The 117,563-nt window shown below is 47.5% G+C and overlaps 3 protein-coding genes across 3 annotated transcripts; 1 reads left to right on the forward strand and 2 right to left on the reverse strand.

Moving 5' to 3' along the window:
• Positions 1-41,829: 41,829 nt before the first annotated feature.
• Positions 41,830-60,878, reverse strand: CENPC (centromere protein C). The gene is made up of 17 exons (XM_054174805.1): positions 60,777-60,878; positions 57,244-57,290; positions 56,964-57,025; positions 56,531-56,628; positions 55,267-55,345; positions 55,003-55,120; positions 54,175-54,339; positions 52,812-53,194; positions 51,341-52,181; positions 49,813-49,886; positions 49,055-49,123; positions 47,544-47,648; positions 46,660-46,758; positions 45,395-45,490; positions 44,052-44,206; positions 43,725-43,815; positions 41,830-42,491 (listed from the first exon to the last, which is right to left on the reverse strand). Exons 1-17 carry the CDS (start codon positions 60,789-60,791, stop codon positions 42,415-42,417), a joined length of 2,574 nt encoding a protein of 857 aa, XP_054030780.1. The 5' UTR covers positions 60,792-60,878; the 3' UTR covers positions 41,830-42,414.
• A 2,385-nt stretch (positions 60,879-63,263) lies between these two features.
• STAP1 (signal transducing adaptor family member 1) lies at positions 63,264-73,642 on the forward strand. The gene is made up of 8 exons (XM_009898628.2): positions 63,264-63,401; positions 67,997-68,068; positions 68,707-68,820; positions 69,486-69,542; positions 70,871-71,028; positions 71,628-71,756; positions 72,598-72,667; positions 73,406-73,642. Exons 1-8 carry the CDS (start codon positions 63,264-63,266, stop codon positions 73,514-73,516), a joined length of 849 nt encoding a protein of 282 aa, XP_009896930.1. The 3' UTR covers positions 73,517-73,642.
• Positions 73,643-76,907: 3,265 nt separating this feature from the next.
• Positions 76,908-109,031, reverse strand: UBA6 (ubiquitin like modifier activating enzyme 6). The gene is made up of 34 exons (XM_009897999.2): positions 109,017-109,031; positions 108,694-108,781; positions 106,354-106,416; positions 104,354-104,448; positions 103,582-103,610; positions 102,735-102,829; positions 102,127-102,238; positions 100,669-100,749; positions 99,999-100,121; positions 99,187-99,310; positions 97,561-97,664; positions 96,732-96,794; positions 94,863-94,939; positions 94,139-94,205; positions 93,459-93,602; positions 92,813-92,880; positions 92,516-92,594; positions 92,245-92,325; positions 91,814-91,891; positions 90,870-91,051; positions 89,428-89,533; positions 87,930-88,019; positions 87,741-87,821; positions 87,041-87,169; positions 86,128-86,179; positions 85,978-86,041; positions 85,101-85,170; positions 83,653-83,724; positions 81,797-81,914; positions 80,293-80,486; positions 79,158-79,285; positions 78,361-78,448; positions 77,931-78,025; positions 76,908-77,222 (listed from the first exon to the last, which is right to left on the reverse strand). The coding sequence occupies exons 3-34, from the start codon at positions 106,392-106,394 to the stop codon at positions 77,087-77,089; spliced, it is 3,066 nt and encodes a 1,021-aa protein (XP_009896301.2). The 5' UTR covers positions 106,395-106,416; positions 108,694-108,781; positions 109,017-109,031; the 3' UTR covers positions 76,908-77,086.
• Between the last annotated feature and the right edge of the window lie 8,532 nt (positions 109,032-117,563).

The following is a 117,563-nucleotide window of genomic DNA, read 5'->3' on the forward strand; positions in this document are numbered from 1 at the left end:
ATCCAAGCCATGGGCTGACAGCTTGGCCAGGAGTTTGCTGTGGGGAACGGTGTCAAAGGCCTTGCTGAATTCCAGGTAGACTACATCCACAGCCTGCCCCACATCCACCAGGCAGTCACCTGATCATAGAAGGAGATCAGGTTGGTCAGGCAGGACCTGCCCTTCCTAAATCCACGTTGTCACACCAGAGCTCAGGGTTTTGTCACCTGGAAACTGAGAGCAAGGATGCAGCCTTCCAGTCATAACTGTTGCAGCAGCACTGATTACAAACAGAAATTTTCAACCACAGTGCCTCAAAAGGTGCTCAAGCCTGAGAGAAGAGCTCAGTACTGAGCACAACCTGTCCTTGAATGCTAGAAGCTGGTATCAGGCACTCTACCCCAGAGGTCGTTACGAGAGGCTTGATAACCATTGCTCACTGCAGTATTATTGTCAGAGTGTTGGGATACCCTGCCCTGAGCAACAGAATTATGCTTGTCACCACACCAACTACCAAGCCCTTCAAACTGACAAATTTGGAATGCTTTTGAGAAGAAAAAGAAGTCTTTTTTTTTAATTATTCTTATTGCTGAAGTGTGCCAGCAGCAAGCTCATTATCTCATCTGCTGTCACCAGGTTATCATGTGCACATCAGATGCCCACAACTTCATGACAGGGCACCCCCAGCTCCTGCCAATACTAGTTACTCACAGCAAGATGTTTTTGTGACTCACAAAAGCCCAAGCCATCTTTTCTTTCAGTCTGCAAGGAAGCAGGACTGGTTTACAAAGTTATGGAGTCCTCTAAACTGGATCCTCAATTTGAGGAAACCAGTTGCAGCCCATGGGCCACACACTTGCTCAGGCAGGCATTAACTCATGTAGTGTTTGCAGGCTGCCTCACATAGCAGCTTCTGGCCCACAAAGAGCATTTTGAACACTACTCTGTTTTAGAGCAATATTACTCTGAATTTCTGGCTGGACCTAAATGATAATATTCAGGATAAATATCATTCTAAAAATGGTCTCATGGCTCTGATGGTTCAATGAGTTCCATCAGGCTCAAGGAGTGGGACAGCGCCAACTGCATGAGGTTCAACAAGTCACATTGCAAGATCCTGCTCTGAGTCAGGCCAGCTGCAGACACAAATCCAGGCTGGGTGCAGAGCAGGCTGAGAGCAGCCCCAAAGAAAGAGAATTGGGGGTTCTGGGTGCTGAGAAGCTCCCCATGAGCCAGCTGTGCCCTTGTGCAGCCCAAAAGGCAACTGTGTGCCAGGCTGCAGCAAGAGGAGTGTGGCCAGCAGGGCAAGAGAGGGGATTCTGCCCCTTTCCTCTGCTCTGCTGAGACCTCATCTCCAAGACTGCATCCAGTTCTGACGTCTCCAGCAGAAGAAGGACGCCAGAGAGATTTGGAGAGAAGCCAGAGGAGGCCACAAGGATGATCCAAGGGCTGGAGGACCTCTACTGTGAGGACAGGCTGAGGGAGCTGGGGTTGTTCAGACTGGAGAAGAGAAGACTTGGGGGACTTTACAGCTGCCTGCCAATACCTGAAGGGATCCCACAGGAAGGCTGCAGAGGGACTTTTCTTAAAGGTGTCCAGAGACAGAAGAAGGGGAAGGGTTTGAAGCTGAGGGAGAGCAGGGTTAGACTGGATCTTAGGAAGAAGTTTTGCAGCACAAGGGCTGGAACAGGTTGCCCAGAGAGGTTGTGGATGCCTCCTTCCTGGGGATGTTCAAGGCCAGGCTGGATGAGGACTCAAGCAGCTGAGTCTAGTTGAGAGGTGTCCCTGCTCATGGCAGGGGGCTTGGAGTAGATGATCTCTGAGGTCCCTTCCAATCTGAGCCATTCTATGACCAGATGAGAAATTGGGTCTTTTTTTATGTTTTTTTTTTTCCTCTCAATCACAGTCTCCAGATGAAAAATGCTACCAGAATCTCTGCAGACTTCTCCCTCCCCCAGTGATCTCAGCTGTTTTTATTGCTCTGAGGCAGCAGACAGTTTTGTTAATAACGGTAAATCCTTTTAGCCTCTGGTTAGAGCAGGTTGTGCTGTGATTGACAAGGTAATAAAAGTGTTAATGAGAGAAACTGGCACAGCCAGAGATCAATAGTTGCCAATAAGAAAAACAATTCTGATACTTAATTTTGTAGAATTCCCCCAAAGCGGTTGGAAATACATCACAATAGGTCTGTTTGATTGTTTAATGGATGTTCCCTCCCCAGTGCCCTCAGAGAGAGATCAAATTAACTGGGATTGGGCAAAATGGCAAAGAAGGGGACAGGATCCTCCTTCCTCCGAAGTTTGCAGGACTGGTGGGACATGGAGCTCTGGGGCAAAGCCATTTCTGAGATAAATGCTTTTGTGGCCACCTTTCCCAGCCAGCTGACTTCTCCAGATCACTTTTCCTCTGTGCAAGTTTTACTGGCAGAAAGGTGGGGGCAGATAACACAGAAGATCAGCTGTGGTGACAGTGATCACATCTAGGGAACGTGTCCAGAGAAGGGCAACAAAGCTGGGGAGGGGTTTGGAGCACAAGCCCTAGGAGGAGAGGCCGAGGGAGCTGGGATTGCTTAGCCTGGAGAAGAGGAGGCTCAGAGGAGACCTTATGGCTCTCTACAACTACCTGAAGGGAGGTTGTAGCCAGGAGGAGGTTGGTTTCTTGCCCCAGGTGGCCAGCACCAGAACAAGAGGACACAGTCTCAAACTGCACCAGGGGAGGTTTAGGCTGGATGTTAGGAAGATGTTCTTCATAGAAAGAGTGATTAGGCATTGGAATGGGCTGCCCAGGGAGGTGGTGGAGTCACCATCACTGGAGGTGATTAGGAAGAGACTGGATGGGGCACTTGGTGCCATGGTTTAGTCTATTAGTGTTGGATGACAGGTTGGACTCGATCTCAAAGGTCTTTTCCAACCTGGTTAATTCTATTCTGTTCTAGGTTATGGCCATAAAAATAAACCCCAGGCAAAAATGCTGGGTCAGTTGTGCTGTCCTGAAGACATGGACCTGTTGGAGCATCTCCAGAGAAGGGACACAGAAATGATCAGAGCAGGTTGGGGAACTTCTTCTATGAGGACAGGCTGAGGGAGTTGGGATTGTTCAGATGGATGAAGAGAAGTCTCTGGGAAGAATTTATTGCAGCCTTCCAACACTTAAAGCAGCTGATAAGAAAGCTAGAGACCCATCCCTGGAACCATTCCAGGACAGGCTGGATGAGGCTCTGAGCAATCTGATCAGGTTAAAGATGTCCCTAATATAGGGATGCTGAGGGAACAAGGGCCAATGCAGTGTTCAGATTAGTGCCAGTTTGGCTGCTGAGAGTTAATCAGGGCGGCAGGAGCAGACGAAGCGCACACAACTTGCAGCATGGATTAACATCAGTTGCTTGCTAAGAGGCCCTGTACATGGCACAGCCCTGTGTGGCCCTAAATACCCTGTAATACCCTAAATCTCCTCTCACAAATCTATCCCAGGCCAGATGCATGTAAAAGCCTAATCCCATTTCAAGGGCAGCTGTTCACTGCAGGAGAGCGTGTGCTGGCAGAAGGAAGCCCTGCCAGACTAGGATTGCAGGGAGAGGAGGGAAGCGATTTCCAGAGGAGCACAGAGGCTGTAAATCAAACAGAAGAGAGACAGCCATGCATTCACGAAATTACTGAGAAGCACCAACCCTTTACAACACAAACTACAAACACATTTCTACAGAGGCTGGTTGGTTTAGTCTGGAACAGGAGGAGGCTGAGCAGAGACCTTCTCACTCTCTGTAACTCCCTGAAAGGAGGTTGGGGCCCAGGAAGGGGTTGGTGTCTTCTCACTAGCAAGTGACATAACAAGAGGAAACATCCTCAGGCTGCAGCAGGGGAGGTTTAGAAGAAACTTCTTGACTGAAAGGGTTCTCAAAGACTGGCACAGGCTGCCCAGGGAGGTGGCTGAATCCCCATCCCTGGAGGTTTCAAAGAGGCAGAGATGTGGTGCTGAGGGCCATGGGCTAGCCCCTGCCTTGGCAGAGTTAGAGAATGGTTGGACTGGATGATATGAAAGGGCTTTTCCAACCAAAACGACTCTGTGATTGTATTTTATGATTCTATGCATGCATTGTAAGACTATTTGGGGAGTAAAAAGATGACACTTGTTGTACACAGGGTGCCCTAGCAAAATCAAACACCAAAGGAGGCCTCTCCACTTGAGCCGTGCTCCTGGAGGGCACTGCTGTGAAGCCCTTTCCTAGGAGCAAAAAGAGATCTCTGGCTCCACTTCTGACAGCAATATTTTTTTAAATAAACACATTATTACCTGCCAGAAAATATCCATTTCTACCTCTGCATTGTGAGGGGTTCAAGGCATTTTGATGAACTGGGGAACACAGAGGGACAGCAGAGGATACTGGTACAGGGCTGACTTTGGACTCCAAGCCCAGCTAATCACCAAAATTGGTGGCAAAACTTCACTTTGAGTAACAGCACTTTGGGGAATGTTGAAGGCTTCTAGAAATCCCTGCAACCATTGTGTTTATGTCCAGGAATACTATGCAGGCTCTAAGGCAGACTCCTGTAGACACCTCAGAGGTGTCTGTGGGCTCTGTGTGCGGGGGCACCGGGGAATGCACTACCCAAGTGTGCAGGTAGAGTACCAGAGGGCTCCTCTTTCCTGAAAGCCTTGGTGTGAGCTTAGAGGTGCTGTGAGCTGCACTCTCCAGCAGAGTTGTTGGGCCTGTGTTCTCCAGCATGAGCCCATCAGCTTGCAGCTAAAACTGCATGGAGCCAATCTGCAGGTCCAGTCAGGCACACTAGGTCTCCAAATGCAGGCTCTGCCAAAGGCAAGTACTGATTTCTCCCGAGCAAATGCAGCCAAAAAAGGGTTGCCAGATGCAAATCTGTTCTTCCTTTCCCCTCCCATCCCAAAGCATAATTAAACAAATATTCCTGCCTGTAAAGAGAGAGAATAATTGGAATCAAAGAGCATGAACGGGGAGATCAGTGTGAAAGGATACCCAGCTGACACCAAGGGGCTTGGCTTATCCCTTTGGCTTTATCCCCTTTTCTCCCCCTGTCTGCATTAATGTGGTGCTGAAGCCTTGCATTGTCTGGCTGCATCATTAATCAGAGCTGGTACCCCAGAGGTCAGGGTGGCACTGTAGCTTGCCACTCACTTTAATTATCCACGCACATCATCAGCTTCAGAAATAAGAAGAGATAAGGTGAGGATTATTGGATCCCATCTCAGCTGTCTGTTATCACACCCCCTACATCCAGACTGGTTCCTATCAGTCTCTCTCCACTCGCTGTGGGAAGGGAGGGAGAGGCAAAACCCCCTCCCCTTTACATCATAATTTTGCCCACATCTTTACAGATCTGGTCAAAACACATTCTGACCATCACATTAATGGCTGCATCTGCCCAGGGACTGGGCTTGTGGCCACAGTATTCAGATGTTTAGCTCTTTAGATATCCAAATATTGAGGCATTGAGCTCTTTAGAAATCCAAATATTTAGATGTATCTGCAGGAGCTGTTGTGCTTCAGCACTTTCACTGAGACTGGTCCTGCCCCAGCTCCACAGCTTAGTAATGTTTGATAGGATCAGATCAGACTGAAGAGAACTTGGAGATCATAAGATCACAGAATGGTTTGAGTTCACAGATCCATAGAATGGGTTGGGTTAGAAGGGACCTCAAAGATCATCCAGTTCCAGCGCCGCTGCCATGGGCAGGGACACCTTCCACTTGACCAGGCTGCTCAAGGCCTCATCCAACCTGGCCTTGAACACCTCCAGGGATGAGGTGTCCATAACTTCTCTGGGCAACCTGTCCCAGTGTCTCATCGCTCTCATAGTAAAGACCTTCCTTCCTAATGTCCAGCCTAAATCTGCCCTAGTTTAAACCCATTGCCCCTTGTCCTGTCACCATCTGCTCTAAGGTCTCCCTGGAACCTTCTCTTCTCCAGGTTGAACAGACCCAACTGCTTCAACCTGTCCTCATAGGAGAGGTGCTTCAGCCCTCTGATCATCTTTGACCCACTCCAACAGATCCAACTCCTCCTTATGTTGGGGGCCCCAGAGCTGGACATAGTGCTCCAGGTGAGGTCTCACCAGAGCAGAGGTGCAGAATCACCTCCCCTGATCTGCTGGCCAAGCATCTTTGACACAGCCCAGAACACAGTTGGCTTTTTGGGCTGCCAGCACATATTGCCAGCAATGTCTCATCACCCAGCATCCCCAAGGCCTTCTCTGCAGGGCTGCTCTCAATCCACTCATCCCCCAGCCTGGATTTTTGCTTGGAATTGTGCCAACCCAGGTGATGCAGATAAAATGCACTGATCTCTGATAACATGCCCTGTTCACTCTTATTCTATCCAGCCTCCACACTGAGCTAAGCAAGCTGAAAGAGAACAGGGGAAGGGGTGGATTTTCCCATTGAAGCAGAACAGGGGAAGGGGTGGATTTTCCAGTCAGCAAAAGAGATGAGCAAGGTCTCGAGTGCAATATAACGTTTTCCCAGCAGGGCCCTCCCAACTCAAAGAGCAAGCTGTTATGAGGTAGATTCTAAGAGAGAGAATTGCTGGGTTGAAAAAAAACTATTAAGAGATTCCCTGCACCTGCAGAACGTGCCCTCCACATCGTGGTCATTGACACCAAACTGATAATGTCTGATTTATGGAAATGTATGCATGAGCTAAACAAGAGGAGCTATCCACATGTGCTAAGCACCTATGCTGATTTCCAGAGGCAGCTCAGAACAAAATAGCAGCAATTTTATCTATCCTGTCATTTACAAGCCACATAACTCAGCTCTTGGGTTCCAAGAGATTGCACACTCCCAAACGTAGCTCGCTGGTGACAAACCAAGACCAAGAGAAAGAGGCACTGAATAAAGCTTTCTTCAGGGAGCACTGCAAGAGCCACTGTAGGGCATCTTCATGCAAGGCACACGTACCTTGTTAGCATTTCTTTTAATACTTCCAGTCACCATCGTGAGGCAGGTAGGGCCACCACATGGCTTGAAGGAAAGCTCTCTGACAAGCCTATTTCTGTGCTGAGGCAATGAAATACATCCACACGGCCCCAGCACTTTGCTCCCTTCAGAGCACAATGATTGCAACGACGGGAGGCGCCCGTGGCAATCCCACGGTCCCCTTCTTCTGAGAACTGACAGAATCAGAGGGAAGAAAAGCCCAGAAGCCTTTTTTAGCCTCCTTATTTTTCTTTCTCACATCATTAAGGGTTCAATGAATCTCCAATTAAATTCCCCTGCCTGCTGTCACCATTTTGATTGATAGATGTCCTTGGATCAACCTCAGTAGGGCATGTTGTTGCACAGAGCCCCCCTTTCCCCTCACCATCCATTATCAGCCCCTTGTCATCGTTACCTTCACATGGCAGTTCATTTACCACAGGAACAGCGTCCCCAGCTAAGAGGGGCAATGGAAAAACATTTGTTACAAATAAGGCAAAAAACCCTCTAATAGATCAGGGCATGCTTCAGTCTCAAACTCGTGGAGTTTTTCCTGCCTGCTTGTTCACAAGTCTCCCTTTAAAATATCTTTTTCCTGTCCTTACATAAAATTCTAAAGAACACACACACAAAATAAAGCAGACTCACTCTCAGAAGGGAAACACAGAGCAGAGCTGTGTGCAGAGGAAGTTAAACCAGCTTTTACAGCTGTGGATTTTCTTGATTTTGAATTAAAAACAAAATCTGGGCGTGGGGTAAGTTCAAGTCTATGGAACACTAAGAGGATTGAAGCTACAGAAGGTCCTTGCTGCTGGCACTAGCTGGAGATTCTTATTACTTTTTTTTTTTTTTTTTTAACCAAACCAATTTTCCATCAAAAAAGGCAAATAGTTTGTCAAAAATGAAAGGAAAGGGTCATTGGTGATGAATTGCTGATTGAATAAAAAAGAAATGAGGAAGAAAGGGAGTGAGGTATTTTCAGACCCTTGAAAGGTCACTTTTTTTTCCCCCCCCATTTTGCCTGGTTTGAAAGTAGACTTTAGTTTAAAAAAAAAAAAACAAAAATAGAATTAAATGAAATTAAAACCAAAATGCCCACTTCATAATGTAAAATTTATCAAAGAAAGTGTTTACATTGATTTGATGGGAAAGTTTCCTTCCGCGGTCCCAAGACAGGATTTGGCTCTGTTTGGGATGGTCCCTGAAGCTCACAAAATCTACATGGGGTGGGAGAACTGTTCTGTGCTGGGCACCAGCACAAGGAGCAGTGCCACAGGCTTCAGCTTATGCATTCAGCATCCTTGTGACCTGCTTAGGACAGCAGCCAGGGTTTTGCTCCCTTGTGGAGGAGCCTGTCTAGGACAGATGTGTCCCTGTCCTTGCAGTGATTTATCATACAGAAAGGTCTTCATATGTTACACACCAAGGACTCACACACAAGCATTGCTGCAATCCCTCTTCTCTTTCTTCCCCTCTGATCACCATTAAAGCCTGGAAACACCCCTAGATGCCAGGCAATTGACAACCCAGCAGGAAAGAGCTGTCCTTCAAGAGTAAATAATGAAAACTCAAACAGCCCTATGAAATGAAACCTAACTACAAGTGTGCAACACACCATCACCATTATCCCAGCAACAGCTTCTGACACAGTACAAGGTCATCACACACTGCTCCAAAGCCCCTAGGGCTTGGGGAGCCACAACTGCCATCCAGATGAAGAAGTTTCATCCTTTGCTAGAAATTTCTTCACCACAGTAAGGGGCAAAGGTGTTGGTGCAACATACTGGGCAGTTTTACTCCAGTTTTGGTCCAGTGTCACCCCTAGGTGCCACAAGCTCCATCTGTTCCACAGGATAAAGCCAGCCTCACAACAGGAGAAACCTGGCTTTTTCCCTTAGCGGGGATTTGGAGGAATATCTAAGCAATTAAAACACTTTGCTGCTATTGAAACCAAGAGGATTAATGTTCTTAAACCCCAGGGAGCCTTGGTTCATCCATCCACCAGCACACACTCTTCACTCTCTGCTTCTAGCTGATGTCAGCTGATGTGTCCAGGAGCAATAGGACAGCGGGGTCCCAAGGGGCAGGGGCTGCGTGGTGAGAAGGGGGTGAAGGTTTGCAAAGGCACCAAAGCACTGTGCAATCTGCACTGATCTAGGACACAATTTGCAGTGCTTGCAGCCCAGGGCACTCACCAGGAGAGACAATACTAGCAATGACTTTGGATGCAGGCACTGAAATAACCACCCCAATTTTCTTAACTGATTACAATAAAAGCTTTATCTGGAAATGAGTGGAACTTCTACATATCCCCATTGCTGGATATCTCCCTCAAACCCCACAAAAACTAGGAACCAGGGATGACTTTCATAGATTCACATAGGATGGTTTGGGTTGGAAGGGACCTTAAAGATCATCCAGTTCCAACCCCCTGCCATGGGCAGGGACACCTTCCATTAGTTCAGGTTGCTCAAGGCCTCACTGAACCTGGCCTTGAACACTTCCAGAGAGGGGGCATCCACAACCTCCCTGGGCAACCTGTTCCAGTGCCTCACCACTCTCACTGTCCAGAATTTCTTCATAATCTCCAGTCTCAGTCTCCTCTTTTCCAGCTTCAATTCATTCCCTCTTGTCTTATGACAACGACCCCTTGACAAAAGTCACTTCCTGGCTTTCCTGTAGTGCCTTTCAGTTACTGGAAGGCCTTCATGTACTGCACACCACCCAGACACAGAGCAGAGACCTGGCTTGCTCCACCCCAGTGCAGTGGAGATGCACAGACAAACCAGAGAGGCAGGAAACCAAATCATGTTCTAGCCACAAAACCGACTTCCGTGGTCTTCCCCCAGCATACGGGCAAGGTTTTCACCACATGTACATGGACCTTGAGAAATGCCAGGCACATGAGGGCTGGGTGGATCACATCTCCTTCCCATACAGGTAGGATGCATGCTCTCAGGTGGCAAAAATCTGGCCTGAACAGCACCTTGCAAAAGGCAGTGCAATTTCAATTTTGTCTACAACTTCCTTCCTCTTGGTTGAAATCCCCTGCTTGCTGCACAGCTCTCCGTTGCTGGAGCCCTCACAACGTGGATCAGAGAAATAATGAAGTCACCTGCTGTGTTTCTATTGAATATTTGTTCCAGTGGTTGCCACTCGCTCACTGGATACAGAAAGTGAGGGCCAGACAATTCCTGCCTTGTGTGGGGTTTTTCAGATGGCCATTCCCTGCAGCAAACTGGATGTGCCCTCAAGGCAGCTGCCCTTCCATCTGTCATTCACAGATGCACACTTGTTCTAATTCTCCTGTGCACTACTGCAAGCCTCTGACCAGGCACAAGGTTCTGTGGTGTAGAATCACTTGCCTTCAACTAAAGCAGCTTAGACTCTCATAGAACCATAGAATAACTTTGATGATCATCCAGTCCAACCATTCTCTAATTCTACCTGCTCAAGCTGGTGCTAAACCATGTCCCTCAGCACCACATCTCTGCCTCTTTGAAACACCTCCAGGCATGGGGATTTAACCACCTCCCTGGGAAGCCTGTGCCAGTCTTTGAGAACCCTTCCAATCAAGAAGTTTCTTCTAATCTCCAACCTAAATCTTCCCTGGTGCAACTTGAGGCCATTTCTTCTCCTCCTATCACTTGTTCCTAGGGAGAAGAGACCAACCGCCACCTGGCTCCAGCCTCCTTTCAGGGAGTTGTAGAGAGCAATGAGGTCTCCCCTCAGCCTCCTCTTCTCCAGAGTAAATGTCCCCACTCCCCTCAGCTGCTCCTCACCAGCCCTGTTCTCCAGACCCTTCACCAGCTTTGTTGTTCTTCTCTGGACCTGCTCCAGCTCCTCAATGTCCTCCTTGGAGTGCGGGGCCCAAAACTGAACCTAGTATTCAAGGTGTGGTTTCACCAGCACTCAGTACAGGGGGACATTCACTACCCTGGTTCTGCTGGCCAGGCTATTCCTAATCCAGGCAGGTTGTTTTCTGCTACCTGGGCCACCTGGGCACACTCTGGCTCGTTGTCAGGAGTCTGTCAACCATCATCCCATAGACATTCTCTAATGGGCAGCTTTCCAGTCACTCTGCCCCAAGCCTGGAGCATTCATGAGGTTGTTGTGATCTAAGCGCAGGACCTAGCACTTGACCTTGAACCTCATACAATTGGCCTTGGCCCCTTGATCCAGCCTGGCCAGGTCCCTCTGCAGAGGATTCCTACCCTCCAGCAGAAAAACACTTACTCTCAGCTTGGCATCATCTGCAAACTTGTTCAGGGTGGCCTCGAATCCCCTGTCCAGGTAAAAAGAACAAAGAGAACTTCTCCTAGCCCTTGTAGTAGCAGATAAAACACAGGTGCAAAGAAAGGAAATGTTGACGTTACTCCTAGAGGAGAATGTCCAGAGATAAGCAGGAGCTTTACACAGTCAAGAATGGGATGTGGGGCTGCTGTTGCTGTCACAGCGTGCAGCAGTTTAGCCCGGGTGCCTTTAAAAAGAAACACCACATAGCTGAGACCTCCAGTTTCCTCTTCTGCCTCCCTTTCCCCTCTCTCTGCTGTCATAATGTGCCTTTTCCCAGCATTTGTACCTTTCCTTCCTTGCTTGCTAGCAAAGTAAGAAGATTAAGATACCAAAATGCCAAGCCACTAAGAGGGCCAAATCAGACATCAAAGACATAAAAACGCAATAAATCCTGACTGCACATGGCTCTTGGTGATACTGCTTGTACTGTCTGAGCTGCCCTAGCAAAAGGTAGCTGAAGGGAGAGCCCTCCCCAGCGCTGTAGGCCTTCAACAGTAGGGGAAACTGCCCTGCAAGCACTGAGGTGAGGGAAGGAAGAGGAAGAGGTGGAAGTGCTGGAGGCACAGGAGCAGAGATGGCCCTGCAGCCGGTGGAGGAGAGGCCTCATGCCTGAGCTGAGGGATGTTTCCTGAAGGTGTGACTTCTTTAAATTAATAATCATTAAATTCATCATCTCTGAGAGAGGAGAAACAATCAAAAGATTATTCCTGACGACTAAGCAAGCCTAAGTGCCATGAAAATGGGTTGTTCAGCATCATCACTATCCAAAATGAACTTAGCTTTGGATGTGAAATGTGCCTGATGAGCACAGTTACAACAAATGGAGAATTCATTTGTGGATGTGAGCAAAACAGACATTTCTGACTCTCCAGCAGCTGTTTAATAGGGTATCTGCCACCAACTGGCGATTAAGAAATGTAAAGGGGAGCAAATCCAGAGGGGCAACAGGAGCTGGTAAGTTTGGCATAGCTCAGCTTTCCTAGACCTCACTTCATCCAGCACAGCTCAAGGCATGAAGAGAAACCATCAGGAACTACACAAAAATAATTAGCAATAGAGGGCAAATGACTTCTGAAAGTATTCCTTAAGGAGAAACTTCTCTGCCTTGAGGGTGCTGGAACCCTGGAGCAGGCTGCCCAGAGAGGTTGTGGAGTCTCCTTCTCTGGAGATTTGCAAAACCGTCCCGAATGTGTTGCTGTGCAACCCAACCCAGGTGACCCTGCTATTTTGCAGTATTAGAGCAAAAGGAAGTTTTGTATTTTCTCCTCACACACATCACAAAATAAAGCTCAGTTAGGGGAAAAAAAAATAAGGGTCAGAAAATACAAACAGCAAGCAAGGAATTTCTTTTTACCCGGCTAAGCCTGCAGCTACAACAGAAACTTTTAGTCAAAGCCATATCACATACTTTTAGGAGGCAAACACAGTGAAGACTAAAGGCAAAAGAACACCCACTGTGGCTCACAGGGAGCTGTTCCAAGAGTTCACTCCTGCTTTGCTAAAATCCATCCTCAGCTTCACAGCCTTCAGCCTTCAAATCTGGTTGCACCCTCGTGTGCTTGACTGAAGAGTTCTTTAACTAAAGCAAACATGGCTACAGTCAGTCTCTGATCACTTTGTGCTTTGCATTTTGTCAAGATGAAGGGGCAGAGCTTCGGGGCAGCCCCCACAGCTTTCATTTTGAAGGACAATCATGGGAAACAATCCAGGCTTGGGGCAGAGCGGCTGGAAAACTGCCCAGCAGAAAACACCCTGGGGGTGAGGGTGGACAGCAGCTGAATATGAGCCAGTGTGTGCCCAGGTAGCCAAGAAGGCCACCAGCATCCTGGCTGGGATCAGAAACATTGTGGCCAGCAGGGCCAGGGAAGCAATTGTCCCTGAGCACTGGTGAGGCCACACCTCAAGTACTGGGCTCAGTTTTGCAGCCCTCACTCCAAGAAGGAGACTCCACAACCTCTGTGGGCAGCCTGCTCCAGGACTCTGGCACCCTCACACCAAAGAAGTTTTTTGTCACATTGAGGTGGAACTTCCTGGGCTCCAGTTTGTGTTCATTGCCCCTGATCCTGTGACAGGACACCACTGTAAAGAGCCTGGCCCCTTCATCTTGGCACCCACCCCTCAGATACTTACAAACATTCATAGTATCTCTCAGGCTGCTCTTCTCCAGCCTAAAGAGCCCCAAGAACTCCACTTTGAATCACTGCTTCATTTAGTGTCTGAGGTGGGTTTTTCTCCCCCCCCAAATCACTATGCTTCCAAAATAACTAAACTGAAAAGCTCACTTTGGATATGATAGAAGGCAGAGAGGAACTGTTTGCTGTACATTTCCCTGCAGGAAGTGGGTACAAAGGCAGATAGAAATAAATGCTGTCTAATTGTTCTCCCCATCAGCACCATCTGTCACCACCCATGTGCTGGTAGTTTTGTTATGTCCTTTTTTGTGGAGATATACACCCAAATACACACAAAGCTGGATGGAACCACCCCAGACAGCAAATCCTCCAGGACACAGCATTTCTCTTTGCAAACAGCAGCACCACAGCCTCAGCCCTCTTTGAGCTGCTAGCTGCTGTTGTGACATACACACCAGCACTCAGGGGAGACAAGAGGCACAAAGCAACTGCCTGGAGAAGAAAAGGTTCTAGGGAAACCACAGAGCAGCCTTCCAGTACCTGAAGAGGGACTCTGCAGCTTGTAGCGACAGGGCTTGTAGTGCCAGGAAGGGGGGCAATCGTTTGAAATCGGCACAGGGTAGATGTAGATCAGACATCAGGAGAAGTTCTTCACTATGAGGGTGGTGGAATGCTGGAACAGGTTGGCCAGGGAAGGGGTGGAGGCCCCATCCCTGGACACATTCATTCAAGAACAGGTTTGATGGGACTCTGAGCAACCTGATCTAGTTTGGGATGTCCCTGCTGACTCCAAGGGTGTTGGTCTAGATGACTTTTAAAGATCCCTTCCAACCTAGTACATTCCATGATCTCCCAGCCCCTCCAGTCTTCTGAGGGGGCAGGAGGGCTCTGTAAGGCAACATCAGGCCCAGAGCCTTCTCTTAACAAAGGCAGAAACAACAGTTTCAATACAGGATATGCAGCCCCTCCAAGGAGAGGCCTCCTGTTTTATGCTTACTGCCACAATGTTCCACAGCTGTGCCTTTGAGCTAGACCTTTTTGAACACTGTTGTGACATGTGCTTTATTTAGCACTTGAGGTTTTGTTTAGAAATATGAACCATTAAATTGTAAATCTTAACCTGGAACTGGGAGCATCTGTGCATGCTTATAAAGCACTCTGGGCTGGAGAATGCCCATGGTGGAACATGGCACACATGCAAATTCTGCAGGGGATATCTTTTTTTAAATGCTCCTTTTTTTGTCTACAGAGGACAATAACTGATTTCTTCTGTTCTCTGGGTGCCTGAAGAGCATTTCTGCTGTTCTGCCTCCATTCCTAGGTGCTAAGCCCATAGCTGCACAATGAAGATGAAGGAATACACAAAAGGTCATGACTTTGGCACCAAATACCTTGCTCCCACTTTGCCCTCATTCTAGGTAATATCAGGACTAATTCCTGCATGTCAAACCATCCCAGATGTTTCATGATTTTCACTTTGCAAAAGGAAATCAATCTAAACACATGGAAATGAATCCAAGGTTAATCACATTTCTGCTATGACCCCAACTTGCCTACCACACACCTTCAAAAACAGGGGGCAGAGCCCACGTTCCCATCTCTTCCAACCCCAGTTTTAGGTGTCTAGAGAGTTACCCAGCAGTAACTGAGAGAGTGGCCTAGCCACTGGGTCTGTACTCACTTGGAATCCTGGTCACAAACTCAAAACAAAGGGTACCTCACCCATTTTCCCTGGGCTTGCTACAGGGTCTACTATCATGCCGAATGCAGTGGAAGGTGTTCTACAGTGGGCAAGATGGAGTTACAGACCTCATCCTGCTGTGGTGGATCAGATTCCTTCACCAAGAATCCCAACACTAGGGAAAAGCATCACTGGCCACCCTTCCAAAGGGTGTAGCTGTGCTGGAAGGATGCAGCAAAAGTGGTGGAGCCTCCATCTCTGGAGTCAATCAAAGCCCATCTGGACATGTTCCTGTGTGACCTTCTCTAGGTGAACCTGGCTTGGCAGTGGGGTTGGACTGGATGATCTCCCTTCCAATCCCTCCTATTCTGTTAGACTGTGAAAGATGCCTTTAGGCAGGCAGGTAATCAGAAAGATCCCATGTCCCCCCTTCTATTCCACAAATAAGTGTATGCATGGAAAAATAATGCATGATTGGGCTGATCCTTTCCAGCTCATTGGCTGCAGAAATGTATCTGGAAAATTACTTTAATAGATATTTACCCAATGGACCAGAATGAGCCACTTGGGCACAGGAATATGCCTTATTAAATGCTGCTTACACACAGCCTACTCAAAGCAGCTCTTTTTTCCACCTTTCCCAGGCACCTCCAAGGTACCAGGTAAGCCTAGGAGGCCCAAGTTATTTCTCCTACCTCCTGCTAGATAATAGGGAGTGCTTTTTAAAAAAGGCATAATAAAAATGGTTACAATCAGTGCTGCAGAAGCTATGAACTGTCGTAAGTCTAACTGTAATTGAAACCAAGGGATGAGACAGCTTTGAGGTGGCAAGCCTTCAGCAGGGTCTGTTGTGACAGGGCAAGGGGTAATGGTTTGAAATGACAAGAGGGGAGATTCAGACTACATACAAGGAGGATATTTATTGCAATGAGGGTGGTGAAACACTGGCACTCGTTGCCCAGAGAGATGGCAGAAGCTCCATTCTCACGAGGTTCATTAAGGCCAAGTGCAAGGTCCTGCACCTGGGATGGGGCAGTCCTCAGTATGTACACAGGATGGGGTTGAAGGGAATGAGAGAAGCCCTGTGGAAAAGGACTTAGGGTACAGGTGAATGAAAAGGTGGCTATGAGGTGGCAATGTGTGCTCACAGTCCAGAGCCAGCCCTGTTCTAGGCTGATCCTCATCAGCAGGGGCAGGGAGGGGATTTTGCCCCTCTGCTGCACTCTGCCACACTCTGCTGAGACCTCCACTGCAGTTCTGGGGCCAGCTCTGGAGTCCTCAGCAGAGACAGACTTGCTGGAGAGGGGCCAGAGAAGGCCACAGCAATGATCCAAGGTCTGGAAGCCCTCTGCTGTGAGGCCAGGCTGAAACAGTTGGGGTTGTTCAGGCTGGAGAAGAAAAGGTTCCAGACAGACCTTCTGATGGCCTTTCAGTACTTGAAGGGGACCTACAGGAAATCTAGGGACACACATTTTAGCAAGCCCTGGGTGACGGAACAAAGGGATGATGGTTTAAACTGAGAGAGGGAGATTCAGATTAGAATTAAGAAGAAACTCTACACTGAGGGTGGTGAGACACTGGCCTAGGTTGTCCACAGAGGTGACAGATGCTCCACTGCAGAAAACATTCAAGGCTGGACAGGCTTTGAATAGCTTGCTCTAGTTGCAGATGCCCTTACTCACTGCAGGGCACTTGGACTAGATGACCTTTAAAGGTCCCTTCCAACCCAAAACAGTCAATGATTCTTCCACCCTCCATTATAAAGCTCCCTGCAGAGGGTACAGCCATCCAGGGTGCACAACCCTGGAGCATTCTGGAAGGCCAATTTTTCATCAGGGTAAGAAAACCTACCCATTATCCCCCAGCTCTGTGACAGGGCAGCCCTGTTATGTGAGCCTGCATGGCTGTGCTGGGGTCAGGTAGCACCCCAGCAGCCCCAGGGAACAGTGCCAGTAACACAACACCTCCACTTAGCACCCGCAAGGCAATTAAACAGTGGAGTCAAACATCTTCTGCCACACATCTAGGGAGCAGCAGGCTGTGTTGGCATCTCACTCCATTACTTAACCATTGGGTCATGTATCTGTGACTACAGATGGCTTTTACATCCACACCTCTTAAGCAGCATCCGATACCATCACCACACCCTGGCCCAAGGGGACCGATGCATCCGTTCTGACCAGAAGGACTTTTTCCTTCTCAGACAAGCAATCAAAAGGGGGTTTTGCTGACCCATGGAAGCAGTCTTACTCATCTTCAGGATGGGAAGCAATACCCAGCTGCAAGTCAGCCTGAGCACTACCTTGCAAAGGACAACAACTGGTAAACAAAATGGCATTCCCCCACTGATCTCTCACCAGCGCCCCAGGACACCCACACTGCTTCCCACCTACTGATGGGCACAAACATAAACTTAAGAAATTCCATCTAAATATGGGGAGAAACCTTTTTAAATTGAGAGTGATGGAGCACTGCATCAGGCTGCCCACAGGGGTTGTGGAGTCTCCTTCCCCAGAGACATTCAAAACCCACCTGGATGTGTTCCTGTGTCACCTGCTCTGGGTGATCCTGTTCTGGCACAGGGGTTGGACTGGATCATCTCTGGAGATCCTTTCCAGCCCCTACCATTCTGTGTTTCTGTGATGCCTCTTAATAGTCTTCCTCCAACTCCCCTTCACCTGGGTCTTTTCTTCTAGGCATCTCTGAGGCACCTGCAGCCTCCAGAAATGATTGCAGAAACTTCACCACACAAGTATTTGGGCTGGGCTTAGTGCTGACATGGCTACAGCAGCTTAGCTGTTGACTGCACAAGGAATGAAACGCAGAAACACAGCAAAAAGCACTTTGGGCTACGCAAGCCAATACAACAGCAAAACCACTACTAGTAGTAGTAGTTCAAAATATAAAAGCAGAATGGTCTTACAATAAGACCCAGAAGCTAAATATCCAAATGCCTCAACTATATCAGAACTACTCAGCTGCTCGAATGGTTTGATGCCTGAGGTTACACAGCAAAGAAAACAAAGATGGGTGAAAATTGGATCAATCTCCTTATTTGCACACTTCCCATGCAAAAGGAACTACATATGGCTGCAAATTGTGTGCAAAATCCACTCTACTTTTAGAATAATCCACCAGATGATTCCTTGTTATTATGGGACCATGATGGATAAAATCAGATCTGAGCAGTACCATATGACACACTTCAGGTTAACCAACACAGTGCAACTCAAAATTACACTTTTCCTTCCATGTTTGAGGCCAGGCTTTTCATCTTGCTGAGAGAGCTTGCTCCTAAAATTAAAAACTGAGGCATTTCTTCTTTAGTTCCCAATTTTCACCTTGTTTTCATACACTTCTTGTCAATACCTGTCCTCCTTTCTTTCACCCAAAACAGCTTCCACACCTCAGCACATGTCGCAAACGGGACACCTGCCCAAATCCCACATTCATAGTAAACACTGATCCTCTCTCCAGCAGCTCTGTCATACAGGAGCCAAGGATTTGTTCTCTCCTCATATCAATACTTCCCTGGCTCACACCCAGTTTGCCTGGCAAGTCTGGCCTTCTCTTTTCATTGATTACCCTGCTAACTTCTTATTAGTGCTGAAGATCATAGAATGGTTTGGGTTGGAAGAGATTCCCAAAGATCACCCAGACAAACCCCGCTGCAGTCAGCAGAGACATCCTCCACTATAGATCAGGTTGCTCAGAGCCTTGTCCAGCATGACCTTGAATATCTCCAGGGATAAGGCTTCAACTACCTTCCCAGGCAACCTGTTGCAGTGTTCCAGCATCCTCATGATGCAGAACTTGTTCCTAACATCCAATCTGAATCTGCTCTTCTCTCATTTCAAACCTCTGTCCCTCATCCTGTCACTGAAGGCCTTTGGAAACAGTCCCTCTGCAGCCTTCTTATAACCCCCGTGAAGTACTGGGAGGCCACTGTTAGGCCTCCCCAGAGCCTTCCCTTCTCCAGGCTGAACAGCCTCAGCTCCCTCAGTCTGTCCCTGGAGCAGAAGTGCTCCAGCACTCTGCTTATCTTGGTGGCCCTCCTCCGGATCCACTCCATCAGGTCCATGTCTCTCCTCTGTGTTGGGGGCCCCATAGCTAGACACAGCAGTCCCGGTGAGGTCTCACCAGAGCAGAGGGACAGAATCACCTCTCTCCATCTGCTGGTCACACTGCTTTTGAAGCAGATCATCTCAATGTCTTTAGGAAGAAAATTGGAATAAACATTTGGAAATGAAGAAGCATTTAGTGGGGAGAAAGAAGAGGGAGGCTTGGATGCTGAGAGCAGACATGAAATTTTCACTCTAAAGCACAATGGGTAATAGGAAGGTTCCTGTTATGTTTTTTAATGCTCCCCACCAAACATTTGTTTCTTCCTATGGTCCCCTGAAGCTATGAAATCACTTCAGTACTACACTTCAGCACTTCAGGCTATCTCTCACTTCAGTAACAGGCCCACAAAAAGAAAGAAAGGCTAAAGAAGATGCAGGAGAAAGGAAAAACCAGGCCCTTTCAGAAAGCTCTCAAATGAGAGGCAAAGAATGAATATTAACCTTGTGCAACAAGAACAGGACTCTTCCTGTGCAACAAAAAGGAGACAGACTCATTTTTCCAGTCAGAAGGCACAATTCCACAACTCTTAGTTGCCTACCTGGCCAGGACTGCCCACAGAAAGAGCCACAATCCTGAAGAAATCCAACTCCCACCTTGTCAGCAGCAGAAGCCTCCATTTGAGCACGAGGCGACTGCGCTGAGGGCCTAATGAGCCCTAATGAGGCACAGGTGATGCTGCCTGGGTGGAGCTGGCACGCTTACTGCTCAGTTTGCTTAGGGTCTTTACTTCCATTCCAGCATTTCCCAGCGTTGTAGCTGAACCAGTTCAGAGTAAAGAAACAGGCAGTAATGAATATGACTCTGTTTAGAAGGTAACATTTCTTGCAGCTCACCATGATTAGAAAAGTGTTTAACCTGCCACCAGTGCTGAGCAGTGCAGCGTCCCAGCGAGAAAAGCAAGTTGGGTTAATACCTCCTGTCTTGAAAACTCCTTCACAGATCCATCAGCTGGAACAATGTTTCTTGCTCAAGGAGGGAAAGAAAGAAATTAACCACATCCCAGAAATGAAAGAAGGGGAATGCAAACTTTGTGGTAAAAAAACAAAGCAAAGCAACAACATTCAGGTTAAGATTTTGAGCCCCAGCATTAGAACAAACAAAGTTATGGTTGCCATAGCAACTCCGAATCAATTACTTTACACACAGCTATTACAATATTAAAGTAAACACAGCCACAGTCAAAACTATTCTGTAGCCTCATGGGGACGAAGTTAAAATTGTTGTGAAGCCCAGAGCAGGGCAGAGATGGAAATGCTTTTTGCTTTGCATTTCAAAATTTCAAAGCCCTTCCTCAGCACAACAGTGCAGTCATGGTGGGATTTCTCCTGTCTAAAACCTGTTCAGTTTGGCATTACCCAGGCCTGAACAGCTACAGGGACCACAGGAGGTGGAGACTCAGAGGAAGAGCAAGGCCAGAGCTGCAAGACATCAACTTTCATCAGGTCCTGCCACTCATGAGTCTCACCACACAGCTTTAAGGATTGTGAGGGTGATGAGCCCCTCCAAAAAGTCGCATGCAAGGGTGAGCACGGCTTCCCTCTGCAGTGTGCCTGTGATGGGATGCCATTTGCACAAGCCCTAGACCCACACCACTACCCACTAGGAGCTAACACGTTGTCATCTGCATCCTAATGGCTCTCGGAAGGTGATCTCTACCTGTGTTGAAACAAGAGCACCATAATGCTTGCATACTGTTACAGCTCAGGCCATTTTTTCTCTTAATAAGCATCCTTTGGGGGACAGCAATGATGACAAAAATCCACATTTCTAAGCCAGGTACATCCTGTTTGGTGGCACTTTGGACCTCTGTGAGGCCAGAGAGGGATGAGCTCAGACCTGTCCATGTAACCTAATCATTTGCAATGACATTCAGAAAGGCTGAAAGCTTATTGATTCGGTTTATAATCATATTGTACGTCCTTCAGAGCCAAACAAGTGCCTGATTTAAATGCTTGGCTGGATTTTTTTTGTTCCCTCCAGTTCATTTCAGCAACGGGTGAAAGGCACTTACTGCCATTAACAGAGGCGCAATTTACATTTGGGCTTTCAGGTCTTTTACCCTGACAGAGGCAAATGTCAACTCAAAAGGGGATGATGCCTGAGAACCCACTTGATCTGCATTCTTCTTCACTGTTAAGCTGTTTTACATCTTTTTCTTTAATGTTTCTTCCTGCTGGAAGGCAACAGTCCTGTTTGCTTCTGTCCTGCCTCCCTCTGTGTTACCCTCTCTCCACACAGGAACAAGCCAGGACAGTGAGCACCAGCCACCATTTTGGTTTTAAAAGCTTATCTCGTAAGCAGATGCTCTCCTCCCACTGTAGCCTGGCTAGGCATCAGCTTACAAACAAGCAGGTAAAATGTTGGGCCATGCACTGCCACCCAACATCATTAGGGAGGAAAATACATTTAGAAGAAAACAGAAGCCCTATGCTACAAAATTGTCACTGGAAAGCTCCAGCTAGAAACTTGGTTTCCCCATTTTAGAGAGTCACATATCATAGAATGGTTGGGGTTCGAAAAGACATCTGGAGATCATAGAATGCTGGAATGCCTCTTGTTGGAAGGGACCTCAGATATTACCTACTCCAAACCCCCTGCCATGAGCAGGAATGCCTCTCCACTAGACTTGGCTGCTCAAGGCCTCATCCAACCTGGTCTTGAACACCCTCAGGGAGGAGGCATCCACGACCTCCCTGGGCAACCTCTTCCAACTATTCCCCATTGTCCTGTCTCTAGACACCCTTAGGAAAAGCCCCTCTGCAACCTTCCTGTAGGATCCCTTCAGGTATTGGCAGGCAGCTGTAAAGTCCCCCTGAAGGCTTCTCTTCTCCAGGCTGAACAACCCCAGTTCCCTCAGCCTGTCCTCAGACCACAGGCGCTCCAGCCCTTGGATCATCTTTGTGGCCTCCTCTCAACTCTCTCCAACAGCTCTGTGTCCTTCTTCTGCTGGAGACATCAGAACTGGATGCAGTCTTGGAGGTGGGGTGTCAGCAGAGCAGAGGAAAAGGGCAGAATTCCCTCTCCTGCCCTGCTGGCCACACTCTTGCTGCAGCCCAGCACACAGCTGCCTTTTGGGCTGTGTGAGGGCACTGCCAGCTGCCAAAGCAGGATCACCCAGGGCAAGTCATACATCCAGATGAGTCTTGAAAGTCTCCAGATAAGGAGACTCCACAACCTCTGTGGGCAGCCTTCCCCAGGTCTCCAGCAATGCCACAGCTTTTCCTCATTTAATTAAAATTTTTAAAGTATGCCTGGAAAATCCTCTGTTGCCATTTTGTGATGAACTGTGCATCACCTCCTCCAGCACTGCTGGAAGTGGGAAAAACAGAAGTCTGGGAGGAGCAAGAGGAACAGGCGCACCCATCCCTCAGCCCTGGAGGATTGCCCAGGATACAGGTGGGTGCTCTGGCAAAATGCCATTCAGACCCTTGAGGATATTGGGTTCCAATGAAAATGGAGTGTCCTGCCAGGTTAAAAAAAAAAGGAAGAGGATGAAAAGAGAGATCTTTCACTGGAAAACCGATGGCTTGCTCCAGCACTATCACAGTGACAGGAGCCTCTGTTCACCACAGAGCCAAGCACCACTGCTTGCCCCACCTCTTTTCCCTTCCCTTTTCTCCCCCTCACATTTCTCAGCGATGCACACAAAGGACACTGGTTTCCAGTGAACAGCCCCATCAACGTGCTTTAACCACTGCTGCCTTTAAATCGCTGCCCCCAAAGCTCCAGAGGCATTTCCCAGATTAAAAGGCTCATTCCCCTTTTAACACAAACAATGCAGAGGCAGCAGGTAGGAGGCAGAGATAGAGGAAAGCCATTTCCAAAGCTGAAAGGGATTCGGGAGATTTAGCCTGAGCCTATCCAGCTTAAAATAAAGTTCCAGTGCCCATCCCTCCCTGCAGCGCCTGTCTCTGACAGCCAATGTCATTAGAGCCATCCAGAGGCACCGCTGCGTGCTGGGAACCGCTGAAACCCGACTGAGGAAGTCACGGCAGCCAACGCGGCCCCCCGGGGCCCAGTCCTGCAGCAGGTTTTGATTTCACTCTTTTCTCTCCATTTGGGCAGGGAATAGTGCTAAGGGGAAGCAGTGCAGCAGGAGGAAATGTCTCCAGGCACTGGCTACACACCTTTGGTGATGGTTTAGAGCTCGCCCTTGCTCTGAGGATTCAGGCAGTTTTCCGAGGGTGCTAAATGTCATTTAAGCTTTCAGATGCTTTAAATCAAGTTCCAAGATGTATCAGAATGATCTCCTGGTTCATTTATCTGCAATGAGCCTTAAACCTGCCTCTGCATACACACAAACCCCAAGTGCTTCCCTCTTCTTAAAAAAGAAGAAAAAAGGCCAACTGTTCATTTTGATGTCAGACCATACATAGGTGACTTCCACATGAGGTCAGCTTTTCCTGCATAAAAGTCTCTCTTCTTTTCATTTTTCCAGGGCAGTCATAGAATCATGGAGCGGCTTGGATTGGAAGGGACATTAAAAATCATGCAGTTTCAACCCCCTGCCATAGGCAGGGGCACCTTCCACTAGACCATGTTGCTCAAGGCATCATCCAAGCTGGCCTTGAACACCTCCAAGGAGGGAGCATTCACAGCTTCCCTGGGCAGCCTGTTCCAGGGTCTCACCACCCTCACTGGAAAGAAATTCTTCCTAATCTCCAGTCTCAATCTCCCCTTTTCCAGCCATTGCCCCTCATCCTGTCACTACAAGCCCATGTCAAAAGTCCCTCCCCATCTCTCCTGTATCCTTCTGCAGGTACTGGAAGGCTGCTTTAAGGTCTCCCTGGAGACCTCTCCTCTTCTCCAGGCTGAACAGCCCCAACTTTCCCAGCCTGTGTCCATAGAGGAGATGCTCCAGCCCTCTTCACAGCCCTCTTCAGAAGCCAGTTCAGGGTCCAGCCTCCCAGTACCTCACGTCCTCTTTTTGGGATTCCCTGCATAGCTGCTCCTGATTTAACCTCTAAGCCCATACAGGTGGGGCTGAGGAATCATTCCCAGGACCTCAAAGCTCTGCCTGCTCCCAGCCTGTGGTGCTTGCTGTGCCTCTCCAGAGCCATGATGAAGCTGTTAGCTGCAAGCAGCCTTTGTGGACTGCCTGTGCAGGTCCTGTCCCTGCACAGCCTCGATTAAGGAGGCCATTCAGTGGTGCAGATTTCAGGCAGGACCTTGGCACCACAGCTGCCTGCACAAGGAAACTGGGACACTGTTGCTGTGAAATTGCCTGCAGCTCTTAAGCACAGGAGGCAGCAACTGGCTAATGGTTTCTTAGACAGCCCTGGCATATGTGTCAGGTTGCCTCGCAACTGCGCACCTCGTGGGACAGCAGTGCAGAGATGCCCCCCTCCCTGTGTCACCAGCTGTAATCAGTCTCCAGCACCATTTCTGTGGTGTCAGCAGCACCACATGGACCAAAGCACTGCTTTGCAGGACTAACCAGGGTGGAGGAAGATGGCAGTGATGTGTCTGATCATTCTCTAGGGCAGCCACAGGGTGTTCCATGGAAGGTGGGAGATAGGAAAGGGGTGGGATTGCCACAGATGTGCCCAAAAAGATTGTAGCCCAGGTGGTCAAGAAGACCACCAGCATCCTGGCCTGTGTCAGGAACAGTGTGACCAGCAGAACCAGGGAAGAGGTTGTGCCCCTGTGCTCAGCACTGGGGAAGCCACACCTCAAATCCTGGGATCAGTTTTGAGCCACTCACTACAAGAAGGACATTGAGGGGCTGGAGCATGTCCAGAGATAGGCAACAAGGCTGGTGAAGGGTCTGGAGAACAGGGCTCACCGGTGAGGAGCAGCTGAAGGAACTAGGGGTGTTTAGTTTGGAGAAGAGAAGGCTGAGGGGAGACCTCATTGCTCTCTACAACTCCCTGAAAGGAGGTAGCAGTGAGGTAGAGGTTGGTCTCTTCTCCCAGGGAACAAGTGATAGGAAGAGAGGAGTTTCTTCATGTTGCATCAGGGGAGGTTCAGGTTGGATATTAGAAGAAACTTCTTGACTGGAAGGGTTCTGAAAGACTGGCACAGGCTGCCCAGGAAGGTGGTTGAATCCCCATGCCTGGAGGTGTTTCACAGAGGCAGAGATGTGGTGCTGAGGGACACAGTTTAGCACTGCTTCCATTCTTGCCTACAACATGAAACCAAGCTCTGAAATAAAACATCTACCTGGCATTCATCTCACCAAGCCACCCACAGCATGGCAGGCGTTAAGCAAGCAGCTGAGTGCAAGGACAGGTTACTTTGATAACAGCTTTCACTTCCCAAAGCTCAGAAAGGGCTCCAGGGAGTTCCTAGTCAGAGCCAAGTGCCTGGTTCCTCACAAGTACTGGTATTTAAATGTGTAGCATTTCTGAACCTTTGTAGGTGTAGGTTTGCATGCAAAACTCCTTTAATTGTCTTTGAAGGCCTGCCCTAGGAGAAGAGAAATACTTTTGAAGGCAGAACAGCTCCTCTAACCCTCTGCTAAAAGAATTTTGTTGGCAGTGCCATTATTTACCAATTATCTACTTAATTTCTACATCTATATTATACAGATAATTAGATTACATGTAAGCTGATTTACTCAAGGAGACAACTGAGAAAGATTAAACACTGTGTTTTCCCTTGTGGTATCAGCACTACAACAGCAAAACTCATTCCAGAAGCCTGAAGGAGAGGTCAATGGGTCCTCATGTTTCCACCAGCAGCCCCAAACCAGCCCATGGGCACAAAGTGTTAGCCCTGCCCTGGTCTGTCAGGCAAAGCACAGCAGCTGCTTCCAAGGCCCTATGAAAAACCTACCAAAGTGAATGAGAGCACCATTTCCTTCCTTCCTGAATTCCTTCCTTCCTTCCTTCCTTCCCTCCCTCCCTGTATTTCTTCCTTCTTGAATTCTTTCCAAATTCCTTAATCCCTTCCTTCCTGAATTCCTTCATTCCTTCCTTCTCTCCCTTGCTGAATTCCTTCATTCCTTCTCTCCCTTGCTGAATTCCTTCCTTCCCTTGCTGAATTCCTTCCTGTGTTCCTAAATTCCTAGATTCCTTTTTTTCCCTGAATTCCTTCCTGAATCCATTCCTTCTCTCCCTCCTTCCTTTCTTTCCTTCATCAGTTCCTTCCCTTCCCTCCCTCAGATCTGCTGACACTCTTGTCAGTTCAGTGCAGGAAGCATTTAGTTACCAAATCAACCTGCTGGTATTTGAGTCCTCCTAGCAGAGCGAGCTGAGTTAAAGCAGCTGTGCTCTCCCTGACAGTCCCCGCTGCTACTGCCTGCCATAAAGGCCAGGAGGGAGGCAGATAGGCTGATTTATGGTGCAGTGTTGCTCCCATAGATCTCCTTTCTAATAAAACTTCAGTGGAATCACTGCTTACACGGGACTGCACGTGTCTCTAGATGTACTGCTAACCACTCCTGGAAGCTTTCAGAGCTGTATTTATGGGAGGCTTTTAGCTACCTGCAGGAAAAGAGCTCACCACGGGAGCCAGCCTGCCCCCGAGACTGCAGCCTGGTAAGAGCACAGATTTATACCTCCCCAGCTCCCGGGGGACAGCCAGGCTCTTTAGCTGAGCTCTCAATTAGAGCATGGCTCTAGCCCATGCTTGCTGGCACTGAGGCTACTGATAGCTGGAAATTTTTGTACCGGCACCACAGAAATCCTCCAGCAACACCTCTTCAGGCAGGACCATGTATACCACTTCAGAGCAAGTCTTCCTTCTCAAACACTTAAGGTCACAGCCATGGTTTCCCCCTCCCCTTGCATTGCTTTCTTACCTGCTTTTTTGTCTTAATGTTTCTCAGACTTCAGACTTTTAAAAATTCTTTCTTTCTATCAGATTTTCCTCCCCACACACAGCATGGGCTGAGAAGAGCAACAGGTTATTTTGAGCCCACTTATCTTAACTAGACTCTTCAGGACACAGTGCTCCCCTATCTTTTCTCTACAGCTCTTGCAGATTATGATGACTTTTGCTAGATTTAGTAACCAAAGAAACATACCAAATGCCACAGCTATGAGCTACAAGGCTGTGAGATGAAAACTCATAGACTCAGAATGATTTGGATTGGAAGGGACCTCCAAAGGGCAGATTCTTTGGAGAAAAACATTAGTATTGTAGCCAGGAAGGGGTTGGTCTCTTCTCTCTAGCAACCAGCACCAGAACAAGGGGACACAGTCTCAAGCTGCGCCAGGGGAAGTTTAGGCTCGAGGTGAGGAGAAAGTTTTTCACTGAGAGAGTTGTTTCATCATTGGAATGTGCTGCCCAGGGAGGTGGTGGAGTCGCCATCCCTGGAGATGTTCAAGAGCGGATTGGAAGTGTCACTTGGTGCCATGGTCTAGGCATGAGGTCTGTGGTGACAGGTTGGACTCAATGATCTTTGAGGTCTCTTCCAACTTTGGTGATACTGTGACACTGTATTGTCCTTCTGAGGTCTGCTTGAGGATGAAGGTGGATGCAGCAAGAAGCTAATTCCTGTTTTCAGCAGCTCTTAGGATCTGTGTCCATGCTTAAAGCACTGAGAGCACAACACCTATATCCACCTTCAACTGGCATGTTGTCACAGCCTTGACTCTTCATGGAGAAAGATCAGTGCTGAGCCAGTGTGGCTGCTTTGGGGCCAAACATCCTGAACTAGAGCTATCTCTGTAAATTGCTCTTTTCTGGATCCTTTTCCAGGTCCAGGACACCTCATCACATCCATCTGTTTGCAAAAGCAATCATACAGCATTTGACCCAGTGGGCACAGTTCTGAAGGGGACACACAAAGCATGACATGCTGGATACATGGTACTACCTAAGGGGCAGGTTTGTGTAGCACCCAGCAAGAGTCATCTTCAAAAAGTAAACTGCTGCTGTTTTCTGGCTTGACACCAAACTGCAGCCCCCTGGTAGCTGCTCTGGGCAGTCAAAGAGCAGAGAATGGCCTTAGCTGGGGATGAAGCACAACTCTGAACAAAAAGTAATTAGTATTGCCTAACTGAGCTGATGACTTGGGTGTGGATTTTCCAAAACACCCATGGGAAAGCAAGGACAAGGATGCACAATTGCTCCCCAAAAGAGGAGAGGCACTAATCAGCAAAGTCTTTGCCTCAGGATAGTGCTGGTGCTGTTAACAACCTCCTGTGAGGTGTTTTCTGGAGTATAACAGAAAAATTCAGCCATGCTTAATGAAAAAGCAGCAGAATCGGGGCCAGAAAATTATTTTCCTGCTTCTTCCACTTATTCCCTGATGACAAAACGTTCACCATAAACTTTTGTATATCATCTTTCCCTCTTGAAATCACACAAGCACAAGATGGAGGAAATCGCACAAGCACAATATGTTCCCCCTGTGGAAGACATAGGGATTTAAAACTTTGGGTTTGACAGTTTTCCCCTCAAAACATTTTGATCCTTGTTTGTTTTCCTCTCTCCTGAATTTCTTCAGACCCTACCCACCCAAAGAGGACTGTAGCAAACCCACCTGCTTTCATTCTCTTCTCACAGAGTAGACCAGGGGCAGTTTGGTTTACAGCTCATACAACAGAATGAGAGCAATGGATGGGAAGGATGAGCTGACTTTCACAGGGTGTCCTCCACCAGTCTCCCCTGAAACACTGACAGGCCCCACTGAACAGGACCCAATCACACCTCAGACCATAAAGCACAGCTGTGGGTGCACGCTGGCATCTCTCCATGATCCTCCTGTGGCAAGCAGAGCCAGAACTGCCTTCGAGGCAGCATCGGCCACACCAAAGGCCCAGTGGAAGAGGGGAGGCTGAACTTCACCTGAGATCTCACCATTTTCACTGCTCTCTGGCCCAACACAACATTTTGATGAGAGTGCAAAGAGGATGAAGGTGCCCAGATTGGCTCTTTACACAGAAAAGACAGAACTTCTAATGAACCTCACACCAAACAAACCTTGGTGGCCCCAGGAGTGAAGTGCACTTGCTCAGTAACACCAGCAGCGTGATATTCTATCTTAGCTGAACTCAACACACCTTCTGCTGTTGGCTTCAATAAGACCTTGAGATTTCTGTTTATCCTTTAAATCACACTTTGCTGGGGCTGGATTTGGAGAATCACTTGAAGACTGTGGTTAGGTGAAGAGTGAATTCTCATCTGTTTGTAAGAAAAATAAAGATATGCACATGGAAAGTCTCAAGAGAGTAACAATGTTATTCCACCTCACCTCTCCAAACCAAAATGAAAAACAGTTCTAACTCAGAGGGGTTTGTGTAAATGTCAAACCTACTGTGTAGAGGGTGGGGGGCAGAAGGAAACATAAACAGGGGGAAAAAAATCAACAGGTTCTCCCAGACAAATTTTCATTTTTGATGAAATCTATTTCTGATGCACTCAAGGGTGAAACATATCCAGCCTAGGAAATAAGTGTGTGAGCACCTTCCAGAAATAATCAGGAGTCAGAATGACCTTTGATTGCAGGCAAGCAAAGGCAACTGGCATGATGGATATAGAATAAAAAAAAAAATATATTACTGAAAAGCAAGGAGATTTGCATCCAGCCCCAGCAGCAGTGAAAGGGGCACTGAAATGTGCTCGTTTTACACGGAGGGCTACGGGGCCACGTTCCAGCAGACAAATGGAAGGCTTGTATTAAAAATGCATAATTTAATCAAGAGGAAAACTACTAATCAGATGGAAATATTCAGACTGATATTGGGGTTTTAATATTAGTGTTATTAAATCCTGCTATAGTTTCTCACAGATTCACCCAAGTGTAAATTAATATAAGAAGGAACAGTTAACAACCTTACAGGGACCAGATCAAACAGCCCTGCTTGGCTGCAGGCATCCCACGGGCTTGTGGCATTAGGGCTAGCATCAAGGGCTCGGCATCAATGCCACCTGCTGATCTAACAGTGCCTTCCCCACAGGTCCTGATCTCATGATACCCTCCCCATATGTTCTGATCTAATGGCGCCATCCCCACACCTGCTGATCTCATGGTGCCATCCCCACATGTCCTGTCCTTCTCACAGCGCCTTCCCCACAGAACAGACTAAAATAAGCCCCTGTGCAATTTCTGGCACTAGGTGAGTAACAGCTGAGGACCAGTGCCAGACCAAGACTGTGTGTTAGCCCAGCACTGAGCTACCACCTCTGTGTGCCACAGCCTAAGCGTGGCCACAGGGCTGCCAGCTGCACCTGAAATCAGCCCATGCCACAAAGAGCAGGAAGCCATTCCTCAGACAGAATCGGCCTCCAGAAAACAAGGCTGAGCATTCTAGTTTAGCACACTGGGTCTAGTTGTGGACTCTCCAGCTGAAGAGGGACAGGGAACTGCTGGAGAAAGTCCAGCAGGGGGCCATGAGGATGATGAGGGGACTGGAACCTTACAAGGAAAGGCTGAGAGCCCTGGAGCTGTTTACCCCGGGGAAGAGCAGCCTGAGAGGGCACCTGATCAATACTGATCAATAGCTAAATGGTGAGGCTGAAGAGAAAGGGCTGGGCTCTTTTCAGTGGTTCCCAGAGATAGGACAAGGGGCAATGGGCACAAACTGCAACCCAGGAGGTTTCAACTGAACATAAAGAGAAAATTCCTCCTTGTGAGGGTGCTGGAATCCTGTGCAGGGGCCCAGAGAGGTTGTGGAGTCTCCTACTCTGGAGATTTTCTAAACCCACCTGAACATTGTGATGCTGTGCAACCTGCTCTGGGTGACCTTGCTTTAGCAGTGGGGTGAGACTGGATGATCTCTGGAGGTCCCTTCTAACCCCCAACATAGTGGGATTCTGTGAAACCTTCATCTGAAGGGTACCCAAAATATACACTTGCTAATTGAGGGGTGAAGACTCAGTCCATGGAAGTATCCTTCAATGGCATCCCGTTCCAAGGGGAGAGGATCCAACTGCCAGTCCTTTTACTGCATGAGGAACAACTCAACCAGTCTCTGTAGCAGGGCTCTATTTATACCCTAAGTTGAGGGTGCCCTGTAGTCAGTTCTAAGCCCACACAAAAGCAGGGTAAGAGCCTGGGCACACCACTGCAGGTTGATGCCTGAGGCACCAAGATGACCTTTATCAGGCCTTGGTGTTTGTCAGGGTGGTTGTACCTGCTATGAGTGGGTATCTGGCTGAAAGGGCTGCTTTGAGTTATGCCACGATGCAACCAGAGCTGGCTCAGGTAGTATCCTGAGCCACAATCTCACCTCAGGTTTGCTTCCTACCATAGCAGCATGTCCTCCAAAAGGAGAAGCCCAGCTGCCTCCAATGCTCAGTCCCAGAGAAATCCCCCAAGTTAAAGCAGAGGAGCAGCTGAGGCCCAGTGCTCTAAGCAGGCCCAGCAGTGGAGGGAACCTGTGACCATTTGAGGCTGTGCCTTTAAGGAAGGGACACTCTGGCTGAACCCACATACCAGCACTGCTCACACAAGACCCCTGCCAGGCAGCCACCAAACCCCAAGAGCCCCTAAAGCCTGCTGTGAGCATTTCTGGCTGTACCCAGCATGTGAGGCAGTCACTCCTACCTGATCTGAGCCAGGACTCTTGGAGTAGTTCCCAGGCCAATGAGCACTAACAGATAGTTTCTCCTGTCTGTGACACAGAGCTGACACCCCCCACCCTCATCTCTGAGGGCTTTTGCTGCCCAGACCTCCGTATTAACTGTGCAGTAGAGCATTGCTGGTAGTCAAGACTGGGATATGACTGAGTGGTGAGCAGGCAAAGGCACTGAGACAGACTGATGGCAGAGTGAAACCAGGAGCCTGCCCCTCAGCTGGGAGGAGATGGCATTGGCTCCGTCACTGGTAAGCGTGAAATTCAGGAAGATGCCTGGTAATAGGCAGCAGCTAAAGGCACACCATGTCCTGAAACCCTTAAAGACCCAAGCACTGCTATCACCCACTCTGTCTGCTTTGCCCTTTTGGTGTCCCCTTGATTCTGAGGAGAAAGCTCAAGAGTTCACAGCTGGCAGCTGAAGCCATGGAAGGAATAGGGATGAGGAAGTCAAGAGGACAGTTCTTCCACTTGTTGGAGGCACTGGAAACCAAACACTGGAAGGAAGACTCAGCAATTGAATTTCACTTCATTAGAGGGAGGATTGTTTCTAAAAGAAGAAATCATCCAGCTGGAAATACAAGAGGTGAGTAACGAGCCTGGGAGGGGGAAATCAGACAGGGCTTCCTGCTGCAGGCAGTGCAGCAGGCTTGGCCTACACTGGATGGGCCTCTAGTGGAGAAGAGAAGCCACGGCTCGCAGCCACACATACAGAGCACAGGGGAAGCCAGCCCGCTCCTCACGCAGCCTCCCAGTGCACAGCGGGCAAGGGATCGCGGGGCATGCCCCTAAAGGGGACAGCTCTTCTGCACTGCCTACAGAGACCAGCATGGTGCTGCTGTGATCCAGGGAGGACAGCGAGATGAACATTACCTCTTCCCTACCTATGTTCTCATCCAGCTGGGACAGAGGTTCCTACTCGACTCTTTGCCATAAAAGCAACACAGTGCCACCTGCAGAGGCACTGAGTTTGACCTGCATGGGCTGGAAGCTGCAAGCATTGGATGTGCTCCACTGGTTGTTAACCCTTGCAGCACTCTGATGGCAGCAGTTTGACTAGAAAGCAAACTCCAAAACAAGGAGTTCCATTAAAGCTGCTCTCAAAACAGGCTCCCAAAGTAAAAACTTGGAGCCCACGATTAGGCATTAGGAAGAAGTTCTTTAAGGACAGTGAGACACTGGAACAGGTTACCCAGAGAAGTTGTGGATGCCTCATCCCTGGAAGTGATCCCTTCCAGCCCAAATCCAAAGGATTCTATGTAGGATTTACAGATGGGGGTTCATCCAGTACCAAGAGCTCATAGAACCACAGAATAGTTTGATCAGATACCATCCAGTTCTGACCCCACTGCATGGGCAGGGACACCTCCCACTAGACCAGGTTGCTCAAAACCTCAACCAGCCTGGTTTTAAACACTCCCCGGTGTCAAGGGGCAGCCACAGCTCAGCCTTTGGCTTTCTTTGCACAGCATAATGAGCTGCACTTTACAGTGTGAATTCCTCAGGCTGCCAAACATTTGGCACTGGTTTGCTGCGTATATCACAGAATTGTTTTGCTTCCTGAATTATTTTCCTATTGATCCAGGCTCCCAAGCTTTAAATGCTGGACAGCTCTGCAACACTGAGCTTACAAAAACAGGGAGTTCAGATGGGATACTCTAAAAACCCCTCCCAGCCACCACCAGAAGGAAACCCCACAACACCCACCCAGCACTAGGCACTGGAGTCCAGTTTAGAGTTGGAATAATTCCTGGTCCTGGTGAGACCATGTTCAGTGAAGAGCTCTGAGAGGATGAGCTGGCTGCTGTGGAATTAACAGATCTATGCAGATTGGTATTCCCAAGAGAGAAAAGGGAAGGGAAAATATTAAAACCTGATGCTCCTGGCAAATGAAAAACTAATGGGCCATGTTTTCCCCAGGGGATGGAAGCCCCTCTCAGCAGATTTCATCCTGATGACTACATGAGATGTGCCTCAGCAGAGAGCTCTCAGGAAGCACCATTCCAGCTAAAGAGAAACACCTGGAAAATTTCAGAAAGGAGGTGAAGGAGTGGAAGTCATCACACGCCAAGTCACCACGTACCTGAAGAGGTTTGAAAGGTCACAATGCAGCAGTGCAATGCAGCTCTTTTTGTGGGACACCAGAAACCTAAATAATTCTGCAACATTCCAGCCCTGAGTTTCCACAGAACAGTGTCAGGAGTGGCACAGATTGGAACTGGAAGAGCAGCCTCTCACCACTGTGAAGCTTGTTTGACTAAACTGCATTGGCACCTGATGTTCAGCCAGGCCAAGGGCTGGGTCCTGCACTTGGGTCACAACACCACATGAATGCTCCAGGCTTGGGGCAGAGTGGCTGAAAACTGCCCAGAAGAGCAACACCTGGGGGAGCTGGCTGACAGCCAGCTGGAGATGAGTCAGTGTGTGCCCAGGTGACCAAGAAGGCCATCAAGAGTGGATCAAGAGTGCTGTGGCCAGCAGGACCAGGGAAGGGATTGTCCCCCTATGCTGGGCACTGGACAATGCACACCTTGAGTCCTGGGTTAAGTTTTGGGCCCCTCACTCCAGGAAGGACATTGAGGAGCAGGAGCAGGTCCAGAGATAGGCAATAAAGCTAGTGAAGGGTCTGAAGAACAGGGCTGGTGAGGAGCAGCTGAGGGACCTGGGGTGGTTTAGTCTGGAGAAGGGAGGCTGAGTGGAGACCTTCTGGCTCTCTACAACTCCATGGAAGGATGTTGGAGCCAGGTAGGGGTTGGTCTCTTCTCCCTAGTAACAGGTGGGGTGCTTGGTGCCATGGTTTAGTTGATTAGATGGTGTTGGATGATGGGTTGGACGTGATGATCTCAAAGGTCTATTCTATTCTATTGGGGGAGAGGAAAAATTCCACCCAAAAGGTTGTCAAGCTCTGTAAGTGGCTGCCTAGTGGTGGAGCCACTATCCCTGGAGGTATTTAATGCATGCAAAGGCAGCACTTAGGGCCCTGGTTTAGTGGTGGACTTGGCTAGGTTTACAGCTGGACTCGGTGACCTTCAGGGTCTTTCCAAACCTAAAGGATTCTCTGATTCTATTCTGTGAAAAACACTTTCCCCTCACACTCCTTTTGAAGAGCTTCAACAACTCCAAGGGAACAGCTGGAAGATTTCCCTGTTGGTGACATCCTTGAAGCCACTCAAGTGACTTGCACTGTTTATAAACATTTATAAGTCAAACTCATGCAATTACCTGCATTTTCAAACCCACACAATTAGCAAATTACTTCCTAAATGATGGAAAAATCAAAGAACTCACAACTGATTCACATTTAATATTTACTAACACAAAAGAAAAATATTGGCCCAAAGCAGGTATTTATAACTGACACCGGGGAAGGAGCTTTTAGGAGCTGTGTCACAATCTGCTCTTGGTCTAAATTATAAGAACACAAATTAGCTCTAATTAATAGAATCACAAAGCCATAGAATTGCTTGAGTTGGAAAAGAACTCCAAGACTATCCAATCCAACCATCAACCAAACACCACCATGTCCCAAAATGCCATATCCATGTGTTTCTTGCACACTTCCAGGGATGGTGACTCCACCACCTCCCTGGGCAGCCTGTTCCAATCCCTGACCACTCTTGCAGGGAAAAAAAAATTTCATATTTCCAACCTAACTCTCCCTGGCACAATTTCAGGCCATTTCCTCTCCTCCTATCACATGATACTAGGGAGACTAACCCCCACCTCACTGCAGCCTCCTTTCAGGAAGCTGCAGAGAGCAATGAGGTCTCCCCTCAGCCTCCTCTTCTCCAGATTAAACATCCCCAGGTCCCTCAGCTGCTCCTCACCAGCCCTGTTCTCCAAAACCTTCACCAGCTTTGTTGCCTATTTCTGGACCTGCTCCAGCCCCTCAGTGTCCTTGGAGTGAGGGCTTCAAAACTCTCTAGTGCCCAGTACAGGGGACAATTACTGCCCTACTCCTGCTGGCCACAGCATTGCTGATCCAGGCCAGGACACTGGTGGTTCCTGTTTCCTAATGCAAGACAGGGTACTTGCAGCAGCGTCAGAGCATGCCCCTACTCCAGTGATAGATCACTACAAACAGTAGTAGCACTACAGTATGTCAAGAATTTCTTCCTAATCACCAGTCTAAATCTCCCCTCTTCCCAGCTCAAAGCCAATGCTCCTCTTCCTGGCACCCCCAGCCTTTCAGCACACCCCACTGTGGTGCAGCAGATGAGCAGCAGAAGCCATCTGACGACACGTCTACGACTTGTGTGAACTTCAGCAGAGGTAGCACCTGAACAAAAGAAGGCTGCTCTGGGTTCTGGTCTTTCACCCCAGCTCATCCGGCTGGCAGGTTAAACAGGATGCTAAAGCAGACTGGGTGTGTCCCGAAGTGAAGAGGCAGACACAGTTACATTGTGTTCAAAACACAGCGGCGCTTCACCAGCCCAAAACCTGTCCAGGCCTGGCAGCTCTGCTGGAGGCTGTCCCTGCAGCCACCTCTGTGCTTTAGCTACGAGCAGGGCACAGCACAGCTCAGCTGCCAGACAGGCAAATGCCTGCTTCCACCACCGTGAAGAAATCAGCCACAAGGCAGAGAACATTTGCTGGATGCAAAAAGGCCTCTGCAATTACCACTTAATTGTCCTTCATGGGCCAGCACTGGGAGTCTCCTACTTTCCCCTTAAGGTTGCTCCCTCCTTCAGCAATTTTTCTTAACTGGCTACTTAATTAGTCTTCCTTCCTGGGCTTAATTGTAAATTTGTTTTGATTAATTAGCCTCAGAGCTGACTTGGCACTAACTGAAATACAGGAGCAGAGCTTAGTTTCTTCAGCACACAGGCTACTGCACCCTAGGGGAGCCTCCTCTTTGTCAGCAACAAAATTTCAAGTTCAGGCTGTGTTTGAACAAAACTTCTCCATAATTAACTCTCATTCCTTTTGATTGTTCCCCCTGTACTACAACACCAAGAAAGAAGTGTGAATATAAAGAAAATGCAGTGAGTTGAGGCCTCAGGATTGCACACCATGTTCACCAGCTGAATCCTGCTGCTGGAGATGACTTCATGGTCTTCAACACAAGCTACCACAGCACTAGAAGCACCTCAACCCAAGAGTGCAGGTCACCAACACAGACATCTGTGCTCTCGTGGCACACACAGCAGCAAGGTTTCCCTCGTCGACCAGGGGTCACGTTCTGCTCCTCCAAAAAGCTCCTGGCTTTTGTTGAAACTCTTTGCACAAAACTAGACAGGGAGTCTGCAACACCTCTGGGCTGCCACCCAGCACCTCTCACATCATTCCTTTCCTCTCCCTCTTTAAGGCACATTGATTCCAGAAGACACCAACAGTGGTGCCATGCCTCTGCCACCTTAATCAATCCTCCCTTTAACTTCTGCTACTCAAACCACAGGAAAAGGCAAAGAGCGTGACCAGGAGAAAATGCAGTAAGCTGTCTAAAGCAATGCCTGTTAAGAGCTGTTCCATCATCTTCTCAAAGAGCTGTCAAGAGTTCTGCACCTCTGCAGTTTTCAAAGTTCACAGAACACCAGGCTGGAAGGGGCACTGATGATCATCTGCTCCAACCTTCAAGTTCTTACCTGTCAAGCTGCAAAGAGCAGTCAAAGGTCTTCCTTGGGACATGATTGTGGTCTCCTGTGGACACTTTCAGGTTTGCATCTCAGGCTGAGGAAGCAAACACTTGGCTTCTTTCAGCTCCTTGTTTCAGTTCTCATCCCTCTTTGTGCTCCAAACAAGACTGCAGAAGTGCAACATAAATGTGGGCTTACAACCTTTTTATGGAATCACAGAATTGTTTTGCTTAGAAAAAACCCTCTAAGATCATTGAGTCCAACCATCAACCTACCACCACCATGGCCATTAGACCGTGTCCCCAAGCGCTGTGATGTCTACAAAGTACCACAGGAGCTGCACAACGCCAGCTTCCAGGACATGCTCAAGCAGGGTAACTGGAGACAGTTTCTGTGCACAGGGCACAGCTGGCTCTGCAGCTCAGGAAGGAGAGGCAGAACAGACAGTGCACAAGCCAGACCTATGTGCTCAGTGTCAGTCCCAGATCTCTCCAAGCTGGGGGTGGCAGCTCCATGAGCAACATCAATTTCCAAAGCAGCATGTTGTAGGGAAAAGGCTGTGTTAAACCATCACACCCAGGCCTCACAGGAGCTGCTCACCCCTCTGCTTGCTGAAGCCAAGCATTTCATAGTGCTGCTGCCTGCTGTTTGCATGTGCCTTGCTGGGCTTTAGAAGGCAGAGCAACTCTGGGCGCTCCTTGTCACAGCCCTGCTCCCCAGTAATCTGCAGCCAGCTGTTCTGACTGCTGACCAGCTACTGGTTTCATCTTAGACTTGAGCCATGGGGAATCCTTCTGCCTGTCAAACCCTAAGGGGAGCTTTTCCATGCAATAGGAGAAACATTTGGCTTTGGGCAACTACATGTCTGAGCATCCACAGAGCAAGAGGATACTCTGAAGGGTAAGGGTAGCAGCTTGGGAAGACATTGAGCTACAGCAGCTGTCAATGCCATTACAGGGGCATGCTCCATACCCTTCAGTCGTGGATTATCTGCACTCAGTCACCATTTACAGTAAATCCTGCACAAGACACCATGCAAGCAAGACTGCACTTCAGCAGAGGTGTAAGAAATACCCCTTCCTGCTGAAATGCCTCTGCAGCTGAGCTGGTGAGGAAGTGGCTCTTCTGTGTTTACTGCACTGCCCAAGCGCCAAGCAGAAAGCATCTGCAGGTACCCAGTTCAGCTGTGTACTTCAACAAAACAGATGACACTGTGTGTGCCTCAGCAGCTTGTTTTATTGGTGGGCTAAATCTTCAGCAGTCACTTAGCCCACATCCTCTTCATCTTATTTTTCAGGTAGGGCGGTACCCACACGTCCAATAGCTCTGCAGCTGTTCTGCCAGTTTAAGCTGCAAAAAGGTTGTGTTTGGTAAAACAGGAACAGCTTTGCAACCACATGGAACTACATAAGAGAGACTCTAAATAAATCCTACTGAACCAGGAACATTTTGTTTGTTTTTTATTTATTGTTTTCAAAGGGAGCAAAAATCTTCACAAATCTGACTTTTTATTGTGGTGAGACATTGTCAGGTAAGCTCCTTAAAATAAGTCTCTAGTCGTCACCACAACCCCTACCAGAGAACACAAACATGTACCTACTAACAAAAAGCAGACGAAATACGTGACCCAGCTTTTGCTTCCAGCTCTCCCAGTGGCTCTTGACAGAAAACAATGAACTGATAGCCTCCAGGACCAGGATGTGCACCACACAGCCAGCAGAAAAGGCTATGTCTCTTTCAGGAGAATGACCTCAGCTTCACTCCACAGTAGGGAACCCTTTGGCCCAGTTTAGCACAAATCTAGCCCAGATCTCTGCTACTTGTGAAGGTGCTGTGCTCCAGTATAAGCAAAAAGTGGTGCCACCTGAGCTGAATTTAGAAGCCATTAGAGCCAGATGCTGGTTTAAAAGCCCCAGCTTTTAGAGCAACTCTAAGAATTGATATTGAAGCTACAGACCTCAAGGTGCTCTGCACAGGCACCTACTTCAGCTTTTCACCAAATGGTATTGCCACAGACCTGTGTGAAGCAATGGCAGCAGTGGGTAGAAGTTGGATTGCTCAGCAGCACAGCCAGTGTGACAATAAAAAGAATCAGCCCCAGGCAGGAAGAAGCATGCTAACTCTCACTTTTCACAGGGTGCTTTCTTCTTTGCTTCTCTCCAATATCCCATTTGGTAAAGGGAAAACACTAAGACCATCACCATCCAAGGTTACCCATGGCTACTACTAGCCTGCTAGACACAGAACTGGAGGAAGTGGGAGCCAAAGGAGGTCCAGGAAGAGGTGAAACATCACCAACTCCTGTTCTTCACACTGCACAACTCCACACCCACAGGAGGCCTGGAACTCAGAACATTCTCCTGCTCCTCCTCACATTACATTCAGGCCAAGGACACAGAAAGGAGCTTTTTTCAGCTGTCAAGCTGAACAAAAAAATGCAGCTAAGGCAAAGGGTGAACAACCTAACTCAACACCTGCTGTGCACTAGTGTAGTAGAAAAGAGCTCTAAGCAAGGGGCTGCAGCTAGCAGCACAGAAATGGCCTCAGCAAGGGTCACAGCAAAGCCCTCATGTCAGTGGAAGCTGATTTGCATCTCCCTGTAGCAGAAAGCTACTGAATTTACCTCCATCTGCACATACTCTTCCTCTCAAAAACCAAGCCCTGCTGAATGTGGGTACCAGCAATGACAAAGAGCTGTGCTTGAAGCCCCATCTAGTGAGAACTGGTGGAACTGTTGCTAAACTGCAGCAACATCCTGGATATTCACACAGCTGGGTTTGGTACTTCAAAAACCCAAACCAAACCATTTTGAGATGGAGTCCAACTACAAAACATTCTCTGCAAACTGTATAGGATGTTTGTCCCAAGAAACCGACTAGCCAGGAAGACAACAAAACCATCCAGCTTGAAGTTACAGATTTTATCAACTCCACCCTGTTTGTGGCACTCCTAACAGCAGAAGTAGGAAAGCAGAGGCATTCATGGCATGCTGACCTTACACCTGCATTTGAACATCTGCCCCTTTCCAGCCTATGTCAGGAAGGTCTGCACACACATTTCTTCTGCCTAGGCAAACATCCTGAAGGACACATTTTCTTCCCATTTACTCATGACCCAAAAGAAATCCACTCCAAACCTTGCTGCCAAGTTGCAGTGGGGGGAGACACATTAGTGCCTAACACAACATACCAGATCTTACCAGAGCCCACCTAACCAGAACACAATGATGGGCTGCAGCAGGCTGTCCTGAGCTCTGTCACAACATCCATCCACACTTCCCTTAAGGGTCATGAGCTCCATAGTCCAGACACGTCAGTAACCTCTTCACAAAGTGTCCTTCTGCTACCCAATCTGCAGGCAGGTAACACAATGCAGTCTCTTCCTTCTGAGATCCCTGGCTTTTGACATAACTGAGAAGTGGCCTCATTCTGACTTTCAGCTGGAAGCAATGAGCTGCTGGGCTTAGAGACCACCATGTCCACGCCCTGACCACTGAGAAACACACTTGGGTGAGGAGTGGAGGAATTTTGGTCTAACATTATCCCTGTACTATTTTCCAGGTGGCAAACGTGCAGAGCTCTGCAGGCCTGAGGAGCTGAAAGCCTTCCAAACTAAATGTGCAGGTGGGTGGGATGTCCTCAAGCTGTGCAGACAGCATGCGTGCCCAGCTGGTAGCTGGTATGGCTCCAGCACAGAAGGGACAATGTTTGAATCCCGCTGACCTTGAAGACACCATTCCAAGCCCAACATTTAGAAAAGCTGCCCCCCTCAAATTATTGTGAATTGTAATCATTTTTATTTTTTAACTCTTCAGCTGCTTACAAAAATTGAGCTTGGGAACCAAAAAAAAAAAGGTCAAAAGATCTTTTTGCACAGTCTGAACTTTGACAGCCAACAGTTTGCATCCAGACAGAGGAAGAACTAAATGGTACTGCTCCTCTGCCCTATCGTCTCAGTTAAGCACAACCTAGCCATGAAAGACCTTCCACAGAACTTCTGTGAAGTGTTTTCACTCTCAGTCTGTGTGTGCACTAACCACAGGAAACACTGCTTGAAAGACAAGGAGGAAACCAATCTCCAATACTATCTCCAGTTCCCCAGTCTAAAAGGTCTCTCACAAAGGTGTGGTGATCTTGGTGTCCGAGCCCTTTCCTCTGACTGGCAGCTGAAGGCTCAAGAGAAGCAGTAAAGCCAAGTGTCTTTCCTAATGCATATTCTGGATTTAGCATAAAGATGATGGCCATCTGTTTGCAAGATCAGTATTCAATGAAGTCCCTACAGTTCACAATCCAATTTTCCTTATCTCCTCCTCTTCTAGGATAGCAGTGACCATGGAGAGAAAGCACCCTACCAGAATAGCTTAGTTTATCCTTATCTTCAGCCAGAAGGAACCTTGAAGAGCTTGGAAGACAAATGCTATGGATACCATCTGCTGTCTAGACTTGGCTTCTGGAGTACTCAGTATAATTACAGTTTTCCCAAAGCTCTTCATTATTCTTCAGGAACACAGCAAGCAAAACTAAAGGAGATACTGAAGTGTTAGACTTGGCTGTGACCTATGGCTGTGATACAAGATGAAGCCATCCCCAACTTTCAGAGCTAATCAAGCCACAGCTTCCACGCAAGTGATCTTCTCGTCCTCAAGAGCCCCCGCTTTGCAGTCAGAACTTGAGGCACTAATCATACATCTGCTAGACAAGAGACTGCTATTAACATATTAGAAGAAGGCTAGGCACAAGTATTCCAGAAGCCCTCTCCCAGACAACAATTACTGGAATGGGAACAGCATGTAAGAATATTTCAGTAGAACTCTTCTGAACAGTCTTGCACCAGACAGACATTGAGAACAGCAGATGTTAGCTGAAGACATCAAAAATGCTTCAAGTGCTAAGCATCTTCAGGGAGACATGGCATATAAATAGGGTTTGGAACAAAAACAACGTGTTTTATTCACAAATTTGTACATATATCTTTGTGTCATTGGACTGCACAAGACCAGTAACTGATGAAGAATGAGGCCCCTCAGTATGTCGTTTGTTTGACACCAGACTACTGAGGTTCTCTTGGGTTTGCTCTCTACTGATCTCAGTTGCTCTATATGAGTTTGCAGTGTTAAGCTGGGCCCACTCAAAACAGTTCTTGTATGTAAAAAGAACTTCAGAACATACAACAGCTTCAGTGTAGTTCCAGCAAACCTCTCTGCACCAAGCTCTTCACCTGTCCCTTTTGAGTTGTGTGAAGAGAAGAACACTTTCTTCATCCAGAAGATTTCGGATGTTGTATCTGTTTCCTACAAACAAAAACAGAGGTGGTTTCCTTTAGAAGCCACTAGGAATTCTTGACAATGAGAGTAGTGAGACACTGCAACAGGGTGCCCAGGGAGGCTGTGGATGCTGGATGAGGCCTTGAGCAACCTGGTCTAGTGGAAGGTGTCCCTGTCCATGGCAGGAAGGTTGAAACTGGATGATCTTTAAGGACTTAGAGCAAAGTGACTGGAAACTGCCCAGCATAGAAAGGCCTGGGGGTGTTGATGGACAGCAGCTGAACATAAGCCAAGGTGTGCCCAGGTGGCCAAGAAGGCCACCAGCATCCTGGGCTGGATCAGCAACAGTATGCCAAGCAGGACCAAGGCAGTAATTGTCCCCCTGTACTTAGCACTGGTGAGGCTATACCTTGAGTCCTAGGTTCACTTTTGGGGCTCTCACTACAAGAAGGATATTGAAGTGTTGGAGCAGGTCCAGGGAAGGGCAAAGCTGGTAAAGGGTCTGGAAAACAGGTCTTGTTCCAGCATGTCCAGGTCCCTCTGCAGAGCCTTCCCACCCTCCAGCAGATCAACACTCCCTCCCAGCTTAGTGTCATCTGCAAGCTCACTGAAGGTGCCTCAATCCTCTCATCCAGATAATGGATTAAGACATTAAAGAGAACTGGATCCAGCACTGAGCCCTGGGCAACACCACTGGTGACTAGCCACCAAGTGGATTTAAATCCATTCTCCACCACTCTTTATGCCTAGCCATCAGCCAGTTTTCCAGGCAGCAAAGTGTCCACCCATCCATGCCACAAGCAGCCATCTATTCCACACCAGAAGAGCAAAATCAGAGATGCTTGAATTCTCCATAGCTCGCATCAAGTGACCAACTCATACAACAAGACATTCTAAACCTTCTCTATATAAAGCACAAAGCATAAAAAATGTGGAACTGATCCAAATGTTTTTTCATAATTTAAGGTGTTAAGCAAAAATTATGAGGCAGAATCTGAACACCAAGAGAATACCACTCACAGAACTTGGTAGAGTCATCAGAACCTTAGAGGTCAGCTCCCACATCAAGCAGCATTTGTATCACTGCAAAGGCCGGGTCATCAACCCAATATCTAGTGTCGGATCACTTTCTTTACAACCCTACACCTTCCCACTCTCCACCCAAACTCATCTCTTCCTAGTGTTTGGCTGGGTTTTTTCTTAGCTTGCTAATCAGCTTCATCCATCTCCAACCAGGTGGTTTTAAACATGTACACTTACCTGCTGGAACATAGAAGTAGTCCCCTGTAGTCAGGTAGTACGATGTCTTATGTAAGGTAGTGATAATTTTGCCATAGATAACATGGAAAACCTTAAAGAAGGCCAAAAGGTTCTAAGATTAGCAAACATCTCAGAAAGTCAGCCAAGAGAAGACACTCTCCTGCATGTGTTGTAACAAATGATTCATTCATGCATCATGTCTTTATTTGCATTATAGGGGGGGAAAAAACACTACAAAAAGCTGTCAGCCGCATGTGCCGCTTCTAAGCAGCCTAGGACTTGCTGTTCCCATGACCCCCTCTTGAAAGAAGAGCAGAGCGAGCTTACTATGGTATCCATGTGCACAAACTGGTGCCCCTTCTCCTTGAGTGGTTTCAAAACCAGTTTCCCAGTGGCAAAAGCAGATGTATTCAGGTGTTTGTAGATTTCTACTGTTTCGTCCTTGAAGAAGCAGGAGTGACATGTTCCAGTGGTGACACAATCTGCAAAAGAAGCCCAGGGGATGGGGATGACAAGGCAGGATGAGTCTTTCCTGCTCAGTGACTACCTGTCATGAGGAGTGTCTGAGGGAACTGGGGTTGCTCACCCCTGACTCCAGCTTACCACCCTCAGACTCCTGTCTGGGGAGACTGGTTTCAGCCCCTTCCCCCTTCAAATCTAGTTTAAAGCCCTATTAATGAGTCCTGCCAACTCCCTTCCTAGAACCCTTTTCCCTCTGTGTGATAGGCTGTTCCCATGTGCTGGGTTCTTTCTTCTCTGGGACAGATGTACTCCATCTGTTGCTAGCAGACCTGCTTTCCTGTTCCTTTCAGTATTCCTTCCTGCAACTAAGGGTATTGGTGAAAAAATTACCTGTGACCCTGGCCCCTCAACCAGTTTTCTCAGAGCCTTGAAGTCCTTTTTGATTTGCCTTTGGACCTCTGGTTTCAACCTCATTGCTCCCTACCTGCATAACTATCAAAGGATAGTAATCAGAGGACTGTACCAGACTAGGCAGCCTTCTGGAAACATCTCTGACCCAGGCCCCAGGGAGGCAGCAGACTTTCCTGTGGGAAGGATCCAGCTGACAGATGGGGCCCTCTGTTCCCCTCAGGAGGGAATCACCAATAACAATTACCCTCCTCTTTTTTTCAGGGAACAAGTCCTGATGTGGGGGGGACAGGCTGTTTTGCTTTAGGCAACATCTCAGATGGTGTGTCTTCTGTCTTCTCATTCACCTCACCCTCAACTTTCAGTGCCCCATACTTGTTTTGCAAGGGCAGTTGGGAAGGTGAGGGGAGCTGTGACGGTTTCACTTTGCCTCTCCTAACAGGGACCTGTATCCATTTCCTGCTGCATCTTGGGTCACCTCCCTCTGCTAGGGGAGCCTGCAGTGCCTGGCTCCTCAAATCCAACTCCCTTTCACATTCCCTTACAGTCCTAAGTCTAACAATTTCTTCCTTCAGTTCAAACACTAGATTAAGCAGATAATCGAGCTGCTCACACCTCATGCATGTGTTCTCTCTATTGCCCTCCATTTCAGGTGCCAGGCTCCAGCACTCTCTGCAGCCAGTTGCCTGGACACCTGCACGCTCAAGAGTTCATTGTTTTACACCCAGTTTTGTATCTCACCAATCTAAACAGTCAGTAGATAATTCAGCCAGGCCCTTGGTCACATCCCCCCAACTCACCTAGATGTACTTCCTCATTTGTGACTGGGTCCAGTACAATGGTTGGTTTAGCAGTATCACCTAGGCTGTGGTCCAAAACTGGAGGTTCCTCCTTTCCTGGGGAGACAAAAACAAAACAAAACAAACACCAAGACATAACCAGGTATTATTTTTCACATGTAGAGTGATTATTTAACCACTACTTTCTCACAATTGTAGATTTAGTAGATTTCACATAGTGAGTACTTGAATTTGTTCAAGTGACTATAAAGACTGAATGCACTTTCTTCAAATAAAGGAAACCATCCATAGCAATGCTTTGAAAATGTCATTTTATTGGAACTAGTTCTAATAGTGTAATAAATAATGGGGTCTCCAAATCCTAAAGAACTTGCCAACTATTTGTCCTCTGCCATTAGTGGCAGTATAGTCAAAAGTATCTGTGTTTTAGGAGAAGTGATTTTGTAAGAGAAGATATTAAGAGAGAATAAAAGCCCCACAGTGATTTCTGAAGAGCAGGTTATTTCCCTTTCACCTGCTGCTGACTTAAGAGATCAACTTCACAAAATCACAACCACAGACTCAGTTTTCCTTTTTCTCAGCAATACTACAGGAATCTCACTTTAACTTGTAAATCAGAAAACTCTTTCTTTAACAAAAAAGATTCTTCCAGAGAAGGAATAGCCTAGGAGCTGATGAGAACCTCATGCTTTCAAATAGAAGAGATGCCAGAGAATGTTCAAGACAGAAGACATGAGCCAAACCTCTCCTGCAGAAATCTGCAAAGCAGGCAATTTCAGCTCCATGCTGCACAGGACATTTTCTCAAATGCAGTCAAAACAATCATGTTTAAAGTAAATTTTAGAGGTTGTTCAGCCTGGAGAAGAGCAGGCTCCAGCGAGGCCTTAAAGCAGCCTTCCAGTACCTGAAGGAGAGCTGGAAAGGACTTCTGACAAGGGCTTGGAGTGACCAGAACAAGGGGCAATGGTTTTGAGCTGGAAGAGGGGAGATTAGGAAGAAAATTCTTGACAGTGAGCGTGGTAAGACACTAGAACAGGTTGCCCAGGGAGGTTGTGGATGCCCCCAGCCTGGAGGTGTTGGAGGCCAGGTTGGATGAGGCCTTGAGCAACCTGGTCTAGTGGAAGGTGTCCCTGCCCATGGCAGGGGGGTTGGAACTAGATGACCTTGAATCTCCCTCCCTACCCCAACCAACCCATTTCATGAGTCTATGATTATAGGTTTTTTTTAAGTATCCAAATGGAAAAAAAATAAGTCTGTATTCATACTTCTTTTAGCTCTTTTCTGCTTGCCACCATCCTTCCTATGTTTAATCTTGGTCTGAGGTTCTGTTTCTGGACACACTACTCCAGTAACCACAAGATTTCCTGAAAAAAAAAGCAAGTTAAACAGAGGTCACTAACTCAACACAACCAACCAGCCTTCCAGCTGCAAAGAAATTTCCTTTGAAGCTGAACTCTTCAGATAGCTTTACAAAGCCAGAACCAAACAAAAAGCTTTTCAATACGAAGTATACTTTGGAGTGCAATGCAGCTTGAGCCTTTTTGAAAAGAATTTGATCATATTTCTGCCAAAGAACATTTCAGAGAGTCACGACATGAGAGTCAATTTTCAAGGCAAAACATCAATTTACCAACACAGGGAGATACTATTTTCCAGCAGACTAATCAATTAGGAAAGGACTAAATTAGGCTGGATTGTTAGAAAAAAATCCCAAAAAACAAGATCTATTCTCTCACTTCAGGAATCTACCAGTGAGACTGGATAAATTACAGTATCTGTTGTGGAGAATAATCAACACACAGAGAAACGCCTCCACGAAGGATCCAGCAAATTGCTGCGTTTTCTGCTACCATACAGAATCTTTGATGTAAGAAACCTCCCAGCAGAAAGAAGCTGGTTTGATTCTTCCTAAACAGTTCAGACAAGGGCACTTCAGATGTTCTCCTGATACTATTTCTAGCTGACACAGGGGTACGAGGAGAGAAAAAGACTACATGAAAAGCTGCCTGAATAGCTGGAGACCATAAATAATCAGTGCTTTTTAACTGACTGAGTGGCAAGCATCTCAAAGCTTGATGGCACAGCAAGCCACAGATTTCTCCTCACTGCCCTGGCAGAAGCAAGCCAATAGGTTTTGTGGAGCTCCTACCTGAAGGACCTACTTCATAGTTCACCCGCTCTCCTCGCCAGTACTCGAGAGGCTTCAGTCGGATCCTCTTTGTCCGCCGCATGTTAGGCGTGTTGGAAGGCATTACTAGTTCAGGGGATGGAAGCATCACAGAAAGCATGAAAGGCTAAATCAGACATGGAAAACATTTCAACAGCCTTCTCCTCTTGCTCTCTATCAGGGGGCAGCACTTCCCAGCTGATATTTGTACTATGTTGCTATCAAGACAGGAAAAGGGAATCAAGTACTGCCAAAAGCCTTTTTTTTTTCCACATCAGGCAGTATTTCACTCCCTCCACTCTTCATCACCACAGTGACTTCAGAGTAGATTTCGTTCTGGGTATCTTACTGAATCCCTTCTCAGGGGCTCAGGCACAAGAAGCAGCAGAAGATGCTACACCACTGAAAGCAAGCTCTCAACTAAGACTAAGAGCCCTGCCTAAATCCCAGGGATTCCAGTGAAAATGCACTGCCTTGGCTGTGGCAAAAGGAGAGCAACAGGCTACAGAAGCAGCCCCTCCTCTCCCCAGGTCCCATCTCCAGGGTCCAGAAGAGAAGCACTTTGGCCAGCAGACACCTCATGTATTTCCAAGCTTTCTCACTTATCTTCATGCTTACTTGCTGTTAATCTCAGCTTCCAATTGTTCTAAGCTGCCACATATGAGTACAGCAAGATTGAATATTTTACTACCTGTCAGAAAGTTTATTCTTAAGAACAAAGCCCTTAAGAGCTGGGAGCACACCAGTCAAGAATATTTAAATGCTGTAAATAAAGAAGCTTGCTGAAATTAGTTTTCAAAGGTAGACAGCTCTACTGCTGTGCATAAAATAATAATGAAGGAGATAAAACACAGCTGAACCAGACTAAAGTGGGGTTACACTGAACTGGATGCAGATTGCTGCACCTTTTCTAGGGTCAGGCCACCACAGAAGGCAGGCTACTTGCCCCCCTCAGTTACACTGTGCAAAACCAATTCAGACTCTCACTGTGCTGTAAGCAACGTCTTGGCTCAGTATGAAAGGAAGTTCTGAAATGTGAGAGGTAATGGCAATTATTAAGTTCAGTAATAAAAATGGCCTGAAATTGTTCCAGGGGAGGGTTAGGTTGGAGATCAGGAAAAATTTCTTTGCTGCAAGAGTGGTCAGGGATTGGAACAGGCTGCCCAGGAAAGTGGTAGAGTCATCATCCCTGAGGGTGTTCAAGAAATGTGTGGACATGGCACTTGTGAACATGGTTTAATGGCCATGGTTAAGGTGAAGGTTGGACTGGATGTTCTTGGAGGTCTTTTCCAACTGAAATAATTCTATGATTCTAAAAATCAATGCAGGGTTACATCACCCCAAAGAACCTAACAAGCCTTATCTGTAACCGCTTACTAACATAAGAACCTGTTTCTAGAGGTTCTCTTGTGTCTCCTTCAGCAAAGCTCACATCAAGCTGGAAATGCATTTGAATTTATGCTGTCACATTAAGATATTTGACAATATCTTACCTATCTTACGGTTTGTTGATTTGTTTGACAACAGAGCTCTTGCTTGAAAATCCAAGTCCTCAGAAATATCTGAAAATACAAAAGCCCCACCAGTACAGGTGTTTACTATTCCTGACTTTCATCAGATAGTCCCACTAGAAACAACCAAATGTATTACAAGCAGAAGCTCAACATGTCCCCAAATAAGACTTTTTTCTTTAAGCAGTTATGAAACTCACTGTAGATAAACAGTGTATGGAATTCACTTTGTAAACAGTGCAAGCTGAAAAATGTCATGAAAATACCTGAAGTGGGCTACAAGAAAGCTGGGGAAGGACTTCTGACAAGGGCTTGGAGTGACAGAATAAGGGGCAATGGCTTTGAGCTGGAAGAGGGGAGACTGAGACTGCAGATTAGGAAGAAATTCCTTCCAGTGAGGGCGGTGAGACACTGGAATAGATTGCGCAGGGAGGTTGTGGATGCCCCCTCTCTGGAGGTGTTCATGTTGAATGGGACCTTGAGCAAGCTGGTCTAGTGGGAGGTGCCCCTACCAATGGCAGGGTGTTGGAAATAGATAACCTTTAAGGTTCCAGCCAACTCAAACCATTCTCTGTTTCTAAACTCTCCTACACACTTGGGCAGAAACATGGCCACAGCCAATGCAGTCTGCATGTCTTACTCTGAACAAACTGAACACAACAGGAATTGCTGTACCGTCAATAACAGCTTCTAGGAAGCCTCTACATCAAAATACAGAAAACACCAACTTTAAACATTACCTGGAGATAAACTATCCTGTTCAGAACACTGACAGCCAGAAGGAAATCCATCACCATCTTCTAGGAAAGGCCCACTTCAAAGGTAAAGAGAAACAAAAAAAGTTCAATGATTCAAAGGAGCATTACCAAGGACAGCAAAGTTCAGGTTTTTCCAGATTGTGTGCTGTTTGTTTTTCTTTTCCTTCTAAACATCTGCCTGTAACAATGAGGCACTGAAATAAGTGACTGAGTTTGGATTGCATATCAAGCTCTGTACTTTCTTTAACAGCAGCTTCGTCAGTACAGTTGCTGGTATTTTTTGTTGCAAAATCACACACTAATGTGGAAGAAAGCCTCCAAGGAAAATATAAAACATGCCCAAAGGCAAGAAACTTATTATGACTCCTCATTCATGGCAGAAAGAAGAGTTTTATTAGACTATGAACTGTATTAGCATGGTATTTAAACACCTGGGGCTTGAAGCACAATCCCTGTCCTACTGGATTCTTTGCTAGTAGAACACAGAAGGCAATAGCACCAAAGAGCTAACCTGTCTCAGAGGGGCAGAAGTGGGATTCACTGCAAATGTTACAAACAGCTCAGGAAATTACCTTGTACAACTCCTGGCGTTCTCAGCTGCTAAGGAATCTTTAGAACAGGAAACAATTGTTTGCTGTTAAGTCAGTTTTACCTACTGAAAGGAACCTGTAAGCCAATTTTACCTCGGGAACAGTTCCATAATAGACACTTTTAAATACAATTTTTAAAAGCAAGGCACAGAGCAGTGATTTTAAAGTTCAATTAGGCTAGTTAAAGAAGCTTCCTCTTTTGATTACCACCCATTAGGATAGTTACTGCCACAAAATTGTGGTAGCTCAAGGGTTAAGCACTGTATTTTCTCAATTTCTCAACAAAGTAACAAGCCTGACAGGGAAGTTATTCTAGGTGGGGTTGTGTGAGTGTATTCCAACACCTAAAAAGGGCCTACCAGAAACTTGGGGAGGGACTTTTGACAAGGGCTTGGAGTGGCAGAACAAGGGGCAACGGCTTTGAGCTGGAAGCAGGGAGATTTCGACTGAGTGAGCGTGGTGAGACTGGCGCAGGTTGCCTAGGGAGGTTCTGGATGCCCCCTCCTCCCTTGAAGTGTTCAAGGCCAGGCCAGATGGGACATTGAGCAGCCTGGTCTAGTGGAAGGTGCCCCTGCCCATGGCAGAGGGGCTGGAACTGGATGATCTTTAAGGTGCCTTCCAACCCAACCTATTCCATAATTCCATGAATCTCTTTTCCCTTGTTCTTAAATTGGATTTGCTACTCAAAAGAAAACTTCAAGACTCTAGCTCAAGTTTCCTTATGTAGAAACGGACACTAAATTTGGCACCCACCTTTGAGGACAGGATGCTGACTACAGCACTTGGCCTCTCTATTCAACCATTCTGAAACCAGCACATAGTTGAAGTGGGCCATTGCTGCTTAAAAGCTAACAATCTGTGTTTAACTGCAAGCCTGCCGAGGTACAGCATGTTTGTGAGGAATGACATAAAAAGCTTACTGTGGTCCACGCTGCACGTGACGCTTCCTTTTGGTGCTTTTCACTTTCACATCTGCTAACTTCTCTTTCTCCCTCGCTGTGCCCTGCAGAGAAGTGCGGTCAGAACGCATGTGAGAGACAGTGCTCTCAGCGTCTGAGAAAGCACCTTTACGGTCTCTGTGACGGAGCTTTTGGGGAACTTTCTCTGAAGACTTGGCTGGCAATTGTTTCACTTCAGAACTCTTCACACTGTCTATGAGACACTGCAGTGCTTGTACAAGACTTCTGTTAGTTGCATCATCAAGTGACTCCAGTACCTGCAACATATTTTCAGACTTGGTCAACTGCTGGCTGGTGGGAGTCTGTAATTTCTGGTGGGGGAGTGATCCGACCTCTTCAGCCGGTTTTGCAGGCTCTCTTTCCAGCTCTTCTTCACCAGGTTCACTGTCAGAACTCTCCTCTCTCTGTAACCGAGGTTTTTTATTGCTACTTTTCTTGGCAGATATTTTAAGCTTCTTCCATGGACTTTCTGCCCCTCTCTTAGCCACTGGAGCTTTTGGAGGTTTCTGCTTAGCAGTTTGTTTCTTGGGAACAACACGCTGAGAAGATTTTGAAGCCGACTGCAGATTCTTGGAAGACTTGAGTTTCCTTTTAGAAGACACAGTCTGCTCTTGCTGATGCCCAGCTGAGGGCACAGGTGAATCCCCATCTGGAGTCCCCCTTGTTTTACACTGTTCTGCATCAGATGCTTGTGTTTCCAGTTCAGGCTGGGGCAATGGCAGTTTGTCAGCTCCTGGCTTCCTGGACCTCCCCTCTTTCTGCTTTGGAGTGCCTTGCCTAAGTGCATCTTTTTCAGTCTCTCCTATCAATACACAAAACACTTGGACATTAGTATCTTTTCTCATTTAACCCGGAGATGTGTTGACATCTGAATGCGTAAAAATAAACCACATTGTAATAGAAGTATCACAAAAGCAAGTTTTCCCTGATGGTTAATAGAAGGCTTTCTCTGAACTATGGTGTACAAAAAATTCAAACCAGCATTTTTTGTGTCCTTCCAGTATTTCCTAACAGACAACAACAACAACAAAGGACAGGAATGTCACAATCAGACTGCTTTCCAGTTTCCACTGCTTCCTGCTACAAAGTCCTTCTCAAGTGACTCCCCAAAGCAGTTCAAAGCATGCCTTTTAACCTCCTTTCTACGGAGAAAGGAGCAAAAGCTGTTGGGTACCTACCTCCTTTGTCTGCTCATAAGCAAAGGTAACACTCTTAACTTAATTGTTAATGTCCCAACAGGAAGAGGCCTGCAGGAGAATTAAGACAATCTGTCTGTCTTATATACACCAAACTTAATAGTGCAGCTGAATGATAAATCAGGAATCTAGCAAAGTCTTTCACTTACTTTATCCTTATTTTCCAGTAAACCACCACCAAAAAGTCCAGTGATCTGACCTGGAAGGAGAGGTTGAAGACCTCTCACATAACTTACCCGTACATGTACTGCTTTTCCGTGGAGATTTAAGGACTTTTCCTTTACTGTTACAGTCTGCCTCTGATTCTGATGCTTCTCTGAAGTCCAGTACTCTGACATCCAACCCACCTGCTTGCCGTTCAGTAGGTACTTCAGCCTGTACTTTTCTCCTCTTCCCTTTCCTGCTCTCTGTCTTCTTTTTGGAGGGCTGAGGCTTGGAAACAGGAGTTGCAGCGGTGTCTTTTTTTAATTTGCTGCTCTTACGGGGTATTGAAAACCAAAACTTAGAAGACCTATCGTCCAATTCATCAATTAAAAATTCACACTCATCTTCTATTTCAACATCTTCACCTTCCTTAGGAGGAGGTGGTGGTGGTTGTGATGATATTGGGGCTGAATACCTAAAGAAAAGAGGGCACAAATAACTCACAGCATTTGGAAGGGAAAAATGGATTTTCAGCCTTGCAAATCTAGTGGTGACTCCAAAGCATCTAAATATGATGCAGTGTGTTCCACAGATCAGCTGAAGTTCACCATTCACTGCCCCTTAGCTTCCAAAAAGAGCTTCTCCTTACTTTGGCCTCATACTCACATCTTGTCATTTCTCAGGTGCTTGGCAGTCACCCTCCCATATAATCAGTCGGATCGGTTTTAGCTCTGAGAAAGACTGCTTGATCATTGCTAGCTTCAAAGCACTTAAGGCTCTCCTGAATCCTTCAGGGCCTACTTAACAAAACATCTGAAGAGCAGAGGGCTGGAGAACCTCTCCTGTGAGCACAACCAAGAGTTGGGGCTGTTCAGCCTGAAGGCTCTCAGGATTTGAAGGGGGCTACAGCAGAGCTGGGAAGGGACTGTTTACAAAGGCATGGAGTGACAGGACAAGGGGTGATGGCTTCAAGATGGAAGAAGATGGATTGAGATTAGACATTAGAAGGGAATTCTTCTCCATGAGGGTGGTGAGGCACTCAAACAGGTTGCCCAGAGAAGCTGTAGAGGTTCCAAGCCTGGAAGTGCTCAAAAGCAAGTTGGATGGGCTCTTGAGCAGTTTGGTCTAGTAGGAGGTGTCCCTGCCCAGGGACTAGATGATTTTTAAGGTCCCTTCCAACCCAACCTATTCCATTATTCTATCATCTCTGGATGATTCTGAAACCTTATTCAGGAGCTACTTACTGGCAGACAAAAGCAGCAGCACAAACATCCTAACAGTACAAAACTTTGGAACAGCTATTCAAAGTCTTTCTGAAGCAGCATTTTTCAGTAATGTTGGACCGTCCCAAAGCACTCTCTCGGACTATGTTTACAGACAAAAGGGTGTTGTGCCAGAACTCAGGACTGAGTTACTTTACTAGCAAATTTTGTTCAGGAGAATGTCAGGACAAACCTTTTTCCAAGAGCTCCTGTTGCCACAGCTGCAAAGACAGCTGAAGCGAAAGAGTTTCTTTTTGCAGGAGACTTAGCATTGCTTTCTCGCTCTTGCACAAAGACAGCATTCTTATCTCTCCCAGTCTGGACCCCAGCAGGACTCTTTTGGTCATCAAAACGTAATCTGTGCAAGAGAAACAGCATTCAAATACAGTGCTAGAAGTGCTGAGTGCATACTACAGTCTCATGTGGATGGACAGATGCTCTCATTTTCTCTTGCTGACAGTGTCTCAATTCTTATGAATGAGCTTCCATTTGGTGATCTGCTGCAACACCAGTTAGCAGCACTACTTCCCAGTACAGCAGCAAGTGTACAAACCAATGAGGTGACAGCTTCTGACTCCAGATCAAAGCAAGGGCTGCTCATACAAGCAGCAAGACAAACCCCCAATTTTCAGAGAATGTGCTTCAGAAATTGATGTGTTTCCTAGGTGCACTCCCTTCCTAATCTCACTCCATTCATGAGAGTCAATGGGATCAGGATCAGTTACTACTATCTCCCACAAATTTGGCCCTGCACTTGGGCACTACCCTTTATCAGGAGACTATCTAATGAAAAACAACTCTGACCTTTCTAAACCCAGACATGGCCATTTGTTAAAATGCTTGGATTTCATTTTTATGAGTTCACACTTCTGAGTTCAAACTCTTAATCACCATGTTAACATACACTAAGGAGGACTGACAGCACAAGGGACACAGCATCACCACTACCACATTCAGCCCTACTTACACAGGTCCTGGTGAAGGCTTTGGTTCCTCCAAAGGAAGGGGTGATTTAACAGACCCACGATCATCCTCAGAGTCTGAAGACACAGTAGGACTTATGCACAGTATATCAACATCATTTAATCTGTTACTTGTTTCTCCTTTAGACACAGGAGACTCTGTCTTCTTAGAAACAGCTATGTAATCACATGTTCCAGGCTTCAGGGTTGCCGCATGGGACCGTTCTGCCATATATATAGGAAAGGTTTAATTCTTTATTCAAAACCTTTCCCCAGAAACAGTTACCCCCAAAAAACATTAATTCAATAACAGTGCTACCAACCTCTGCTCCTGACTGCTTTTAGTGGTGATGCAGGTAAGGACTCTGGAGAATTACAGGTTTCTTTTAACCCTGCCTTTAGCTGCCATCAATAGTGAATGATGAAACAAAACATACTGGTTAAAGCAACAGGTTTTTGACAGGAACACAAATTTCTGCAGAACACGGTATGATTTCCTTCCCTTAGCTCTCACTCCTTAGAGGGACAGCTCTATTTTAATTGAACACTTCAACCCAGCATCATAAGACTTGTAAAGCTACCTGTAAATTTCCAGTCACAGGTCAAAGAATGCGTGCAGTAAAAATCAATCTGCAGCTCTGAACAGACATGCTGCTAGCCCACAGGCAAGCCACTGACTCTTTCATTAGGCTGAATTAAATTACTTGGTTCACCTTTGTTAAGTCAGATCAAGGGCTTGCAAGAACTACTTCAAGATTATGGAGTATTCTAACATGACACTAAAGTAGGCATCGCTATAAAAGAAGCCTGTTCTCAACACTACTATGAAGAGAACACCCTGTTTTTACCAAAAACTATTATAACCACAATACTGAAGCTAAACACACAAACTAGATTACTTTCATCATCCCCTCTGCACGTTAAACAAGTCCTTCTACCTGCTACAGGTACGGTTACCATACAGGTAACTTTACCGTGAGCTGACAAACTGCTTTCGTGCAAGAACCACCTTGCTACCCATCACACAGCTAAGAACTGTGTCCATGCATCTGGCAAAGTGACTGAAATCAGTGGAGTCAAAGACAGTCACTCAGCCACCACCATAAGGCAGCAAGCTTCAACCTGAGACTGTGAGAAATTTAACTACCCTGGACAAAAAGATGGAAAAGTTTTTTTGTTAGCAAAACCCAAGAACACACACTACTACATAAATCTAGTCATAGAATATTTACTGCTAGAATACAACAAAGGAAAAACCATTAGCAACAGCTACTGCAGAAGGGTAAATCACAGCCTGTATGCTGAAACGAGTGACACAGGGAGCTCAGGCATCCAGCACTCACACAGAATTTAATCCTGCAGAACTAAACTGGTAACCAAGTGATACACAGTATCACAGTAACTAAGGTTGGAAGAGACCCCAAGGATCATCAAGTCCAACCTGTTCCAACAGACCTCACAACTAGATCATAGCACCAAGTGCCACGTCCAATCTCCCCTTGAACACCTCCAGGGACGGCGACTCCACCACCTCCCTGGTGGAGGTGTGCCCAACGCTACACTGTGACACTGCAATAGATAATTTACCCTCTGGCTGTGTATCGAAGTCCTCTTCTCATTTTGGACAACAGGAGTTGAGCAACGGGTTGCACTTGGAGAGCATAGTGTGATATTATCATCACAGCCTGTAAAGCAAAAGCTATATATAAATAAAGGATTCTTGAAATTGTCCAGCTTTCATTCATGTGAACAAGTTGTGAAGGCTAGTTAAGGTCAAGTAAACCTAACCAAGAGGCAAAGCAGCCACTCAGACAGAGAGATTCTAAAGCAGCTAAGACAGAGTTCTAAGCAGCTGGGAAAGGGGTGCTTTTAAAGACTGGGAGAAAGATTTCATTTTTATCCACTTTCTCTCTATTTTATTTCACTGAATTTATCACTAAATATTAATACATGGAATAAATTACGGTGGATTTTTTTTTTTTTGACAGCATATTAAGCAAACCAGCAAATAAAAACTTACTTTCAAAACAATCCAGTACAGCTTTAAGTATGTTTTGACCTGGCTGTATATCAATCTTCTTTCTGAAAAACAGAGGAAAAGAACCACTGACAATCAAAAATACTAAATGACAGAGCCACAGAAGAGGGAGATAAAAGTCTATGACCCTAAGTCTGAGGACCATTGTGTTAAGAGTTTAATGAGATACTCCCAAAAGTTTTGACATTACAACCCAGGACAAAACTCAAGCTAAGTTTCCCAAACGATGTTATCAAAACACAAGATCGCAACTGTCAATTACCCTTCTCCGCAGCAGAATCTTGGCCTGTATTCCTTTTTAAAATGATTCTGGGAAAAAATAAGAGAAGATTTAGTAAGAATGGTTACAGTTGACAGAAAAAAAATAAGCAGCCAAGCTCCTGTTTCTCATGTAAGCAAGTCTCAAGGCTCCTCAATTGATCTGCAGCCAGTGGGATCTCCTGCAGCCCTGTCTCCCTTAGTGTGCCACAGCAGCTATGACCCCTAGAACGAGTGCCACAAACGCAGCTTTCCTCAAGAAACATCAAACACCTCCGGCCTTTAAAGTCAGAGAGGCTCACAGGAGGCTTCCATGACACAAACCACAGAGAATGGAAGGCTAACATTGATGTGATGATAGCAGAAATATCTTCAGTAAGGAAAAGGACTGAACCCCCACATAGCAATTGAGGACACAGCCTAACAACAGATTTGCTGCTCTGTGACAATTGCTCACATGAAGATTCCTGCCCTGTGCTTGTCATAGGCAAGACCATACTAAAGGGCACCAAAAGCATCATCTCTTCTGTGATGGAATTAAAGTCTCCATTCCCAGCCCTTCTTCACAGACTTGAACCCTAAGTATTATTAAAGTCATAGAATCATAGAATAGAATCAAAAAATTGCTCGGGCTGGAAGTCACCTCTAAGATCATCAAGTCCCATCACTCACCTAAGACCACCATGACTATTAAACCATGTCCCCAAAGTGTCACATCCACACAGTTCCTGAACATCTCCAGGGATGGTGATTCCACCACCTCCCTGGGCAGCCTATTCCAATCCCTCACCACTCTTGCAGCAAAGAAATTTTTCCTAATCTCTAACCTAAACCTCTCCTGACACAATCTGAGACCATTTCTTTCTGTCATGTGATACTAGGGAGAAGAGACCAACCGCCACCTGACTCCAGCCTCCTTTCAGAGAGTTGTAGAGAGCAATGATGCTCCTCTTCTCCAGATTAAACATCCTCAGGTCCCTCAGCTGCTCCTCACCATTGCTGTCCTCCAGACCCTTCACCAGCTTCCTTACCCTTCTCTGGATCTGCTCTACCACCTCAACGTCTTTGGTGTAAGCATCCCAAAACTGAACCACATACTCAAGATGTGGCCTCGCCAGTGCTCAGTACAGGGGGACAATCACTACCCTACTACTGCTGGCCACACTTGCTAAACCAGGCCAGGATGCTGGTGGCTTTCTTGGCAACCTGAGCACACTGCTGGCTCACATTAAGCTGTCAAGTCATTTAAGCAGCAGACGTGACTGGAGCCATTCATTCCACGACCAGAACAGCACTAATTGAAACAACAGTATATTATCAGCCTTAACTTTAGATGTCAACAAATTAAATCAAGCCTCATCAGGGGAGAACAGGCAAAGACTGCAGAGGATCAAAATGGGAAGTAAGGGCAAGTCAAAACAATTAAAGAGATAGGAACCATGCAGCTTTTCAGCAATGTGACAAGAAAATGTCCCAGAAAAAGTTTAAATGTGCAACTGGCAAAAATTATAACTTCTTCTTTGCTAGTGTAAAGAGGATTAGGGTACATAGGTACTGTGGACATTATCTAAATCCAAGGCAACAGAATCTAGCACATTTTTCCTGACTTTTCCATAAAGACATTGTTTTGCACCTCTTTTGTGATTCCTCTTTTGATATTACTTCTAGAAATAAAAATAAGCAGAACCACAAAGGGATATTTTTCCATTGCAAATTTTCAACATCAGCTTAAAATGGTAGGAAGAAAATCCAGGTGACACAGGAAAATGACCAAAAGTCCTCATTGCCCCTGTACTCAGCACTGGTTAAGCCACACCATGAGTATTGTGTCCAGTTCTGGGCCCCTCAATTTAAGAAGAATATTGAGACACTTGAACATGTCCAGAGAAGGGCAACAAGGCTGGTGAGGAGTCTTGAGCACAAGCCCTATGAGGAGAGGGCTGAGAGAGCTGGGGTTGTTTAGCCTGGAGAAGAGGAGGCTCAGTGGAGACCTTCTTGCTCTCTACAACTACCTGAAGGGTGGTGGTAGCAGCCAGGTGGGGGTTGGTCTCTTCTCCCAGGCAAGCAGCACCAGAACAAGAGGACACAGTCTCAAGCTGCACCAGGGGAAGTTTAGGCTTGAGGTGAGGAGAAAGTTCTTCACAGAGAGAGTTGTTAGCCATTGGAATGTGCTGCCCAGGGGGGTGGTGGAGTCACCGTCCCTGGAGATGTTCAAGAGGGGATTGGACGTAGCACTTGAAGCCATGGTTTAGTTAGTCATGAGGTGCTGGGTGACAGGTTGGACTTGATGATCTCTGAGGTCTTTTCCAACCTTATTGATTCTATGATTCCATCATTTCAGAAAGAGTGCAGAACCAGAGCAAATCAGTCACCCAGGTCTGACCTTCTCCCCCTTGTAGCAGAGTGCAGTCTAGTCAGCTGGCAAGAAATGTTTCATTGAAGAAAATCCTAGCATTGTAGCTGTTGGATGGGACCTCCAGAAATCATCTAGTCCACGGTCCCTGCTGGAACAGTCACCTGTATCAGGTTACACAGGATTACATCCAGCTCTGTTTTGAATGTTTCCAAAGAAGACTCCACAGCTTCTCTGGACAGCCCACACCAGGGCTTCAGCACCCTCACAGCAAAGAAGTTGCTCCTTAAGTTCAGGTGAAAGCTCTTAGGTTCTAGTTTGTGCTCATTGCTCCTTGTCCTATCAGTGGGCACCACTGAAAGAGCCCAGCCCCATCCTCTTGACCCCCAGCTTTTAGGTACAATTGAAAAGTCCCTGCAACGAATCTAAACAAGCTTTTAACAGATCATTTATTGTTATGTTCATTCCCTGTGACAGCTTTTAAAACTTAAGCTCTTAGTGTACCCTTGACAGAGGGCAGTCTGTCAGGAGTAAGGTAAGCAGGTCTCCAGCATGTTTAGACAGGAGCCACTGGCTCTTTACACACTAACCCAGAATCACAGAATGGTTAGGATTGGAAGGGACCTTCAAGATGTCTAGCTCCAAAACCTTCCACTAGATCAGGCTACTCAGGACCTTGAACACCTCCAGGGAGGGGGCATCCACAACCTCTCTGGGCAACCTGTTCCAGTGCCTCACCACCCTCACTAGAAAGAATTCCTTCCCAATCTCCAGTCTAAATCTCCCCTCTTCCAGCTTCAATCCGTTCCCTCTTGTCCTGTCACTACAAGCCCTTATAAAAACTCAAATGTGACAGGAAGATCTGCAGAGGCAAGCGACAGGCACAGCTGCAGACAACCTTAGGGAGTCGGAGCTCCCCAGATGCAAATCCTGAGAGACCCTGTGTTTGTGCCAGCAGCCGGGTCCGCGAGAGAAGGCACAGCCCTAAGAGCGGCTCCGCTTTTCTCGGGGAAGCGGGGGACGCCGGAAGGCGGCACCGCAGGCCCGCTCTCCCCTCAGGAAAGCGGAGAGAAGGCCGCGCCCCGACTGTTTACGAAAAGGCTCGGCCGCCGCGGCCCCACACACGCACGCGCGCGCGCGCACAGAGCCACAACCACAGCCCCCTCACACCCGCGCCGTCTCACCTGGGCTGCCGCCATCCCGGGCCACAGGGGCCCGGCCGCGCCGCCGCCACTGCCGCCGCTTTCAAACCTCGGCCGCCTTCCCGCCCTGCGCACGTCCCACTCTCCCCCGATTGGCTGCTTCCCGCGCGCAGCAGGCTCGTCAGGGCCGTTGCGGCGCCTGCGCGGCGGGCAGCGGCTGCCTCCGGCCCGGCCCGGCCCCGCCCCGCGCAGGGCGGGGTTTGCCTCTCCCTGGGGCGAGCGGCCGGGCGGCCGTGGCCTCGGGGCCGTTGTGTGTTTACGGGGAGCGCCAGCCGCGCGTTTCCACACGCTACCAAACATCCACAGCCAACGCCCCCAGCGTGCCCCAGCCTGTACCGACCATTCTGGTAAGGACATTTTACAACCGTTGTGATAAAGAAACTTTCCCCAATTAGAAGAAACAATTCTTGACTGAGAGGGTTATCGAAGACCAGAACAGGTTCCCCAGGGAGGTGGTTGAATCCCCATCTCTAGAGGCGATTAAAAGATGCAGAGAAGTGGTGCCGAAATTTAGAGACTATCCACAGAGTTAGATAATGGATGGAGTCAAGGATCTTGAAGGTCTTTTCCAGCTGAAACAAATCTGTGGCTTTATAGTGTCCAAACTAAACTTCCCCTGGTGCAGCTTGAGGCCATTCATAGAATCATAGAAATGTTAGGGTTGGAAGAGACCTCGAGGATAGGATAGGAATAGAATAGAATAGAATAGAATAGAATAGAATAGAATAGACCAGACCAGGTTGGAAAAGACCTTTGAGATCATCAAGTCCAACCTATCATCCAACACCATCTAATCAACTAAACCATGGCACCAAGCACCCCATTCAGTCTCTTCTTAAACACCTCCAGTGATGATGACTCCATCACCTCCCCAGGTAGCCCATTCCAATAGCCAATCACCCTTTCTATGAAGAACTTGTTCCTAATATCCAGCCTAAACCTCCCCTGGGACAGTTTGAGACTGTGTCCTCTTGTTCTGGTGCTGGTTGCCTGGGAGAAGATCATCTAGTTCCAGCCATCTTCTATCCCTTGTTCCTAGGGATAGGAGATACCCCCGACCTGGCTTCAACTTCCTTTCATTGTAGAGAGCTGGAAGGTCTCCCCTCAGCTTCCTTCTGTCCTGACTAAACAACATGGAGAAGAATTAAATAGCGAGTGAAAACAGCTGCTTTAGAGTGTAGTGCCACTGTACCTAACAGTAGCAGCACAAGACAGTCCAAGAAATGTATTTTCAAATGGTGTTCTTTACCATGCTCCTCATCATCAGCCTTTGCAAGCAAAGCTGCAGGTACCCACATTCATTAGCTCTTACGCAACACGCCACAGCAAAGATGAATCCTCCCATTTCAATACAATCAATAGAGAACACGTACAAAAATCTGCAATTTAGCCAAAACCTGGCCCCAGCCATGCTGAGAGACAATTGTGCACTCATCCTGCCCCTACCTACACACAGCCATGATGATGCTCCACAGTCAGAAACTCAGTTAAACGTTGCATTTTGTGCAATGAACTTGATGGAAATCTCACCCCTCATTTCATCCGGACCAACTTTTCATTCCCAAACTATCGCCTCCCTTCACCATTTCTTTAAAGCTTTGATACATTAACTCTTTCACAATTAAAATCTTCTTCCTACATGCACATTGCAAAGCTGACTTAGCCTTGCCAGTCAGAGACAGCTATAGGTAGATTTATTTCCAGTATTACTTTTAGTGTCCTGTGATCCTCCCGACATTTGCTAAAGACAGTTCTGCTCCGATTGTCTCAAAGCTAATCCACTCTCCCAATGAAAATTCAAATACTACTGCAGAGGCAGCCAGGAGCAGTTTCCCTGCTGGCAGCAGCCCAGGAAAAGCTCAGTGCTGTAAGCCACAAAAAGCTGGCTTTTCCCCATGACCTTGAGGTGGCACCCATCGCAGCAATGATGCCCAGTTGTATCATTTGGAGGTCTTCCCTCCAGCACACCCAGGAAGCACACTCCAAGATCCTTTCTTCTCCCTAGTATCAGGTGATAGAACAAGAGGAAATGGCCTGAAATTGTGCCAGGGAGGAGATTAGGAAAAATTTCTTTGCTGCAAGAGTGGTCAGGGACTGGAACAGGCTGCCCAGGGAGGTGGTAGAATCACCATCCCTGCAGGTGTTTCAAAACCATGCAGACATGGCCCTTCAGAATGCGTTTTAGTGGGCACAGTGGCGTTAGGTCAACAGTTGAACTCAAGGACCTTGGAGATCTTTTCAACCGAAACGGTGATACAATTCCGTGACCATACATCGACCAGAGTGGGTGGCTTGTGCTGACCTATAAAGCCAGTACAGAGACTTCCTCTTTGAGGTGCTGCTTTTTTTCCCCTCTCACCAGAGCAAGTTCTCTGGCTGAAGCTGATACAGAGCAGAGTTGAGAACAACAGGACTCAGGGGGCAAAAAGACCACAGCAAGAGTTTATATCCTGCTGAGATACAGAAAGGATGCTGCAAGGCACCAGGGAACAACCTGAAGAAACCCCTCAGCCAGCCCCAAGGCAAATCTTCCAGGAGAGGCAGAGGATCACTGGTCTGCCTCTGTACTTGCAGGGTTACCTGTCTGCCCGGCACTCAGGATGCCAGGTAAGGTGTGTCATGCCTGGCAGGGCATGTGCTCAGATCTTTATCCCAGCTGTATGAGCAGGAAATGCCTGGCTGACACACTGGCTGACACAAATGGTTGCACTGAAATAATGATGTTGTTTCTGTCTGTTCTACGTGGGGTGGGGGGGAGCAAGTACTATCTATTATGCAAGGTATCCAGGATCCCTTTGCAGTTCACCATTAACTAGTGAAATGTGGGTTGAATTTGACTGATTTCATGGCTGTCACCATGGGGAAAAGCTAAGGCAATGTTTTTAATGAAAAGAGCAAAGTTTGACATGATTCTATTACTCTGAGCCATCCTCTATTTACTGGAGAACAGTATCCATCCTGAAGTCTTCGTGACACACCACACAAAGCACATGTGAGGTTCTCTCTGTTTTTTAATCACAGATTTTTTTTTTGTTGGAAAAGACCTCATTGAGTCTTCTAAGGGCTGATGCTTTAACCTGTGTGAATGGAGACAGTGACTGGCCACAAGCTGGTGGGCAGTTTAGCTGTCCCTCAGCTGAAAGAAAGGTGAAAAAAAAATCTCCATAGAATTGTTTTAGCTGGAAAAGGCTTTTGAGATCACTGAGTCCAACCATTAATGAAGCACTTGAAACAGGCAAACTCATCCTTGGAGAAAACTCAAACTAGCTGCTGCCTCCTGGTGCGCCCCAGTGTGGATTTTGCAAGAGGAATCCCTCTGCAGCTCTCTCCCATGCCCCTTGGGGCTGAAGCAAGGCTGGGGTGGCACAGCCTCATCCCTAAGGGCAAGCCAGAAGCTCTATGGGCACAGGATGCCCATGCATGGGCATTGCTGCAAGTCTGGAGAACAAGTGGCCTCAAGTTGCACCAAGGGAAGTTCAGGTTGGGTATTAGGAAGAATTTGGGTTCTGAAGCATTGGAACAGGGTGCCCAGGGAGGTGGTGGAGTCCCCACCCCTGGAGGTGTTTAAGAGTCATGTAGATGTGGTGCTGAGGCATATGGTTTAGTCAAGGACTTGTCAGTGTTGGGCTAATGCTTGGACTCAATGATCTTAAAGGTCTTTTCCCATCTGGGCAGTTCTGTGATTCTGTGATCTGTTGACAGAAGAAAACTATTTCAGACACAGCTCTGTCAATGCCTGCTCCTGCACATTACAGCAGCAGGTGTGGCCACCTAACTGTCCTCTTCTAGTGCTGAACGAGTACAAAGCTGGTTTGACACTGCCTACCTGCACATCTCCATGGCCAACAGGAGGGAAAAGGAGAATCACTCTAAGCTAGAGGGAGATGGAATCAAAAGTCTAGAATAGCATGGTGGGTGACAAACACAAGAACAGCCCAGGTACCACAGGAAACAGGAACTTAGAGAAATGAAGAGCAGTTTAATGATCTTACCATTAATTCTTCTACAGCACTGGAAATGTTTCAGTGCATCGCTTGGCTGTGTCCAGCAGAACATCTGCAGGTTTAATAAAGCTCCCTGCTGCATCCCTTTCTGTCCTTTTACGTGAAAGACTTTTCCCCTGAACAATCCTTCCCTCTGCAATTCAGGAATTACCATACTGGAGTAACAAAAACTAGCAGGGCAGAGCAATGATATGCAGCCTGTATTTTGTCTCCAGGAGGAAAGGAAATGGCCACAGTGTTGCAGCAGGGGAGGCTTAGGTTGGATATCAGAAGAAACGTCTTAGCTGAAAGGGTTCTCACAGACTGGAACAGGCTGCCCAGAGAGGTGGGGGAATCCCCATCCCTGGAGGGGTTTCATAGAGGCAGAGATGTGGTGCTGAGGGCCATGGTTAGCCCCAGCCTTGGTAGCGCTAGAGAATGGTTGGACTGGATGAGCTTAAAAGGCTTTTCCAAACCAACTTAATGTGAGACTTGTGGGAACACCAGTTATGAGCGGTGTGAGCAATCTGGCAATGCAGGCCCTAGAGCCTGACATGGTGGTAGGCCATGCTCAGCATAAGTGCAGAGCCAGCTACCAGTATGCCAAAACAGTGCTGTGCTTGCAGCACTGTAACTAAAACAAGATGCTGGTAGCTAGAAACATAGTGAGTTATCTGGGGACAACAGGACATGCACCTGCATCAACAAACCTCGCGTGTCATCCATAGCTGGACCAATAATCTACGACAGTGTGATGTGTGGTCACTCATAGGGGACCAATGAGTCCATGCCAACAAGGCATACCAAGGTTATATAAACCGTAGCAGTTTCCTTGCTATGCACTACTTCTTCTTCTTTTCCTGCCTGTCCTGTCTCCTCTCCTTCCATGCTTTACTGCACCATGCTTTCGCCATAGGCCTGAGCCATAGGCCTGCAATACTGGAGCAATAAAGGATCAATACCCGATCATATTGGTCAGCCGTATTGATTCCAAGAACCTCCGTCATCGCCATATCTGGCTAAAGAGACTGATGAGGTAACTCTATGGTGTGACCAGACACCCATAAGAAAAATATATTCCTGGCTGTGAAACAGTATGGCTCCTGGCCAACTGCTACTACTTCATTTCTGTGGAGCAGAAAGCCTAGTGCATGAGGTGCAGTTCAACTCTTTCCATGACATGCAGCTCTATATCACAGCCTTCATTAGCAGGGGCAGTGGGTTTAACAAAGACATTTACATTAACCAACACCATAGACATTTTACACCAGTCATCGGAAAGAGACCATCAGAAAGCTTAGTTAGGAGCTAGCAGAGTGAAAAGGCAAGGATCACCTGCAGGATGCTCTAGGGAATGCTGCTCGTCCTCATTTGGATGACCTGTAGACTTCACAAGTTATGTTCTCAATTTGTGTGACTGTTCTAAACCAGCTCACCCCACCCCACCCCAAAAAAGAAAGAGAGAGAACCAACAAACCAAAGAACACTCAACAGGTAAGTAAAACTGAAAACTGGAACAGTTTCTGTTTCAGAGCAGTGTCCAATTCAGTGTCCCTTAACAGCTCCAGTTCTTAAAGTGCCAGGGACACAGCAAAATTCTTCCAATCCCTCTGGCATGCCGGACCAGGGAACAGCTAGAAGAGTCAGCCAATATATTGACCTTGGCATGGTGTTGCTGTGTGAGTGCTACACATAGCTTCAGGAGAAAGCATGTAAAATACCCCTGCACAGGCAGTCAGGGTAGTTAAAGGGCTGAGCTGCTGTCAAGCTCTGTGCTCTTCTCCCTGTAGCGACTGGCAGGATCAAAATTCAGTGCAGAGATGTGAAGAGAATGGTGCTCAGGAGAGTGGAGTCTTTAGTGATGTTCATCTCATGCTATTTCACACTTGTATGCTTTTTAGGGAGAGCAAGGGTTTAAAGCAGCATTTAAAAGATTTTTCCCCCCTTTAAGCTGACAAATTGTTGCCAAAGGTTTAGAGTATTTAAATTAAAGCCAAGTTTTCTAGTTCCATGACAGATCAGGACACTAGAAAACAAAGCCTACAGGCTGACCATCTTTTCACCCATGAAGAATGATTTACTGAACATCTTTGCACAAACTGACTGCAGAATACATGCTTGCTTTGTAACCAGCTACATACTACTGAACAGCTCCATGTCCAGGCTGAGGTCAGGGACAAGTGGAGCTCCTCACTGGTCTGTCCTGGGTCCAGTGATATTTAATATCTTTGCCAGCAACATGGACAGTTTGCTGATGACACCAAGCTATGTGGTGCAGGGGACCCTGAGAGCAGGGATCTATCCAGAAGGATCTTGACAGGCTTGAGAAGTGGGACAGTGCCAACTGCACAAAGTTCAAGTCACAGTGCAAGGTCCTGCATCTGGGTCAGACCAACCCCAGGCACAAATCCAGGCTGGGTATAGAGTGGGTTGAGAGCAGCCCTGAAGAAAGAGACTTGGGGGTGTTGGGTGCTGAGAAGCTCCCCATGAGCCAGCAGTGCCCTCATACAGTGCAGAGGGCAGCCATGTGCTGGGCTGCAGCAAGAGGAGTGTGGCCAGCAGGGCAAGAGAGGGGATTCTGCCCCTTTCCTCTGCTCTGCTGAGACCTCACCTCCAATGCTATATCCAGTTCTGGTGTCCCCATCAGAAGAAGGATACAGAGCTGTTGGAGTGAGTCCAGAGGAGGACCACAGAGATGATCCAAAGGCTGGAGCACCTCTGCTGTGAGGACAGGCTGAGGGTTTTGGGTTTGTTCAGCCTGGAGAGAAGACTCTGGGGGGCCTTAGAGCTGCCTTCCAATACCTGAAGGGATCCCACAGGAAGGCTGCAGAGGGACTTTTCATCAGGGTGTCTAGAGACAGGACAAGGGGGAATGGTTTGAAGCTGAGGGAGAGCAGGGTTAGTCTGGACCTTAGGAAGACATTCTGCAGCACAAGGGTTGGAACAGGTTGCCCAGGGAGGTTGTGGATGCCTATTCCCTCAGGGTGTTCAAGGCCAGGTTGGATGAGGCCTTGAGCATCCAAGTCTAGTTGAGAGGTATCCCTGCTCATGGCAGGGGGCTGGGATTAGATGATCTCTGAGGTCCCTTCCAACCTGAGCCATTCTGTGAAATCTACCTTATGACCACACAGACTTTCCCTAGCAGGTCTTTCACTTTCAGCATTTTGTGGGAACTAAAAAGATCCTCTCCACAAGCTGACACTTCCTCCTTTCCAACAGGAATTTAGACTGTATTGGACAGAGCTCAGAGGAACCATGCTCTTCTTTTATGATGACAAGAAAGCCCCAATGGTGAGTAATATGCTAGCTCCATAACTGCCCAGCTGATATCAAGTGCAGCGGCTCAGTAACCCTTGTGTGCTTCAGACACCCCTCAGCACCCTCCACTCTCTCACCTCTACCATCTAAACCAGTAGTAACAAAAAGGCTTAGACCAAAAAAGCCAGAGTGAAATAAGCCAGAGCATATTGGTGTGCCTGATGAAAACAAATAAACAAAGTCTTTCTTTGGCACCTGAGCTACAGACATGTCCACCCCGCCCCCTCGTTTCAGCAGGTGATTTTTCCTCAGCTGTGCTCACGGGTAACACTGCTGTGGTGTGTAACATGGCAGCCAAGGAACAAGTGCTTGGTGGTGTTATCATGCACTCTGGCTGAGGGTTTAGCTGGCAGATTTAGCTTTAATGTTTGTGAGTATGAAGATTAGGGTGGGGGAAATGCAGGAGGTGTGTTGGTGGTGAGAAGATCTCCTGCAGGCAACAGCAAAGGACTGAGCTTTGTCATGTTTGTCACTTAAACTTCACCCAAGTTCTAGCAAAAAAAAATAAAACCCTGTGAAGTTTCAATCTATTTTCTTTTAAATCAGTTGGAAAGCAGCTAGCTTTTGGGTGAAAATGACAACTTGTGCCATTGCCCTTTCCCCCTCTTTAGTACTCACAGAAATTGGATATATCAGCTCTGAGCTCAGCAACCAGCGTTCACCCAGATGGAAACGGCTCTGCACAGTTCATCCTGAGGCTGCCAAATGGGGAAGTAGAACTGAAGGTAAAAAGAGGCTATGATTTGTAAACTACTCAGTACTTTAATCCATCTCCCACAGATATGCAGAGCTCCATTCTGGTGAGGGAGCAGAGCTGCCTTCTTGCATCTAAGGGTACAGCCTGCAGACAGGCAGCACCAAAAGGCAGCAGAGAGGGAGGCAGGGGAAAGGAACCTCACACCAGGGAAACCCCTCCTTAGTTTTCCTGTGGAGTGCCTGGGAATATGAAACAAGCAAAAAATTGAAGAAGAAAATGTACAAGACAATCTAAGAAGTGCTGTACTGACAGGTGCACAACACCTGTAAAACCAAGGGGATAAAACGTCTGACCACTCCACCACCCAGGAACCAGACAGGCTGTAGTGCTAAGGGGCTATCAAGAAGGTTTCATGCTTGAGACTGGCATCTTCCTTAGCATGGCCTTCTCCTTGGATCCACAGAACCTTCCAACAAAGTGTGTGTTTTTCTTACCTTCCTACCTCTGTCCTCTCTCTCCATGGAGTATGGGGGAAATGCAGTGGTTGAGGCTGTGCTGTAGCTTGGCAGGGAGCTCACCTCCAGGCATGGTAGTTCCTAAAGGGTAAGAGTTCTTGGAGGCTTCCAGATTATGTAGCATAATTTGCTGTTGTTTCTGTAGCTGCTCTTACACTGCCACTTTCTGTTCTCTCAGGCCAGTGACTGTGAGTGTGGGAAAGAATGGAAGGGCTTTATTCTCACCGTGACAAAGGTATGGAGGAGTCTGATATTCACTTTGTGTCACAGGTGTCTAAAAGGGCATTTTGTCCTCATGTGAGCCAGAAGTTGGCTTCCACGGGCACAAAGTCTCACTTCTAGGGTGTTTTCACACACTAACCTGTTGAGGGCTTTGCTGGTTATGATATACCCTCAGCTCATCTGCAGCACACACTCTCCCATGCTATGCATACAGTCAGACACAGTTCCAAACCCTCTATTTGCTGTACAGGAAGGAGAAGACTCCTAGCACAAGTCCATTCCCTGTCACTGGGAAAAGGGGAGCTTGCTCAGAGAAGACAGCTCTCTAGGCCTTTGTCATGGCATAAAGACACAACCAAAGTGACCCAACTGCACACCTGAGAGTACCCCTCAGGCCTGTGTTCTCTCCTATTGTCCTCCTTAGGACTTTAAAACAGCCAGCCACTCTTTGGCAATGACTAGTGGAGAAAGAAAGGAAGTTTGTCCACAAATGACTCTATATTGGCCCTGCTGAATCACTTCAAAAGCTGAGGATGGCTGAAATCAGTCAAATTACATTTCCACAGCCTTTCATGGTATAGCAGCTGCAAAAGTTCATTGTGGATTCTTATATTAGTCCCACTCCTGGCATGGCAGGTTTCTTCTAAATCAAGACACAGATATCCTTATTTTCATTATTCTAATGAAACAAATATGCAGCATTTTATTCAAAGCAGGGGCACAGCCCAACCTTCCAGACTATCACATTGCTCAAACTATGCAGTTAAGAAAGATTTCTGTGCAGCAGCTGTGCTCAGAGATTAGAATCACAGAAGCATTTTAGTTGGAAGAGTCATTTAAGATCTCCAGTCCCACCATTCTCTAACTCTGCCAAGGCTGGTGCTAAACCATGGCCCTCAGCACCACATCTCTGCCTCTTTGAAACACCTCCAGGGATGGGGATTCAGTCAGCTCCCCAGGGATCTTGACATTTTTTCTAAGATTCAGCCCAAACCTCCCCAGGTGCAACTTGAGGCCATTTCCTCTCCTCCTATCACTTACTCCTAGGGAGAGGAGACCAACCCCCACCTCACTCCAACCTCTTCTCAGGGAGTTGTAAAGAGCAATGAGATCTCTCCTCAGCTACCTTCTTTCCAGACTAAACACCCCCAGTTCCCTCAGCTGCTCCTGACCAGACCTGTTCTCCAGACCCTACACCAGCTTTGTCACCCTTCCCTGGATCTGTTCCAGCACCTCAATGTCCTTGTACTGAGGGTCAGCTTTGATGCACACAGAGAAACCACTGCTCACAGCATCTGTCCACTCTTTCACTGTCTCTTCAATTCCACTCTTCCTTTCCAGCTGTCAGTTCCAGATGAACCATTGCTGCCTGGGCAGCTTATTAGAATACATGAAGTGCTAGAGAAGGAGAAGAACAGAAGGATTACACTCAACAACTTTTCCAGCACGCCCCTGAAGAGAAGCAGTTCACCCAGCAGTCTACTGACCACTATGCCAATGTAAGCTCTGACTGACGCATGTGAACTCCAACCTAACGAGAGCCTCTCCTTCTTTCTAATCATTCTTCCCATGCAGAGGTTCAAAATCAAGTTGCTGGGCAAGGGCTGCACAATACTAAATGAACAATGTCTACCTTAGGTCTGTGGAGTGATTTCTCAAGGGAAAGATAGCTCCTGCAGCTTTCCTACAATGCCTTCTGTTTGGAGAAGGTTGACTGCAGAGTACTGCTGGCCTTCAGGAGTTGTAGAAGCCTTGCCTTGGGCTGCTGCATCTGCCCTCCTGGTCACCAGTGAGAAAGCCAAGGTTCAGTCCAGCTTATTGTCTTCATGCTCTTTCTGAGGGCCCAGATGGTGCCAACCGTATGAAAGCTCCACTACCTCTATGCAAAGGCAAAGCAGCTGCTGTCCTGAGTATGCTCTGATGGCAGCATCCATCAACAGAGTCCATCAGCTGCTGTGCCCCTTGACAGTCTGGCCGGTGTCCTTGGGCAAGCCTAGTGCTGTGAAGAGAGTTCAGCCCAGCCAGTAGTGTCTCTCCTTGCAGCTCAGAATGCTGTGGCCTTACCAGCCTGACTTGTGTCCATGCCCCTTCTCTGCAGGTGCTTCCATGCAGTGTCTCGGCAAGAAGCAGCAGAGCTGCTGGCAAAGAACCCTTCCTGTGGGAGCCTGATCCTGCGGCCCGGCAGCGACAGCAAGAGCTATGCTGTCACCGTGCGTTACGACCTGGGGTGGGTTGAGTCTGCAAGAGGGGAGCCCATGCTTCATTCAGAGTTCTAGACACCCAGAGCTGACATCTGAAACACACACAGTGCCACCTGCCAGGGGGATGCAGGAGAGCTGGAGAGGGGCTTCTTGGCACACGAGGGACAGGACAAGGGCTGGGGGCTTCCCACTGGGAGAAGCTGGATTGAGATGAGACATGAGGAGGAAATTCTTCCCGTGAGGTTGGTGAGGCACTGGAGCAGGTTGCCCAGAGAAGTTCTGGAGGCTGCAAGCCTGGAATTGTTGAAAGCCAGGTTGGATGGGTGTTTGAGCAACCTGGTCAAACCATTCTGTGATTGTATCCTGAGAAACCATGTGAGGAAGCAGGAGTGGCCTGAGCTTGATTTCTTGTTTTAGCCCTTCTCCAAAGACAGATTAAACAAAGCAGCAATAAAGATCAGCCAGCAAGGGCTCTGTCCTTAGGCCATGGAACCCTGCTCAGTTTGAGAACTCCTCATGCAGACCAGAAATGGAAGAAGCCATGACCCTCTGTGAAATTAACAGCACAAACTGGAAGTGTTTGCCAACAGTGGCTGGCTCTGCAGCCACACCACAAAGCAAGTTAGTTGCCCTCTTTTAGCTTTGTCAGAACTGCAGAACCAGAGGCAGGTGAGACACCAGGAAGGACATTTGCAGTTCTCACTGTTTGTAAACTAGAACAGGGAAAAAGCAAAGCCTGCTGTGCCTTCAGGAAGCACCGGAGCTCTTGCCAAACACACCTGTTGCTCCTGCAAAGGATTGACAATGACAGCGACACATCAGGAGCATTCCATTTCAGGCAGCATATCAGCTCTTGTTCTCTTGCAGTGCCCCGTGCTTAAAGCACTACAGAGTGCTGGCCAAAGGAAGGAGTTACAGCATTGAGCTGGAAAGAAGGGTAAGTGACCATCCCCTTGGTGAAGTTCCTTCAGCAGGTGTAGAGCTATCCATGTGCAGAGGATTAGAAAAGGTCCAGTAAATTCCTAACTACAATTTCTGATTCCAAGTGTGCAGACAGTTCACCAACTAGCCTGCTCTCAAACAAGTGCTGGGTCCTGCACTTGGGACACAACTCCTCCATGTCACACTCCAGGCTTGGGGAAGTGAGGCTGGAAAGCTGCCCAGCAAAGACCTGGGGGTGTTACCTGGGGGTGTTGATCACAGCTGACTGTGAGCCAATGTATGGTCAGGATGCAACAGCATCCCAGCCCAGATCAGCAGTTGGTGGCCAGCAGGACCAGGGCAGTGGTTGTCCCCTCAACACCTCACTCAAGGTGAGACCACACCTTGAGTATTGGGTTCAGTTTTGGGCCCCTCACGCCGAGGACATTGAGGCACCAGAGCAGGTCCAGAGAAGGGCAATGAAGCTGGTGAAGGGTCTGGAGAACAGGGCTGGTGAGGAGCAGCTGAGGGACCTGGGGTTGTTTAGTCTGGAGAAGGCTGAAGGAAGATCTTCTCACTCTCTACAGCTCCCTGAAAGGAAGATGGAGTGAGGTGGGAGTTAGTCTCTTCTCCCAAGGAACAAGTGATGGGAGAAAAAGTGGCTAAAGTGTGAAGCACTGCTAGCAGGTTTTTGAATGCATTCTCTACACACCTGGCACATGTTATTGGTGGGTTTTTGATGTTGGTGAAACAGGTGACAGTGCCAAGCCTTCAGGATGTTGTCAATTACTTCGTGACCCAAACCCAAGGGAACCTGAAGCCATTTGTGCTGCAGACAGGCACTGCAGAGGATCCGGCAGTCTGAAGGCAAGCTGGAGGATGCAGGCCACAGGAACTGCTAGAAGAAGCAGCAGCACAGGAGCTCCACACTGCTGGAAATCAACAGAAGGCTTTTATCAGTTCTAGAGTAGCTCCACTGGCTCTAAACTAAGGGTGCGATGCAGCTTCTCCCAGAGAAACCTGAGATCTGGGGAAGGCAAAGAACCCCAGGCCCTGCAGAAAATGATGTGAAAAAGAAGACAAGAGTGACAAAGAGAAGACACATTGCCCCTGTGCAGCGTGATGGAGAAGTGCTGCACTGAGCTAGGCAGACTGCTCCTAGGGTGGCTCACAATGCAATAAACTCTTGGTGTTAAAACCCCCATTTCTGGTCTATTCCTATCAGCAGGGGCTTCTCAGAGCCTGCCCTCAGCTGCTTCAGGAACTATATAGATATAAGTGTCTCTGTTGGAAAAGCTCTTCAACTGCCTTCTCCTAAGACATAAGGGAGTGTACAAGGACAAGACTGCAGTGCTGGTTAGGAGGGAAGGCAGAAAGGTGTGAGGGCCCTGCTGAGCACACCAAATGGTTGTGGAACCTCGCCCAGCCTCAGCACCTCAGCCATTTTCTTGGGAGGCTGGCATTCAGCCTTTGAAATAAGCAACTCAAGTGAGCAGCAGTAAGATCAGTGGCTTAGGGAGTTGAGGTTGTTTAGTCTGTAGAAGAGGAGGCTGAGGGGAGACTGCATCGCTCTGTACAGCTCCCTGAAAGGTTGGAGTGAGGTGGGGTTGGTCTCTTCTCCCTAGGAACAAGTGATAGGAGGAGAGGAAATGGCTTCAAGTTGCATCAGGGGAGGTTCAGTTAGATATTAGAAGAAACTTCTTGACTGAAAGGGTTCTCAAAGACTGGAACAGGCTGCCCAGGGATGTGGTGGAATCCCCATCCCTGGATGGGTTTCAAAGAGGCAGAGATGTGCTGAGGGCCATGGTTTAGTCTTTTCAGCCTTTAAGTTCTGCCAGGCAGCGGGAGTGAACGAAGCATCCACTGGTGAACTATGCTCCTTCAGAGCTGGAGGTGACTCCATCCTGGAAAGGACTAGCTCCAGAGCATGTTTTTTTAACAAACCTTCAGCACCAACCTTTTCCCTGGCAGTGGTGAGGAGCAGCCAGACAGCTATGGTCACGCTGCCTCCCCTGCAGGCACAGGGAGTGCTCTGGGCAGAGTTGCTCAGAGTTGTCCAGACCAAGATTGATCATCAGGTTGCTTTGGTACCAGCTGGGGATCCCAAAGGGATTATTCTTTGCTTTCAAAGACTATGAAAGACAGTCAGGGCTGGGAAGTTTCTTGTAGGAGTGCCCACGTATTTCTAAAACAATGAGTCATGTGTAGTCATATGAGAGCATTAGAGCAGGTACCATGAGACACATTGGCACTTTCTCCTCATGAAAACACTTCAAATCACTTTGTCAAGACTGTGCTGTTCTCTGCAGTCACAGCTTCTCCTCAGTGACACACTGAAACCTGTGTACTGCTGCAAGGAGCTTCATGCTTCTCCCCTGGACCTTGCTTTCACCATGCAGAATGGGTCCCTTGCTCTGATGTGTTACCAGTGCTGTAACTTCTAACACCTTCTAGCTTGAGCCAGACACCAAGAGGCTGCTTCCTAAAATAAATGCTCAAAAGCTGTCTGCTCAACACCTATCAGCCCCTGGAGAAAGGCTCAGGTTGCTGCACTGTGCTGCAACAGAGCCTGCTTGCTGTGACTGCAGCCCAGGAGGTCATTAACAGGGTTCAGAGACCTGTCAAGGTCCTAAGCCAGCTGCATTTGGCTCAAATTTGGTTCCTTTCCCAAAGGGCTGGCTACAGCTAGAGCATCTCTGCTATGGGGACAGGCTGAAAGCATTGGGGATGTTCAGCCTGGGGAGAAGGCTCCAGAGAGACCCTAGAGATGCATTTCAGTATCTGCAAAGGACCTACAGGAAGGCTGGGGAGGGACTGTTTAGGAGGGCCTGTGGTGATAGGATGATTTGAAATTGAAGCAGGGTAGATTTAGGTTGGACCACAGGAGGAAGTTCTGCACAGTGAGGGTGGTGAAATACGGGAACAGGTTGCCCAGGGATGTGGTCGAGGTCCTAAACCTGGAGGCATTCAAGATCAGACTTGTGGCCCTGGAAAGCCTGCTCTAGTTGGAGGTGTCCTGCTGAGTGCAGGCAGGTTGGACAAGCTGACCTTCGAGGGTCCCTTCCAACCCAATGCACTCTGTGACTCTGGTGCCCAAGTTCCCAGCCTGACAGCTGTTATCCTGACTGCAGCTAACAGAGGGGGAAAAGAGAGGAACAGCTCCAGACTATTCATTGTGAGGATGTCCCTGAAGCCCAGTGAATTCTGATGGAGGATAACCAGGAGCTGCCCCAGCTGCAGGAGATGAGAGGCACTCACAGTTCCTATCCCCAAACACAGCAAAAGCTGCCCCAGTTCCTGTTTCATTGGAGCCTCACTCCATCCTTAGCATAACAAAGAACTACCAGCTCAACTGTCCACTGCTCCAATGACAGAGAGGACAAGGTGGTGTCACAGATGTTTCTGTAGCACACCCCTGCCTCATCATGCAGCTAAGCCATTGCCTACTCATTGCTGAGTAAGCAGATTCTTTACATTTGGATGTTCCAGGAAATGCCTGCTGCTGCTAAAAGCCTGAGCTGTGCTGTGGGCAAGTGCCCAGCATGGCCACTGGCTGGAAGGAGAGCAGCTGAAGCAGCAGTGCTTGCTGTAGCGAACATCCAGAACCATTTGCCTTCTCCTCCTTCACAGTCAGGGTTTGCTGTGGTTTCCATGTGCCCAGGGCAGAAAGGCTCCACCACACCATCTTCTCTTCCCTGAAGACAAAGGTTTGGTGATGGAAGTGCTAACTCAACTCTGCAGTAGGTTCTCCTTTCAAGGTCCCTCCCAACCTATTCCACAGCCTGTGACTCTGACTTTCCCCATAGTGCAGTATTCCCAGAGCAGGGTCACCATCAGGCCCAGCTCTTGACTCCAGGGCAGCTGTGACATTTTACACTTACTCAGGACCTGCCTCCCTGCCTTTCCATGTTGACATGTAAGACAAACAGCAGAGAGGCATGAACCCCTCCACAAAACAGCTCATCTGCTCTTAGTTTAAACCTTTTGGATGGATTAAGTCTCACCTGTCTTGCTTTGGAATTAAGTAAGATGAGAAATGGGTCTGAGACGTTCTTAGAGCACAACCAGTGTCAAAAATGGCAATTTCCCATCTTTTGCACCTAATTTGCACCTGGGGACCATGTGCTAGGTTGACCATTCTTTGTGCTTCCTTCAGCTCCCCACAGATCAATACAGAGCTTGTCTTTAAGGTAAGGACCGCACTGGGCAACGCAGCTCATGGAGTGACTAATCCTCCCTTCAGCAGCCAGGTCTGAAGGAAAAGGGAGCAGATGCAACACATTCAGCTTGTCTTCAGTGCATAGCCACTGCTTTCCACCATTTATTAGAACTAAGGCTTTCCCAAAAGCAATGGATAGTACCATCTTTAATAGGTGAGAATGAACACAGTCCTTGCAGAGCAGAGGGTCCAGGAGGGGATTTTGTGTCTCTACCATCAATTGTCTTCCTGGACAAAGTAGTATCTCACTGGGGGCCCTGGCAAGTCCTCTTCCCCATCAGTCTCTGGAGCAAAGGACACAGTCAAATCCACATACTTCTTATCAGCCGATGGCTTCACAAGCTTCTGCATCCTGCAAGGAGATGAACAGGTGATAACAGAGCAGGAACAAGATGGCAATAGGAACTCAGAGCCTGAGCAGGGCTGATCAGCAGACCTTTCAGAGGAGCTGAGATGAACAAACACTGAGCTAATCCACTCAACACATAAGACAGAACCAACCCTGGGTGAGACCTGGCCATCAGTCAAGCCCTGACTCCCTGCCCTATTCATACCCTCCCCAACCTTCAGTTTGCTGTAGCCTGGCTTCCTGCCAGTGCGCAGCACTGCAAAGCTGAGTCAATATCCACATTTCTGGAGGGCTGAAGCCAACTAGAATCTCCAGGAATTACTATGACCTGAGCACACTCTCAGGAGTTAACCTGTTCCCAGAGAAGCATTCTCATTCCTTCAGAGCTGATCTGCTAAGTTTTAAGCCAGTCTTGCTCTGCTTGAAGCAAGACACCTTCTTTCCAACCCCCTGAACACCCACTTCACCACTGGACTTCTCTGGATTCCCCATTCTGGCATGCCTCAGTTAGGGCAGCACTTTGCAAGTCTCCTGTTCTCACCCCAACAGTTAAGGTACTTTCTCTTTTTTCTCAAAAGGAAGACATTCCCTTTCTTTGCTTCCACCCCACTAGCAACCACTCTGAGAGCAGACCTTGCTGCCAGAGGGCTCTGTGCTCAAAGCAGCAAGCATCATTTCTGTGTGCACCCACCTCCCCCAGTCAATACTTACGTCAGCTTTAATCTCTTGATGTGCCCTGGCATCACAGGGACGTACAGCATTTTGACTCCCTGCACAACCATGGTTGGTTCAATTCCGTATTTCTCCTGGAATTCACAAATTAAAACATATTAAAGGATGAGGACAGCTCCACAAGTCAGCAGGTGCAAATCCACAACCAGTCATTTCAAACTCATCAGATCTCAACATCTGCTAACACACAGACACTTGCAGAAGCTTGACTGAGATCCACCTGAGCCTGTTGAATTGCCATAGAGTTTGAAAGTAAGCTTGGGCAGGTCACTTAGAAGCATCCCACTGACTGCTTTGAACAATAACCATAAAAAACAAACCCAAAGAACAAAAAACCCAACCCAACCACCCAGACCAAGAAACCCCTTTCCTCTCACCTTGCCTTAGCCCGAGACAGTAGGTGACTTACTCTGACAGCATTGATGAAGTCCAGGAGTGTGAAATCCTCTTTCCCATAGATTGTCCACCTGTCCCATATTGTAAATGAGATCCCATTTCTGTTTTAAAGAGAAAGGTTGTTTGTGACTTTAGAACATCAGCTCAGGCACTCCCTTTAAGCACCTTCTGCTGTCTTGCTCTTTTACCTTGAGCACAAATCTCTTCCCTCTCTGCAGCCATTTCTCCAGCCCTTTGAGCTAGCTAAGCAGGAGGCTCGGAAGGAACTCTGGGTACTTGTCAATGACCTTGCTGAGCTTTCAGGCCTCCTTACCAGCAGCTGCTGTGCTGGCTGAGGAGCAGAAGTGTGTCCAGTCTGCACAGACAGGATGTCTATTAATAACCAGCAGCTAACTCAGCTAGATTTTAGCCACTTCCACTGGAAACAAAACCCAGCCCTTACAGCCACTGCTTATAAAATGAGGACAGAAGATCTTGTGCTGCACTTTCTGAACATGAAGCTCTTGAGCAGTGCATTGTGGCAGTACTAAGACTATCACACATTTAGTAGTGTATAGACAATGGGTAATAGTTTGAGTGCAAGTACTAAGAGAGTCATTATCTTCCAGTTTAAAGAACAACCACAAATACTCTTGAAGGTTTAACTGGAGTATGATATCAGCTGTGGTTCCACTGCCAGCATGTAAGGTTTTCATCTGGTGATCTGCATGTACTACTGCAGGAACTTCACAGTTGCTGCAATGGCTGACCCAGCTCAAAGCATCAATCATTGAGCCTACAAACACCCTCCTCTGCCACTGTCCTCCCTACCTGATTTCTGTTCTTCTCACTTCAGCAGTTTCAGTGAAGACCATGATGGGAATGGCCAGGTTCAGAAAGCAGTTCTTGTAGGCACTGGCTGGGTAGCCACCCACCACTTTGATGAGTTCCAGTGCAACCTGCAAAGAACAATGCCACATCCCCATGAGAGCCTGCACAGGCTCAGCTGCTGTGCCAGCAACATTGGGTTAGTTCAGAGGCCAGCAGCCTGTTAAAGGGCAGGCTCTGTCTAGCTGGCAGAGCAGTGCAAGCCACCATGCCACAGGAGTACCTTTGGCAGCTAATGGGAACACTTCAAACACTCCAAAGCGTTCCTAATGCAAGGCTCCTACAAGACAGTTTCACTGCAGACACCTCCACAAAGCACACAGCTCTTCTGAGGTGCATGGATGTGAGCCACAACAGAACTGAGCCTCTCCACTCTTGGCAGTGGCATTCTGATGGACATCAGCATGGACTGCAGAAAACAAACCAAACTGCTGATCAGAGAGTCATGGAGTGGTTTGGATTGGAAGGCACCTTGCACCTTAAAGGTCAGCCAGTTCCAACCTCCCCTGGTCTTCCAGGGATGAGGCATCCACAGCCTCCCTGGGCAACCCGTTCCAGTGTCTCACCACCCTCACTCAAAAGAATTCTTCCTAATTGCCAGTCTTAGCCTCCCTTCCGCCAATTGAAAGCCATTGCCCCTCATCCTGTCACAACAAGCCTTGTCAAAAGTCCTCTCCCAGCTTTCATGTTCCCTCTTCAGGTACTGGAAGGCTGCTCTAAAGTCTCCTGGCAGCCTTTTCTCCTACAGGCTGAACAGCCCCAACTCTCTCAGCCTGTCCCCATAGGGGAGGTGCTTGCTCCAGCACTCTAATCATCTTCGTGGCCCCCTCTGGAACCATTCCAAAAGATCCAAGTCCTGACCTCCACCTCTGGTCAGCAAGGGCTTACCCCATCTGGAACCAAGAGCAACTTTTTGCATTGGTAGGTGAGGGGAAAAAAAGCTGCAGTTTGAAATGAAGCCATTTGTTTAAGGAGGCTCTGCCAGAGCAGTGCTAACTGCTATCAGACAGCAGCAGTTTCAGGTGAGGAGCAGCAAAAGAATCAGCTCAGCACTTTGGGCATTCTCAAGCACACTGACCAGCCCTGACACTGCAGCGGTGGCTGTGGCAATCGCAGGGATGATCTTGCCAGCAATGCGCTTGGTTTTGAAGCGGTCTGCTGGCTCGATGTTGTACATCTTGGCTCGCAGGTTTGATGCTGCTGTTATGAAATCGATGTGCCCATTGCTGTCGTCATCCTTCTCAAAGGAGATGGGCTTCATCTGCAAGTCACCTGCAAGACAAAGAGCACAAACTGCAATTAGAAATCTGAAGAGGTGCTGAACAGGGAGCTAAACCTTTAACGAATTAACAATGTTCCATTTGGAGCTTGGTGCTTTAACTCCTCTGCCACGCTAGGAGCAGAAATGTCTCCACCACTAGCAGTTGTTAAAGGGCAGTAATAAAAAACATCAACAGAGCTCCATAACTTTATTTCCCTTGCAACCCAAGTAGATTTTGGATGTTTCTTTTGTACCCCACCTCACTGTAACCCCATCCTCTGAGAACCCCTTCTCAGCTGTTCTAGAGGGTGGAGTGACACTCCATGGGATGGGTCAGAGCTAGGCTAATCTCTCCTCCCTGTGTTCTTGGGCTAAAAATGGAAGTATGCAGTTACTGACCTTTTCACAGGGTCAGGCACAAAATGGGATTCCTGCATCCCCATTTTAATGTCGCTAAAAAATGCTGAAGATGACTCTAACATCCTGCACAATTCATTCAGTTCATCGTCATTTCAGTTCAATTCCCTCAAGCTCATCTGGGGATGGAACATCCGTCTGATGAGGAAAGGCTGAGGGACAGCTGGGGCTGTTTAGCATGGAGAAGAGAAGGCTGAGAGGGGATCTGATCAATGTCTATAGATATCTGAGGGGTGGGTGTCAAGCAGGGGCCAGGCTCTTTTCAGTGGTGCCCAGAGATATGACAAGGGGCAACTGACACAAACTGGAACCCAGGAAGTTCCACCTCAAAGTGAAGAAAAACTTTGGTGTGAGTGTGCTGGAGCCCTGGAGCAGCCTGCCCAGAGATGTCATGGAATCTGCTTCTCTGGAGACTTCAAGACCCATCTGGATGTGTTTCTGTGTGACCTGCCCTAGGTGATGCTGCTTTGGCAGGGGGCTTGGACTGGATGATCTCCAGAGGTCTGTTCCAACCCCTACCATCCTGTGATGATATGGAGCCAGCACCCTTCCTCCTAAGAGTTCAGTTCCCTGCTGCCTGCTCATCATCACCATGGTTGTATCCAAGAGAACCCTATAGCTTGCAGGGATTCTCAGAAGCATAGCAGCACAGGGCAATGCCAGGTAGTAAGGACAGTTCTGTGTGGCACTTCAGAAAGCTTTAGATACCAGCAATGTGCTTCCTGCAGCGTGACAGAACTGCTTCACCCAGAGACCTGAACACCACGGAATCATTTAGGTTAGAAAAGGGCTTTGAGATCAAGTTCATCCATGCTTCTTCCCTAATAGTGGCCCTAACATTCCCACTACTGGCAGTGCCACTGCAAGAGGTTACTGAGCTATGAAGCTAGCTTCCACTACTCACTCTCCAGAGCTTCATTGGACAGTATGGACTTCTCCAGCTGGAAAATTGCATTTCTCTCATCCTCACTGCTGACTGGGATATGGTCTGGTTTCCTTGCACTTTCATCAGTCTGTACAACCTGCAAATGCAAACAGTGCTTGAGTAAGGAGATACAAGAATTCTGTACAGCACAGGTGTGAACTGCACTTATATTTCCTGCCTGCCCTCCAGTCTTTCCTCTCTGCTTCAAGGGGGAGGCTTCCTGCAGCAGGTATACTCAAGGGCTGCAAAGATCATTAAAGGACTGGAGAGGAGAAGCCAAGAGCTGGTATAGTTCAGCCTGGAGAAGAGAAGGCTCAGTGTGTATAAATATTTGAAGGGGAGCAAGTGCAGAAGGCAGAGCCAGACTCTTTTCTTTGGTGCCTAGTCACAGGACAAGGGAGTACCAGGCACCAACTGAAGCACCTGAAATCCCAGAAGAAACATATAAGAACACTTGAAAAACCAACCAACCAAACCCACAAACAAACAAAAAATAAACACCACCCCCCAAAAAAATCCAACCAAACAAAACCCCCAAACCCAACAACCAAAAAGCCCAACCAAAGCTGTCAGCGTGGCTGAGCATACGCACAGGTAGCAGAGGCTGTGGAGTCTCCATACCCACAGACATTCAAAACCCAATGGGACACAGCCCTTGATGACATGCTCTAGCTGCCCCAAGGAGACTAGACAAGGCAGTCTCCAGAGCTCCCTTCCAACTCCAACCACTCTGAAACTCCAAGTCAAAGTGTCAGTTTTGTCCCAAGGCAAGAATTCAGGAGACAAGTGTTCATGCTGGGCAGGGGAGCAGGAACAGTTGCTGGTTTTAAATGATAACAAACAGCTGCCACTGCACACTAACACCTGAGCTGCTCTGCAGTCACCACTTTAAGCACAAAATAATGACACTTCTTTTATGTTAACCAGAAAGAACAAACTGACACTAGGAGGGACCTGGGAGTAGTGGTTGACAGTAGGCTGAACATGAGCCTGCAGTGTGCCCAGGTGGCCAAAAAGGCCAATGGCATCCTGGCCTGTATCAGGAACAGGGTGGCCAGCAGGAGCAGGGAGGTCATTCTGCCCCTGTACTCAGCAGTGGTTAGGCCGCACCTCGAGTATTGTGTCCAGTTCTGGGCCCCTCAGTTTAGGAAGGAGGTTGACTTGCTGGAACGAGTCCAGAGAAGGGCAACAAAGTTGGTGAGGGGTTTGGAGCACAAGCCCTATGAGGAGAGGCTGAGGGAGCTGGGGTTGCTTAGCCTGGAGAAGAGGAGGCTCAGGAGAGACCTTATTGCTCTCCACAACTACCTGAAGGGAGGTTGTAGCCAGGTGGGGGTTGGTCTCTTCTCCCGGGCAGCCAGTACCAGAACAAGAGGACACAGTCTCAAGCTGTGCCAGGCGAGCTTTAGGATGGATGTTAGGAAGAAGTTCTTCATAGAAAGAGTGATTGCCCATTGGAATGGGCTGCCCAGGGAGGTGGTGGAGTCACCATCACTGGAGGTGTTTAGGAAGAGACTGGATGGGGTGCCATGGTTTAGTTGATTAGATGGTGTTGGGTGATAGGTTGGACTCGATGATCTCAAAGGTCTTTTCCAACCTGGTTAAGTCTATTCTATTCTATTCTGTACTACTTTGGTTCTAGTAGTATAGGCTCCTAGAATCTGACATAGGCTGCAATCGTATTCCTACATGGAAAATAATGCTACAACAGATCACCTGCCACAGGTGAAAAACTGCCATGTCTTGCATTTACTTGTGTTTATTTCTCTTCAGCATCAATGCAAGAAGTAGTTGGAGATGTGGGACAGTGTCATCTTCAAACTAAAGAACACACTTACTTTGTTTGAAGGTCTGAACTCTGGTACCTTCACAGCTGAGATAATCTTCAGAAGGGTTTCCTCTGCCAAATCCTGTTACAGTTTGGAAAAAAAACCACAACTGACATTCACATTAAATCAAAAAGGACTTCACAAATAGATTGCATATCCAGTAGCATTACAACAAATACCAAGCCCCCCAAAAGTAAATCCTACCAACATTCAGTGAATTTAGATATGAAACCCACTAAAAACATCATCAGGATTTCATGCTTTAAACACCAAGTGATAGTTCACTTGCTACAGGAAACCAAAATGGGGTAAAGTGCCTGACACCTGAAAACTGACCAGAACTGAAGTGTAAAGGTGGCTTACAGGAAGAGACAGAAGGGTGACAACAAACACAAAGACTAAGCAACACAGAGGCTGGGAGATGGTGAAAATAAAACTGCCAGGCTAAGATCCTGAGTTTAAACAAAATGCATTAAAGATGTCTTCTTTCAGTGCAGTTATTGTACTGACAGAAAATCAGGAGGAGAGGAAATGGCCTCAAGTTGCATCAGGGCAGGTTAAGCTGGGTATGAGAAGGAACTTGTTGACTGAAAGAGCTCTTAAAGACTGGCACAGGCTGCCCAGGGAGGTGGCTGAATGGATGGGGATCCCTGGAGGTGTCTCAAAGAGGCAGAGATGTTGTGCTGAGGGCCATGGCTGTCATGGGTTGAGTTGAAATCTGCTGCTGTTATTCAAAACCATCCTGCCTTGTGCCAGCCTCAAAATCAAAGTGCTGGCTGGAGCAAAGTATCACAGGGCTTGCAGTTCAGCTTGGAACATGGGAGGCTTCCTGTTCCAGGTGCTGCTTTGGGCTCCTGGGCTTGGGGGTTGGCTCTTTCCACAGGGGTGGCAGCAGGAGGGGTCGGGGTTGGGTAGCTCTCTGGTTTCTGCTCTGTGCTGCTGCTTTCCTGCATTTTGCTGCCCTCTTCTGCAAACAGGCTGAGGTCACTGTGCATTGTGTTACCCCATTTTCTCAGGAGAACTTTTTATCTCAACTCTTTATCTCAACCTGGAGGAGTTTTACATTACTGTTCCCTCACTTTTGTGTTAAGGGAAACAGGCAGATGAACCTACAATGGTTTAGTGCCAGACCTGGCAGAGGTAGGGAGTGGTTGGACTCAGTGATCTTAAAGGTTTTTTTCCAACTAAAGAGATTCCATGCTCCTCAACAGGTTCCTCAAGGGAAATGCTGAGTTCAGCAATTCCTGAACATACCCCACTGCATGACCCATTTCATCAGGGATGGAGGAATCCAGGCCAGGGATTTAAATAAAGCAGCTGCTGAACAGTCAGTGCTGAAGGACAGATTGAAGACACTTTAATCAGCTGTTGGAAAGAACTGACAAGTGGGCACGGGGCCAAAGCCGAACACATCCAGCCCAGAGATGTGCTGGAGATGGGGTTAGGGTATGAGTTACCTTTTCTGTGAAAGGGACACAGTACACTGTGGCAAAGAGCTTTGCTGCACTCACCAGGAAACCAAAGTGCCTGCAGGAAAGAGAGTAAGAGTTCAGTTTTGTGTGCCTGGCTTTTTACTTCAGGTGCCCAGAGGTCTGCAGCTGTATATAAGGAGGTCCTGAAAGCACACTCTGAGGAACAGCAATTCCACCCTTCAGCACATACAGCACAAACAAAGTGGCAAGTCTGGAGGGGCCCAGAGGTCCTCCCCAAAACTAAGCAAGAGTTATTTAACAACATCCATGTTTCCTCAAGAAAACAACTACAAATGCTCACATGGCATCAATATGAGAATAATAAAAAAAGCTTCACCTTTGATATTTGCCATGATCTCAGCTTTCACCATTGCAAACTAAAAATGGTGGCCCAGGCATCCTCTCAAAGCAGCTGTAGATATGCAGCAGATGAGGGCTTTGTAATCCCCCAACCACATCCATTTTTTCAATTACCTGTAATACCCAAGCCATCTAGAGCAGCCCCAAGCTGTGGTGGAGAAGAGAGGTCCCTCATTTTAGGTGGTCCATTTAATTTGGCACAACCTGCATTTCACAGCTTGGGCCAATGGGGACCAAGTGGTGTGACAGCAGCCCCTCAAGTAATGCTGCAGTCCCTCAAGACATGAAGTGAGTTGTTCATAGCACAGGGATGTTGTCAGACTTACCACAGCACTCTCTTAACCCCATGGCAGTGAAATCATGAGACAGCTCCCCAAATCTGACTCAGGCTATGGGCTACCACCCACCAAGCACCTGTCTAGCTTCTAGTGTCATGAAGGCACAGCCTTGCACCTCCTGCTCTAGGCTGTTTTCTAGGCTGCAGTGGCAGAAGCATACTCACAAAGGATCACTGAAATCAAATTTCACTGGGAAAGGTGGCCTTTTGGGTGACTGCCAGAACAAACCTGGGAAGAAGACAGACCAGGTGAAATCCTAAGCACATGCTGCACACCATCAATCCCCAGCAGGCACAGAGGGCATTGGTACTTACTGCCATCCTTTAATCGAGTGTCAAGGGGAAATGAATGAAGGAGCTGCAGGGCCTGCAGGAAAAGCCAGAGGAGTTTCAGTGACTTGTCATGAGCACGCTAAACAAAGCCTTATTGTTAGTGCTGACATCTTGACACAGGTCTTAAGACACTCCAATATGTTTTTGAAGTAAAGAGTCAAGAACATCTAAGACACCTGTGTCAAGACGTTGAGCTTAAGGACACAAGCATTGCTAGATTGAGTGACAGCACAAAGCTGACAAAGCCCAGCAGGAAAAGACATGGGGGTGTTGGCTGACAACCAGCTGAAGATGAGCCAGGGTGTGCTCAGGTGATCAAGAGGGCCACCAGCATCCTGGTCTGGATCAGCAATAGTGTGGCCAGCAGGACCAGGGAAGAGATTGTTCCCCTGAACTGAGTGCTGCTGAGGCCATATCTTGAGTGCTGGGTTCACTTTTGGGGCCCTCACTACAAGGACATGGAGGGGCTGGAGCAGGTCCAGAGAAGGGCAAGACTGGTGAAAGGTACGGACAACAGGGCTGGTGAGGAACACCTGAGGGACCCAGGAAAAAGCTTCAAGCTGCACCAGGGGAGGTTTAGGTCGGACATTAGACAAAACTTCTTGACTGAAAGGGTTCTCAAAGCCTGCAACAGGCTGCCCAGGGAGGTGGCCAAATCCCCATTCCTGGAGTTGTTTCAAAGAGGCAGAGACGTGGTGCTGAGGACCATGGTTTAGCACCAGTCTTGGTAGAGCTAGAGAGTGGTTGGACTGGATGATCTGAAAAGGATTTTCCAACCAAAAACAATTCTATGAAGATGAGATGGAAGTGACTGGAGAGACTTGGACATCCTGTTATTGGGGCTACCACCAAGTTTACCAAAATCCTCATCAGCTTATCTTGATCTCTCACCTACCTTGTGGCTAAAATACTTCTCAAATTTAACTCTTGCTAGCTCCACACATTGTGTCCAGCTTCGGGGTCTTCTACTGAGTGTTTTAATCACATGAAAGCAGCCTTCTAAGCTCTCCCCTGATTTTATTCTCTAGATATTAACAGGAAATATGAAAATGTTAGAAGAGACAAGATGCCTCCAAATCCACTCAAAGAGCTTTCAGTCAGCTACAGGCAAAAAGAAACAGAAGTTCACATGCTGAAATACCATCCTTCATCTGATCCCCTCCACTGGGTTTGTCCCACCTGCTGCATTTATTTCCACTCAGCCCAGTGGACCACAGGCCACTATAGACTTGCAATAAAAGATATTAAGCAGCTGAGTTGAATTCCCTTGAAACCAAGCCTTCCTTCCATGTTTTCCCAGCTAGCTGCACATCAGTGTGATCTGTATTGCACACTCCTGAGCGGCGTCCCCAGTGTTTCTGCTCTCTCTACACCATGTGCAGCGTGCACACAGCCTAGAGACGCAGCCCACGCAGCAGACACTGCCTGTCAATGATGAGCCACACTAGAAATATTGTTCCTGTGAAAGATCAGCTGATGAGTGGCCAAGTAAGCCTTCAGGCTTTTTTGAATAAAGCCTGACAGTCACTCAAACCCCACTGAACTGAAATCAAACCCATAAAGCACCAGTTTAAACCCTGCAAAAGCTGCCCTACCTGTAACACATCTTCTGCAGATGGATAGGTCTGCCAGAACTTGTTAAACAGGGCAGGCTTGTGAGAAAAGGAACTTTCAAACTAGAAAATAAAAAGAACAAATGTAGCATTTTGCCAGAAGTGTGTGAGGCCTCTCCCCACCAAACCACCAGGAAGTCACGCTCAACACCAGCAAGCGTCTTCCCTTACCTTGTCTCTTGCCCACTGTATTGTATGTTCAATGGCAGCTGGGAAAGACTTCAAGGTGCAGAAAGGAATCTCTTCTTCTGGTGGATCCCTCTGTAATTGAGAGTCACAAACAAATGCAGGCAAATTAAAATGTATTGATAATAACAGCATCAAGAATGTGAAGACTATGAGAGTTTAAACTCCACTATAGTGCAATACAAGGTAGCTTGTTTATGCTTAGGACAAAATTTGGTTGATTAACACTAAAATATCATTTCCTGTTTATGAAGAAAAATCTAAATGCTACACTGGAAAGCAAAACTCATTTCTGGCACAGAAACAGGAGAAGAACTTGACAGCCAGCTGGGGGCGTGCAGCTCACATTCACCCTCAAGATGAAATGCACCCTTTCACTCAAGGCTAGAAAAGCTTCTCTGTGAAACAGGGCTCTTATGATGCTCAAAATCCTGTCTGTGTCCACCTGGCACCACTTTATGATCTGCTCATCCCGTGAATTTCTACCTTGTAATGGCAGTTTCACAAGAATTGAAGAGGAGTACTACAAGAGCTTGAAGGTTCCTTTCCCCCTTCCCCACTCACTCAGAACTCTTCTGTAAGAACCTGGCAGACTCATTCCTACCACAGGGGCTTTGTGCTTCTTCCACCTGCCTGTGGAGGTTCTACTCACCACAGACAGAATGAGCAGGCAGAAAGCAGTGGTAGAAAGAAGCCCACAAGCACAGCAACAGATTGCAGTGCCACTGTGAGGGGCTGAATTCTTATTTAGGAAGGAGTTAAAGGAGAACCTAATAATCACAGAATGGCTCAGGTTGAAAGGAACCTCAGAGAGCATCTGCTCCAACCCCCCTGCCATGGGCAGGAACACCTCGCAACTAGACTCAGCTGGTCAAGGCCTTATCCAACTTGGCCTTGAGCACCCACAGGGAGGTGGCATCCACAGCTTCTCTGGGCAGCCTATTCCAGAGTCTCATCATTATTGACTTCTTCCTAAGATCCAGTCTAACCCTGCTCTCCCTCAGCTTCAAACCATTCCCCCTTGTCCTGTTTCTAGACATCCTTATACTACAGGAAAGAGGGAGAGGGACTTCATATCTTCAGGTACTGGCAGGCAGCTCTAAGGTCCCCCCAGAGTCTTCACCAGGCTGAACAAGCCCAGCTCCCTCTGCCTATCCTCACAGCAGAGGTGCTCCAGCCCTTGGAAATGCTTCAGAATTAGGATTTTTTCCGAAGTTATCACTTAGACAGTAGTTGCTTTTACAGTTTTGGCCTAGGTGTATCCATCAGCTAGGTAGCAGATATGGTATCTCCAGTCTGCTCAAATGTGATTTGCTGTGAGCTTCTCCTCAGAAGCTAAAGAAGACATTCTTCTCTCCTAACAGAGCTGTTCTTCAGCAGCTCCAAGAGCCTCCTTATTTCAAGCAGATATAAGGTGATGAAAGAACGAGAAGGCATCATGGGGCTAGCTACAGAAGGCAAGCTATGGTCTCCAAACACTTACATGACTGTTGTAGGACTCTGTCAGGTGGGGCACAACAACTTCCGTGTGTCCTTTGGTTCCCATGGTTCCAGAGTCTATAAGAGGACGCAGGTTTGCTACACAACGACTGCCATGGAAAGACACAGACCATCAGAACACAGCCTGACCACTGCCTGCCTGCCCTGAGAGCAACCACAGCTGGCTCCAGCACATCCAGAGGAGGGGAAAGTCTACAGCAGACTCAGGAAGGGATTAAAGCCAAAAAGCCATTCCACGTTAGAGCAGGACACCATAACCATGAGCCTAGCTGGGCTAGAAGCATCAGTAACTCTTCTTAACTGTAGACAACCCTGCTTCTGAATTTAAATATCACACAATCCTAGAATGGTCTGGGTTGGAAAGGACCTTAAAGATCGTCCAGTTCCAACTCCCTGCTGCCATGGGCAGGGACACCTTCCACTACACCAGGTTGCTCAAGGCCTCATCCAACCTGGCCTTTAACACCCCCAGGGAGGGGGCATCCACAACCTCCCTGGACAACCTGCTCCAGTGTCTCACCACCCTCAATGTCAATAATTTCTTCCAAATCTCCAGTCTCAATCTCCCCTCTTCCAGCTCAAATTCATTGTCCCTCAAGCCTTTTTGGAAGTCCCTCCCCAGCTCTCCTGTAGCCCCCTTCAGGCACTTGAAGGCTGCCCTAAGGTCTCCCCAGAGCCTTCTCTTCTGCAAGCTGAACAGCCCAAACTTTCAGCCTGTGCCCATGGGTCAGAAATAATTCAGCCTTCAGATTGCCACAGTATACTCTTCATCATCAGAGTGTGACAGTAGGTCTAGAGGAGGCCACAAAAAAGATCAGAGGGGTGAAACACCTCTAATATGGAGACAAGCTGAAAGAGTTGGGGTTGTTAAGCCTGTAGAAGGCTCCAGAAAGCTGGAGACAGACTTTTTAGCAGGGCCTGTTGTGACATGACAAGGGGTGATGGTTTGAAACTAAAAGAGGGAACTTTAGACTAGGTACAAGGAAGATATTTTTTTTCACACTGAGGATGGTTTAACACTGGCCTAGGTTGGCCCCATCCCTAGAAACATTGCAGGTCTGGTTGTTTGGGGCTCTGAGCAATGTGATCTAGTTGAAGATACCTCTGCTGACTGCAGGTGGGTTAGACTAGATGCCTTTTAAAGGTTCTTCCAACTTAATGCATTCTATGATTCACTTTCAAGAACTTGCTCCAAGGTTCTCTGCCTTGTGAACAGTAGCAGCCACACACGAGCAGAGATGGTTTCCACTAGGAGTACAAACCCTTTGCTCCCCTGAGCAGGTATCTACAGAGGAGCAGGATAAATCCAAGCAGTTTGCTCTCAGGCCTTACAAGCAGTTGCAGATTGGGAAGAATAAGAACAACAAAGCAAAGTTCCCATAAGAACATGAAGAGCAGCCCTCACTTTCTCTTCCCAAAGCCTACCTATCTATGTATCTCCTTGCCTCAACGTTGTCCAAAGCAGTCACAATCACATCCTGTTTGGTGTAGAATTCATCGCTGTAGGTGTTCTCAGTGGCTGGGCAAACCTTGTTAATGTAGGAGTCAATCTTTAGGCAAGGATTGATGGTCAGAGTTGCTTCTGCTGCAGTATAGCTTTTGGGTTTCTGAAAGTACAAATATCTATCTCACCAATGTTCAGGTAGAGAGCACCTGGCAGCACAGAGGGATCGACTTCACCTGCTGATCAGGCAACACTGCACTGAACAAACACAGTAAAGCTAATTCATCGTGTACCTCCCTCACTGATCAACAGCTCATTAATCTGCTTGTGTTTGCAATGGTATTTAAAGTAGCAAGCTAGAGCCCACAAGGGGAAAGTGCTGAAATACTGCAGCAGAGGATGCCACATGCATGCCCCTCGTGCTCTCAAAAGGCCCTAAGAAAGGAGCAGTCCATAACTACCAGAGGATAAACCAGTTAGTTATTGTGAGTACTTCTTAGTCTGCCAGACAAACAGGAGGCAGAAAACTCAGCTGTTGAGTTTTGTGCAGGAGAAACAAGGAAGACAAGAGCATTTAGGCCACTATTTAACATGAGGGATTCTGTTCCTCACAGCTCTTCAGATCTGAGTCACCTCAGTTATTCTGTACTGCCTTTGCAAGCAGGGAGATACTCCCTGAACAGTGTCTGCTTCATGCATTTCCTGAGAGTGCTTTTGTACCAAGTGAGATCAGAGCAGCCCAATTTGTTGAGATGTTCCTTAGCGAGAGGTGGGAAGCTAAGACAGTTCTAGGTATTCTTTTAGAAGACACTGGCTTTCTTTACAGCCTTTGGGGGTACAAACACTGACCTTCAGCTTTTGGTGGGGATACAGGACAGGGAAGCAGAACCACAGTGCAGAATGTTCATTGCAGAAGAAAGCTCACCTGTATGTGGTGTGGTCGAAAGAGAAACTGCCTGTTGAGGTTGGACTTCTCTATCAGGTCTGGATCTGTAATTGTAACCTAAGTCAGAAGGGGCAAAAGCAACAGCTGAAGTTACAACTTTAGTGCTGAGCAGTAACATTGAAGCCTCTACAGAAACTGGTCAGGGCAAAGCACTCCGGCTGTCATCTGCTGTGGCCAGCAGCTCTGCCTGGGCTGATTACATTTTGGATTAAAATCAAACCACAGCACACAGCTCCCAGCATGTTCTGGTTCCCATTGCACACTACTGCCACTCTGTGCTGAGGCCATCCTGCCCTCCAGAGATCAACCTGAAGGGTCAGGCTATCAATCTTTTTAAGTAGTGTCATTATTTAACTATTCTTTGCTGCACTACTTTTGAGAAAGCAAAGTGAGGCTAGCAGGTGACTTACCAATCCTTTGTCTTGCCCAGTACCCACACCAAGAAGTGCAAAGTTTTTCAGCATTTCACAGCCTATGGCTCCACAGCCAACCTGAAGAAAAGGACACTTTTAGGGTCAGGAGTATCAGTGCAACCCCCAAAGACAAGCCCCATTTCACCTGAGGACCATTTATTCTGCAGTGGCACATATGATCAGGGCTGCTTTTGTTACTTTGAATACAGTGGGAATTAGCTGGATCAGCAAAGCATTTGCAGTAAGGGCAGTGGTCACTCATACTCACCAAGAAAACATTCAGATCATGCAGCTTCTGGCACAGAGAGTCTCCAATACAAGCCCTCAAGGCATCATACCTATCTCCCCTGTGAGGGACAGGAGACATAAACAGAAGGTAAGCTGTCATTTGCCATGGTTATATCACTGATGCCAAACTGCACGTTGACACAAACTAAGAAAATCAGGGTAAGTCCCCTCAAATTCCTATTCCCCCCAAACCTGTGCCCCCAGCAGCTAAAAGTCAACATCTGTGCCTGCTTGGGACTCAGGTATATGCAGCAGATAGAACAGCAGTTGTATTTACCTGGGGAGAAACTCTTCAGAGCCCATCTTTTCTAGAGGTGTTACAATGTCTAACATGTCTATGTAGAGCTGTGAAAAAACAAAGCAAACAGAAACCAATGCAATTGATGTTATTTTTCCTTTGAAAAACAAAGCAAGCACTTCACATGTTCAACAGTCTAGAAGTTTAGCAGCACTAAGGCTTTTCTGTCAGTGGAAAACTCTACAGCTTCAGCTCCTTGCATCTCAGTTTTACTTCAGTCATGGACAGGAAAAGGCATCTGGACTCAAGAGGAGAAAAAAAGTTAACTGAGACTTCAGCAACAAGCTTTTGGCTTCTGACAGCCCTCCAGATCTGACTGTGAAGTTGTATAACTTTACTCTGGGAGTCTGACATACAACAGCTTAAGCTATCACTCCTTTGCAGCCATGCACTGACAGCTCAATGCTCTCCTTGCTTTTGGGGAAAAGGGATGTGATGCTTGATCCCCAGATATGAGTATTTTAACTAAAGCTGGCTCATTGTACACATAAAACCAGCCTCAAGCCTTTTGGGTTTTTTTCGGCTCCCGCTATAAAGGATGTTGAGGTTATGTTGCTCATACAGCACTCACACACGTTCAGAACATCACTGTCAAAGTCAGTCCCACAAACAGAGCCAGCCTTACCCACTGCTGCAGCGGAGAAAACTTCCCTGTCACAGCTTTCAAGACTTCCTGGCTAGCAACACCCCCCACTGCTGCAGCCAGAGGAGCCAGAAACCCCTGGGCAGTCCTAGACAGCCACTGCACCACGTCTCCATTCACCTGAGGCTGAAAAAGAAGACATAAAAGCAACAGATTGATCCCTGCAATCCACCAAGTCAGTGCTTGACAGGGCCACAGAGTACTGATCTTCAGTAAAGGCTGTGACTGGCTAAAAGGCCTGCAGCCAAGACAGATCTGCTGTACATCCTGCACTTGCAACATGCATATACCTAGAAATATCCACAGAGCTAATGGATTCAGCTTCCATGTAAGCTGAACACTGTGTTGAACCCAAGCTGAAGCACCATTCTGTTTCTTTACATGGCTTTCAGAAAGCCAACTGATCCACCTTTAGATGGACACAAGGACCAACCACTGTTTAGGCAAGTGAATACTGAACAGGTTGCCCAGGGATGTAGTGGAGGCCCCATCCCTGGAGACATTCAAGATCAGACTCAATGTGTCCCTGAGCAGCCTGCTCTAGTTGGAGGTGTCCCTGCTGTCTGCAGTGGGGTTGGTGGGTCCCTTGCAGCCCAGTGCAGACTGTGAAGCTCTGAACAAGTGTATCTAAAATGACTCAGTAATAAGCATTCCTTACTCACTTTGGTTTCCAGTGTTTCACTTATAGACACAGCTATTTTCAGCATCTCCTCAGCATCCTGAAGGCATCTAGACACCAGGGCAGAAACAAAAACTGTCACTTAGGCATTTCATAGTCCTTCCAGAAACACAATCAATGGAGGGGTAAAAGCACTGGATACAACAGGAAGAGTTTGGAAAGGTCTGGCGGCTTTAACAGCATTAAGGATGCACTTCTAAATCTTATGGTCAGCTCAATGACAGGGATCTCTGTGGAGGAGCCCAGGTGCAAGTCCATTCCTAAGAGTTCCACTTTGCCATTAGCTTTGCAGCAGTTTTTTCCCTCCAAATTTGCACATTGAGAACTACAGCTCTCAATACTGAAAGTACTGAAAGCTCTAAATACTGAAAGTAAAAAATGCCTCAGAGTTTTTTTTCTGGGGGGTTGTTTTTGTTTGTGTGGGGGTTTTTAATAAAAAATAAATCAGGAACAGGATAGTTCAAGAATCATAGTGTGAAAAAACTGGCACAGAGCAGGAATTCCCCCAGAAGCACTTCCTGACGTGGTTTAGCACCAGCCTTGCTAGAGTTAGGTAATGGTTGGAATCAATGATCTGAAAAGGCACCCAGAAGGTGCCACAGCAGACAAGCAGCAAACAGACAAGGTACCTGCTGCACATCAAAGCAGCACCCACACTAAAAGGAGAGATCTGACCCAAGGCTCAACAAACACAAGACTACTGTTACCCAATGTTTGGTGTGCGACCCAAGTTCTCCTGGAAGTGGTTCAAGGCCAGCATGGCAACATGGGTCTGCAAAGGTGCCTGTTAAGACAACAGCAGCTATGGATCAGTTCCAAAGTGAAGGAAACAAAAGCAATTATTTCAAGTCTTCTGTTACCATTTCCCTTCCCTGCATTTCAGTTTTTCTGTTACCATTTCTCTTCCTTGTCTCTTAGCTTCTCAAAAAGCCTGGTCTTGTGGGAGGTGTCCCTGCCCACGGCAGGGGAGTTAGAACTGGATGATCTTTAAGGTCCCTTCCAAGCCAAACCATTCCATGAAGCTATGAAAGGAAGTTTTTTAATAGCTTTAAAAGGAGGATTTGAAACACCTCACAGCAATGCTTTTGCAAGCAGAGATTATCAGGCATGAACCAGCAGCAATGCCAATACCTCACACCCATTCAGCACCTACCTCAACTACATCCACCTAAAGGGCCCCCAAGAGAATGTTGTGCTGAAACTGCAAAGTGTGGTGGTGCTCTTTTAAAGAGACAATAGAATGCACTGAACACTACCACACCAGCACCAAAGCCCAGAATCCAGGGTCAAAAACAGAACATCTGAACAAGCAAGACTTCACATGACCAAATAACTCCCAAAAATTCTTACATCAGCATTTTTGAGTTTAAGATTTTAATGAGCCTGAGACTTCCATGCCTTGCATGTCCCTGATACTTCAGGGCAAACCCTGTCACATTCCCTGCAAGTTTCAAAACCAGAAACTGGCTGCTCCTGGCTTGGATGGCTGCACACTTTGCTGGGTGAAAAACTGGCTGATGGCCCAAAGAGTGGTGGGTGGCCAGTCACCAGTGGTGTTCCCCAGGGCTCAGTGCTGGGGCCAGTTCTTGTTAATGTCTTTATCAATGACCTGGATGAGGGGACTGAGGCACCCTCAGTAAGTTTGCAGATGACAAAACACTGAAATGGGCTGCTCAGAGGGGTTGTGGAATCTCCTCCTCTGTAGATTTTCAAAACCCACCTGGATGTGTTCCTGTGTGACCTGCCCCAGGTGATCCTGCTCTGGCAGGGGGGTTGGACTGGATGATCTTTCAAGATTCCTTCCAAACCCTAACGTTCTGTGAGTCTGTGACAGAAACCTGGCTGGCGGTGTTGATCTGCATGAGGGTAGGAAGGCTCTGTGCAGAGGGACCTGGCCAGGCCAGACTGATGTGTCAAGGCCTATTGCTGGGTCCCACACATGGGTCACAACCCCAGGAATGCTTCAGGCTTAGGGCAGAGTGACTGGAAACTGCCCAGCAGAGGACCTGCAGGTGTTGATGGACAGACAGCTGAACATGAGCCACGGAGTGCCCAGGTGACCAATAAGGCCACCAACATGCTAGCCTGGTTCAGTAATGCTGTGGCCAACAGGACCAGAGAAGTGATTGTCCCCCAGTACTGGGCAGTGATGAGGCTACACTTTGAGTAATGGCTTCAGTTTTGAGGCCCTCCCTACAAGAAAGACACTGAAGTGCTTGAACAGGTCCAGAGAAGGGCAATAAAGCTGGTGAAGGGTCTGGAGAACATGTCTGGTGAGGAGCAGCTGAGGAACCTGGGGTTGTTCAGCCTGCAGAAAAGTAGACTGAGGGGAGACCTCATTGCTCTCTACAACTGCCTGAAAGGAGGTGGGATCCAGGCTGAGATCTACACTTACAATATAGTAAGAAGCCTCTACACTCACCTAAACCATAACCTGTGTGTCCCACTTCAAATTCCTCCCAACTTGAGAACAGAGCCAGGAAATGCCATTGTTCTGCACAAAGCTGCAGGTCATAGCTCCTGTTGTTTTACCACCAAACCACTTGCACCCAAGCCCCTACAGGCCAGTTCATTACCTCAGGCTTGCTGAAATCCACTACGAGGCACCGTGGGTTCGTTAGCTGCTTCTCCAACCGCTCCTGGAAAACAGAACCTGTGGTAAGGACACAACAGTCACTGATGCCTGACAGTGCTTCTCCTGGAGAGACCAAGAGCCAAGTATCCTTCCTCAGTAGCACTGTTACTACTCTCTCCATTATTAATGCAAAAAAGAGTGGCTAAACTTGCAGATGATAATTTTACAACCAGAAATGGCCAGGGAGATGTTTCACATCCCAGTGGCAAGACTCAGACTGCCCTGGTGTAGGCTACCAGAGATTTTACAGACCACTGAGTCTGCTTGCAGAACCTGCCTGCAGGAAGCTCCTCTTTCCCAGGGACAAGACACTGAGCTTTGCATTTTCACGTCAGAAGCAGCTGGTCCTTGGCTCCCAGCTTTTTAGAAGAATGCCTGAGAGCAGGCAGAATTAGCAGCTGAGGGACCTGGGGTTGTTTGGTCTGGAGCAGGCTGAGGGGAGACCTACAACACCCTGAAAGGTGGTTGTAGCCAGGTGGGGGTTGGTCTCTTTTCTCTAGTATCGGGTGATGGGAGGAGAGGAAATGGCCTGAAATTGAGCCAGGGGAGGTTTAGGTTGGAGATTAAGAAAAATTTCTTTGTTGCAGGAGTGGTCAGGGATTGGAACAGGCTGCCCAGGGAAGTGTTGGAGTGACGATCTCTGGAGGGGTTCAAAACACCACATGGACATGGCACTTGGGGACATGGCTCACAGGCATGGTGGTGAACTCCACTTCCTGTGTTCTCACCACTAATACTCAAGAAGCTGATCATGCCAAGCACACACTTACAAAGTAAAACATCTTGGATGTCTTCACTTGGACAGCTATGCCCCCATGTAAGTAAGGCTCCATGGCTGATGTATCACCAATGCTGAAGGAATAAGGTGACACCACTGGAAAGAGAAGAGAAGAGAATTAACCCTGACTGACAGTTACAGGTGTCCTGGGTACAATAAAGTGGGGATTTGCCAACGCTTTAAAAAGAACAAATGCTCTACTTTTGCAGTGTGCAACCTTGCTCTGAAAGTGTGAACACAGCTGATCCTCCCAAGAGGATTGTCCCTCTCTGAAGCTCCTGGGCTAAAGTGTTAGTTTCACATGATCTGTTATGAAATAAGCTTTTTGAAGGGGCAACAGAGTAACCAGAATTCTGATGACCACAGCTCTGTTAGAAAAACAAAATCACTCCCAGTTTCACTTAGAGCAGGCCCAGCAGTTGCCAGTACACTGCTCAGAGTATGATCTTTGCCCTGTGGCTAGAACAGGCAACCAAAAAGGGCAGCTGGAGCATCTGAATCACATCTTTCCTCTCAGACCACCTGAAGCATCATTCCGATAAAGCAAGACAACAAAATTGTTAATTCATGGAAAAGTGAACCCAAAAGCTGGGCTGTGATTAAGAGGAAAGGAAGTGAACACAGAGTCCAGAGGAAACAGACTCAAAACAGTTTTCAAGGGTACTGGTTTTGTCTTGGATCACAAAACAGCTACAACCAAGCAACCAACCCCCACCCACCTGCTCTCTCTTCTGTTCCAGAGAGAAGATCTGGGAGGTGGACAACTCCCCAGCACCCAAAGGGAACCAAGTAACATGCCCTGAGCTCTGCACAATGCAGAGCCAAAGCAGGGGAAGCACAAATCATGAGAATCACTTGAGAGCATGCTTAGAAACAGTGACATCAATACTGTTCCCAAAACACTACAGGGGGAAAGAGGCACACACAGTGGTGTTAACTGAGGCCAAAACGGTGACAGAAGCATAGGCATTACCTTCCAAAACCCAGCAAACTAATAGTGATAACCCCAGAGGCTGCCAACTTGTTTCCACCACCTAAGAGTTTCTTCTGCTTCTTAGACAGCAAGATGAGTTTGGAAAGACTTCACTAAATGGAAATGGAGTCAAGGCAGTGCCAGGAAGACCTCTGCACCAGAAAGCCAGTTTTTAAGGTCACTCAGGGGTGACTTTATTGCTCTCTACAACTACCTTAAGGGATGTTGTAGACAGGCAGAGGTTGGTCTCTTCTCCCAGGCAACCAGCACCAGAACAAGAGGACACAGTCTCAGGCTGTGCCAGGGGAGGTTTAGGCTGGAGGTTAGGAGGAAGTTCTACACAGAGAGAGTGATTGGCCATTGGAATGGGCTGCCCAGGGAGGTGGTGGGGTCGCCATCACTGGAGATGTTCAGGAGGAGACTTGACAGGATGCTTGGTTGCATGGTTTGGTTGATTAGGTGGTGTTGGATGATAGGTTGGACACAATGATCTTGAAGGTCTCTTCCAACCTGGTCTGTTCTATTCTATTCTAATGCAAGCTAACTGGTGTTCTGCACAACCCAGCACTCATCTGGCTACAGTGGCACCACAGTGAGCTAAAATGACCAGAAAATCGCCACCCTGGCAAAGAGACCCTGGGTTACCTGTTATTTGGTGTGTGGATCCATTTAAGCATGACATTCCATTCACTTCCCGGAAGGTTAAGAACTGCCCTGTCTCAAGCCTGTGAGGATGGTTTTCCAGGCAAGTGACAATGCCAGGATTTGACTGGAAGCAAAAATGACAAAATTAGCAAGGAGGAAGGTGTTCTGTGCACAGGAGTCACATTTGATCGTAGGCACACAGCCTTTAGCCTCTTGAAACTGCAGCCTCTGACACCTGCAGCACCTCAGCTCTTCCACAACAAGGGAGTTCCCTGTGATGATTGCTCTCAAAAACTGGCACAGGCTGCTCAGGGAGGTGGTTGAATTCTTACCCCTGGAGGTGTTTCAAATAGGCAGAGATGAGGTGCTGAGTGCTGTGGTTTAGCCCCAGCCTTGGCAGAGTTAGAGAACGGTTGGACTGGGTGATCTGAAAGGGCTTTTCCAACCCAAACCATTTTATAACAGATCTATTTTCCTGCCTATTTCAGGGCTTCCTGAGAAACCTACACACCAATGCTCTTCTCTCTACATCTCATTTCTTTCTCTCCCCATGTCTCTCAAGAAGAGACTCGACACTGTGGTGTTATACTTTAGGTAACAAGCAAGAGGCATCAGCATGCTCTACAATGCTAGCAAGTTATCACTGGTTTTGGTTGAGACCCAAGACTGAAGCAGTTTTGGTTGCCCATCCCTTACTGCAAATTTTTAACTGCTTAGCAGGCTGCTGAGGTGAGACACTGCTTGGTCACACAGCCAATAATAACACACTAGAGAAATAACACTAAAGCAGCACAATACTATCTATCCCTTACTTGTGTTATATTTGAGATGAAGATCTCCTTTGGCTCCTCTCCTGTCGTGTCCAGCACTTCAAACTCCTCACCGAAGTCGCAGAACAAACGAGCACACATTCCAAACACATCTGCACTGATGAACTGCAGGAGAAATCACAAGACTCTCCCTAAAGCAGGGCAAGGCAAAGGCATGGCTTCCCACCTTCATGGCTTCCCACCTTCAGCCTCGTCCCAAGGCTAGCAGACTGAGCTGAAAAGCTGTCACGTGCACCCAGGCCACTACCTACAGAGCACAGCGCTCCTGGCAGAGCTGGAGCCTGCATGAGCATCTCGGAACCCTAAACCCAGGAATCACACCAGTGACACATTGCCCTTTCTACTGCTGCTCCACTCTGCCTATGCATGTCCTCTCAGAAGGATGGTGAGCTAACCCTGAAACCACTTCTTCATGAGAATTTTTCTTCTCAAGACCACACTATGGTTATTTGGGCTGGACCAGGTAACACCAGATACATCCAGAGAGTGGCAGCATCATACTCCCCACTTTCATCCTCCTCCATCAACATGCTACAAGCATGCAGCTGGATACCCCTTCACCAGCTTTCTCCAGTTCTGGGTAGAGCACACTGGAAGTCCAGAATGCTTACTGGACAGATTATTCAGGTGCTGATTTTTTTTTTTCTCTTACCTTAATAGGTGGCTGCTGAGCATGACAGAAGTCATTAATCTTTTTCTGCAGCAACAGACTTACTTCAGTCAATATGACACACTGTGAACAAGACAAAGAAAGCAATCAACAGCTGCAGGTTGTAGCAAAAGTATACTAACAGCATGTTACTCAGGTGGCCACATTCCTCTCCCCACAATCCCTAACAAAGTCAGCAGTCTGGAGTCAGTTCTCATTATGCACAGGAACAGATGGGTCACCACCCCACAAATTCTGTACACAAGATGAGTAAGAGGATGGGATCAGTAAGGGATGGGACCAGCCTTTTTTCAGTGGCATCCAGTGAGAGGACAAAGAGTAACAATCACAAACTTCAACATAAGAAGTTCCATCTAAACATGAGGAGGAACTTCTTTAATTTAAGGCTTCTGGAGCCCTGGAACAGGCTGCCCAGAGAGGTGGTGGAGTCTCTGTCTCTGGAGACATTCAAAATCACCTGGACATGTTCCTGTGTGACCTTCTCTAGGTGAGCCTGCCTTAGCAGGAGGGTTGGACTCAGTCTCCAGAGGCCCCTTCCAACCCTACCATTCTGATTGTGTGAAGAGCAGGAACAGCAAATTCCCACTCTTTGTTTGTGTGGGGGGGTTTGTTTGTTTGTTTTGTTTTTCTTTTCCTGCAGGTGTGAAACTCAAAACCTAATTAGAACACTTCCAGAAACAGTTATGGATAACTTCAGAGAAAACACAGATCTTGCATTTTAAGATTAGAGTCAGCAAAACAAATACAAATGAAACTCATCAGCACACACCAAGAAGTCTCCAGAAGCTTCAGGGACTGGTGTTTATCCAACTGCAAACACACCACCTCTGCAAGCATTCCTTTACAGTTTAGGATAGCACCGAGTTACAGAGCACACACATCACATCCCATTCCATTCCAGCTGGGACACTCAGACTCAATGAGCTTGTGTGTAACAGCAACACAGTGCAAGCTCCCAGCTCAGGCTAAGCCATGCACACAGCCAGGACAGCTGCCTGAACAAGTGAAAACAGAGCAGCTCATGTTTCATTAGATACATGCACACAGAAAGGATCTTTGTAATGGTACAGCCCAAGTTTCTACTGCTTGCCACACAGCACACAAAGCTGATGTAGAACAGCTGTGCTAGGTAGCTGCACAAAAAAGCCAGGTTCACAGTTCCACCTTCAAACAACAGAAAAATACTGCATGGCACCCTCACTCAGCTGCTTGCTGTCCTAGTGAATTCTGTAAGTGTCACAAGGACACAAACCCACTGCTTCAGCCTTAAAAAAGCCAAGCACAACCGCTTCCTTAGTCCAGGTACAAGAACTGCCTCTTCCTGTACACCATCTCAAAACGTGCATTCAAGTTGGGTTTCATTTTCTTACTTACACAAAAGGTTCCCAGTGGTTTGCTCTATGTAAAGGGTCATCTACAGCTGCTTTAGGAGTGCCATACCTGGTACTGCTTGAGAAAAGACAGCTCTGTGGTTTCATCCAGTGGCACAGTCGAAGCTGCTACGTGGACATACGGATTGAGCTCTGCAATATGATGAAGCGTGGCCTCAGCCCTGAAAGAACAGCAGCTCTCAAGGATTTTGTGCATCTACAGAACTGCATTTCCAGCACAGAATTTCATACCACACATGCCCTGCAGGAGACCCTTGCAAAGTCTCCTGGCCACCACGATCAGCTCACTTATCAAACTGCAATTCTTAGGAGGCTGGGGAAACCAGTGCAGTCCTCATTGCTGGTCTGGTGTCATGACTCTTTTGTAGTCTCACATGGGTGGCTGAGAAAGCCCAACAAAGAAATGCCCCCTGCACCCCACTACTGAATTTACGTTACAAGCTCCCAAGAGCAAGGAGATGTTTAACCCAGACAGAACCCCACTGAGGCTTCCCCTAACACCTACCTGGGCACTGTGCTCAAAGCCAGCAACTCCACAGAAGGGTGTAACAAGTATTTAATAGCTATTAGCAGCTCTTGCACAAGAAACTGCTAATTTAGTTGCTGGTGAAACTGTTACTCCTAGTCAAGCTTCCTCACTCCAAAGACTTCACCAACCTGTTCCTTTGACTGGCAACATCATCTTCGTGGATGAAGAAGTTGATTCCCAAATCCCATTTCGTGCACTGCTTGGTGTCATGAACTGTAAGAGCCTACGGAAGTTCAGCGAAAAGCATTTACTACTGGAAGGAGTGCACATGGCCACAGCACCCAAGAAGATGGGTTGAGCCCCACACAAAATGCTGGAGGCCTATACTGCACAAGAGCAAGCTCCTCCAACCTCTTCAGCAAGAAAACTCTTACTGTTTGAGAGGGACGCATCTGCAATGTGCACATCATCAAGCATTTTCCTCCCATCATGCAGTGACGGCAGCACTTAAACACTGAGGAGGGGTTTTGCCACACTGCAGTTAAGGGGCAACTGTGATCTGTAAATCAAGGGACTCCAGTTACAAACAAGGGGAGGTTCTCTGACTGGAAGGAAGTTTTAAAAGGCCTCTCTCAAACTAATCCCAGTAGCACAAAAGCTGCTGTTGGATTAAAACACCGAGCCGCTCTGACATCTACAGACAAAGGGATTCTGATGGGTGACAGGGCAGGATAACATTCTGAATGGTTTGGCTTTGGAGTTTACACCATTCCTCCACACAAAAGCATTCAGTGTGTGATCAGCAGCTGGCTAAAACATTACATGACGTACTTGGAGCACCATGGACATTACTGTGAGATTCTCTACCACTACAACAACCACATTAGTAAAAGTTTTCACATCCAGGTCCTCAAATGTTTTGCAATCCTCCTACTGAAAGACAGTTTCAGGAACTCAAGATTAGCTAGCTAGTAGCACTGTCTTTTTCCCTCCTGCCCACTCACAAATACCCAACAACAGAACGGGTTTACATACCTTGACCCCAGCCAGAATAATATTTTTGGCTGAAAAAAAGCACAAAAACAAACAGAAAGAGAGAGGGACTGTTGTAGATACCTCACATATCTGTAACTGAACAGTTCTGTGGGTGGACAGTAACAGTATCTCACTGCTATGAACTTCACAGCTGAAAGGTTTGCTCTCTTTTACATTTGGCTACAGCATTGCCCAGCCTCAGTGCCAGCAGGCAGCCACAAGGAAGGCTTTCTGCATTTGTCATTTGTCACCTGTTCACAGTTACACAGCCACTAATGACTAGCTGCAGAGCACCAGGGCTCTGTTCTGCCACCTGCTGCAGGGGACTTTTAAAACTCACTGAAAGAGCAATACCCTAATTAAGAAGCATCCGGGCCAAGCCTTGCTCATGAAGAGTAAGGGAAATTACTATGGAGTTTCTTGGAGCAGGGCAGTTCTCCTACTTCCCACCTCCCCACTCCCCACAAGGGGTAATACAAGCTACAGCCACTGCTATATTACAGTCATTGATGCTGATGCCTAAAGGAATAAACTGGGCTGTCCACCCTCAACCTTCCCACCCAAGACACAAGATTCTGGGTAAAGTGATCTGACCCAGGGAAGCTCATGTTAAAGTAAAATTGGAAATGCTGTAGTAAAAGGCTTGATAGAGAAGAGCCCAAGATCCCTGCTGCACCTGCTGCCTATTACTTCTATAGTAAGCTTTACAAGCATTCTAGGACAGTATGTCTGCAGACACTTGTGTTTGCTTAAAAAAAGGTTACTAACTTACCAATCTCCACCCCAAGTCCACCTACACCACTCAGGAATACGTGGGACTGAGCCATCTTCTGCATTGCTGTGTCCCCAAGAACATACCTCTGGCGACTGCAACAGAGAAATTCAGATCAAAACAGGACCAAATCAAGAGCACAGGAAAGCAAGTCAAGAATTCTCAGTAACTGCCAGAACAGCTCAAGAGTCCAGAGGAGGTCACAAAGATGATCAGAGGGCTGGACAACCTCCCCTGTGGGGACAGACTGAGAGGGTTGGGGCTGTTCAACCTGGAGAAGAGAAGGCTCTAGGGAGACCTTAGAGCAGCCTTCCAGTACCTGAAGGGGGCTACAGGAGAGCTAGGGAGGGACTTTTGCAAGGGCTTGGAGTGACAGGACAAGGGGCAATGGCTTTGAGCTGGATGAGGGGAGACTGAGACTGAAGATTTGAAAGAAATTGACAGTGAGGGTGGTGAGATACTGAAGCAGGTTGCCCAGGGAGGTTGTGGATGCCTCCTCCCTAGAGGTGTTCAAGGCCAGGGTTGGATGAGGAGGCCTTGAGCAACCTGGTCTAGTGGAAGCTGTCCCTGCCCATGGCAGCGGGGAGCTGGAAGCAGATGATCTTTAAGGTCATTTGCTCAGCATACAGGTGATTTATTTCCTAAATTTATTTTATTATTCTTTCCATGTACATAGAGGCTTTTTGTCCCACTATGTTTTCCCAGCACAGGCTCTCTGAACTACTGCCATGTCACATGAGCTCAAGCCACCCCCAGAAAACAAATGAAAGCAAATTTAATTATAAAAAACTGTGAAGAAAAAAACCACCACAAAACCAAAACTCAACACTCAGTCTGAAGGGTAACAGAGACACTGACAATATTCATGAGGACAAAGTATGCCAAAGACTAAGGAATAACTGTAATTATGGAGATAAATTACACAGTGCTGAAAAGAGGGTGAAAAGAGGGTAATGAAAGACAAGAGAGGAATATCTGCTTTGTCCAGGGGAAGCAAGCTGAAGGCAGAAAGAAAACCCATCTGTTTGCTAAACAGGAGAAGCAGGACTTCTGCTTTCCAAAGAGAACATCACTTATCCTAAAGAGCTCTGTTACAACTCCATAGTGTTGATCTCTGCTTTTTACTGGTCAAACACTAATGATGGTCAAAAAACATCTGTTATGAGACCAGCAAAGGAGCAGCTTTGAGACAGATAGATTGTATCTGCAATACAAACAGTTCTCACTGCTAACTTTGTAAGCAGCAGAATCTCCCTCACTTACTGAACACTCTGAGCTTTTTGCCTTGCACTAGGAGGGACAGAGAAGTACAGTACATACACCTGCACCTAACCAGCAGGAAACACTGTTTTCAGGCCTTGTCTTCAACACAGAATGACAGAATGGTTTGGGTTGGAAGGGACCTTAGAGATGGTATAGTGCCAACGCCCTCTGCCATGGGCAGGGACACCTCTCACTAGACCAGGCTGCTTAAGGCCCCAGCCAGGCTACCTTTTAACACTTCCAAGTTTGGAGCCTCCACAACTTCTCTGGGCAACCTGTTCCAGTGCTTCACTGCCCTCATGGGCACACATTTGCTCCTAATGTCTCATCTCAATCCAGCTTCTTCCAGCTCAGAGCCATTGCCCCTCATCCTGTCACTCCAAGCCCTTGCCAAGTGTCTCTCCCCAGCTCCTCTATAGCCCCCTTTAGGTACTGGAAGACTGCTCAAAGATCTCCCCCAACTCTTCTCTTCTCCAGGCTAAACAACCTCAACTCTCCCGTAAGAGCCCTCTGATCATCTTTGTTACCTCCTCTGGACCCATTGTAACAGCTCCATGTCCTTCTTATGCTGGGAGCTTCAGAGCAGACATGGTACTGCAGGTGGGGTATCACAAGAGCTACGCAGAGGAGGGGCATCACCTGCTGGCCATGCTGCTTTTGATGTACCCAGGAACATTACTACATGCAAATGCAAACACTGTTGGCAAGTCAAGAGCTCAAAAAATAGACGTTCTTACCTGTAGAGAGCATCATCGATTTCCATCGAGTCTGTGGCCATGCTGCAATGGAATTTGGACACACTGGAAGAGTTAAAAAAAGCAATCATCTGGTTACACTGGGTACAATTTCACAGCTGGCCCCTCTTTCCCAACCCACTTCATTCCTCAAGAAGTGACCACCCCCAAAAAGTGCTGTTCTACAGGAACCACTTTGAACATTAAGAAGCCCAAAGAACACTGCAGCATCTAGGTAATTAAAACACACAGGAGCCAGAAGAACCTCCAAACCTTCGACAAATCATTTCAATGTACAGCCAGACGTATTAATTACCCCACTGAGGAGACACAAGACTTATTCTTTGTATTTACCAGAGTTAAATTCAGTAAAGGCACAACCTCACTAGGTATTAACAGCTTCAAGCTCTTTAACTTGCATCTACCAGACTGGTGTGTTTTTTCACCAGAACACAGGAGATCCCTGAATGACTCTGAATAGTTATTTATGCTGCATTATTCCCATTTTAGTTGAAAAGTCCTAGGAAACAGGTTGTTGTTTTAGCTAACTGAAACAATCAATACCCAGAGAGCTGGATTAATGCACCACTGAACCAAGACATCAAGTTAAACAGTCCACAGGCTTTCAAGAACAAACATAATTTGTGCTACTGAGGCATTCAGTAAAAAAAAGCAAAGGCTTTTCACTGTCAAGTTACCTTGGTGGTAGCTAAACGTGAGGATTAGGAACGGACTGCCACTGGGCAGCACATCTGAGTTATGCAGGTTGGGAACTGGTACTGCCTGTATCTGTCTGGTGACTGCCATCAAACACAGAACATGCAAAAAAATCTCCCATGTTGGACTCAGATCAGGTCCCATCACCACCAGAAAAGCACACATCTTATTTTTACTGCCTACAAACTGCCTTGGAAACTAGACATGGCTTACAACCTTTCCTCCTATGAGACTGCAGGGGAAAGGCCCAGGCATACTAAAGGGCTTTTGTTCTGAGAGCACAGATATCCTCTGAAACAGCTCTCAAAGCGCTCCTGCCCAAAGGTGACCTCTGTTTACTGCTCCAATGGCTTTGGCAAACATGTTACCGTTTCTGGAAGTGCAGTACCCTCAGCCTGTCACAGCCTGGATGCTACAAGAACCTGATAGGAAATTTGTCTCTTTGGTTTTTCAGGCTGAATTGGAGAGCACTGAAGCAGCACAGCAAGGGACAGAATCATGCTGGAAGCAGGCCACAGATCTCACCACTGAAACTCTTCCACAGTGTGGATATGAACTCCTACATGGAAGCCAGCAGACGAGCAGTCAGCATGAGGCACCTCCGTCATAAGCTACACCAACAGTCACTTCAGCACAGCTCCTGTACCCTTACACAAGGACTGAAGACAAGCAATGCCAATGTCAACTAGATCACCCTAGGTCTGAGATCTCAAGCCAGAGTGCAACATACCTCATCTTGGAGTCATGGCCTTCAGTCCCTGCTTAGGTGAAAGCCTTCATTTCAGCCACTGCCTGGGACACACTGGGAAGTGCCCATCAAAGCAAGCCAGTGCCACCTCCTAATGGCTCAAAGCAACCATCCCCATCTCTTCCTCCACCATCACACTCCAAAAACAGCACAGGCACTTTAAGCCCAGCATAAAAAGGTTTTAGTACTAAGATGAGCAAGATGCACCTTCCTGTGCTGTGGTTCCTGACAGCCCTCTCAATCAGTGAGCCTTTAGTAAACAATGAGGATGTGTCACCAACCCACAAGAGAACCTTCTTCCCCTCTACCACATTAACCCATTTGACAGTGGCTCTTCCAACTCTCAGTTCTTCTCCTACACCCTCTGTTACAGCACTGAGCATATCCATCAGGTATATAAACCAGCTCCTTCCAAAAGAGGACTTTAGTGGTGCCACTGTTGAGGGGCTCTGGTACAAAGTTCTATTAAAGCATTCTTGCATCCAAGTTATATTTCTCACTTTAGTTCAACCAGCATTTAGTCTGTCTCAAAGAAATGCATGCAGCATGGAAGAGAAAAGTCACTGCAGTATTTTGTCCTTACCAGATGCTTGATCTCTGTCCACTTGCCTACATCCTTTTAAAAGCCACCACTATCAGTTTTAATGCCAGGCTTCTATTCAACTGTGTCATCTGTCCTTACATTTGAAACAACCTTAGTTTTTTAACACCTCAGCTGCTTGTGGGACATAACCCAGGGACAAGCTGAGGAGGTGCGTGTTGCCAAGGGCTGAGATGCTCTGAAGAGAAGCAAGGGCAACGCAGCTGCAGCTGTGGGTCACTCTCACTACGCTTCTCACCTTCTCCAAGTCAGTGCAGGACAGGGCAGTACCAATTACTTGCTGTTCAGCAGGCTGGGATGGCAGGAAGACCTGGATTCATCCCACCGACTCAGGGTCTCCAGAGATCCCGACCGACGCTGACTCTCTGTTCAGTCAGTGGAAAGAGAGAGAAGACGCTCAGACCCAGTTAACTGCCCGGGCAGGATAACGGCGGAAAATCGACACCTTGGACCAACAGCGAGGAACCGAGACAGAGTCGCCCAGCGTCGAAACAAACCCGGCCCATCACAGCCAGCCCCGGCTGCAGCCCCCCACCTCGACGCCCCGGCTCTCGGGGCGCTCTTGAGGCGCTCGGAACCGCCACCCAGCAGCCAGCCTACCCTGTACTCGCCGCCGCCGCCGCCCGGCTCTCGCCGCAGCCTGTCCTCAGCACCGCGGCGGCCTGGCCTTGCGATCAAGGCCTGAGCGCTGCCGCCGGCGACGGGGGAAGAGGCAGGAAGGGGGTGGGAAACGGCAGCGCCGGTGCCGCGGCGCTTCCCCGCCTGCGCCGACATGAGGGGCTGGGCTATGGGGGCCCGGCGCGGCCCGCCTTCTGCCGCCGGGAGGAGGCGGGCTCAGGGCGGCCCAGCATGGCGGCGGCAGGGGCATGGGTGCAGGCGGGCGAGGATTGGGCTCAGGGCGGCCCAGCATGGCGGCGGCAGGGGCATGGGTGCAGGCGGGCGAGGATTTGGCTCAGGGCGGCCCGGCATGGCAGCGGGAGCGGCATGGGCGCAGGCGGGGGACGGCTGGGCTGAGGGCAGCCCGGCATGGCAGCGGGAGCGGCATGGGCGCAGGCGGGGGACGGCTGGGCTGAGGGCAGCCCGGCATGGCAGCGGGAGCGGCATGGGCGCAGGCGGGGGACGGCTGGGCTGAGGGCAGCCCGGCATGGCAGCGGGAGCGGCATGGGCGCAGGCGGGGGACGGCTGGGCTGAGGGCAGCCCGGCATGGCAGCGGGAGCGGCATGGGCGCAGGCGGGGGACGGCTGGGCTGAGGGCAGCCCGGCATGGCAGCGGGAGCGGCATGGGCGCAGGCGGGGGACGGCTGGGCTGAGGGCAGCCCGGCATGGCAGCGGGAGCGGCATGGGCGCAGGCGGGGGACGGCTGGGCTGCGGGAGCAACCTCTGCGTATAGCGGGCCACGCTTAAGCCAGTAATTAATAAAGCAAACCAAAACAAACCCGCGCACTTTCTGCCCGCAAAGTAACAGATCATGATTGGTAAGAAAATACTTTTTGTAAAGAGACGCCATTAGGTTCCAGCAGTACCAGTTAGGCGATCAAGAATGTCTCCAAGCCCTCCTCCTGTCTCCATGTTTTGCAGGAGAGAGCCAGCAGGATATCACATACTTCAGAAATATGAAACGTTTTGTTGAAAGACATTAAGGAGCCAAGTTGTGAAACGCTAGACAGCATCCAAAAGGGTGGTGAGACACTGGCACAGGTTGCCCAGGGGGGTGGTGGAAGCTGCACCCCTGGATGTTTTTAAGGCCGGGCTGGATGTGGCTCTGGACAACCTGATCTAGTGGAGGATGTCCTTACGCGTGGCAGGGGCGTTGGAACTAGATGATCTGTCAGGTCCCTTCCGACGCTGACAGTTCTGTGATCCAAGGCTGTAAAGGAGCAGAGGTTTTGGGGGAAAATGCAGGCAAAACCAGCCTAAGTCCCATGCCACTGTGGTATATAGGCTTGTGGAAGCACTTGCCTTTTTTTTTTTTCCTGTGTGGCATTTAACAGGAGAAAGCAAGGCATGGCAACCATCATTCACCCTCCTCCGCCAACTCAACACTACCTCCTATAAATTCCCATTTTCCAAGCTCTGATTAAGCTCCCAGCACTTCCCACCTTCCCATCACAGTTTCACCTCATTTGAACTCAAACCCTTCCCTTTGCCTAACCACAGGGTAGGTGGGATGACTTTTCCTTGACTCCATGAGTACATCTTAGCTAGAATGGGAAGGACTCATGCTACTGCATGAGCAGCAACTGGGAAAATGTCACTGCACACTGTGCATACTGAATAGTCAGCTTAGGTTTTAAAATATCTGCAACTCTGAAAAATAAAATAACCCATCTGCATCCTAGGGTATGCAAGAAAGCAAACAAAATAAACCCAGGCCTTTTCTCTCTTTTGATTGGGGTTTTGAGAACTTCATGGAACAAGATGACCCAAATTTTGGGTCACAGGTTTTGGGTCTTGTCAGTATCCAATGCATTATATCTACTTTTTGTGAGCATCCATTTTTTTGCATTCAGTTCTAGTGTCCCAAACATAAGAAGGACACAGAGCTGTTAGAGTCCAGAGGAGAGCCATGAAGATGATCCAAGGACCAGAGCACCTTTGCTACGAGGACAGGGTGAGGGAGCTGGGGTTGTTCAGCCCGGAGAACAGAAGACTCTGGGGTCACCTTAAAGCTGCCTTCCAATATCTGAAAGGATTCTCCAGGAAGGTGGCAGAGGGACTTTTTGTCAGGGTGTCTTGAGATAGGACAGGGAGGAATAGTTTGAAGCTGAGGGAGAGCAGGGTTAGACTGGGTCTTTGAAGTTCTTCAGCACAAGACTGGGGAGACTGGAACAGGTTGCCCAGGGAAGTGGTGGATGCTTCCTCCCTGGGAGAGTTCAAGGCTAGGTTGGATGAGGCCTTGAGCCAAGTATAGTTGAGAGACATCCCTCCCATGACTGGGAGGTTTAGTAAATTATCTCTGAGGTCCCTTCCAACCTGAGCCATTCTATTATTATTTTAGCATTACATCTTCTTTTTGTGATCATCCAATGAATTATTGTAGCATTTGATTCTCCCTAACAGACAGAGTTCTAGCAACCCTCCATCACTTCCTCAAGGCTTACACCTCAGCCCTACAAGACGTGTGGCATTTATACTGCATTAGGGAAAAAGACTAAGATCAGGTGGACAACACTCTGATCATTCAAACGTGGGCAATGCTTGACAAGTTCAGGCTGAAAGTGCCTGCCAGCTCCACAGCTGTTTTTCGGTGATGCTCAGAGGTAACTTTCCAAGAACCACTAGAGGCCACTAGAAGTCTGAGACGCTGGGCTGAGAGCTGGGTCAAAGGCAGCAAGCCGTTCACTTCTTCAGGGTGACATCACAGAACTGTCTGGCTGGAAAAGGCCTTCGAGATCACAAAGTCCAACCTTTATCTAATTATCGACTTTGGTGCTAAACCACGTCCCTTTGCACCACATCTCGGCAACGAGGAACGCGATCCTTACCAGTAGAGGAGCTGATATTTAAAGGCTGGTGTTTGCTTTGTAGCTTTTTCACACAATGCACAAAAATCAGAAAATACAAGAATAAATTCCACACCCCACCCCCCCCCTTATTTCAGTAAAGCAGTTTCAAAGCGCAGTGTACATACCTGATGAACAGAATTAACAGGAGTCCCAGCTGCAAAGGGTGAGGGAAAAAAGCGAAGGAGACAACAAAAAACACAAGCTTCATTTTTTCCACTTTGCCAGGTTTTTTTTGTTCTGTCAGTGATTTTTACCTTTAATTTTCTAGTTTCCTTAAGAATTAATCTATTTCAAGGTTGGTGGAGACTTTGTTGTTGTTGGTTTGGTTTTATTTTTGTTTTAGGATTAACTGACAATTCCCATTTTTAAGAGCTTACAAATCAAATGTGTTACGAAACAAACAAACAAACAAAACCAACCAACCAACCCAAACCAAACAAAGCCCCCACAAAACAAAAACAAACAAAAACCCCAACATAGCTGCTACCTACCTTCCTGTCCTGGTCATTACAATTTTTAGGATAGCAGCCGCTTTGATGTGCAGTCATCAGATTTTGCAGAGTAACAGCGAACACTGAGAAGACTTTTGCCTAAACAGAGAAACAACAACATCCAGTTAATTCTTACCTAGAGGTTCAGTGGCAATTAAGCAAAGACTAACCATCAGTGAAACTGTGAACATGAGCATTCTAAGATAAACTGCCATGTAAAAATGGGCAGATTCTGCTTACCTCAGAAGCCAAAGACAGTGGTTCCCAATTGTACACCTACAATTACCAGGTGTACCCACAAGCCCTCCTTGGTTCATGGTACCTAATAAAAAATATATTGGTTTGTCATAGACTTATTGAATGGTCTGGGTTGAAAGGGACCTTAAAGATCATCCAATTCCAGGACACCTCCTGCTAGACCAGGTTGCTCAAGGCCTCATCCAACCTGGCCTTGAACACTTCCAGGGAAGGGGCATCCACAACCTCCCTGGGCAAACTGCTCCAGTGTCTCCCCTAGAAAGCAGTAACTTTGTGTATTTGATGTCATATATAAAGCAGTAACTTTGTATATTTGATGCACATAACTAAGTATATTTAATATTTGAGGGCCAGTGAAAATTAGCTTAGTTGAGTATTTTCAAGGCATGATTCAAATATTTAAGATGCTTTAAACAATTAGAATAGAACAGAATAAACCAGGTTGGAAGAGACCTTCAAGATCATCGTGTCCAACCCATCATCCAACACCACCTAATCAACTAAACCATGGCAATGATAATAAGTAAAAAGAAACTGACCAAAGAGCCCTCAAAATTAGGTACTAGCTGGAGAAAAGTTAATGGGTCAAGGAGAAAACAAAGGAAGCTGCAAAGGAAGGTCTGTGCAGTTAAATGTTCCATGATGCAACCACTGAGGCCTGTGCACTGAACCGTGGGCACAGCTGTGGGAGGCTTCTGGCGTGCACGTGCACATGGTCACACAGAGACAGGGGCTACAGACCATCTGAATCTGCAAAATAAGACAGATCTATGTACAGGTGATACCAGACAGATTGTTAGGCTCAAATCCAAGGACAGCTTAGTCAGATTTCAACTGCTGAAATACCAGCCCTAAGCTTTTAGTAGCATTACATACTGCAGACAGCAAATTAACTCCTTTAAACACCATAAACACAACTATTCCGCTCATCATTTTTTCAACATAACCCTGACAAGTAATATTTGGTCTTATACAACTAAGAAGAAAAATTAATTTTTCACTTTGCTTCCAAGACTGAAACATTTGAAACATCTGGAAATGTCTGACTCTTCCTTTTTTCCCCACAGCCTTCTCCTTTAAAATACAGATGTAACTGTAAACACCCTGGTAAATGTGGTTAAAGTCAGCTGCCTCTTTTGGGACTGGCCAAAGGTTCCCTGACTTGCTGAAGCAATGAGCAGCGTGTGGTCAGGAGCACAGCACCACCTCCAGTCCCCAGCCTATTCATGCCCAGCATTTCTGTAACATTCATTTCTGTGCACCACTGTAGATTGGTTTTGCTTGCAGGTATTGAAAGTATCTTTAGAGACAGTATTTTTCAGAAGGAGCTGAAGCTGACAGAGCTGTAAATCTTCTTTCTGTCTGCTGGGTAAATCCCAGCTGCCTGCACTTTGTAGTTTTATTTTTAGCCTTTTAATTTCCTGGTTTCCAGGCACAATATCCTGTTCTTAATGGGGACTCCGTTAAGAATGGAGGAAATCAGGAGACACCACTCTATATATTTTTCTCCCTAAAAAATGTGTTATTTGAAGTACCAAGGCCAACACAATTCAGTTCTCACACAAGCCAGTGTAGAAATGACCATAAATCTATGCCGATGTCCTTCAGTGGGTTTCCAAACATCCTGCCATGGGCTAGGGCTTGCCATCAGCTCTTACAGGAGCAAAGTGCTGACTGGCAAGGCATTGTCTCCTCTTCTGGGACACCATGGGGTGTAGGAGTTTAAAGGGACTCCAGCTTCCCAGCGGGGTGGGCCAAAGGATCTTGTCACATAAGGTTGCTCTAGCAGTGACACCTTCCTAGAAACCATGTGAGCAGTGCTGTTAAAATCCTGATCCAGATAAAGAAGGGCATCAATTGCCTAAGCTGATTCTGCACTGATACATGCGCAGAAGCACCTCCAAGAGCCAGCTTTGGTACTCACATGTATCTCCAAGGCAGGCTGTGAGTTGCCAGATAAATATTCATTGGATTAAATAACAACATTTGGCTCTCAGCTCTTCTCAGTCGTCAGCAGGAACAGCAGATACAGAGCTGGAGTTTCTACAAGTTGTACTTACATATGCAATCCCAGTGGCAGATTGATGTCTTTCAACCAGACCTCCTCACATCATTAGGCCTTGTGCAATCAGCCTCTTAGTTCTTTCCCACTTGTGCTCCAGGTTGAAAATTAGCATTGGGCAAGCCTCAAACAACCCAATTTGAATAACCAGAAGTTTGGAACATGTTTCTTGATGCTTTCAGTCTGCCTGGGAAATCTCAGGAGAAGCGGTACATCAGCTGCGCAGACCATCCCACAGCCCATTTTCAGGAATGCCATGTTACAAAGAGCAGTTTTCCCAAGGCCAGAAGCATTCCTTGGATAAAGCTTCAGATCCATTCTGAAGTGCTACCTTAACTGGAATTCCCCTGTGAGTATTTCAGAACAGCAGATGACCCACCTTGTCTTTGCTGCACCATCTGTAAAGCTCCAACCACTGTTAAAGACAAACAGTCCCTAGGAGGGGGAAGGAACAGAGAGAGCTGCAGCTTTAGAACAGTCTTATATCCAAGCAAGGAGGATTAGTCTGTTTTGCATAACAGACAATTCTTAGTTTGGTTATTGGGGGGGGGGGGGGGGGGGGGGGGAGGGGGAAAGGACAAAAAAAAAGGACAAGAAAAGGACCAATTGTTTTAAAACACATTTAATGTTATGAAATATATTACCTTTATATTGTTCACATCCTTGCTAAACCTTAACAGCAACAACAATAAAAAGGGTTTTAAAAATCTTTTCTTTAACCACACAGTGTTACCTTGGGTTTATTCTAGGGCAGAAAACAGAGTTTTCATAAATAAAAACACTGACATAGAGTCTAAGACAAACCCAGACCAGACAGCTTGCTAAAAAACTTGTGAAAAGTGCATCTGGCTGGCTCAGGACTCCCTGAGTAAGGGACATTCTCCTACACACCTCTTGGCTGGTTGGCCTCTCAGGAGACAATCTGCAGTACAGGCTGCCTTTCTTACTCCAAAGGTGTTCTATGTACATGGCACTTGCAGCATGAGGTAGGAACCAGTTCATAGGGACTGTATCTAATCTGGGCCTCAGGTCCTTCGGGGTGCCCCTCTGTTTGCTAGGCAGAATGGTAGACTGGAGTGGAAAATAAAGCCTCTGGTAGCTGTCCAAGTGAGCTCCTGCTGACTTGGAGTCACAATTAGCCATCTGAGTGTAAGGAAGGACACTTGGCATGATTCTCACCTTCAAAGCACAAAAAAAAAAATAGATATAATTTTTTTTCCCAATAGGATGCCTTCAAAACAGGGGACCTGAGCATTAGAAGAATGCAGTGTTTTCAGGTGGCCTAATCCAAAACTCCATAAAGTTTCTGTTCTGTAACTGAACCTGGCCCAGAGTAGATTCTTATTGAAAAATAGCAGCAACTCATAAGTGCATAAACTACAAACTTCAACAATGAATTAAGGAAACAGATTTGCTGCACCTAACCATCCTCCTAACTGTCCCAGGATCCTTTTCATTTTATAATGGAAACGGAAAATCAGGATAAAGACACTACTGTTTCAAAACCTTGGCTAACCTAGAACCTCCCACAGATCTGAGATAAGGCATCTTGTCTTTTACTGAAATTCAAAAGACACAGAGAAAGATTGGAAGGAGCCTAACAATAAGACAATCTTCTCCTCCATATCTGAGGCTTCAACGTGGCCTTTTCCATCCATACACAGACTTGTAATTCAGGGTGGGATTTTTCAGAGCATCTCACTCCCAGGGATGTTGATTACTAGAAAGCCTACATAGTAGTAAGGCTGAGGAGAGGCCAATCCTGAGCAAAAGGTGAGGCAAAACGCTTCAGACAACATTTTTCAGCTGTGTAAGGTCTAGCTGTGGAGCCTGCAGCTTCCTTCATATGTTACACAGATGCCTATGAGTCCTGCACTCACAGCCTAAGCACCCCTGTGGCTGCTCAAAGACTGTAGGAAACAGTACTGGGGTGACTTTGGATCCTCATGTTGAAGGCCTGGGCTCTAGGGGATGGTAATGGCCATGTCACTGGACCCTCTTCTACCAGCAATCCATGAGATGCCATGCACAGAGGTAGGGCAAATGCTTTATCAGTGTCTAAGGATTGCATTCACCATGAAGCTTTTATTTGGGATTGTTCTTTAATTACTCTTCAGCCTCATAAGACAGGATCATGTTCACTCCTGGCAAAGATGAGTCCATCAGTGAAGCAAGACAATACCACTAACTTCTTGCTTTGCAGTGAGCTGCTGTGCACTGGCTGGCATGCCCTGGGCAAAGCAGGCTATTTCTTGAACTAGAAGGTAGTTCCCAGTTGCATTTGTGTGAATATTTCTTTTTCCCTTTAGCACAGATTTCAATGTTGTGTTTCCTTCCAGGGAGGCTCTTTGTGAGGACACACTTCTAACAGACAAATGTGGGTAGAGCTCATGTTCCTGTATCTTAGGCATACTATGAGTTGGACAGAGTAGATCAGAGTAGAACTGGTCCAGAGGTAGCAGCACAGTGTTATGGTAAAGCACTTCCACAATAGCCCTATCAAGTAGCTTGAACTTCACATAATCCACAAAAAAAGGTCTGTGAAAAATATGCTTCATAACAGATCATTAAGCTTTTCTTGTTTCCCTTCCAACTTACTGCAGACATGGAATTTCTCCTTTTCCACAGCCTAGGACCTAACCTCAGTCCTAGCGGATCCACCGTTAGCTGTGAAGGCCTCCACGCAAGGTGGACATCCAGGACCTGGGCTGCAGTCTGTGCAGTTGATAGTCTCAAAGAGAGCAACAATCAGTGCTGGCTTTGCTAGAAACGCAGCTGAGGCAGCTGGGGGAAGGTTGAACTCCAGACCTTGTCTATGGCTGAAGAAAAAT

This window comes from Dryobates pubescens, chromosome 1, assembly GCF_014839835.1.
Source record: "Dryobates pubescens isolate bDryPub1 chromosome 1, bDryPub1.pri, whole genome shotgun sequence".
NCBI classification, from domain to species: Eukaryota; Metazoa; Chordata; class Aves; order Piciformes; family Picidae; genus Dryobates; species Dryobates pubescens.

What these genes read in the sequence shown, in the direction of transcription:
- STAP1 (XM_009898628.2), top strand. Translation starts at nt 63,264, where the DNA reads ATGCTGCAAGGCACCAGGGAACAACCTGAAGAAACCCCTCAGCCAGCC. An exon ending in CCCGGCACTCAGGATGCCAG is followed by an intron (nt 63,402 to 67,996) that starts GTAAGGTGTGTC and finishes CCTTTCCAACAG; the next exon opens with GAATTTAGACTGTATTGGAC. An exon ending in ACCGTGCGTTACGACCTGGG is followed by an intron (nt 71,757 to 72,597) that starts GTGGGTTGAGTC and finishes GTTCTCTTGCAG; the next exon opens with TGCCCCGTGCTTAAAGCACT.
- CENPC (XM_054174805.1), bottom strand. An exon ending in GAAAAGCAGTACATGTACGG is followed by an intron (nt 52,182 to 52,811) that starts GTAAGTTATGTG and finishes GTGTATTGATAG; the next exon opens with GAGAGACTGAAAAAGATGCA. An exon ending in AAATGAGGAAGTACATCTAG is followed by an intron (nt 44,207 to 45,394) that starts GTGAGTTGGGGG and finishes CTTCTTTTGCAG; the next exon opens with ATTGTGTCACCACTGGAACA.
- UBA6 (XM_009897999.2), bottom strand. Translation starts at nt 106,394, where the DNA reads ATGGCCACAGACTCGATGGAAATCGATGATGCTCTCTACAG. An exon ending in ATCCACACACCAAATAACAG is followed by an intron (nt 97,665 to 99,186) that starts GTAACCCAGGGT and finishes TTCTCTTTCCAG; the next exon opens with TGGTGTCACCTTATTCCTTC. An exon ending in ACTTCATCAATGCTGTCAGA is followed by an intron (nt 78,026 to 78,360) that starts GTAAGTCACCTA and finishes TGTGAATTCCAG; the next exon opens with GAGAAATACGGAATTGAACC.